Source organism: Nyctereutes procyonoides, unplaced genomic scaffold, assembly GCF_905146905.1.
Source record: "Nyctereutes procyonoides isolate TBG_1078 unplaced genomic scaffold, NYPRO_anot_genome, whole genome shotgun sequence".
Classification (NCBI taxonomy): Eukaryota; Metazoa; Chordata; class Mammalia; order Carnivora; family Canidae; genus Nyctereutes; species Nyctereutes procyonoides.
The window spans coordinates 9,659,282-9,803,460 of record NW_026575125.1 but is presented as its reverse complement, the minus strand read 5'-3'; the positions used below and the strand labels follow the sequence as shown (position 1 = coordinate 9,803,460).

The 144,179-nt window shown below is 42.8% G+C and overlaps 1 long non-coding RNA gene and 1 pseudogene across 1 annotated transcript; one reads left to right on the top strand and one right to left on the bottom strand.

Moving 5' to 3' along the window:
• Positions 1-38,468: 38,468 nt before the first annotated feature.
• Positions 38,469-38,934, top strand: LOC129518794 (40S ribosomal protein S18-like; annotated as a pseudogene).
• A 49,001-nt stretch (positions 38,935-87,935) lies between these two features.
• LOC129518758 (uncharacterized) lies at positions 87,936-133,525 on the bottom strand. The gene is made up of 3 exons (XR_008666234.1): positions 133,290-133,525; positions 105,981-106,099; positions 87,936-88,059 (listed from the first exon to the last, which is right to left on the bottom strand). It is a non-coding gene; the product is annotated as an uncharacterized LOC129518758 (long non-coding RNA).
• Between the last annotated feature and the right edge of the window lie 10,654 nt (positions 133,526-144,179).

Sequence of the window (144,179 nt, the reverse complement as noted above, 5' to 3'; positions counted from 1 at the left end):
ATCACAATTCCAGGCTTGAAGTTACATTACAAAGCTGTAGTGTAATCAAAACAATATGGTGCTGGCACAAAAATGGACACAGAGAGCAATAGAACAGAATAGAAAACTCAGAAATAAACCCACGATTATATGGTCAATTAATCTTGGACAAAGCAAGAAAAAATATACAATGGGAAATAGTCTCTTTAATAAATAGTGCTAGGAAAACTGGACCACTTTCTAACACCACACACACAAATCAATTAAAAATGGTTTAAAGATCTAAATGTGAGACCTGAAACCATAAAAATCCTAGAAAAGAGCAGAAGCAGTAATGTCTCTGACCATAGCAATATTTTTCTAGACAGGTTCCCTGAAGCAAGGGAAATAAAGCAAAAATAAACTACTGAGACTACATCAAGATGAAAACCTTCTGCACAGCAAAGGAAACATCCAACAAAACTAAAAGGCAACCTATGGGGTGGGAAAAGATATCTGTAAATGACAGCCAATAAAGAGTTAGTATCCAAAATACATAAAGAACTTAACAATTCAACACCTCAAAAAAAATAATCCAATTACAAAATGAGCAGAAGACATGAACATTTTTCCAAAGAAGACACACAAATGGCCAACAGACACGTGGAGAGATGCTCAACATCACTCTTCATCAGGGAAATGTGAACTAAAACTACAATGAGATATCATCTTGCACCTGTCAAAGTGGCTAAAATAAAAACATAAGAAATGACAGATATTGGCAAGGAAGTGGAGAAAGGGAGACCCTCCTGCACTGTTGGTGGGGACGCAAACTGGTGCAGCTACTGTGGAAAACAGTATGGAGTTTCTTCAAAAAGTTAAAAATAGAACTACTCAATGATCCAGCAGTAGCTACTGGATATTTACCCAAATAATATAAAAACACTAATTCAGAGATGCCTGGGTGGCTCAGTGGTTGAACATCTGCCTTTCGCTCAGGGCATCATCCTGGGGTCCCGGGATCGAGTCCCATGTCGGGCTCCCTGCATGGAGCCTGCTTCTCCCTCTGCCTCTTTCTGCCTTCTCTCTGTGTCTCTCATGAATAAATAAATAAATAAAATCTTTAAAAAAACAAAAATCAAAACAAAAACACTAATTCAAAGGGATACATGTACCCTGATGTTTATAGCAGCATTATTTAAATAACCAATATATGGAAGCAGCCCTGTGTCCAGTGACGGATGGATAAATAAGATGTGATATATATACATGATGGAATATTACTCAGCCATCAAAAAGAATGAGATCTTGCCATTTGCAATGATGTGGATAGAGCTAGAGAGTATAATGCTACGTGAGAGAAGTCAGATAAAGACAAATACTATCTGATTTCACTCATATATGGAATTTAAGAAACAAACAAGCAAAGGGAAAAAAAGAGAGCGAGGGAGAAAGCTTTTGATATCATATAATCAATATTCTCCAGTGGTGCCTGAGTGGCTCAGTCAGCTAAGCGTCTCTGACTCTTGATTTTGGCTGAGGTCTTGATCTCCAGGTTGTGAGATTGAGCCCGTGTCAGGCTCATGCTCAGTTCAGAGCTTGCTTGACCCTCTCCTTCTGCTCCCCATACCCCCCCAGCCCTGCTCACACACTCTCTCTAAAATAAATAAGGAATAAATATATTCTCCAAATGGACTATTTCCATTATTCTTTTTTGCTTTAGCATTATTATTTAAAATAATCAGGTTTTTAAAAATTCCAATACTTTTATATAAAATCGCATGCTTAGATATTGTGGAAAAATTCCAATACTTTTATAAAATATAAAATCACATGCTTAGATATTGTGAAAATATCAAATTATGATAAATGTTTCTGAGTACTTACTCTCAAGTTCTGTTTTTATCTCATCACGGACCAGTAAGTAACAGTTCATGAACCAGACTGAATTCATAGACAAAGGACTGATTGAAAGTATCTCTTAAAATTAATCTAAATTTAAAAAATATATGCTTGGGCAGCCCGGGGGGCTCAGCGGTTTAGCGCCGCCTTTGGCCCAGGGCATGATCCTGGAGACCCGGGATCGAGTCCCACGTCATCGGGCTCCCTACGTGGAGCCTGCTTCTCCCTCTCCCTGTGTCTCTGCCTCTCTCTCTATGTCTCTCTCTCTCTCTCTCTCTCTCTCTGTCTCTCATGAATAAATAAAATCTTTTTAAAAAAATTAAAAAATAAAGAAATACGTGAATTTATATGTATGTGCATGCATAGATACCTGACCCCTTACTCCAAATGGTTAATGGTGTTTACCTCTTGTGACATGATTGGTGGGAAACTTGGACCTCAAATATTTTATTTTCTAATAAGTAAATAGTTCTGTTTAGAATATTTCTCAGTCTGTCAAGTGGAACTCAGACGACACAATTCCTGCAATTTCCATTTATTCCTGATTATGTCATCAAAGACAGACAGTAACATGTGAGGAAAACCCTACTGCCTGCTTGGGGCTGAAGTAGAAGCTCTGGGCTTCTGGGAGAGCAGAATTGCGTAGACACGTGGCCAGATCCAGAGACAAGCAGCCCCAGTCTGTTTGGGCCTCCCCAGAACCCAGTACAAGACAGATTCTCTCTGGCCCCAACCAAATTCCCTGCTCTGTGCCAGGGCTGTGGAGACCAGACCCAGAGTATGAGACATGTTTGCACAGAAAGCTGTCTTCGCAAGCAGCTTACCAGCAGCCTAGAGAATCCACACAAAACACAAATGAAGTCATTTCATTAGCACCACTCGTTACTTGACAAAGACGTGTTACTCGACAAAGAACCGAAATAGGAAGCAGGATGCCATTAAAATCAGAAAGAAAACAAGGATCTTTGCAGAATTGTATTAGTTAATACAATTCCAAAACAGGTATAGGAATATTGTTATTGAAAATGAGAAAACAAGGGGCGCCTGGCTGGCTTGGTCAGTGGAGCATGCAACTCTTGATCTCAGGGTTGTGAGTTTGAGTCCCATGTTGGGTGTGGAGATTACTTTAAAAAATTAAAAAAAGAAAGAAAAGAAAATGAGAAAACAAAATGTATTATTTGGAGATAATTGCCTATTGAGAAATCCCAAGATCATTAAAAATGGTTATCTTTATGGAAGTTTAGTAAAATGCCTGGTTAAAGATAAATGTACAAATGTAACCAGCTTTCCTGCTCTCCCCAAAGTAACTAGTCAAAAAAATATGCTATGCTGGGGGAATAACACTCTACTTCAAAATATCTAGATATAAATTTAATTTAAAAAGTGAATCTATGTGAGGAGAGTTACAAACTTTACTCGGAGAATTTAAAGAAAAATATGAATAAATGAATATATAGACCATGTAACAGGATGTAAAAAGACCGAATATTATAGATGTATGTGTTTTCCAAATTAGCATACTGATTTATTTGTTTTTTTTTAAAGATTTTAGTTATTCATGAGAGAAAGTGAATACAAGCAGGGGGTGGGGGTCAGAGGGAGAGGGAGAAGCAGACTCCCCAGCAAGCAGGGAGCCCAATGCGGGGCTCAATCCCAGGACCCTGGGATCAGGCCTGCGCTGAAGTCAGATGCTTAACCGACTGAGCCACCCAAGCACCCCAAATTAGCATACTGATTTAACACAACTCTAAGAGTAATTAAATGAACTTCTTTGCTAGATATAAAAGCGTACTGATAATTTAAAAAAATTATGTCAGTAATTGAACCCTGGTTCAATACTTCCTTTAGAAAGAGATGCATTATTACACTGTTCTACTTTTGCATGTACACACAAAGACACATTTAAAAATGACAGAAATGGGAACATGGTAACATTAGCATGAAAATGGATATATTCATCAATGGAAACAGTGATCATAGAGAAACAATCCTAATTTATTTGAGAAGATAATATATAATAAAGCATCACAAACTAATGGTCAAGAGATTATTCATCCAAGAGTTAAAAAGAATGGACTATCTGTGGTGCAAGTGTTAAATTTAGATTTCACACCATACAAAGAACAAAATGCAAATACTTTAAAGAATTGCAAAAAATAGTGCAGAAATTGTTCATAGTTGAATATTGGAATGGGGAAGGACCCTGTAAGCATAAGTCAGAGAGGGAAGCTAAAAGGGATAAGATTATTATAGAATAAAGAAACAAGATTATTTCCTTAAGAAATAAGAAAAAGAACTAAAATAAAATAAAAATTAACTTAATAAAAAATAAGAAAAGGACTAAAATTATTACATTTAACTACATAAAAATATAAAATTTACTTATGTCAAAAAAGATTACATACACATACCACATAATATTTCAAGGGGATTTTCTCTTAGTGCTGAGTAAATATTTTAACTTTTAGGGGCGCTGGAGTGGCTCAGATGGTTAAGTGTCTGCCTTTGGCTTTGGTCATGATACCAGGGTCCTGGGATCTAGCCCTGAGCCAAGATCCCTGCTCAGCAGGGAGTCTGCTTCTCCCTCTGCCTCTGCCCCCTCCCACTCGTGCACACGCTCTCTCAAGTAAATAAATAACATCAAAAAAAATATTTTAACTTTTAGAATTCTACTGTTATATATTATATTTAAGGGTTAGAGCATAAGAAGCATTTTCCCAATTAATAAAAGAACTCAACAGGAGTAATTGTGATGAAAGCTTCTAGCAGACCAGTAAAGGAAGGGAATTTCTTTCCCTGACAAGGCAGGTCAGTTACCAACCTTTGTATCAGGTATCAGACTTTGGACACTTTGGAATCATTGCCATTTCCAACAGGATCAAAAGAATAAGCTCATGGGCCAGTTTGGTATTGGAAGTTGTAGTAAGTCCAAACAATAAGAGGTTTAAGAATTTTTTGAAGGAAGCTAAAATAGTCCTTATTTGTAAACAATATGATTATCTCTGTAGAAAATTCAAGAAAATTTTTAACAAACTTTTAGAGTGATAAGGTCTGGCCAATGTGTGTCGGTTCATAACCCTCTCGGGAGCTTCCCGGGTGTAGACTGAAACCAGCCTCTCTCTTTGGAGAGCAAGGAGAACAGAAGAGGCAGGCCACTCCGTTGGTAGCTGGCAGCTTTAATAAGCAGAGGGAACCTACATAGTGGATCTCCACACCCACCCACCCAATCTTAGAAGTTTATAAAGAGGCCTCAACTGGGTTTAGTCACGTATACTGTGCAGGTGTTCTCACTATCACATCACTGTCTCAGGCCCATGTCCTCGGAGCAGCCTGTGGGAGTGGGAAAGACAAATGGAGCCCACATTCCCAGGACAAGGGAGGGGACAAGGAGCCTACGGATGCCTGGGTCCAGCTCATGGATCCATCAGTGGTCATGTCTTTTCTTTCTTTTTTTTTTTTTTTTTTGATCATGTCTTTTCCATAATGTTCCTCAACGCTGTGTTGAATGAAAAATCAACACAGTAACATTTTTAGCATTTCTACTCACAGTAATGACCAATTAGAAATGTTTTAGGGACACCTGGGTGGTTCAGCAGTTGAGCATCTGCCTTTGGGTTAGGGCACGATTCTAGGGTCTGGGATCGAGTCCCGCATTGGGCTCCCCACAGTGAGCCTACTTCTCCCTCTGCCTGTGTCTCTGCCTCTCTCTCTGTGTGTCTCTCATGAATAAATAAATAAAATATATATTTTTTAAGAAATGTTTTAGAATGAAGTTCTCATTTATCATAGCAACCACAACTACAAAATACCTAAGAATAAATTTGCACAAGATGTGAAAAATCTTTTATGGAGAAAATTACAAAACAGTACTGTAGGGGGTAAAAGATGATCTGGATAGATGCAGAGATCATAGGTTCCCAGAAGTAGAGATCAAGAACATGGCACTTGTGGGCGCCAGAGTGTCTCAGTTGCTTGGATGTCCCACTCTTGATTTTGGCTCAGGTCATGATCTCAGGGTCCTGGGATCGAGCCTCGCATCCGGCTCCCTGCTCAGCGAGGAGTCTGCTTCTCCATCTCTCACTCTCCCTCTGACCCTTTCCCCTCTTGTGCTCTCTCCCTTTCTCTTTCAAATAAAAAAATAAAAAAATAAATAAATAAATAAATAAATAAATAAAATCTTAAAAAAAAAAAAGAACATGGCACCTATCTCCAAATTAATCTATAAATACAATGGAGTTAAAAGAAAAGTCTCAACAGGGTCTTCCATGGAATTTGACAAGTTGATCACAACTTCTGTATAGGAGAGAAAAGAGATGATACTAGTCAGAAATCTCCAGAGAAGAGGGATCAATGAGATACAAAAGCAGATTTATTATGAGGAATTGGGAATTGGCTCACATGACTGGGGAGGCTGAGAAGTCCTACAATCTGCTGTTTGCAAGATGGAAACCCGGGAAAACTGGTGGTGTCTTTCCAGTGCTGAGAGCCAGGGCAGCCGATGGCATAAATCCCAGTGCAAAGCCTGGAGAAGATGGATGGATGTTCCAGCTCAAACAGGGAGGAAGGGAACAAATCCTCCCTTTTTCTGTCTTTTGTTCCATTTAAGCCCTCAGTGGATTAGATGATGCCCACCCAGAAATAATGTTTAATCTGGGCACCCCATGGCTGTCAAGTTGACCCCCCAAATTAACCATCACAATAGCTAGGGCACAGCCAGAAGGCTTGCTCTGCCGTATATATCAAGACTTATTAAAAAGATACAGTAATGTAGATGGAATGCTATTTAAGTTGGACAATATAGACCCAGGCAGATATAGAGGCTTGATGTAGGACAGAGAAGACCCTATAAATTAGTGTGGAAAGTATGAACTAGTTAACAAATGAGTCTGAAAAAATTAGTTCTCCTTCTGGAAAGAAAATTAAGTCACTATCTTACACCTCACAAAAATAAATTCCAGACAGACTATCTAAATGTCAAAAGAAACTATGAAAACTTTTGGGAAAAAATTAAGGAAAATCTCTTTATCATCTTGAATCTTTGGAAGCTTCTGTAGACAAACACAAGAAAACAAACCCTTGAATTAAGGAAAAGGTAGACACATATAACTACTCTAAAATTATAAACCGAAATGCAACAAAAACCATCTTAAATAAAATTTAAAAGACGAGTCTTGGGCAGCCTGGGTGGCTCAGCAGTTTAGCACCTGCCTTCAGCCCAGGGCCTGATCCTGGAGTCCTGGGATCGAGTCCCACGTCGGGCTCCCTGCATGGAGCCTGCTTCTCCCTCTGCCTGTGTCTCTGCCTCTCTCTCTGTGTGTCTCTCATTAATAAACAAATAAAATCTTAAAAAAATAATAAAATAAAAAATAAAAGACAAGTCTTAGAAAGTATCTGCAGTGCATATAATCGATAAATGTTAGTATCTAAAATATATGGAAAGACTTTTGCAATTCAGCAAGAAAAAGACCCCCAAATGGGCAAAATATATCAAGAAGCAAATTCACAAAAGAAGCAACCTGAATGTCAATAAGTGAAAAGCGGCCCTATTTCTCTACTTATTGGGAAAACACCATCTCATGGCCAGCAGATTGGGAAAATGAAGAAAAAGGAATTTTCCTACCTTGCTGAGACAGATGTGACATGATAAGTCATGATGGAATGGAATTCCTGGGCAGCCCGGGTGGCTCAGCGGTTTAGCGCTGCCTTCAGCCCCGGGCCTGATTCTGGAGACCTGGGATCGAGTCCCACGTCGGGCTCCCTCCATGGAGCCTGCTTCTCCCCCTGCCTGTGTCTCTGTCTCTCTCCCTCTCTGTGTCTCTCATGAATAAATAAATAAATAAAATCTTAAAAAAAAAAAAAGGAATGGAATTCTTCACTCTACCCTCGTGGCTCTGTAACCTAGAGATCTCTGAGCTGTGCACAGGGAAAGGACACACCAGATCGTCCTTTATAGCCTTGTGTGTGATGGTGGAAAATGGAAAGACTAAATGTTCATCAAGAGAACAGGTAAGTAGATTGTACCGTATTTAGTAACGGAATATTATAGAACAGTTCAAAAGAGGGAGCTAAAGAAACAAGGGTAAGACTCACTAAACAATGAATGAAAAGGCAAGCTGCTGGGATGACAACCACGTGTGACACCATTTTCAAAACTAATATGGATACACGCACGTATGGTGGAGCATAATCTATATAGAAGATTGATAAGGGATAAGATATACAGTAAAAATAAAAACATCTTTAGAAAACTTCATTATTCTTATTTACCGTGCTATAAATCTAAGCTAAAAAATAATATTTGCTCTGAGACATAATTTCAAATATGGGTGCCTTCCCCCGTCCGGTGCCCAGCTCCAAACGAATTGGAGCTTCCAAGTCTGTCCTGGATTGATATTCTGGGGCCACCAGTGCATGTGCTCCAAACACCAAGGGGGCACAGACGATTAGGAAGCTCTGAGGTTGTCCTCCGTCAACGGCCAGAATTATAACTGGAGCGCTCCAAGCTCAATCGGGCATGGAACAAAGCTACTTCTTCTATTCTGTGTACATTGTGGGCATAAAACATCTTGGACACGGTTAATGCGTAGCTTCCATCTGGCATTTTTCATATTATGTAAAATTGTTATGTCAGCAACAGATGGTAGAGCTAAGTGTTAGGAGATTTTACTTATGCCCAATTATCAGGTTTGCAAATCTGAACACGAAACAGTTCTCACAGGTCTGTGGAAACGCATGAGGTGCTAGATCTTCTCCTGTTGAGCTGCCTTACCAAGTATTAGCTCTTGTCTGTCTCTCCTTTCTTCTCTCCTAACAAACCCTGATTCTGCTCTGGTATCCTATTCTGAGCTCCTGAGCTGATTCTTCCGCCGTTAGTCCAGCAAGTGCTTGGCACGTGTTTTCAGTAAACTGAAGGAGGACTCAGCAATGGTCGTGCGAGTGAAGTGTCTGCATCTCTTCTCTCTCTCTTGTGCCATCTGATCAAAGAAGATGCTAGATGTGATTTATTCCAGCCGGCGTTTAGTGACCCTTCCCTAGAGAGTGCTAGTGACTGTGAACACAGAAGACTTCCCATATATCAAATGAAGTCTTCTGTTCTAATTCTGTGTCCTTAGGCCCCATAACACTCAGTCTTGAGAATGAATGATGTCACAGGGCTGTGACGTCACTCAGGATCCGACGTAATCTATGACTGAGGTAGGAAAATGTTTCTCAAAGCATGTCCTCAAGAAAGTTAGTTGTGCGAAACATCCTAAAAGACTGGCCTGCATGGTCTTTTGGTTTGGGAAAATGCTACATACCAAATTCTTCCTTGTAGCTTGGCAGTAGGTGGTAGTATGTTCAAGTCTCTGAGAAGTCCTGCAAAACTAGTCCTGCTCTCCAAATCTATTTCATCATGGAGCTTTTCTTTCCTTTTTTTTTTTTTTTGTCCATATTCGTGTTCTGGATAACACCTATCAGCATCCCAAGCACTACCATTCCCTGACTATCCTTTGGGCCAGGTTGCGGCAGTGAACCTGGGCTTGGGGTCAGGTCTTCACGGTTTTAGGTCCACTTCTTTCTCCAAATAGCAGGGTGAACTTGGTACATCATTCGTAATTCTCTTTTAATTTCCACATTTGTTACACGGAAATAATATTAGCTTACAGGCTTCTAGTGAGACCATGAATGTGAAAACATCCTGAATGATTATAGTGTGTTATATATGCAAGGACCCAGCCTTGGACAAACACTTCAAGAGCCATCTTTATCCGAGTTCCAACTCTTCTTTTTGCACTGCTCACGAGTCCATGTCTTTGGGCCCACATCAAAATAGACATAGGGGCACCTGGGTGGCTCAGTGGTTGAGCATCTACTTTTGGATCAGGGCCTGATCCCAGGGTCCTGGGATCAAGTCCTGCATTGAGCTCCCTGCTCAGCGGGGAGTCTGCTTCTCCCTCTGCCCATGTCTCTGCCTCTCTCTGTGTGTCTCTCATGAATGAATGAATGAATGAATAAATAAATAAATCTATCTTTAAAGAAATAGTGATAAACTGACACAGGTGTTTGATCTGAGCTGCAGTTCATCCTTACAGCTGGGCTGTAAGCATTGAGCTCCCACCACCCCGTGGTTAACAGATATGAACCAGACGTGAAATAACATAGAGGAAAGTGCTCTGTACACTGTGAAGTGCCATGCAGATTCATCAGTTTATGAATGATACATTCCCCCTTATTATATATAAGGTTTTCTTTTATATATAAGGTTTTTAAAAAAGATTTTATTCATTTATTTGAGAAGCAGAGAGAGAGAGAGAGAGAGAGAACACACACGAGCATGGGGAGGCAGAGCAAGAGGGAGAAATAGACTCCCCACTGAGCAGGGAGCGGCTCGATCCCAGGACCCTGGGATCATGACCCGAGCTGAAGGTAGACGCTTAACCGACCCAGCCACCCGGGTGCCCCTATAATATTAGTTCTTTTCAAGATCTTGTTAAGCAGTAAGTTGCCTTTCAAATGTTACATCTATTTTGGGGTTGAATAAGGAGTTCTCTTTGGACATTTTGAAACTATACGTGCATGTGAGTGCATGCACATGTTCATTCATTCATTTATTCTCACAGCAAACACGTTGAGGGGCGATTTATATGTAGACATTTTAAATAGCTGGTTTTATCTCTCTCTAAATTTGAAATGATTCTAAATATCCACAAGGTGCAATAAAAGATAAATAATTGTAGGAAAAGGAGAGAAGAACTTAATTAGGGATGGAAGAGATGAAACAGTCCAGAGTGTCCAGCTCCACCAATAGATTCCAGAAAATCCTGCCTGCTCTGCTTTTTTAGCCCTTGGACACAAGCTTGACTTTGAGCTCTCAAGGCCAATGCAAAGACTAAAACACACTCCATTACAGACTTCTTTCAGGGAAAGCTAGAAAGTGAATGAGGGTTTGCTGTATTCCGAGTTTTAAATGTTACGACTAATTTAAATTTGTTCAAAATCTGCAGACTAAACAAAACATTTGTGAAAGCTGAGTCTAGCTCACAGCACTCAAATTTGCAATCTCAGATGCATGCGTTGCACGAGGGTGGCTTTCATTCAGGGGGAGGCGAGGATGCTGGGGTCATTCTGTATAATGGATGCAGCACAGAGTCAGTGCAATGGCCTGAATGTGTCCTCCTCAAATTCACATGCTGAAGCCCTAATCCCCAGTGTGCCCCTTTGGGAGACAGGGCTTTTAGGAGGTAATTAAGGTTGAATGAGGTCATAAGGGTAGCGTCCTACTGCGATGGGATTGGTGGCTTTTTAAGAAAAAGGCTCTTTGGCCATCCAAAGAAAGGCCATGTGAGGAAAGGACACAAAGGAGAGGAGGCCCTCAACAAACCAGGAAGAGCACAATTACCAGAACCTGACCACACTGGCACCCTGATCTGGGACGTCCAGCTTCCAGAACTGTGAGAACATCTATTTTGATTGTTCAAAAGGAGAGGAGAAAGGACACAAAGGAGAGGAGGCCCTCAACAAACCAGGAAGAGCACAATTACCAGAACCTGACCACACTGGCACCCTGATCTGGGACGTCCAGCTTCCAGAACTGTGAGAACATCTATTTTGATTGTTCAAGCCAGCCAATCTATGGTACCCTGCTAAGGCAGCCAGAGGAGACTAACGCAAGGAGCTCAAATTTCCTGGCCCCTGTGAGGGACGGGCTGCTGAGCTCCGGGCAGCCGCACTAATGACACGTTTACCTCTTTGGTATTCTCCAGATCGGTTTTGGCAGGAAATGAAGAGAGAAAAAGATTTAGGAGGAGTCTTCAGTTTGAAGGCTGGGAACTGAAGGGACACAGGGCTGGTCAAGAGGAGCGGCGACAAGCTCCTGGATTCCAGAACGCTCAAGGCATCAAGCCTCGTGTCCCTAACACATCTGCTGCCGAAGGTGTATTTTGTAGTTGGCATAAACTTCAAGAACCTTAGCGACCTCCACTTTTGGGTGATAGCCTTTAAATAGCTCAATTAAAAAATAATAATAATAAATAAATAAATAAATAAATAAATAAATAAATAAATAAATAGCTCAATTTCCAGGCAGGTCCTTCTTGTGGTTCCAGGCAAGCAAAGAGGATTCTTACTTCCTTCTATTTGCATCTCCCCGAGTGGATACAACGGAAAGCCCTTGAACCCTCTGAAAGGGAACATGTCTCTTTCTGTGAGTAACGTCACCTGATTTTTAGGCTACTTGGAGAGTATAACACACTATCTCACCACTTTGTGCATTTGGGACTAAGTCCTTTCTAAGAGCGGTGGAAGAGTGGCTTTCAGAGGAGTCCCACTGAGGATACAATTGGAATTTGCTAACGAATGAAAATCAGTCCATGCAAAATAAAGATATTGTTCGGGAGGCTTCTAATATATTTTCCCATTGCATGGGACTTGACTTGACATGACTGGACTTTCACACTTAAATGAACTTACGCCATGCCTTGGCCTTCTCTTTCCTCTCTCTCCCCTTCACTTTTGGCTAGTCGAGGGGCTTTTCAGGTATACCTGCAAATACTAGCAAATATGTCCCCAGATTGTGGAGGCAGCATGTCATTGTATTTAAAAGTATGAGCTCTAGGGACACCTGGGTGGCTCAGTGATTGGGCATCTGCCTTTGGCTCAGGAGCCTGGGATCAGGTCCTACATCAGGCTCCCTGCAGGGAGCCTACTTCTCCCTCTGCCTATGTCTCTCTCTCTCTCTCGAATAAGTAAATAAAAGCTTTAAAAATAAATGAATAAAAATAAAAGTATGAACTCTAGATCTAGGCTTGTGGGTTCAAAGCCCAACTGTGAGAGTCCCTGTTACTTTGGGCAAGTGACTTAATATTTTTGTGGCTTAATTTCTTGATCTGCAAGGTGGAGGGTGGCATTAATAGGACTTACCTCTGGCACGGATACTGTAAAGATAAAATGAGTTAATACTTGTAAAATTTTTGGAACGTAGCCCAGTGGATAAGTCCTACGTGCTTATTAAATAAAATGTTTCTATGGCTTTGTACATGCTTTTCGTTCTGCTTAGATGCTTACCCTCCACTTCGTGAATACCCACCCTACTCCTGTGGCATTTTAGAAAAACAGACTTATTGAGGCATAATTGACGTGCACGTATTTAAAGTTTTGACATATGTGTGCATTTATGAACACATCACCATAATCAAGGTAATGAACATATCCATCACCCTCTAAAGGTTTCTCATGCCCCTTATAATTCCTTTCTTCTCACCCTGTACCTCCTTTCCCTGCAACTGCCAGTCCGCTTCCTGTCTCTAAAGATTCGTTTGAATTATCCAGAGTTTTATAAAAGTGCAATCGCAACATACAGCCTTCGGTGCCTGGCTTCTTTCACTTAGCGTGAGGTTTCTGAGGTTCATCCGCCTTGTACCATGTATCACTAGTTAGTTCTTCTTTATTGCTAAGCAGTATTCCATTGTATGGATATACCACAACTTACCAATTATCTGTTGACAGACATTGGGATTTTGTCTACTTCGTAAAAACTGTTTTTTCTAGTGCCTCGAACAGGGCCTGGCACAGAGTAAGTACTTAGTAAATAATTTAAAACAAATGAACAAAAGAATGTCCTTCTGGTATGCTTCAACTTGTCCTTGAAGCTCAAGTTTTTGCTGAAATGATTATTACGCAACCACGATCGGCTACGTTTTCAAAGAATATTTGATCATATATATGTAAGAATGCAGAGAGCTGATAAGATTGAGGGCAAAAAAGGCAAAGCCTCAAAGTGCTTAAAGCCATGGTAGGCATGGAGAAGGATTCTAAGAAAAACAATGGATATATCTTTGGCTTTACATTTAATGCTTTGCATATTTTCCAAATTTTTGACAATGAAGACATGTTTTTATTTTCAAAAGTGCAATTATAGAGAATAATCTGCTTGAATGTTCCTTCCTCTGTGAAGCCTTTGCCATCTCTCCCAGGCAGGATCAATTATTTCTTCCGTCAAGGCAACAAATCTCAAAGGCTTATAAGATTCTCTCACTCTTGGATCTGCAGGTTGGCTAGCTGGGGTGCTTTGCTTCAGGCTGGGATTGACTGGGCTGCTCTCATTCTTGGCCTGTGACCTTCCCATGACGTGGCCTTCTCCTGGAAGAGGTGAGTGCAAACACACGGTGCCTCCTGGAGCTGAGGTTCGGAAGTGGCCCAGAGTCCTTCACATTCACATTCCACGGCCACAATGAGACACACAGCCAAATTCACATCAGGGGGGCTGAGAGTAACCCTTCCCGTGAACCCTGAAAGGGATGGGAGACGACAACTTGCTGAACAGTAATTTCACCTACTACATTATAGGGGGCAAAACAGTGGTGTTGGGGTCTTTCAAACCTGACTTTGGAAGCTGACTTGACCACTTAGGAGCCATGTGCTTTAGGGGAATTGGTTTCCCCTTTTGTTAACTGGAGCTAAGACAATGTCTGGAAGAGAGGAGTGGTGAGCTTTCAGGGTGATGAGTGGCGGGAGGCCACAGAAGCGCCCCAGTCAGAGCTCCCTCTAGGAACGTGTTTCACAGCCCTGGCTGCTGCCTTCTGGGTCTTCCCCCTCATTTGCCCTGAAGCCACGCTCCCCCTAGGCTGCAGGCAGCCAGCAATGAAGCACAGCAGAGAAACTCTTTCAGGCCCATGGCTGGAGGATGAGAGACTCCTGTGACAGGCCACTTGGACTCCAAGACGACCCATCACTCTGGAAACATTCCTGCCTGCACTGCAAGGCCACCTGAGGCTCTTTCTCCTCGATCCTACCACCCCCTCCCTTCCCTTTCCATGTCACAGACCAGCATTGCATTCCGGGAGACTCCTCGCCCCCTCTGCTTCCTCCCCTTTGTCCTGCAGAGGGACACCCCCCTCGCACCCCCAGGACAGCCCCGGCACATTTCACTCCTCGTTGCACCTTGCCCTTTGCTTCTTGGTGGATGCAGACGGAGACGCTCTCCAGCGCCTAAGAACAAGCATGAAGTCAATACATTTTGCTCCTCAATGATCCTTTCTTCTGCTTACTGTCGAGGCCTTTGGCACATAGCACATCTACCCCCACCGGCACACTTCAGATACTAGTTTTTCAGCTGTGGGAAAACACGCAGACATAAAATCAGCAATTTTAACCATTTTTCAGTGTGAAGTGCAGTAACATTAAATACCTTCTCAAAGTCCTACAACCATCACTATTGTCTGTTTCTAAGACTTTTCCATCGGCCCAGAGACTCTGTAACCCGAAAGTGCTGACCCCCCGCTTCCTCTCCCCCAGCCCCTGGAAACCCCTTCTTTACTTTGAGTCTGAGAGAGCTGTTTTTATTACCTATCTCCCTGCTTAAGTGAACTCAAAGAGGAATTTTATTCTACAGTAAGTGTTTGTATTGTACATCGCGAACTAAATCTTGACTGCGGTGGAATGAGAAATATAAACAGGCACGGTTCCCACAGCTTTCTGAACTTGAATTTTGGTTGGCTTTATCAGTTCTTGACATTTTTGTCTCATACTAGAACTTGTAAGTAAAAAAGGGAGGATGCGATGCTTGTTACAACGGGTTATAGCTCCCACCGTGCCCCCCGTATCCTTTCTCTCTCCGCCACTGCATTTTCTATGGACTGTGGCCCACAGTTGTTTAAGCAGAAGGGTCAGATGTGGTTCACCAGAGAATTCTGTGACACGGTTGAAGAAGAATCCAACGCCTCCTCTTTCTCCCAGTTAGTTAGCTTGGAAAAGTTAACCCGATGCCCTGTGGAGGTCTCGTCGAGAAGGGTCTTTCCTTGCCCTGGCATTTGACCTTGCTTCTGCTGCAGTGGAATAAACTGGCCCATATCTTCGTGTAGAAATGTGCCTATGGCTTCCTAATTGAAAGGACCACCCCCCCCCCAAAAAAAAAGAAAGAAAGGACCCTGGATCACTTCAAAAGAAAACCCACCACCATGACCTTCTGAGAAAATCCACAGTGCAGCAGCTGGGAACACGGTAGAGTTTCGGCTCTGCGCACAGAGGCCTTCGCAGGCCTCAGGAAGGCATGGGGGAGCAGGAGGGGGAAAGACTCCCATGGAGAGGCAGCTTGGAATTGGGGGCGTTGAGACCCATCACTAACCCCAACTGGGTGTGGGGATTTGGAGTAATGATTTCAGCAGGGTTCCTCTGGTATCTGGGCCTGGGCCTGTCTTGGTGATGGGAGCCGTCGTGGGCACAACTCTGACCACCATACGCTAGGTGCCAATGACACCCCATGTGCCCCTTAAGTGAGGACAACCACAAACGTCCTCCAGCTACTGTCAAACGTCCCAGGGGGTGGGAGGTGGGACCCAAGCACACCTGGCTGAGCATCATTTAGATACAAATGGCTGTGAAGGAGTCTTGCCATTGCATTATGCCCAGGTTTCTGCATTAGGAATGTGGAGATGCGGTTTTTCCAGATGTTTCTTTTAAAGCTTTTCTGTTTGGATTTCTGTGCCAGAATGAGGAAACGGAAGGAATGTTTCTGAGGATCTCTGTTCTCTTATATCCTTCCTTCCTTCTTACTCACACCTGGTTGGGCTTTTTTTTTTTTTTTTTCTCTCTCTTTCTTTGCTCTTCCCACTGAGAAATAACTATTGTCTTACTGAATTGATTTAGGCTCTCAGTTTATTTTCCTACTGCGCTGACCGGAACAGATGTAGGCTTTTCCATCACAATTAACAAAAAATAACTTTCTTGATAGGTGGTTTACACTAACCAGACTTCATTTAAAAAAGCATTTCGGGGGGGGTTCATTTTCGGGGGGGGTCATTTTACGAAGCATCACAAAAGTCCTAAAGGTGTGTTAAATACTCTTTCAGGCAAAGGACTGTTAGGCGGAAGCCCCCAGGCCTTGGGTTTCCTTGAGGACTCTCTGTGGCTTGAGGGAAAAGCAGCAACTCTGTCCAGAAGCATTCTCTTGGCCTAAGCCCACCAGGGAGCTAAAGCTTAATTAATGTTTGTAAAACATTTTTGAGATGGAAAACACCATTAGCTCAAACCACTGCTATGAAAAGTGTTATTTTCAAAACCTCACCGACACACTAGCATCTGTCTTAACTAGTCCTGAGGGAGACAGAAAAGACTAGAAAGTACCAAAGGGTGACAGAGATGGAGGTCCTAACAGGACTCCTGGCGCCAGGCAAGGTGGTGCTTGAGATAATGATATATTCCTAGCTGGCATGCTGAGTACAGTCCTGCTCTCCAGAGCAGTCTTGAGCAGCTAATTATTTATGTGAGGGAAGAATGGAAATGCTTCTATTTGTTCTACGCCTCGGATGTTGCCGAAACAAGAAAACAACACGGTCTCCAATCCGGAGTGAGAACCAGGAGACCGAATTAGCCAGCTGCTCAGTAATCCCCTGAGAGATTCAGACAATAGGGGACCTGGTCAGAGGTCATTAGGGCCCCAGGGACACCCAAAACACAGAGCTAAGGGGCTCAGAAGTCTTGGTGACATCCCCTCGGGGCAGGGAGATAGAAAGGCAGGGGGTAGATCCCCACTTCACTGACACGGACTGTGGCAGAGATACCATGTATTTGAGGAGCTTTGGAATTCATAAAACCCCAAGGCAAAGGAAAGCTGAACCGAGGACACCTCCCTTCCTCTGAGTTGACCTGGTTGGGGGGGCGGGGTAGGTGGGGGGGGCAGAACATCCTAGAATCTGGCCCTCGCCTCACCTCCTGCAGCCTGGCACCCCCGTGTTGCGCACCATCCGTGTGGCCAAGTGTTGGGCCTTGGGAGGTGGAGCACAGCAGGGTGGAGAAGGAATGTGGAAGCTGCTGGAACACCTATCAAGGACCTCTACCAGATTGTGGCATCTTACTCCTCCCTCCCTGGCCAAACCAATTCCAACCCGGGGTGTGAGTCTGCCCCAAATCACCACTCCCTTGTGTCTGGAGACGTGTCCCAGCTATTTTCAAACTGCAAAACCCTGAGCAAATGACATTAAGGATGAGAGGGGAGCTTGGATAAACTTGCAAAAATTCGCATTTGTTTGCGAGTCTGTTCTAATGTTCTGAAAGCGAACACTTTGATGGATTTTATCCTGTAATACTTTGAGAGGAAGTTGTAAAAACGTTTCCTGAGAGTTTCAGCTTAGTAGTAAGTTGGAAGTCCTATCATCGTTTACCTTTCGTTCCGGTGTTGGTAATAAATGGATATGATTTTTCATTAAATCACGGTCCCTGTGCCATTACTATGGGGACCACTGGATTTTAAATTTGAGAGGGCCTCACCAGATACTGATTCGCTGTACTATGGAATTGAATAAACTGGGCAAAGACCCACAAATTAGGTCACTTTGTTCTCTTTCAACGACCACCCACTGCATTTCCGATGAAAGCCAAGCCCCTCCCCATGATGCACAAGGCCTTGAACAATCTAGTCCTTGCATGTCCCTGGGCCACTCTCCCCCCTCACGCACTGCCTTCCATCCACATTGCTGTTCCTGTCCTCTGGACACGTCTACTTGCTTTTGCTACTCCTAGAACGCTCACCCCCTCGATCTTCCCCTGACTGGCTCTCTCTTCATTGTTTAAGCTCTCCTCCGGAAGAACATCCCTGACCACTCAAACTGAAGAACTCCCTTTCCCTAATTACTATTACCTTATCTTATATTTTTATAGCACTTATGACTCTAATTAAAATTTGACTTTACTTGGGACGCCTGGGTGGCTCAACAGTTTGGCACCTGCCTTTGGCCCACTGCGTGACCCCGGGGTCCTGGGAATGAGTCCCACATCGGGTTCCCTGCAAGGAGCCTGCTTCTCCCTCTGCCTGTGTCTCTGCCTCTCTCACTCTGTGTCTATCATGAATAAATAAAATCTTAAAAAAAAATGGACTTTACTTGTATCTTATGATATCCAGGGTGTCCATTTAATGCATTGTCCAAACTGAGACAACCTTGAGAGTAAGAGCTATTAATAATTATGCTGGGACAATGAAATGCTGAAATGACAGGATGTATGGATCATTGGAATTGTAACACTAGAAAATGGAATCTTCCTTAGGGCATGGATGTTGTCTAGCTTCTTCACTGTTGATCCCTGGGGCGTGGAACTGTACCTATCACGGGTAGGCACTCACTGTTGAATGAAGGACTTCTACATGCACAGATTTACATATTTATTTCTTCCTGGTCATTTTTACTATTTTCTAGATATTAAAATATGTGCATACGTATTTGTAATTTTAAGAGAAAGAAATCTTCCCAAAGTTATATCAACCTTATGGTACCTATGTAATAGGTATTAATATGGGTGATGACAAACACTTTCAATTTTCCTTGGTTCTCTGTTTCACTGGTGATGTAATGGTTGGCTTTTTCTCTTTTTTTCGACTTCTTACCTCTGTGACAGTATTGTCTGTAAAAATTTCAAAAACTACAAGAAAAAAAAATGTGAAAATGAAAGAATGTTTCCTTAAAGAACATACTGGACCCTGAGCTACAGTTCCAGGTTTGGCCTACCTGTTTTAGGAATTCCAAACTCTCAAATACCTCTGTCCAGAACCTGGTACCCTGCCACAACCCATGCCAGTAAAATTGTGGTCCACTCCTTGCTCTTCTACCTATGACTTGATTCCAGTAAAAGTTAAACATACTGTGACACTGGATGACAGAATGTGAATTCACACACACCCGTGTGGCAAGAAGTCTGGGAAATGGGAGTTTTTAGCCTTCATGCCTTTACACAGTAGAAGAACGGTGGTTGAATGGGCTGATCCATAATCATCCAAACTATCAAGAAGCATTCATTTATTTAAAAAAAATACTGAGTACCTACTATGTGCATGGCCTGGGGTGAAGGCATCTTGTTTGTTCGTCCTCGTTTCTTTTTCTTTCTACATCATTATCATCCACCGTAACAGTTTAAACCCTTTATTTCTCTTTTCCTATGGAATTATAGTTACCTATTGGAATGTACTCTGACATATGTCCAGTGGTGATGAAATGCACAGCATGGTTCCATTCTCAGATGAACAATGGCTGTAAATGGATCTCGGAACAGTTATATCAGAGGAGAATGGAAGTTCACAGGGATTCCACTTGGCTGAACTGAAATTCAGACTAGGTTGCTTCCCTTGATAGGAGACATTTGTAGCTGGGGGTTTAGGACGGAGACCCAGGGCCAAGGACAATTTTATACCGAATATATGAACAAAAAGGCAAAGTACATGATGAGTAGTCTGGCCAATCGGAAGTGCATTTCCTGAGCAATATTGATTCAAACAAGCACTTGTCTTATTGCTTTTTAATCGGTCTCAGGTTTTCAAACCAAGAAAACAGAATAGTGGAAAGAGCACTTCACAACTAGATGGCTGTGTGACCTTGATTAACCTCTCCGGACTCAGGGCTTTCTCATTCATGGTGGTATTGGGCTAAATGATCACCGAATCCTTTTTCAGCTCTCATTATTTTTTTTCAGTTCTCATTTTCTATGTGTTAATGATACAAGCTAAATAATAATCTAGTAACTGAATGATTAGATAAGAGATATTCAAGTTCCCCATTAAGCTCTATATTTTCCTAACATAACATTTAATGCCTATTTATACCAGGAGGATGAGAGTACAAATGTTTGTTGCCCACAATATATACACCAATATTCCTCTTCCTTGGTTCCCTCAACCCTCTAACTAAGAATTGGGTCTATAGCCTAGTTTTCTTTAGGAATAACCACATTTCATGGGAAGTCTATCTGTATTGATAGCTCCAAGATACTAACATATTTCATAAATGTGGGCCTAAGATTCCTGGTGCAGATGTCATTACGGAGAAATTGAATAAACAAGCGGATATAAGAAAATACGACCATGAATAATATTTACTAGTCGTTGAATGTTAAAATTCTTTTAACAAATTATACAACTGACCAAAAAAAGCATTCCATTTCTTTCTTTTCCACAAACACCAATGTTGATAGATATGCCATCATCTCTTGACTGGATATGTGCAAAATCCTACGGTCATCTGTGTTGTCAGAACACCATCATCTTTTCCCAGAATATCTAAAAAATCTAAAGAGAAATAGTATGTTGTAGATACATGACATCTTACCTGGATACTTGCAAAAATATCATGGTAACTAACATGGTTGAGGACACACCACTCCTTATCTGGACAACTAGAACATCCCAAGGCCACTAGCATGGTAAGGGACAAATCAACTCTTACCTAGATACATGTAAGATTCAAAGGTCAGCACTATAGATACAGACATAATCATCATCGGCCTGCATACCAGTAAAAGCCCCATCCATGGTCACTAATATAATCAGGCAAATACTATCTCTTACCTGAATACCTAGAAAGGTGCAGGATCAAGATCACGGTAGGGATAGGTCATCTCTTGCTTGGATAACTGCAAAATCCCATGGTCATTATCTTGTTTCAGGGCACCATCAACTCTTATCTGGACATCTATAAATTTCCAAAAAACACCTTAGTTACTGACACCTTCATAGTGTGACAGCATATCTGCAAAATTTCCCTGATCACTGCTTACAACTTACAAATACAAGTAAATATGGCCACTATGTTGGCTTCAGAACACCAACATTGTCTACCTGGGTATGTACAAAATCTCATGAGCTCTAAATTTGGTACAAATGGATTATCTTGTACTTGGTGCAAATAAAATTTTGCCTTCAATACCGCACGGAGGTTCTCAACAATCTCTTAACTGGAATCTACAAAAGCCAAAGAGAGAACAGTGTTTAACGACAATTCCATAACATGGGCCCCTGAAAATCTACTGAACACTGAAGACTTAAAGGGAACCATAAAACCTATCCAGATACTTGCAAAAATCCAGGGACAAGACTTTGAATAGAGACATGATCTCCTCTTGAGTGGATATTTGCAAAAACACAAATCAAAAGATGATTTTCAACTAACGATAGTTGTAGATTTGATAGCAACATAGCAACACAAGGTTAGGAACACTATCCATACTTACCTAAATATCTGAATATTAGATGGCCTATAGCGTGGAAAAGGCTATCATTATCACTTACCTGGATACAAACAAAATCCCTTTAATGATCATTATGAGGATTACCATGGTTTCTTAACAATTACCTGAAAAACACATTTTGACATATGTGTCAGGACACACCTTTATTACCTGGACCTTGATAATAATCTTATCACTAGCATCATTGCGGGAGTCATTAAGTGTACCTAGAATCTTAGGTAGGTCTATCTCATTGTTAGAGATGGCATTGTCTGTTGAATGCTCACCTGCAAATAATCACACACACGAAAACAAAACACAAAAAAAAACCCCAAACCATGGTACTATTATGATTTTCACTTCATAATAATTACATGGATATCTGCAAATTGCTCAACACTCACATGGTTAAACATACATTTTTTTCTAAAATATAAAACAGTAGGATAACATGGTTTCTACAACTGGTAAAATATTATTATTACTTACCTGAAAACCTACCCAAAAGAATCCCATGGTCAAAGAAGAACAGATGTCACTTATGTCAGTATATAAAGACTAGATGGTCTGTGATGTGATGAAGGTGCGTATCATCACTTACCTGGATACCAGAAATGTCTCCTATTAATGATCATTATGTTTAGGCACCTGGGTGGCTCAGTGGTTGAGCGTCTGCCTTCAGCTCAGGTCGTGATCATGGGGTCCTGGGATCCAGTCCCTTATCCGGCTCCCCACAGGGAGCCTGCTTCTCCCTCTGCCTGTGTCTCTGCCTCTCTGTGTCTCTCATGGATAAATAAATAAAATCTTAAAAAAAAATAACCATTAGGGACATGAACCTGAAAAACACGTTATGATATATGTGTAAAATAACACAACTTGTTCTACCAGGACATCTGCAAATAATCTTTATCACTTTCATCACTGTAAAACATCAACTGTACCAGAATACTTGTAGTACTCCAAGGTCAAGATCAGAGTCAGGTGAGACATTTCCTAACAGGACACCTGCAAAATTCCCATGGTCACTACTGTGGCAGGAAACATTATCATAATTGCCTAGATATGATATTACTCAACACTCACAGAAATAAATAAAAATGTTCTCTAAAATAGAAAATGGTAACTCATGGTTTCTATACGAGCAAGGGATCTATATCATCTCCTACCTGAATGAATGCCCCTAAAGAAATCATGATAACAAGTGTTAGGGACACCATCATCACTTACCTAGCTATCTGGAGATTGGATGGCCTGTGTAATGATTTAAGCCTGTATCTTCCCTTTCCTGCATACCAGCAACATCCCTGCTCCCGTTAACAAGCAATGATAGGTTCACTGGGATCTCTTGATAGGAATCTGAAAAAAAATGTTATGAAACATATGTTAAGGGACATAACTTTTTCTGCCAGGACACCTGCAAATAACCTTGGTCACTTCATCACTATGAGACATACCAACTCTGGATACTTACAATACTACCTGGATACTTACAGTACTCCAAGGTCAACACCAATGCCAGAAAACTATCATTTCTTGACTGGACACTTGTAAAAATCACATGGGTAGTACTGTGGTGGGGAAAACCATGATAAATGTATTTTACCTGAATACCTGCAACAAAATTATGGCAACAAAAAGTGTCAACACGTGTTACTACTTATCCAAATATTTGTGGTTTAGGCCTAAGGCATCACTTACCTCAATATCGGCAATGTCTGCCCATTCACTGGTATGGATAGGTTCATGTGATTTCTTGGGATGTCCTGAAAAACATATGTGGTTTATGTGTTTGGTATATGTCTCATTCTATCCGTGCATCTGCAAATTCCCTTGTCACTTGTATCATCTGGGGACCCATAAACATTACCTGGACTCTTCCAGAACTCTAAGGTTAAACACTAGTAAGGTTTATCTTCCTCCTGGAGGGATACCTGCAAATACTCCATGGTTAATAATGTGGTTCAAACAATATGATAAAGGACCTGGATATTTGCCATTTGTCTGCCACTATGAGTGAGAAATACACTTTATCGCCATGCAAGAAAACAATAAAAACTACTACTTGCGGGACGCTTGGGTGGCTCAGCGGTTGAGCATTTGCCTTTGGCTCAGGGCATGATCCTGGAGTCCTTGGATCCAGTCTCGCATCAGGTTCCCTGCATGGAGCCTGCTTCTCCCTCTCTAATGAATAAATAAAATCTTTAAGAAAAAAAAACAAAAACAAAAACAAAACTACCGCTTGCTAGTATTATCAGAGTCCAACTAACGTAACTTAGACTTGCCAAAAACAAGGGAGGTAGGGGACTTGAGCAAGAATATCTATAATGACTTAATATTATACCACGTATAAACCTAAGTACTGTCAAAGACCCGAGAGGGATACCTGCAAAAATATATGGTAACAAGTGTTAGACACACTATCACCACTTACCTATGTGTTTGAAGAGCATATGACCTGTTTCATGGTTTAGGCCCACATCATCACTTACCTTAATATCTGATATGTGCACATCGTTAACTACCACTGAAAGGCTTGCAGTGAGGTCTTCACATGAACCTGAAAAAAAATTGTGGAAAACATGTTTGGTACACATCTTTTTCTAGTGGGACACCTGTAAATTCCTTGGTCAACTGTATGATTTTGAGATTCATCAATGTTACCTGGATAATTGCAGAACTCAGAGGTTGCTGCCCTAATAAGAGACATCTTCCTGGGGTGCCTGGGTGACTCAGTGGTTGAGCATCTGCCTTCGGCTCAGGCCATGACCCTGGAGTCCTGGGATGAAGTCCCGCATCCAGCTCCCTGCAGGGAGCCTGCTTGTCCCTCTGCCTATGTCTCTGCCTCTCCCTCTGTGTCTCTCATGAATAAACAAATAAAATCTTTTAAAAGAAATAAAAGGAGAGAGATACCTTCCTCTGTTGAAAGGATACCTGCAAAAATTTCATGGGCAATAATGTGGTGATGGATAATATGATAAATTACCTGGATCTCTGCCTATCCACCACTCTGGGTGTATAAAACATATAATCTCTGAATAAGAACTCAGTAAAATTTCATACTTATGAGTACTATTTAGGCCAAATTAATTTCTGAACTGCTTACATGCCAAAAACAGAGTTAATATAGAGTCTTGAAAACCCCATTCACATATGAAAAACAAGCAGGTCTCTAATGAGTTAATGCTACATATTCTCACACCTGCATATTAGGAAAGGAAAGGACACGTGCAAAACAACTAGGTGACGCTGTGTTAGGTAAACCATACTCACTCAGATATCTTAAGATCAGGGACGCCTGGGTGGCTCAGTGGTTGAGCGTCTGCCTTTGGCTCAGGTTGTGATCCTGGGATCCTGGGATCGAGTCCCACATTGGGCTCCCCATAGGGAGCCTGCTTCTCCCGCTGCCTGTGTCTCTGCCTCTCTCATGAATAAAAACAAACAAACAAAAGATATCTGAAGATCAGATGGTCTGTACTGAGGTAAGACCCACTTTATCACTTACTTGGTTACCAATAAGGTCCTATTAATGATCACTATCAAGTTCATCACGATCTCATGAGTACCGGAACCTGAGGACACAATGGACAAGTGTGCTGAAGAACAAAACTTGTTTTATCTGCAAAAAAAAAAACAAAAAAAAACAAAAAACAAAAACTCATGGTAACATGACTGTTAAGAACACCATTAATGCTCAGATAGCTGAAGATCAGATGGTCTGTAGGGTGCTTAAGGCACACATCATCACTTACCTGATACAAGCAATGTCCCTTTAATGATCATTAGGAGGTTCACCACGATCTCTTGACAGGACCCTGGAAAACACATTGTGGCAAATGAGTCTATAGTTACACCTTCTATACCTGGACGCTAAAAATAACCCTGTTCACTGCCATCACGGCAGAACCCATCAACTTTGCCTGGAAGCTTGTGGTACTCTAAGATCTATTCCATTGTTAGAGACATCATCATCTCTTTTGACTGCTCTTCTGAAAAATACCAAGCAAGGCTATTACTGTTACTCACAGCTCAATTATAATTATGTGGATAACTGTAAATTGCTCAATAATCATGTGGTCAAACATAATTTCCTCTAACATGTTAAAGAGTAGGATAATGTGGTTGCTAGAATTTATAAGGTTTCTATAATTTCTTACCTGGCTACCTGCAAAAAAATGTGTGAGGAACAGATCACCTACATAAATACATAACCGTTAACTGGTCTATGCTGTGCTGTAGGCCCACAGCATCACCCACCTCCATACAACGATGTCCAACGTTAACTACCATTGATAGGTTTACCTCCTGTGATGTGTTGACACAAATCTGTAAAATGTACTGTAGTACATGTCTCATTTTACCTCCACACCTTCAAATTCCCTTGGTCACTTGTATCATTTTGGGATCCATTAGCAGTACCTGGATACTTGCTTGCAGAACACCGAAGTCAAACCCTAAGAAGAGACACTTTCTTTTCTTGAAGGGTACACCTGTAAGGGTACCTGCAAAGGAGTACAAGGGTACTCCTTTGTCAATAACACTGTGAAGGACAGCATAATAAATTACACAAATACCTGCATACTCATCTTTCATTAGCATTAAATACATATTATCTAAAGAAGAATGGAAAAATCTCATTCTTACTAGTATTACTAGAGACAAAGTAATTTCTTTTTTTTTTTTTTAAATGTTTTTTAATTTTTATTTATTTATGATAGTCACAGAGAGAGAGAGGCAGAGACACAGGCAGAGGGAGAAGCAGGCTCCATGCGCCGGGAGCCCGACGTGGGATTCGATCCCGAGTCTCCAGGATCGCGCCCTGGGCCAAAGGCAGGCGCCAAACCGCTGCGCCACCCAGGGATCCCGAGACAAAGTAATTTCTTAACTACATAATGACAAAAACTAGGTAAATACAAGAAGTCTCACAAACAATAATTTTGTAGTTACTGAAATTGAGAATGTCTCTGATGAGTGACCATCACATCACCTCCTACCCTGCAAGGGCCTTAACAGGATACCTGCAAAAAAACATGGTAACACTGTGCTGAGAGACACCATCCTCACTTACCTAGATATGTGAAGATCAAGTGATCTGTACTGGGGTAGGACCCACTTTATCACATACCTGCTTACTATCGAGGTCCAATTCACAACCATGGTTAGGTTCACTATGATGTCATGACTTCTGGAAACTTAAAAAAATAAGTGTTTAGGGCCTGAATGACACAGTTTGTTTTACCTGTAAGAAACAAATAAAAACAAAACAAAAAAAGGTACCAGCAAATCATTTCAGAGCCACATCATTAAGGGAACCACCCAAACTACCTGATCTTTCAAAACTTCAACGTCAACATCGGTGTTAGACATATCATCTCTGAGCACCTGTAGAAATCTCCTGATCAACACTGTGGTGTGGAACAGGATGACAACTCATCTGCACATCTTCGTATCTTTCTGTTATCACTCAGGGTAAGCATACATGATATGTGAACTCCAGAACAAATTAAGGTTGTACTTGGAACAGTATCATTTCTTAACTGAGTACCTGCATAAAAACATAGAAACACAAGAGTCAGGAACACTGTCCATCCTTCCCTATATCTGAAGATCATATAGTGTTTAGGGTGCTAAAGGCCCACGTCATTGCTTACCTAGACACAAGCAAAGTCTTATTATTGATCATTAGCATATTTACCATGAATTTTTATAAGAACCTAACAGGTGCATTGTAAAATAGGTATCTAGGGATGCCTGGGTGGCTCAGTGGTTGAGCATCTGCCTTTGGCTCAGGGCATGATCCCGAGGTCCTGGGATCGAGTCCTGCATCAGGCTCTCTGCTCAGTGGGGAGTCTGCTTCTCCCTCTGCCCATGTCTCTGCCTCTCTCTGTGTGTCTCTCATGAATAAATAAATAAAATCTTTTTAAAAATAAAATAAAATAGGTATCTATAGATACACCTTTTCTACTGGAGACTGCAAATATCCTTGTTCACTGCCATTGCTGTAGGACCCATCATCTAACTCTACCTGGATTCTTGCGGTACTCCAAAGTCTATGCCATTGTCATCACACCATCATCTCTTCCTTGCTCACCTGCAAGGAGACCATGGTTACTACTGTGATGCACAACTCCATCATCATTCTGGGGACCCACATGTTGCTCACTACTCACACGGTTAAAAATAAATTTTTCTCAAAAATATAATACAGTAGAATGACATGATTGCTAGAATTAATAAAACATTATCATTATCTACCTGAAAACCTGAAATAAATCACACGGTAAATTCTCTGGGTATGTGGATGTCAGATGGTCTCATGTGGTAAAGGTATACATCACCACTTATCTGGATACCAGAAATGCCCCATTAACCATGAATTTCATCTTGATCTCTTGACAGGAAGCTGAAAAACACATGATATACGTGTAAAAAACCAGTACTTGTAGCATGACCCCTCAAAGCAATTAACTTGGACACTTCTCTCATTATGAGAACATCAATTCCATCTGAATACCTGCAGTACTCCAAGGTCAAGTCCATTATGAGATATGACATTTCATAATGAAACACCTGCAAAATTTCCATGGTTACTGGTAGGAACATGATGATAATTACCTGGATGCAGCAATCCCTCATTACTCACAGGGATAAAATGAATTTTCTCTAAAAAATAATAAAAAAAAATGCATGGTTTCTAGAATTGGTAAAGACTATCATTTCCTACCTGAATACCTACAAAGAAAAATGGTAACAATTGCTAAGGAAACTTTCATCACTTAGCCAGCTATATAGAGATCAGGGCTAGGCCCACATCATCACTTACCTACACACAAGGAATATCCCCACTGATGAGCAGTGTTAGGTTCATCCCAATTTCTTGACTGGAAAGACATTATGAATGTGTGTTAAAGGACATAACTTTTTCCCATCAGGAAACCCGCAAATAACATTGTTCACTTCATCATTATGAGACACATCAACTCTACTGGAAACTTACCATACTTCAAAGTTGATACCAATGTCAGAGAACACTGTCATTCTATGACAGTTATCCTATGGATTGTACTATCACGGAGAATATCATGATATAAATACCTATATCCATGCAGTCTGTCAACATTCAGAGGGTTAAAAATGAACATTTTTCAGAAACATAGAAAGTAGAGAAACATGGTCTCAGGAATTCATAAGGACTCTGTCATTTCTTACCTCACACCTTCAAAAAACTTCATGGTAACAAGAAGTGTAAGTACACTCATCACTTACCTAGGTATATGAAGGCCAGATGGCATGTACTGTGCTTTTGAGCCACCAGATCCCTTCCCTCCATACCAGCAATATCCTACACAAATTATCATTGATAAACTCAGCATGAGGTTTTGACATTAACCTGAAAAAACACATCGTGGAAAATGTTTTTGGTACAGGAATTATTCTACCTCAACCTTGCAAATTCTCTTGGTCGTCTATCGTTTCGGAAGCCATCAACACAACCTGGATACTTAATTGCAGGACTCCAAGGTCAAACCTTGGGAAGACACATCGACTTCTCCTGAAGGGATACCTGAAAAAATTCCCAAGGTCAAGAACATGATGAATGTACTGGGATAAATCGCTCGGATTATATATTATCTCTAAATAAGAATATGAAAAATCTAATTTTTACTAGTATTAGCGGGGTCAAATTAATGTCCTCACTGCATCTATGCCAAAACAAGGTAAGTATGAGTCTTGAACACTAATTACCTAGATATCTGAAAATAAAAGTGTCTCTGGTAAGTTAATATCTATCATATTATCTCATACGTGTATACTAACAAAGAGAGCTGAACAAGATACGGGCAAACAAACATGGCAACACAAACATTAGAGACGTCATCCTCACCTACCTTCATATTGAAGATTAGATGGTTTACAATGTGACAAGATGTCATGCGCCTGGTTAAGAGCAAGTTTCCATTGACCAGCACTATTAGGTTGACCGTGTTTTCTTGACAGGACACTGAAGAAATACATAGGATAAGTATGTTTAAGGACATGACTTACTCCACCAGAACACCTCTTTACTTCTGTTATTATGGAACACATCAACTCTATCCTGATACTTGCATTAATTCAGGTGAATACCTTTGCCGGAAGAAAGCCACGGTGTCTGAACTGGACTCCTGAAAAAATACTGTGGTTACAACTGGGGTGGGAACTTGACAATTACAGATACAATCAACTCTCAACACTCACAGGGTTAAACGTGTTATCTCTAAAACGTAAAAAGTGTAGGGGCACCTGGGTGGTACAGTTGGTTAAGCGTCCAACTCTTGGTTTCAGCTAGAGTTGTGATCTCAGGATCTCAGGATCGTGGGATCAAGCCCCTGCTTGAGACTCTTCCTCTGCTCCTCTCACCGATGTGCTCACATGTTCTCGATCTCTCTCTCAAATAAATAAATTAAAAAAATAAAATGTAAAACGTGTAAAGGCATGATCACTAGATTTGGTAAGGACTATCATTTCTTACCTGAATACCTGCAACAAAATCATAGTAACAAGAAGTATTAGGGACACAATCACTTACCTACATGTAAGATCAGATGGTCTGTGCTGCGGTTCAGACTCGTATCATCACTTACCTCAATACCTGCTATGTGCCTCATTTGCCGTGACTGATACGCTCCCCATGACGTCTTACATGAACCTGAAAACACAGAGTAGAAAACTTTTATTTACATTTTATTATACACATTTTATTATACCTGAATACACCAAGTTTTCTTGGTCAATGTGTTGTTTCAGGGCCCCTTTCAGCACTACCCATTGAATAGAAACTCTAGAGTACTAAGGGCTAATGCTTACTACTAACACTGGTAGAGACAATATCACTTCTTAATTCAACATATACAGAAAAACATGCGGGAACCCTGGGTGGCTCAGTGGTTTGGCGTGATCCTGGAGTCCCAGGATCAAGTCCTATATGGGTGCTCCCTGCATGGAGCCTGCTTCTCCCTCTGCCTGTGTCTCTGCCTCTCTCTCTCTCTCTCTCTCTCTCTGTCTCTCTCTCTCTCTCTCTCATGAATAAATAAATAAAATCTTAAAAAAAAAGAAAAACATGCTATCAAGAATGTTAGGACCACCCACACTAATCTAAATATTTGAAGATCAGATTGTAAGTGCTTTAGGCTCATATCATCACTTACCTGGATGCAAGAATAGTTCTGTTAATGGTCATTATGAGGTTTATCATCATTTCTTGATAGGAACCTGAAAATCAGATTATGACAAAGGTGATTAGGGCACACTTACCCTATTAGGACCATGCAACTAACTTTGTTCAGTTTCATCAATGCAAGACCCATCGATCTACCTGAATTCTTGCAGTACTCCACCATCTGCACCACTGTGAGAAATGCCATCATCTCTTGAATGATTATCAGCAAAAGTACCACGGTTATTAGTGTGATGCACAACTCCATGATCATTACACAGATACCCACAAACTGATCAACACTCACATGGTTTTCTTACAAATATTGCTCTAAAATAGATAACAGTAGGATAACATGATTGTTAGAAATGGAAAAAAAAAGAATTGGAAAAACATCATTTCTTACTGGCACGTCTTAAAAAGAATTACATGGTGGAGCACCTGGGTGGCTCAGTTGGTTATGTGTCTGCCTTTGGCTCGGGTTGTGATTTCAGGGTCCCAGATCAAACCCCCCACTCAGTGGGGAGTCTGCTTCTCCTTTTCCCTTTGCACCTACCCCCCTGCTTGTGCTCTCTCTCTTGCTCTTCTCTGCTCACTCTCTCAAATAAAATCTTAAAAAAAAAAAGAATCACATGGTAAAACAAACTAATCAACACCTTACACGTTATTAACAGACTCTTTTTTTTAAAATTTATGATAGTCACACACAGAGAGAGAGAGAGAGGCAGAGACATAGGCAGAGGGAGAAGCAGGCTCCATGCACCGGGAGCCCGACGTGGGATTCGATCCCGGGTCTCCAGGATCGCGCCCTGGGCCAAAGGCAGGCGCCAAACCGCTGTGCCACCCAGGGATTCCCCCACCTTACACGTTATTTATACACACACATACACACACAGAGATCAGAGGGTCTGATGTGGTAAAGGCACACATTACCACTTACCTGGATACAAGAAATGCCACCCACTATTAAGTGCACTTCATGATCTTGAAGGAATTTGAAAAATAACATTTTGATATACACGTAAAGGGATGTGACTTGCTGTAACCAGAACACCTGCAAATAACCTTTGTCACTTCCACAATAGTTGTCATTTGCCTCAACAATAGTTGAGAATGTCAACTCTACCTGAATGCTTCCAGTACTCCAAGGTCAAGACCATTGTTGGGATGCCTGGGTGGCTCACCAGTTAAGCATCTGCCTTTGGCCCAGGGCGTGATCCCAGGATCCCAAGATCAAGTCCCACATCGGGCCCTCTGCAAGGAGCCTGCTTCTCCCTCTGCCTCTCTCTCTCTGTGTCTCTCATGAGTAAATAAAATCTTTAAAAAAAAGAAAGACCAAAAAAAAAAAAAGAAAGAAAAGAAGAAAATAAAGACCATTGTTGTTAGGTAAGACATATTTCTTTATAGGACACCTGCAAAATTCCCGTGGTCACTACTATGGTTGGGAACATCATGATAAATATCTGGATATGGCAATCCCTCAACACCCACAGGGTTACGCAAATACCTTTTCTAAAATACACAAAGTAAAACTCAACATTTCTAGAATTAGTAAGGACTACCAATTCCTACCTGAATGCTTGTAAAGAAATTATGTTAATAATTAATAACTCTTAAAAAATAATTAATAACTCTTAGAGACACCAACATCACTTAGCTATCTGGAGATCGGATGGCCTGTGCTGTGGTGTAGGGCCACATCCTCCCTTATCTGCATATTAGCAACAGCCCTGCCCCCATTTATGACCAATGCTAAGTTCATCATTCCTTGACAGGAATCTGGAAAACACACTATGAAATGTGTTTATGGAAACAACTTTTTCTAGCAGGACACCTGCAAATAACATTGTTCACTTCGTCATTGTGGAACAAACCAACTCTAGCTGGGTACTCAAAATTAAAAGTTAGCATCAATGTCAGAAAACCATCAGTATTTGGATACTATTAAATATCATATAGATAGTACTATGGAGGGGAATAGAGGATAAACACTTGTATATATGCAATCCCTCAACACTTTCAGTGTTCAATATAAACTTTCCTAAAATATAAAAGTGAAAACTCATGTTTTCTAGAGTTGGTAAAACCGTCATTTCTTCCTTGAATACTTGTAAAACAAAAATCACAGTAACAAGAAATGTGAGGACACATAATCACTTACCCATATATATGAAAATCTGATGGTCTGTGCTGGGGCTTGGGCCCACATCATCACTTATCTTCACACCACCAGTGTCTCACAGGAACTACCATTGATAGACTCACCATAATATCCTGAAATGAATCTAAAACCTACAGTCGGAAGTCTGTTATTGTTTTTTATGTCTCATTTAACCCATACACCTGCAAATTTCCAGAGTCACTTGTGTTGTTTTGGGATCAACACTTTGGGTACTTGCGGAACTCCAAGCTTTAAGCCCAGGAAGAGATTAGTTCCTCTTTGAAGGGATACCTACAAAAAAGCCATGGTCCATAATGCTATGATAGACAATATGATACATTACCTGGGTACTTGCATATCCTCCTATCACTAGTAGTTTTAAAGACACAGTATCTCCAAACGAGGATACAACTCTCATTCTTACTAGTATTAGAGGAACACGTTAATTTCTTACCAGAATCCATGCCAAAACAATGTAAATATCAGAATCTTAAACATATGAGTATGTCTCTAGTGAGTTAACGTCATGTTATTGTGGACCTGTGTACTAGGAAAGACCTTAACAGGATATATGCGAACAAACACAGTAAAACAAGTGTTAGGGACACCATCTTCACTTACCTAGATACTGAAGATTAAATCGGTCCGTATCGTAGTAAGGCCCACTTTAGCACTTACCTGGTTGCTAGGAAGGATCCGTTAACAATCACTGTTCAGTTCACTGTGTTCTCCTGACAAGAACCTGAAAAAGCACAAACAACAATGTGCTTAAAATGCAAATTATCCTATGGGGACAACTAAACATAACCTTTGCACTCCCATTATTATGGAGCACCTCAACTCCACAGAGGGACTTGGGTTATTCAGGTCAACACCATTGTCAGGAGAGACCATCATTGACTGGACATGTGGCAAACTCTGTGGTTACTACTGGGGTGTGAATTCCATGACAATCGCCTGTGTGACTTCAATCCCTTAATGCTAACAGGTTATACATTTTCTCTAAATATAAAAGTAAAAATTCATGGTTTTTATTACTGGTAAGGACATCATCTCTTGTCTCAGCACTTCAATATAATGGAAACAAGAAATTTTATGATCATCCTCACTTACCTAGCTATCTGGAGATCAGATGGCCTGTCCCATGGTTTAAGGCCACAGCCTCTCTTATCTGCATACTTGCATAATGCTCCCCGTTAATGCCCACTGCTAGGTTCATTGAGACGTCTTGACAGGAAGCTGAAAAACACACTGCGGAAAACGTGTTTGGCGCAAATTGGCCCAAGTTCATTCTAACAGTCAGCTGCAAATTCCCTTGGTCATTTGTATTACTCATGATCAATACCTGAATACTTGCAAAACTCCAAGGTCAGCCTGGGGTAAGAGCAAGCTTCCTCTCTTGAAGGAATACCTGCAAAAATCCCATGGTTAGTAACACACTGATGGATAATACCATAAATGCCCTGGACATCTGAAAGTCCCTCTATCACCCCAAAACCCACTATCTCTAAACAATAATAAATTCTCAGGCATAATAACTAATTGTCAGGGACAATTTAATTTCTTAACTTCATAAACGCCTAACACTACGTTACTTTAACAGCCTCGACAACACCATTAATCACACAGATCTCTGAAAATAATGTCTCCTGGGGTTAATGTCACATCATCTCACACCTGTTTACTAGCAGAACCCCAGAGTCTGTCTGCAATAAGAGGGTAACACAAATGTTAGGTAAGACACATCATTCCCACTTGCCTTGATCATCTGAAGATTAGATGGTCTTAACTGTGGTAAAACTCTCTTTATCCCCCAACTGGTCACTAACTAGCTTTTGTTAATGACCATTATGGTGTTCAAAGGGATTTCTTGACAGGAACCTGAAAAAAGAGGTGCACCAGATGTGTCTAAGGCAACAACTTGTTCTGCCAAGACCCCTGTAGGTAACTTTGCTCCATTCCCTCACTATGGGAACCATCAACATTACCTGGATCCTGGCAGAGCTTCAAGGTCAACATGGATATTAGAGACGTCATTGCCTCTTGACTGACCACTTGGAAAAATCTTATGGTCAATACTGTGGTGTGGAACCTAAATAACTTAGACCTGCATAGATCTCAGTCATTACTTATGTTAGACACATATTATATATAAACTCTGGTTTTTTCAAATTTTATTTCTTTTTAAGGAAGCTCTATGCTTGAACTCACAACCCGAGATCAAGAGTTGTGTGCTCCAGGATGCCTGGGTGGCTCAGCGGTTTAGCGCCGCCTTCGGCCCAGGGCGTGATCCTGGAGTTCTGGGATCGAGTCCTGCATCGGGTTCCCTGGGAGGAGCCTGCTTCTCCCTCTGCCTGTGCCTCTGCCTCTCTCTCTTTCTCTCTGTGCCTCTCATGAATAAATAAATAAAATCTTAAAAAAAAAAAAAAGAGCTGCATGCCCCACCAACTGAACCTTAATCCTGTAAGAGCTAATGCTTACTAGCATTGTTCGGGATACTGTTTTTTACCTGAATAACTACTCCCCCAAAAAACTAAAGCAAAACCAGGGTCACACAAATGTTAGTGGTGCTATCATCACTTACCTAGAAATCTCCAGATCAGAAGGTCTGTGGGGATGCTTGAGGCATATCATCAATTACAGCAATACAAGCGATGTCGCTGATAAAAAATCACCATGAAGTTCACCACGGTCTCTTGATAGAAGCCCGAAAACCACATTGTGACAAGTGTGTCCATGGACACATATTTCCCACCAGGACACCTGCAAATGACCTCATCTCTTCCTGGATACCTGCGGTACTCCAAGGTCTACACCACTGTTAAAAGCACTGTCACCTCCTAACTGCTGTCAAGTAGCATATGGTTGCGACCGTGACATGGAACTCCATAATCATTATGTAAATACCCACAAATCACTCAAAACTCACAGGGTTAGACATACATTTTCTCTGAAAGAAAGAAAGGTACTAAAAAAAATATACAAAAAAAGAGAAAGGTACATGGTTACTAGTATTGATAAGGATACTATTGCTTCTAAACTTAAACACTTAAACAAACACACAATCGGGAAGCAAGAAAAACATGACGATGGAACATTTAGACAGACTAATATTACTTACTTACATGTATGAAAGTTAGATGGTCTGTGCTGTAGCTTCAGCCCACTTCATCGCTGACCTTGACACCAGCAATGTCCCATATTAACTACCAATAATAGGCTTATCATAATGTTCTGACATGAACCTGAAAACCACATTTTGGAGAATGAATCCTTCTTCCATTACACCTGCAATTTCTCTGGGTTACCTGTGGAACTCTCAGGTGAAAGCTGAGGACGTACCTTCCTGTCTTGACGGATACCTGCAAGAATTCCATGGTCAATAGTGCTATGATAGACAACATAACAGAATACCTGGCTCCCTCTGTCACTGCGAGTGTTAAATACACAGTATCTCTAAACAAGAATACAGAAAATCACATTCTTACTAGTGCTATTAGAGACACATTAATGTAATGGAATACATGCCCAAAATAAAATATATGTAAGAGTCTCAAACATTCATTATATAGATATCTGGAAATGAAAATGTCTCTAATAAAAAAAATGTCACATCATCTCATACCTGTATGCTAACAAAGACCTTCTTATAGGATACCTGCCAACAAACATGGTAACACCACGTTAGGGACACCATCCTCACCTACCTTCGTATTGAAGATCAGATGGTCTGGATTGCCAGAGAAACCACTTTATCACTTACCAGGTTAAGAGCAAGGTTCCATTAACGAATATTGTTAGGTTCACTGGGTTTTCTTGACAAGAATCTGAAGAAACACATAGGCCAAATGTGTTTAAGTACACAACTTGCTCTACCAGAACACCTGCTAATAAGCCTTTTTGCTTCCATTATTATGGAACATATCAACTCTACTTTGATACTTACATTAATTCAGGTCAACACCTTTGTCAGAAGAGACCATCATGTGTTCATGGGACTCCTGCGAAAACAATGTGGTTACTACTGGTGTGGGAACTCCTTGACAATTATAGATACAATCAAATGTCAACCCTCACAGGGTTAAACGTAAGTTAGCTCTAAAATGTAAAAAGTGTAAAATCATGGTCACTAGAGACTTGGTAAGGACTATCACTTCTTACCTGAATACCTGCAACAAAATCATAGTAACAAGAAGTGTCAGGGACACAATCACTTACCTACATAGTAGCATCAGAAGGTCCGTGCTGTGGGTTAGGCCTACATCATCACTTACCTCGATACCTCGATATGCCCTGTTAAATATGGTAGGGGGGAGCCTACCAATCAGGAGGTCTTGACCTAAACCTGAAAAACAGTGTGGAAGATGTGTTCAGTCTACGCCTTGCTCTACCTGGTCTACTGCAGTTTTCATTGGTCAAGTGCATCACTGTGAGACTCATCAGCACCATCTGGATTCTGGCAAAAGTCCAAGACTAAACCCTGGTAAGAGACACCTTATCTTAAAGAGATACCTCTAAAGATTCCCTGCTTAACATTGTGAAGATGGACAATATGATAGATTATCTGGATACCTGCTTATCCTTTTATCAGCAGGAGTGTACAAAATACAATCTCTGAACAAGAATACAGTAAAATATTGTGCTTATTAGTATTGTTAGGGACAAATTAATCTTACTGCATACAAGCCAGAAATATGGGTAATATAAGAGTATTCAAAACATCATTAATTACATACATACCTGAAAATACAGAGGTCTAATGAGTTAACATGACATCATCTCATACCCATACAACAGCAAAGACTTCAGCATGATATCTGCAGAAAAAACATGCTAATTAACACTGTGTTTGGGACACCATTCTCACTTACCTAGACATCTGAAGAACAGGTCATCTCAACTATTGTGTAATATCCACAATATCACATGCCAGGTGATTAGCAGGGTCCCATTGATAAGCATTTCTAGGTTCACTGTAGCATGGCTAACAACCATAACCTGAAAAAATACAATTGACAAATATGTTTAAGACAAAAGTTGTTTTGTTCTTCCATAGGAGGCCTACACACTACTTCTGGGTAGTCCTGTCTTTTTTTTTTTTTTTTAAGATTTTATTTATTTATTAATGAGAGACACAGAGAGAGAGAGAGAGAGAGGCAGAGACACAGGCAGAGGGAGAAGCAGGCTCCCCGCGGGGAGCCCGACATGGGACTCGATCCCGGGACCCCAAGATCATGCTCTAGGCTGAAAGCAGGCACTAAACCTCTGAGCCACCCAGGCATCCCCACTGTCATGTCTCTAATGATCCCTGAGAAGCTCCAGCACATTTTCTAAGTACTCAACACCAATATCGATGGGTGGCAGAAAGCAGCCTTTGCCATAACTGCAATTAAGGGTGTGGGGTGAAGATATGCTCGTGTTGGTGAGGAAAGCTGATGTTGAGAAGCAGACATCAATCTCACCAGGGGGGCAGGAGAGCTCACTGAGGATGAGGTGGACTGTGTGATCACCATTACGCAGAATCCATGCCAATACAAGATCCCAGACCAGTTTTTGAACAGACAAAAAGGACATGAAGGATGTAAAATACAGCCAGGTCCTGGCTCTGGAAAACAAACTTTGTGAAGACTTGAAGTGACTAAAGAAGATTCAGGTCCACAGAGGGCTGTGCCACTTCTGGGGACTTTGTGTCCAAGGCCAGTACACCTAGACCACAGGCTGCCATGGCTGAACTGTGGGTGTGTCCAGGAAGAAATAAATCTGTAGGCCTTGTCTGTTAATAGTTTATACACCTAAAAAAAAAAAAAGAAAAGAAAAGAAAAGAAAAAGATAAAAGTTGTTTTCACCTGGAAAAAAGAAAAGAATATCTATAATTAACACTGATTATTTCCATCATTAGAAAACCCATCAATACTACTTGGCTCTTGGTAGAGCTAGAACTTCAAGGCCAATACCATTGTTAGAGAAACCATAATCTCCTGAGTACCTGTAAGAAATTTCATGCTCAATACCGGTATGGAACAGTAGGATAACTTCCCTGGACACCTACATATCCCGCTGCCACCACCAGGGCTATAAACACACTATATCTAAACTTTAAATAATTACTAGCATGGTTACTAGCCTTTGTTGGGACTGTATCATTTCTTCCTTGAATACCTGTAAAAACAAAAACATAGTTACAAAACAGTTGGGAAATGCATCCACACTTATCCACATATCAGATAGTTAGATTATTTCTAGGGAGCTTGAGGCCCACATCATCACTTACCTGAATATATGCGCTGCCAAAGTGAGCACGATCACTTACCTGGATAAAAGCCACGTCCTACTATTAATCATTATGAGGTTCACCACGATTTCTTGACAGGAACTTGAAAAACACACTGTGACAGATGGGTCTATGGAATATCCTCTCTACCAGGACATGGGAAATAATCTTGTGTGCTTCCATTATTGTAGGACCCATCAACTCTACTTGGGATCTTGCAATACTCCAAGGTCTATGCCATTGTCAGACACCATCATGTTTTGATTGCTTACCTACAAAAATACCATGGTAACTTGTATGACCCACAACTCTGTTTATTCCATGAATACCCATGAATCACTAAATATTCACATGGTTATATGTAAATTTCCTCTAAGATATAAAAAAGTAGGATAATAGGGTTTGCTGTAATTGGTAAAAACTATAATTTCTGCCTGAATGCCTTAGAAAACCCACATAGTAAGACAAATTCAAACAATCAACAAAACTTAACGGAAATAGATTCGTGAAGATCAGAGGGTCTGATGTAGTGAAAGTATACCTCATCATATACCTGAACACCAGAAATGTGTCCCCTTTAACGACCATGGTCAGATTCACTGCAGTCTCTTGACAGGAACCTGAAAAACACATGATATATGTATAAAGAGACACAGCTTATTCTACTAGGACACTGGCAAGTAACCTTGGTCATTTTATCATTATGAGACATATCAACTCTACCTGAATACTTGTAGTACTCCAAGATCAAAATCATCACCAGATAAGACAATATTTCTTCATGGGACAACTGCAATATTTTCATGGTTACTGCTATGATTGAGGACATAATGTTCATTACCTGGATATGGCAATCCCTCATCATTCACAAGGTTAAGCGAAAATCTTTTCCAAAATATGAAAAGCAAAAACTCATGGTTTCTAGAATTAGTCAGGACTATCAACTCCTACCTGAATACCTGCGAAGAGATCATGGTAACAACTCTTAGCGATACCATCATCCCTTACCTAGCTATCTGGAGACTGGATGGGCTATGCTGTGGTTTAGGCTCACAATCTCACTCACCTGCAAACATACCAGCAATGTGTGCCATTAACATCAGTGCTCGGTGCATAGCGATGTCTTTTTCAGGTTGTTGTCCAGACACGATGAAATCTATGTTAAAGGAAACAACTTTTTCTAGCAAGGTATCTGCAAATAACCTGGTCATTCCATCATTATGGGACACACCAACTCTACCTGGGAATTTTCAGTAATCAAAGATCAATACTGATGTCAGATAAAGTCAGCCTTACTTCACTGGACACCAACAGAAAACCCATGGGTAGTACTGTGGTGGAAGACACAGTGATAAATAGCTGGCTGCGTGTTATTCTTCAACACTCACAGGGCCAAACAAACCTTTTCTAATATAAAAAGTGAATGTATCTAATGAGTTAATATCACATCATGTATCCGTAAACTAGCAAAGAACTTAATAGGGAAACTTTCAAAAAAAATATGGTACATTGTGTTAGAAACACCATCCTCACTTAACTAGATAGCTGAAGATCAGATACCTGTACTGAGATAAGACCCACTTGATCCCATGCCTGATTACCAGTAAGCTCCCCCTGACCACTGCTGCCTGGTTCACTGTGATGTCATAACTGCTAGAACCTTTGGAAACACACTCAACAATTAGTTGCTGGATACAAATTGTTTATCAGCAGAAAGAACATTTGCAAATAATCATAGTATATTTGCAAATAATCTTGATCACTTCCATCATTAGGGGGAACCATAACACGACATGGATTTTGGCAGAACTTTAAGGTCAATGCCACTATTAGACACACTAACATCTCTTCTATGAGTACTCCCAGAAATCTCATGGTCAAATACTTGATGTGCAATAGTATAGATGTTACGTGAACCTGCACAGCCCTTTATCACTACTGAGGTTAAATACACATTGTATATAAATTTAAAATATAAATAAAAAAGGGCATATACTTGCTAGCACTGATTGGGACAGTATGATTTCTTAACTGGATATCTGCATGGAAACACGGTCACAGAACAGTTAGGAACAACCTACACTTACCTAAATATCTGAAAATCGATTTGTAGGGTGTTTAAGGCCCATATCATCACTTACCTGAATACAAGCAAAGTCTCATCAATGATCCTTTTGAAGCTTACCATGACCTCTTGATGGTAATTCAAACAACACTTTGTGAAAAATGTGTCTATGGACACTCCGTTTCTACCAGGAGGACACTGCAAATAATCCTGTTCATTGCCATCACTGCAGGACCCATCAGCTCTTAACTCTTAACCAGATACATGCCAAAAACAAAGTGAATTTTTTTAAAAGATTTGATTTATTCATGAGAGACACAGAGAGAGAGAAGCAGAGACACAGGCAGAGGGAGAAGCAGGCTCCATGCAGGGAGCCTGATGTGGGACTCGATCCTGGCACTCCAGGATCACACCCTGAGCTGAAGGCAGGTGCTCAACCATTGAGCCACCCAGGCATCCCCCAAAACAAAGTAAATTTAAGAGACTTGAAATCATAAATTTGTAGATGTCTTCAGAGGTGCCTAGCTGGCTCAGTTGGTGGAGCATGTGACTCAATCTCTGAGTTGTAAGCTCGAGCCCCACGTTGGGTGTAGCAATTACTTAAAAATAAAATCTCTGAGCACCTCAGGTGGCTCAGCGGTTTAGGGCTACCGTCAGCCCAAGGTGTGATCCTGGAGACCCGGGGATGGAGTCCCATGTCGAGCTCCCTGCATGGAGCCTGCTTCTCCTTCTGTCTGTGTCTCTGCCTCTCTGTGTGTCTCATGAATGAATAAATAAAATCTTTAAAAAAATAAAATAAAATAAATAAAATCTTGAAAAAAAAAAAAAGATCTGGGCACCTGGGTGGTTCAGTCAGTTAAGCGTCTGACTCCTGATTTTAGCTCAGGTCATAATCTCAGGGCCATTGAATCAAGCTCTGAGTCAGGCTCCATGCTCAGCAGGCCATCTGCTTGAGATTTTCTCTCTCTCTACCCCTCCCCCTCCTCCCTCACACTCACACTCTATCTAAAATAAATAAATAAATCTAAAAAGAAAAGATCTTTAATCAGTTAATATCATCTCATACCTGCATACTAGTGAAGATCTTAACCTAATACCCACAAAATTTTTAAAAAATACACATTAACACAAATGTTAGGGACATCATCCTCACTTACCTAGATACTCAAGTTCAGATGGTCTTCGCTGCAGTAGGATTCATTTCAACACTTACCTGGTTACTAGCAAGGTTGTATTAAAAACCATTCTAAATTCACCCTGTTTCCTTACCAGGAACCTAAAGAAACACATACAGATGTGTTTAAGATACAATTTGTTCTACCAAGATACCTGCACCTAACCTTGTTCCCTTCCATTATGATGAAACACATCAACTCCACATGCATCATCACGGCAATTTGAGGTCAACAGTGTTGTCAGAAAAGACTAATATTACTTCACTGGATACCTGGAAAAACCCTGTGGTTCTCACTGTGGTGAGAGTCCACCACAATTACCTAGATAGAATCGACTCCTCGATACTTACAGGATTAAACATAGATTCTTCCTAAAATGTGCAAAGTATAAACTCATGGTTATTAGAATAGGTTAAGGACTCTATCATTTTTTACCTGAATACCTGCAACAAAATCATGGTAGCAAGAAGTGTTAAGGACACCATCAACACTTACCTAAGTGTGTGAAGATCAGATGGTCTGTGCTTGTGGTGTAGGCCCACATCACTTATTTCATTATTTGCTAGGCGCCTCCTTCACTACCACTGACAGGCTCACAGTCACAGTCTTACCAGAAATCTGAAAAGCATGCCATGGAAAGTATTCAGTACATATTACTTGGACACCCACGGAATTCCCTTGGTCAGTTGTATCATTTTTGTAACTCATCAAGGTCAATAACTGAAAATAACTGTAGAACTTTGAGGTTAAACTCTCATATGAGACACCTTCCTCTCTTAGAGGGATACCTGCAAAAATTCCATGGTTACTCGCATATCTGTTACCACTGTGGGTATAAAAAACACATTATCTCTAAACAGAAGATAGTTAATGCTCATGCTTCCTAGTATTAATCAGGACAAATCAAGTTCTTAACTGTAAAAATGTCCCCAAACCAGGTTATTAGAAGAGTCTTAGGAACATTATTAATTACCTAGATGTCTGAAAATAACAAAAGTCTCTAATGAGTGTATCATATCTTTATTAGCAAAGACCTTAATAGGATACCTGCAAAAAACATAACACATGTGTTGGGGACACCATCCTTATCTAGATACTGAAGATCAGATAGTCTACACTATGGTAAGACCCAAGTGGGTAAGTTTTCACTTACCTGGTTACTAGCAGTGTTGAATAACGACCATTGCTAGATTCACTGTGATCTCTTGACTGGAACCTGAAAAACAGATGCAATGACTGTGTTTAAGAACACAACTTGTGGGCAACCCGGGTGGCTCAGTGGTTTAGCGCTGCCTTCAGCCCAGGGTGTGATCCTAGAGTCCTGGGATCGAGTCCCACGTTAGGCTTCCTGCATGGAGCCTGCTTCTCCCTCTGCCTGTGTCTGCCTCTCTCTCTCTCTTTCTCTCTCTCTCTCTGTCTCTCATGAATAAATAAAATTAAAAAAAAAAAAGAACACAACTTGTGGGGTGCCTGGGTAGTCCAGTCAGTTGGACATCCAACTCATGATTTCACTCAGGTCATGATCTCAGGATCGTGGGATCAGGCCCTGCAACCGGCTCCATGCTCAGTGTAGAGTCTGCTTAAGATTCTCTCTTGCTCTGCCACTCCACCCCTACTCACTCTCTCACTCACTCTCAAAATAAATAAATCATAAAAAAAAAAAAAAGAACACAAGTTGTTCAGAGTACCTGGATGGTTCAGCCAGTTAAGCATTCGACTCTAGATCTCAGCTCAGGTCTTGATCTCTGAGCCGCATGGCTGCCTACCCTGCCCCAAAAAAGAACACAACTTGTTCTACCAAGACTCCTACAAATAATCTTGGTCACCTTCATTACTGGGGAAGCTTCAACACTACCTCGATCTTGACAGAACTTCAAAGTTGACACTGTTAGAAACACCATCATTTCTTTACCAAGTACCTGTGGAAATCTGGTCAGTAGTGTTTGGTATTGAATAGCAGGATAACTTGAACACCTGTTTATCCGTCAGTCCCTTCTATATATAAACATACATGATATCTAAACTCTAAAATAGTAAAGGCTAATGCTTACTAGCATCAGTTGGGACAATATCATTTCTTACCTGAGTATCTGCCAAAAAAAAAAAAAAGAAATGATAACACAAATGTTAGGGACATCATCCTCATTGACCTCAATATCTGAAGATCATCTGATCTTTAAAGGGTTTAAGGCCCCATATCAGTATTTATTGAGATACTTACAAAGTCTGTTAGTGATGATGATTAGGTTCACTATGATCCCTTGACTGGAACCTGAAAAACACATTGTGACAAATGTTAATCTACGGACACACATCTTCCATATAGACACCTGCAAATAACTACCTTCACTTCTATCATGGCAGGATCCATCAGCCTAAATGGATTTCTGCAATATTCAAGGTCTAGCTATATTTAAAGAACTCATCATCTCCTGACTACACATCTATGAAATACCATGGTTACAACTGTGAGGCGGAATTCCAGGGTAATTACCTAGATAAATGCAAATTATTCAATAGTCACATGATTATACATACATTTTCTGTACCATATGACAGCAGGATAACATGGTTGTTAGCACTGGCAAAACAGTATCATTGCTTGCTTACCTGAATACCTGCTAAGAACTCACATGGTAAAACAGGTCTGGGCAATCCAACATCATTCGGCCAGATATATAAAGATTAGATGGTCTGTTGTGATCTGCATATTGTCACTTGCCTGCATACCAAAGATGTCCCCCAGTTACTGACTTATGATTCATCATGGTATCTTGACAAGAACCTGAAAAACACTTTGTGAAGTATATATTAAGATATAAAACTTTTTTTTTAAACCAGAACATCTGCAAATATCCATGGACACTCTATAGAGCACATCAAGTCTACCTGGATACTTGGATTAATTCAAGGCTAATACCATTGTCAGATAACACCATCACTTCATAATATAAAAATTGTAAAAATCCCATGGTTACTAAGTGGGGGCAGGATACCATGACATTTACCTGGATACACATAATCCCTCAACACTCACAGAATCAGGGGCACCTGGGTGGCTCAGTCGGTTGAGTGTCTGCCTTCAGCTTAGGTCATGATCTCAGGATCCCAGGATTGAGCCCCACGTTGGGCTCTTTCCTCAGTGGAGAGCTGCTTCTCCCTCTGCCTGTTGCTCCCCCTGCTTGTGCTCTCTCTCTCTCTCTCACTGTCAGATAGATAAAATCTTTTAAAAATCACAGAATTAAACATAATTTTCCTCTTAAATATAAAATGTGAAAACTAATGGTTCCAAGAATGGTTTGGAATCTGTCCTTTATTAATTGAATACGTGTAAGAATTATGTTAAGAAGTGTTAGAGATACCCATTACTTACCTATATATATATGAAGATCAGATGATCTGTGCTGTGGTTTAGGCCCACATCATCACTTACCTTGGTAACAGCAATATCCCTGTTAGCTTATCATCAATGAGCTAACTGTGAGGTCTTGACATGAGTCTGAAAACACATTGCGAAAAACATGTTTGGTACATGAATCATTCTACCTTTATACCGATAAATTCCCTCGGTCATCAGGACCCATCAAGGTTACCAGGATACTTACAGAAGTCCAAGGTTAAACCTTAGAAAAAGACATCTTCCACTTTTGGAGAGATGACCGCAAAAGTCCCATGGTCACTAAGGTGTGATCACAGTATGTATCAAAGGATACCATTTATACTGTTAGGATACCTGTAAATAACCTTGTTTACTTCTATCATTATGGGACATATTAACTCTACCTGGGTACTAGTGGTATTCCAAGGTCAACATTTTTAGGAAAGACCATCATTTCCTAATTGTACATCTGCAAACAACATAATTATCTGTATACCTTCAGTCTCTCAACACTTGGCCCATTATTTAGGGGCCCATCAATGACACTTGGATTTCGCAGAATTCCTAGGTCAAATCCTAGTAAAAGACATTGTCCTCTCATGGAGGCATATTTGCAGAAACCTCATGGTCAATGACATAATATTGAACAGTATGAAAAATTAACTGGATACTTGCATATCTATCTACCACTAGGTGAGTTAAATACATGTTATCCCTAAACAAGAATTCAGTAAAATTTCATGCCTACTAGTACTGTCAGGGACAAATTCGTTTTTAACTGCATACATGCCCATAACAATTTTACCACGGAGTCTTGACAACATCATTAATTAGATTCTGGAAATAAAAACATCTTCAATGAGGGGCACCTGGGTAACTCGGTTGAGCAGCTGACTTGATTTCGGCTCAGGTTATGATGTCAGGGTTATGAGATCAAGTCCCATGTCAGGCTCCACTCTCAGTGGGGAGTCTGCTTGAAATTCTTGCTCCTTCTTCCTCTGCCCCTCCCTACTCCTCTAAAATAAATAAAATCTTTTAAAATAAGGACATCTTCAATGAGTAAATATTATATCATCCCATACCTGTACACTAGGCAAGACCTTAATGGGTTACCCACAATAAAACAAAAAAATAAAAAACATGAGGATACAAGTATTAGGGTCACAATCCTAATTTCTTGATTTCAGATTATTAGTTGGTCTGTAAGCATTGCACAATCTATATTATCAATTACCTGGATACCCAGAAAGCTCCATTAATGAACACTTTACATGCCCCATGATCTCTACAATGGAATCAAAAAGTAAAAAACCAAACATGTGGCAAGTGTGTTTAAGGATGCAACTTGTTCTATCAGGATAATGACAAATAATCTTGGTCACTTCCATCATTAGGGAACTATCGGCACTACTTGGTTCTTGGCATAACTCTAAGGTCAACAACATTCTTGTTTGCTTTTTTTTTTTAAGGTTTATTTATTTATTTATTATTTATTTATTTGAGAGAAAGAGAGAGCACACAGAGGGAGAAGGAGAAGCCAGCTGTCCACTGAACAGGGGCTCAACCCCAGAACCCTGAGACCATCCCTGACCTGAGCCGAAGGCAGACACTCAACTGACTGAGCCACCTAGGTGCCCCGGTCAACAACAACATTCTTAAAAGACACCATCATCTCTTGACTGAGCCCCTCTAAAAATCTCATCGTCATTAGCAGAGTATCCTACTTGGATTTATGTAATATCTCTGTTATAACTAAGGTTAAACGCACATTATATCGAAAGTTTTAAACAATGAGGAGTAATGCTTACCAGCATTGGTTGGGACATTATATTTCCTACCTGAATATATGCAAAAAAAAAAAAAATAACACAAATCTTAGGGACTCTATCCTTACTTACCTAGATAACTAAAGATCTGGTCTGTAGTGTGCTTAAGGCCCATAAGGTCACTGGATACCAGCAAGATCCCTATAAACAACGTTGGTGAAGTTCACTATGTTTTCTTGAATGAAATCTGAAAAACATATTGTCACAAATATTTCTGCCTCCACATCTTTTCCCTCTTGGACACCTGTAAATAATGTGTGTGGCTTCCTTCATTGCAGGATCCATCGATTCAACCTGGACACTTGTTCTAAATTCCATCTATACCTTTGTTAGCAACAATATCATTGTCGACTGGGCACTTGCAAAAATCCCATGGTTACTACTATATTGGGGAACACAGCACAAGTGCTTGGATACAGCAATCCTTCAACACTCTGATACACATCTCTAAACAAGAATACGGTAAAATCTCATGCTTATTAGGGACATAGGGACAAGTTGGTTTCTTATCTACATACCTGTCGAAAAATGTTGGCATAAAAGTACTTGACCCTGTTATTAATTAAATATCTGAAAATAAGAAGGTCTCTAATGTGTACATGTCATGTCATCTCTTACCTGTATTCTAGAAAAGTTCTTCCCTGATATCTGAGAAAAAAAAAACAAAACTTGGTAACACAAGTGTTAGAGACACCATCATTGACCTAGATTTGTGAGGATCCGATGGTTTGTAGTGTGGAAGACTCACATCATTACTTACCTGAATATAAGGAAAGTCCCCATTAAAGACCATTATTGGTTACACCATGATCTCTAAACAGGAATTTGAAAAGCACATTATGAAACATGTTAAAGGAGACTTTTTCTATCAGGAGATCTACAAATAATCTTGGTCACTTCTATCATTATAGGACATAAAAACTCTACTGACAGTACTTCAAGGTCAATACCATTGTCAGATAAAACCATTATTTCTTGACTAGACATGTATAAAAAAATCCCATGGTTTGTAATGCGGTAAGGAACACTATGATAATTTCCTAGATATGGTAATGAAACAACAATTAACACCCACAGCGTTAAACATACATTTTCTCAAAAATGTAGACAGAATGCATGATTTCTAACTTCGGTAAAGATTGTATTATTTCTAAGCTCACTACCTGCAAAATAAACAGAATTACAATGGTTAGGTTAAGTCATCACTGACCTTCTCCGCCACCCCTTCATTGTTGCCAATTTTGTTTTGTGCATTTGTGTCAGATGTTTAAAGTTTGGGGGCCCTCTGGTTATATAATTTGCTTTGAGAAATGCAACCAAAACACAATTTTTTATTGTCTAAAGGTGCATTCACATCCAAATTACCTTGGGTAACTTTTGATGTCACATCTGTAGACAAAGCTAATAGTGATTTTTTTTAAAAAAACAGCACCTTGTCTGAACAGTACTTTAAAGAAATGAACATCTTGAAAAAAAATTTGAACCCTTGATTACTTTAACTGCAACATTAAAACGTTTGACTTAAATTATTTGATCATTCCAGTCAGTATACTGTTCTAAATTCTCATTGTGTAGGCTGATTTGTCGGTCAGTCCATAGGTCTTGTTCACTGAGCTTTATAATTTTTGTGCAAGTAAAGGCAAGGGACTGATCACACTGCTGAGTAAAGAGATCACACATGAGTACCCTACTGCACTTCACCAAACAGTATGTGGGGATTTATAATTGCTTGCATTATTTCACAAAATAAATACCCCATGTCAAATACCTGATAAGCATCTAAGTTCTTTCTGCCGAATCTTGTTTAGATAGGGACAGAATAAACAGAGGGTACAGGGCACTTGGGGCTCCCAGCGCCAGTAGCAGCTTCAAGTTCCGGGGTGATCATTGGAAGGGTCCTCCTCCAAGATTCCAAGGAGGCCTCAACGCACCCTGACAAGACAGGAGATAGGTGCTATTATGTTCAACCTGCATTTAAAAACTCGAGGGAGACAGTCTTGCTTCTGAGCTGGAACTTGACACCCTCGATGGCCTAGTAATCCTGTTAACGTGGGGCCCCTCCGGTTATTAAGTGTCAGAGCCTATTAGTCACCGCACTTGTGCATCCGTGTAGTCAGAACTGATGTAGTCAGAACATTTCCTCCTAAACCCACAGAAGAGATCGTTCACCACCTAATCCAGATTGGGTTGGGTGTGTTTATTCATGTGCCTCTGTCGGCCCGCAATCCACAAAATCAGATTTCATTTTCACAACTACCCTGATACCGGGAGCTGTTTGGGCTAAGTGCGACACCTTCCAAAGCTTTTAGCCCACGCCTTGCACACAAGTATCCAAGTAAGCAGCTAATGCTACGTGGTAGTTCTTCTAAGTAGGTCGCAGCCACACTTTAGGCAGAGCTCAAGCCTGAAGCCAGCTCCTGCCTAGTATCCCTCAGCTGCGCAAGGCTACTCCCTTCAGACCCCCATCCATGCCTCCCCTAACCCAACGTGCACGAGTCACTCATCACCACGGAAAAGGCAGTTGGAACATAAAGGAAGGCACAGGAATGTGCCAGGTACTGAGCAACTGATGTCTCCCTAGGGCTCTTCAACCCTGGCTTTAAGGGCTGAAGCGTGAGCCTCACAAACCCTGAAGAAATTCCTACCCTGCACAGCCACGTCACTGGCCTTTAATTTTAAAATGGCGGCAGGGGGTGGGGCTCGATTATGCGCAAGCGTATGCTGTGACGCCACGTCATGACTTCCGGCCCCACACGCAGGCGTGCCTGGTACTCCAAGGCAACCCGCGAGGTCGCTTACACTCTTTAGTGAAGATTGAATGGTTTCTGCTCCAGTGTAACCCAACATCGTTGCTTAGCGGGATACCAGCAATGTCCCCATTCACAACGAGTCTCGTTAGGCTCATCATGATCTCATTGTGGCCTTTTTCCCTAGTACTAGTCCTGTACTAACTGGACGTGTGCCTGTTCCCTTGATCATTTCTACGTATGTTATTCATCAGTGCTACCTGGTTACTTGCAGAGCTGTGAAGCTAAGGCCTAATAAAAGACCCCTTCCTGTCTTGAAAGGTTACCTGCAAAAACCCCATGGTCAATAACACAGTGATGGGCCATATGATAAAGTACCTGGATTCCTGCTTATTTATACGTCACTATGAGTATTAAAAAACAAAACAAAACAAAACCACATCATCTCTGAACAAGAATATGTAGCATTTCATGCTTACTAATATGGTGGGGCAAAGTGACTTCTTCCCTGCATACCTGCCAAAAAACGGGTTATTAGAGTTATGATCACCATCATTAATTACCTAGATACCTGAAATTCAGAAGGTTTCTAATGTGAAAATGTCACATCATTTCTTACCTGTATATTACCAAAGTCTTCACTTGAAAACCTATAAAAACCCAAACCCAAAACAAACCCTTGTTTATAGGGTTATAATGTCATTGGAACCATCATCTCTCACCTAGATACTGGGAAATCTGAAGATCTCTAAAATATCTCTTTCCTACTACCAGCAAAGTCCCCTATTCGCTGCCATTATTAATTTCACGGTCATCCATTTAGTGGAACCTGTAAAACCCATGGTGGCAACGATGGTTAGGAATACAGCTTTTTCAACTTACACCTTGCCACATCTCATGGGAACTACCAGTATTAGAGCACCCGTCAACTTTACCGGCATATTTGCAGAATATCAAGACCAAAACCACCAAGACACCATCATCTGTTGACTGGTATCTATAAAAATCCCATAATCAATAGTGAGATGAAAAACACTGTGATAACTTATTTGGAAACTTGCAAATCCTTGGGTCTTGACCAGGATTCAAAACATATTATCTCTAAACTAGTAAACAGTAAGGGCGAATTCTCAGTAGTATTTGTGGGAACACTGTCATTTCGTACCGGAGTATCTGCAAAAAACAAAACATGGTAACACAAATGTTAGGGATACCATCATCATTTACCTAAATGTCTGAAGATCAGAAGGTCTGTAGTGTAAGACTCAAAATCACTTACTAGATACCAGGAAAGTCCCATTAACAACCATTGTTAGGGGCTCTGTGATCTCTTCACTGAAACCGGGGAAAACACTGTGACAGATTCATTTAAGAACCTATCTTTTGGGACACCTGGGTGGCTCAGCGGTTTAGCGCCTGCCTTTGGCCCAGGACATGATCCTGGAGTCCCGGGATTGAGTCCCACATCAGGCTCCCTGCATGGAGCCTGCTTCTCCCTCTGCCCGTGTCTCTGCCTCTCTCTCTGGGTCTCTCTGTATTTCTCTCACGAATAAATAAATAAAATCTTAAAAAAAAATAGACCACAGAACCTATCTTTTCCTACCAGGACACTGACTAATAACTTTTGTCGCTGCCATCTTTATGGACCCATTAGTGGTACCTGGACACTGGGAGAGCTTCAAGGTTAACACCGTTGTTACAGACACCATCAACCCTTGACTGTGCACCTGTAAATATCTCCTGGTCAATACTGATGAAGAAGATTGTGCTCATTCACCCACATGCCTGTCAATCCCTCATTCATTCCTCAGCTTAAACACTCATGATCTCTACACTAGAAAACTGGTTAAACTAGATCTCATGGTTACTAGTATTTGTCGGCCCAGTATCATTTTTTAACCTGAATACCTGCAAAAAAAAACATGGTACTGACACATATTGGGACACCATCGTCATGTACTAGATTTCTGAAGACCAGATGGTCTGTACTGTGTTTAAGGCCCACATCATCACTTACCTGATTCCATGATCTTCACTAGTATCTCTTGATTAGAACCTGCAAAAACACATGGTGGCAACTATAAGTAGGGGTACAGCTTCTACGCGAGCCTCAAAAAATTCCATGAACCACAAATTCTACCTGGAGTCTTTAGTTCTAAGGTCCACATTACAGTTGGAGAGATCATCATCTCTTGCATGGGAACTGAAAAAACACATGTTGGAAACCCTGCTTAGGGATACATGTTCATCCATTTGGACCCCTGCTGATTCCATCCGTCCATGCATTAGGGCAACGCTAACTCTTCCTGGATACTTGGAGAACTCCAAGATCAACACTGGAGTTTCACATGCCATCATGTATTCACTAGACACCTGCAAAAATCCCATGGTACTAATGTAGTGAGGACTTTGATATATTGCTGGGCTGCCTGCAAATATCTTTGTCACTACTAAGTTTTAAGACAGATCATCTCTGCATTAAAAAAAAAAAAAACAGTAAAATCTGTTGGTTACTCCTTTTGTTAGGGACATTGATTTCTTACCTGAATACCTACAAAAACACATGATGATAGTAAGAGTTTGGGAGAGCATCATGACTTTTCTAGATATTTGGAAATCATGTGGTCTCTAATGTGTTTAAGGCCCATGTCATCTCTTACCTGGATATTAGCAAAGTTCCACATTTACTCCATTTGGTTCACCATCATTTATTTATTGCAACCTGCAAAATCCCATGGTCTGCACCATGGTGAGTGACACCATGATAAGTTATTTGAACAATTTCAAAATACCATGATGTCTATTACCTGGTTAAAGCACACATTATTTCTTGCCTTGTTATCTAGCAAATCCCATGGTTACTATCGTGGTTAATTTCACCTTCACTTCTTTACTGGAACCTACAAAAAAACCACGTTGAGAACCCATAAGTAGAGACGCATCATCTCTTACCAGGACACCTGGAAATCTCACCGTCATTACCATGGTTTAAGTCACCATCATTATTTAATGGGTACTGAAGCAGAATATGCCTCTTTGGCCTAAGAATTATTTTCAACTGATTATTTTGAGCAATTGCAGGCACAGGAAAAGCTCTGGAAGCTCTGCAGAAGTTACGCTTTTGTAAGGGAAATTTATATAAGAAAGGGGGCCTGTCCCAGGAAGAGAGCTATTACCCGAGAAGTCTCTCAGGTGAAAAAGTTATCTGCATGGCAAAGCCAAGTGTTTACCATACATTTCCTCTTCTCATCTTCCTGTGAATTGCCTTCCTCCCCTTGGAAGCCCCAGGCCCCTGTCCCTTTCCTTAGCTCAGGACAGAATATAAGCCTCAAACCCCTGGCTGCCTTCTTGCGTTTCATATCTTTGTGGGGTTCCTATATGTTCGGGGGTGCGTAAGTATCTAAAATTGTTTTTCTCTTGTTAATCGGTCTTTTGTTACGGGGGGGGGGTCCTCAACCAAGAACCTGGCAGAGTAAAGGGAAGATTAGTTTTCCTCCCCTACAATACCCTCAAAGTCCCATATTTATTTGAAGTTTACCATCAGTTCTTGACTCAAATACTTGTAAAATACCTTGGTCACCACAGTGGTTTGTGACACATCAGCTTTACTTGGTTATCTACAGGAGCCTATGGTCTCTGCTAGGTTTAGAAAAAAACCTATCTTCCATGGAGATCTACAAATTATCCAGATCAATGTCATCGTAAGGGACACTACATCTCTAACCTGGGTACCAACTACATTGGTACTACGATTATTAGTTACACATCATTTTTTTTTTTAATTTTTTTTTTTTAAATTTTTATTTATGACAGGCACACAGTGAGAGAGAGAGAGGCAGAGACACAGGCAGAGGGAGAAGCAGGCTCCATGCACCGGGAGCCCGATGTGGGATTCGATCCCGGGTCTCCAGGATCGCGCCCTGGGCCAAAGGCAGGCGCCAAACCGCTGCGCCACCCAGGGATCCCTACACATCATTTTTTACTTGGATACCTTCAAATGTTATGGTCATCGCGTTTTTGGGGACAGCAACAGCTCTTACCTGGATACTTAGAAAATTTCTCGCTCACTCTTGTGGCTAGGAGTGCATCCATCTCTTGACTGCATACCTGCAAAATCCCATCATCCTTTCTCTGCAAAATCCCATCTTCCTTTCTCTTTACTGGACCTCTGAAAAATCCCATGGTTGCTTCTGTGGTTAGACTTCCCATCATACCTGGAATGCCACAAAATGTCGTGTTTGCTATGTAATAAGGAATACCATCAGCTTCTACCTGCAGGCTTGAGAAACCCCAGTTTCGGTACTGTAATTAAGGCCACCATCTGTGAGCCGTATCTACAAAATACCATGGTCCCTCCCATGCTTAGATTGATCATTTCTTTCTTCTAGAACTGTAGTGTTCTATGTTTACCACCTCATTTCCTGCCTGGGTATTTACAAACTCCTACGGACATTATCATGATTAGGTCTCAGTCATTGTTCACTCTAGATTTACAAAATCCCATGGGCACCACCGTGGGTAGGGACATCATTCTCTCTCCCTGAATTCCTTTAAAAACTATGGTCACTACAATGGTGAGAGCCGCCATCATCTCTTACCTAAGGATCTGTCAAATGTTATGGTCACCAAATCTCTTGAATAGTTATTTAAGGCTCTTTATCCTCTGACTTTTGCTTGTCTTATCAGCTTCAGCCCCTGCCTTCCCCTCTCATCCTTTATAATATGAACATTCTAAGTAGTTGAACTTCCCTGAACATTCCTTTCTCTCCTGGTTACAGGCAGTAGAATGCTCAAGCCAGCCCTTATCATCTACTGGGAGTTGATTAACTGGTATTTCTTTGCAACTCGGTGTTCAACGGCCTGGAAATTGGCTATGGCGGAGGTATTTACACCATGGAAATTGGCAAATGCTACACATTAGGGCTTTTCTTTTAGGTATTTCCCAGGAAGTGCTGATGAATAAAGTAATAAATGAACAGGGAGAGGCACTATTGCATAATGACAATTCAATCTTGCTTTCTCGTGAATTGGATGGGACTTTTGTGGATGAAATGTGTCAGTTTGTGCCACAGAGGCCTTAAAATAATTTTTTCCCCCCGGGACGCCTGGGTGGCTCAGTGTTTGAGTGTCTGCCTTTGGCTCAGGGCATGATCCTGGGATCTTGAGATCGAGTCACAGCATCGGGTTCCTGTGAGGAGCCTGCTTCTCCCTCTGCCTATGTCTCTGTCTCTCTCTGTGTGTGTCTCTCATGAATAAATAAATGAAATCCTTAAAAAAGTAATTTTTCCCCAAATATTTAGTTAATGAAAAAAAAATAGAGAAATGCTTTTATTATAAATTACTTAATATAATATTAATGCTGACCAGGGCTTACATAATTTCAGAGTGTACAAAGTTTATAATTCACTGAAAAAAAGAACCCAATAACTAAACATTAATTAGAGCTAGCCTAAAAAATAAATTAAAAAAATATATATTTTTTTGGTCTCACCCATTTACCAGAGCAAATCTTTCCCTTACCATGTAAATTTCTTATTGTGCTTTTGGTGACAATCTAAATTTCTATCAGTAACCATATTTAGATTTCATGAGGTTCTTAGTCACTATTCTTTTGAAAAACAAGTAAAATGTCAAGCGAGAGAAGTACCACCCTACATCTCTGCCTTTTGGGTCCACAGTGTGGGAGCCAATTTTATGGTGATTCTGGGGGGTAGAAAAAAGAAAAGAAAGCTCCACTTGGCTACAGTTCCGATGGCTGTGTCTTTCCTGAACCTCCTTCTCATCCACCTCACCCCTGACATTTTCTAGGTGAAAAAGATCATCTTTGCTAGTACTGATCTTGTTACTGTCACTGGTTGAATTCACATGGAATGATTTCCTGCCTCGCAGGGAATTAGATGTGCATTACGATTATAATGAGCTACCAACTGGGTCTTTAGGTTCAAAAGCCCCAGGGTCAGATTCATGGGGGGCTTTCCCTTTATACTTTGACTTTAGTGGAGAAAATGTATTTACAGTCTTACCCATTAGCAATTTGGTTAGAGTAACTGAAGAGCTTGCATCTCAACAGCTATCTGACCACAGGAGACAGCTGGGCCCTGCTTTCAGCTGACCAGAGGGCAAAGTCTGGCTTTTGGGCTTCCAGCTAAGGCACATCCTGCGTCAGCAAGGTCCCTTGACTTTAGCTGCCTTGCATTCCCCAGGACATGCTGAAAGATGCCTTCTAAAATTAATTCTGAGATAGTAGCTACCCTTGTGGTGAGCATAGTATAGCATAGAGATGTCGAATCACTATGTTGTACACCTGAAACCAATGTAACATCACGTGTCAACTATACTTAAATTTTTTTAATTCTTCAATTTACATATCTCATGTCTTTTTTTTCTTTTTAAGATTTTATTTATTTATTCAGGAGAGACACAGAAAGGCAGAGACACAGGCAGGGGGAGAAGCAGGCTCCTTGCAGGGAGCCCGATGTGGGACTCGATCCCGCATCTCCAGGATCACACCCTGAGCCAAAGGCAGACACTCAACCACTGAGCCACCCAGGCATCCCTCCATGTCTCATGTCCTGACTATTATGTCTGAACATAGTCACAGTACTATGTATTTGTTATGTACATGATCTATAGGATACATATGTTAGTATGGATACTACTAATAATTTTATTTTATGTAATGAGCTTGGAAGTCCTGGGATTGATACTAAAAGTACTACTTTGGCACTTAAGAGTTCTAATACCCATACAATGTGTGGAGGGGAGGTTTGCACCACACCACCAATTCTCAGACACCAGCTGGGTGTGCCACAAATTCAACTGAATTCTGACACTGTCGACCTAAAGATAGTGTCAGATTCTACAGGTTATGGCCTCAGTGCCACAAGACAGCCTGTCTCCTTCAGATTTCAGTTGTAAGCCTCGGCCGTTAGCTGTGCTTCTAGTGGGCCACCTCCATCGGATGGGGGCACCTGGAGCATGGGCGGTGAAATAATTCACCCGAGGCAGAACAAAAGAGAGAAGTTTAATGGATACACCACTCGGGAGCAGCGGGCACGACAGCAGAGGAGAGACTGTCTGTCAGGTGGCAGTGGTGAGGGGCCACAGTTACAGGGTGGAGTGAGGGAGTATAGGAACCTATGGAATTTTTCCTTTGTTGGTAATTGTGCCTGGTTGTAAGTAGCCCATTGGTCAGCGAGGGCCTATGGCTATGTCAAGGTGGGCAGCTTACTGAGCCTGTTTGCATTTAGCCCAGTGCTGGGAATTTTCACCTTACTCAGGTCTCCATTGCTCAAGCCTGCTGCCCCAAAGTGGCCTCTACACTTTTGACAAACCCACTTAGAAATCAGATGTCCCCACAACTCCCTCCTTGGGTTTGGTTAAGTTGCTGGAGCAGCCCATAGAACTGAGAAACGTTTTACTTACTAGATTACTGTTTCATCATAAAAGGATATAACTCAACAGCTAGATGGTAGAGAGGCAGAGGGCAGGGTATGGGGAAAGGGTGAGGGGCTTCCAAGCCCTCTCCGAGTGTGCCATTCTCCCCAAATCTCGGTGAGCTCACCACCCTGGAAGCTCTCCAACAGCCCTCCTCTGGTTATCATGGAGGCTTCATTATGCAGGCCTGATTAATTGAATCACTGACCACTGGTGATTGATTCAACCTCCAGCCCCCTCCTCCTCCTGGAGATCAGGGGGTGGGACTGAAGGTTTCAACCCTTGAAGCAAGGTTGATTTCCCTGGCGACCAGCTCCCACCCTTAGGTACTTTGCAAAACTCACCTCATTAATATAAACCTAATTGTGGTGGAAAGGAGTTGGTTGTGAATAAACACATACACGTTACACCTTTATGGCTCTGCGGGGATTTCAGAACTGAGGACAAGAGACCAAATATTAAAACAAAAGATGCTCCCTTTGCTCTTACCACTCAGGAAATGCCAACCTAGGGTTTTAGGAGCTGTGAGCCATTAACCACGGATGAAAACCAAAAATATATGGAAAATAAATTTTGATCATCTGAGTCACCAAATATAATTTTGATAAATCACAATATTGTGTGATCACAATTTTAAAAGATCAAGAAAAATCACACACACACACACATACAGAAGATTGCCTGCCCCTTCTAATAGCTATGCTATTTATGAATTCTGAGTATTTAACTTCACTGTCTTCTCTCTTTTCTATAAGCAGACACCAAACAATCAGATTTTCTGGGCACAGTGAAAAATGTCAACATCCATATACACAGATTTGTATGTCATTTAACAGGTATTTATAAAAGCCAGCATTGTTGTTGTCACATGAAAAAAACAAACAATTTAGTAACCAGTTTCATGTCCTTTATTCAAGGGAAAACAATCCATGGATTGGGGGAGTACAGTGCCTCACCAGCAGTGAAGCACTCTTGGAGGGGAAGGTTTGGGGCAAGGGAAAGTTTTATGAAGAGTTAGGAGAGCCAATGCAGAAATAGGGCACGACTGGCTAGGAGCCCAAGGATTTTCTTGTAAGGCTAGCAGGTCCTATTTCCTAGGGTAAGGGAAGCTAGCTAAAGCCATCAGAGGATTGTGACCAGTCCATGTTAGGTTTCCCTGACAAGTGTTCCCGTAGGCGCAGGCTGCCTTAGGTTTAGCTTTGTAGCTTGGCCGGGCCACTGGGGCGGCCTCCAGCTTGTGGGTCCTGATTTATAGATTAACTTTCTCATTAGATATAATGGAAAGTCAAAGATTTGTTTATCTCTTGTGTTGGAGGTGGTATTGGTTTTGTTGTTGAAGTCTGCTGTTGGGCGCTATTCAGGCACTTTTGTTCTCTTTTTGGTTTTTGGGTTTTTTTATACAGAGAAATGTTGTTCCACATCAAAGACAAAGGTTAACTATATGAAGGAGTCAGATGATGAAGCCTTTCACAACCATTAACATACTTTATGTGGAGCACCTGGGTGGCTCTGTCGGTTAAGCATCGGACTCTTGATTCAGGCTCTGGTCATGATCTTGGGGTCATGGGATCGAGCTCTGTGTCAGGTACCATGTGGAGTCTGCTTGTCCCTCTCCCTCTGCTCCTCACCCGCCACCCACTGCTTCCTCTCTCTCTCTCTTTCTCTCTCAAATGAATAAATAAATGAAATCTTAAAAAAAAAAACGCTTTATGTGGGGCATCCCTGATTGAAGGTGGGGGGAGGCCAGTGGTATAAGCAGTGAAAGAATTCACCAGAGGCAGAACAAAGGAGATAGAAGTTTATTGATTACACAGCAAGGGGGCAGTGAGCAGGACAGCAGAGGAAAGACACTGTCTGCCAGGAGGTGTCAGTGGTGAGAGGCTATTGTTAAAGGGCACAGTGAGGGAGTTTGGGGGAATTTCTGGAATTTTCCCTTTTTTGGGTAATCTTAGGAACTGTGCCTGGTTGTAAGTAGCCATTGGTCAGCTAGGGCCTATGGTTATTTTGAGGTAGGTCACCTAATGAGCCTGTTTGTATTGAGCTTGGTGGTCACTGTGGGCCCTTTTGCCTTGTTCAGGTTTCCATGGCTCAAGCCTGCTGCCCAAAAGTGGCCTTTATGGGGCACCTGGGTGACTCAATCAGTTAAGCACCTGATTCAATTAGGGCTCAGGTCCTGATCTCAGGGTCCTAAGATGAGCCGCAAGTCAGGCTCCACTCAGCAGGGAGTCTGCTTGAGATTCTCTTTCTCCCTCTTCCTCTGACCCAACCCCCCGCTTGCACATGTGCACTCATGCACACACTGTCTCTCAAATAAATAAATGAATAAATAAATATTTAAAAAAAATAAAAGTGACTTCTACACTTTAGAAAGGATAAACTAACCTACAAAAATATCCATGAATAGTATTGTAGGGAGAGGAAAAGATATGTGAGATCTATATATATATAGCCACGGTGGCTGATGTCTCAGATTATGGCAGGGTTCTTCTACCTCAGTACTATTAATATCTTGGACTAGATAATTTTTTTGTAGATAAATTTTTGTGGTGGGAAACTGTTCTATGCGTCATAAATGTTTAGTAGGATCTTTAGCCTCTACCCACAAGAGACCAGTAGCACCCCCCTCCCCAATCCAATTATGTCAACTAGAAATGTATGCAGACATTACCAAATGGCTCCTTGGAGATGAAATTGCCCCCAGTTGAGAACCAATGAGTTGGAGGAAAAAAAAGAAAAATCAAAAGCATATTTTTAAAATTTAAGTCATCTGACCAATAAAACTACAAATGGAAGTCTAAAAATAGGTCATAACAAAACAGAATTAATTTAGAAAGATATAGTTATGGATTTAGCCACTTGAATAAATGTGTGTTCTCAAATCACAGTGGACTTTTTTTTTTTTTTAAAAGATTTTATTTATTTTGGGATGTCTGGGTGGCTCAGCAGTTGAGCGTCTGCCTTGGGCTGAGGGTGTGATCCCAGGGTCCTGAGGTCGAGTCCTGCATCGGGCTCCCTACCGGGAGCCTGCTTCTCCCTCTGCCTATGTCTCTGCCTCTCTCTCTATCTCTTTCTCTCTCTGTATGTCTCTCCCCTGTAGGGAGACATACAACACACTTGTAAATAATATATGTGTTAAAGAATTATCAAGAGAAATTAAAAAAATTTTTTTTAAGATTTCTTTATTTTAGAGAAAGAGTGTGTGCATGAGTGGGAGGGAGTGGCAGAGGGAGAAGCAGACTCCCCACAGAGAAGGGAGCCAGACTCAAAGCTCTCCATCCCAGGACCCCAAGATCATGACCTGACCCCAAACCAAGAATCTGATGCACAACTGACTGAGCCACTCAGGTACCCCAAAATTTTAAAATATTTTGAACTAAATGAAAATACAACTTATCAAAATATGGAAGATGCAGCAAAAGCAGTACTTAGAAATTTATAGCATTGAATGCACATATTAGGAAAGAAAGATCTAAAATCCACTTTAGGGAACTCAAGAAAGAAGAGCACTATAAACCTAAAGCAAGCACAAGAAAAGAAATAGTAAACATTGCAGCAGAAATGAATGAACTTGAACACAGGAAACCAATTCAAAATTACCCGCAAAACCAGAAATTGTTTCTTTGAAGAAACCAATAAAATTGATAACCCCCCAACCAGGCTAATTGAGACAAAAAGAGAGAAGAAACAAATTAGTAATAAAAGAAATGAAAGAGGGCCATCATCACTGATCCCATGGACATTAAAAAAAGATAATGAAGGAATATTATGAGCAATGCTATGCCCACAAGTTTGATAACTTAGGTAAAATGGACAGATTCCTTGAAAGACACAATCTACCAAAATTTACACAAGAAGAAATAGGTAATTGGATTGCCAAATACTGGAAGCAACCAACCAAGATATCTTTCAAAAGGTGAATGGATAAATAAAATTTAGCATATCCATATAATGGAATATTACTTGCTGACTACAAAATGAGCTGTCAAGTCATGAAAAGACATGTAGGAGCCTTAAATGCATATTGCTAAGTGAAAAGACCCAGTCTGGGTGCCTGGGTGGCTCAGGGTTGTGTCTACCTTTGGCTCAGGTCATGAGCCCAGGGCCTGAGATGGAGCCCCGCATCAGGCTCCCTGCTCAGCAAGGAGACTGATTCTCCCTCTCCTGCTCCCCCTGCTTGTGCTCTCTCTCTCAAATAAATAAAATATTAAAAAAAGGAAAAGAAAAAGAAAAGAAAAGATCTAGTCCAAAAAACACTACATACTATATGACTCCAACCATGACATTCCAGAAAAGGGAACTCTATAGTCAGTTGAAGGATGGGTGGTTGTCAGGGGATCCACATGGGAGGTGGGGGGCGGGGGCAGGGGTGGAAGGCGGAGTGTAAGCAGGTGAAACACGAAAATTGCAGGGCAGTGAAACTATTTTACACGACACTGTGACAGTGGGTACATGACATTATGCATTTGTCCAAATCCATAAAACGTACGACACAAACAGTGAACCCTAATGTAAGATAGAGACTTTAGTTAATGACCATGTATCAATATTGGTTCATTAATTGTTAACAAATGTACCCCACCAACACAAGATGTTAATGAGGGGAACTGTGTGTGGGTGAGGGAGGTGGGGGTATGTGGGAACTCTCTGTACTATTGGCTCAATCTTCCTGTAAACCTAAAACTAAATTCTAAAAAATAAAGTCTATAAATTAAAAAAAAAAAAAAAAAAGGAAAAAGCCTGCCAATTTCAGACTCCTTCCAAGCCTACCACTAGTACTAGGAGCCAGAGCCATCAGTTCCGTTTTTCCCACTTGGTGTATATGTCTCTTTCATCAGCCTTCCTTATCTCCCCGGAATCGCAGGAAGGGCAGTATGCCATGACTGTCTACTCTAGCCTCCTCTCGCCTCTTGTTCTTTCCTCCCTTCATCCCATGACAGGTGGCTGGGCGTATTTTTTTGCATTTAATGTTGGCCCCCAACTGTCCCCCCCTCTGGCCGCTGTAGACATTGCTCAACAATTATGGCCCTCTCTTTCACTAAGCTTGAACACAGTGTTGCATCATCAACACCACTTTTAATGAGTTGGGGTTTGGCACAATAGAGGATTACGATTTTCTCTGTCTGAACTAGGTGTTTGCATAGTAGAGATGAGGCTGCCTCAAGGTTCTCCTTGGATCTTGATATTTGGCGGGGGGCGGGGGGGGCAAATGACCAATATTTGTTCTTAGGAAAAAGGTCCTTAAGAATACCATTTTGGGACGCCTGGGTGGCTCAGCGGTTTAGCGCCTGCCTTTGGCCCAGGGCATGATCCTGGAGTCCCGGGATCGAGTCCCACATCGGGCTCCCTGCATGGAGCCTGCTTCCCCCGCTACCTGTGTCTCTCCCTCTGTCTCTCATGAATGAATAAATCTTAAAAAAAAAAAAAAAAAAAAAAAGAATGCCATTTTGCGGGCAGCCACGGTGGCTCAGCAGTTTAGCCCCGCCTTCAGCCCAGGGCATGATCCTGGAGACCTGGGATCGAGTCCCATGTCAGGCTTCCTGCATGGAGCCTGTTTCTCCCTCTGCCTGTGTCTCTGCCTCTCTCTCTGTGTGTCTCTCATGAATAAATAAATACAATTTATATTAAAAAAAAGAATACCATTTTGCTCGTAACCTACTTTGTAAAAATGGGATTTTAATGAGTAATAATTCACATTTCCTTCTTACTAACTTGTTCATGCTAGCAGCTCTCAAAACTCTTGAAAAGAGAATCTTTCTCCTAGTCTTATGGCATAGACCAGGGGTTGGCAAACTTTTCTCGTGAAGAGCCAGATCCTAACTACATTTGGCTTTGCAGACCTCTGTTGCAACTGCTCGATTCTGTCATTCTTGTAGCAGGAACACTAGGTAGACAATGTGGAAACAAATGGGTGTGTTGGTGTTCTAATAAAACTTTATTGAAAAAAGCCAGGTGACAGGAGACCATAGTTCACTAATCCCTGGTACGGGGAGACACCAGCCATGCAATTTAAAGAGTATTGGACTTGGAGTCAAAAGACATACTTTCAAGTCTCTGGAAATAAATCAATTCAGCTGAGCTTTGTAATTACAAATCAGAATACGCTCTTCCTCATAGGATTTAACATGATATTTGTGAAAATGCCGTGTAAGCTGTAACATAAGACACCCACGGAAATACAGGATGCGCTTGTAGAAAGGCATCATAGCAGAGGTGTTGAGGGCTCTGCGCACAACCTCCCAGCGCTCAGAGTTCTGGGACATGCCAGTGGTATCCATTCGTCAGAGCCTGTGCTTCTATATCTGAGAGCTTCTGCTTGAGCCCAGAGTGGGTCCGGTCAGAAGTGAGGGAAAGCCATCATCCCTGGGAGCAGCCCTCAGTCAGTAACAGATGGGAGCTGGAGGAAAAATCACCCATACGACTTGCTTCTCAGCAGAGAGCACTCTGAGACATGTTCTAAAGCATTTCTCAAAGCTCCCCTACAGATTTTGCCCCAATTGTCCTCATCCGTTACCTGCCCTCTGGTGTGCCATTCAGCATCTTCCTTCGCGGCCCTGCCTCACTTCCCTTAAGGGTGCTTCCTGGGATCAGCTCTCCAGCAGGATCCCTGGCTCAGAGCTGGCTCTCCTGGGATAACCAAACTACTGTAGTCACCGAAGAGAAAGCTTTCATAGAAGCCTTTTTTGTGTATATGTCCATGGTGAACGTAGCCCAGAGTAAGATGGACGGCGATAAAAGTTGTGAATATAAAATAAGAAGATGGATGGAAGAGGGCTGGGAAAAGATAAAGCACTCCACAAATCTAAGGTGAGAGCACTAGTATCATGGTTGTCGTGAGCATCGGAGCTGGAAAATTGCTCTCTACACCCTGCCAGCTCGCAGCTACCTGTAATGATGGAGGCAAGCATCCGTATGAATAATGTAAAACAGTAGATGATTGAAAAACTAATAGCACGTGGCTTCAAAGAACATTATGTGAAATTTAAACTGTATTTTTAAATATTTTATTATACATTTATAAAAACACAGGAGTTTGGAGAGTAACATAATATCCATACATGCACTAGCTGGAACGAAAAAATGATAACATTTTGCAGTTATTTGTTTTAGATCTCTTTTTAAAAATAAGCAAAGCATTGCAGACACGATTCAATTTTCTTTTGTAATCCTAGCCTGTCCTAGTGTCTCCCTCTTTTCCCAGTGGTGACCATACTCGTTAAACTGCTGTGTATTCTTCATAGACATGGTTTTATACTTTTACTCCAGATGCAGGTTTCTATAAGCAACACACATTATGAGGCTCTCTGATTTTAAGATTTACATAGATAGTATCACGCTGTGCAAAGCATTCTGCAACCTTCTGTGTTCACTCAACACCATTACTGAGACCAATCCATGCTGATACCTATCAGCTGGGTTCACTCACTTATCTTTGAGCAGATCCTCCCTTTACTCTAGAAGGAACCATTTGAGAGACTTTTAGTCAAATGAACCAGTGGTTCTCAGCTGGGGGTGATTGTGCAATGCCCACACCCTCCCCCCTCCAGTGAAATTTGGCCACGTCTGGAGATAGTTTGGGTTGTCACAATTGGAGGTGGGCTGCTGCTGGCATCTGGTGGGTAGCAGCCAGGGGTGTGGCTAAACAGCCTTCAATACATAGGACAGCCCCACGACAAAGAATTATCCAGTCCAAAATGTCAACAGTGCTGAGGTTGACAAACCCTGATACGGATGAAAGCTAAGTACTCATCATTCTTGAAGAATTTCTGGATATGGGGAAATAACCCCAAGGAAAGACCCTTCAAGCTGAGACAGCAGGTGTTCTGCTTGGTGGATCACATTAGAAAGTGTATTATGTTAGAAAGCATTTTCTCCTTGAATGTGAATTTTGGACTGTTTTATGGCTAAAAATTATTGCTTGTTTTTGGGAGTTGTGTGTAGATGCATATGTATTGTGTGTGAATATTATGCTGGGGTGGGAGGGGGGATCCACAGACTTGATCTCTATTCTTCATATTGATAGAAAAATATAACAAGGAACTGAACTAGGTTTGAGTTAGCAAAAACTGTGTTTTAAGATCCCATATTGGTGTTAAAAGATAATTTTTTAAAATCATGACTCTCATACAGATATAAAAATGAACATGTACTAAAGATCTTACTCATTAATGGGGGAAATGCTAAGGTATTATGGCCAGTTCCAAGGAGAATCCAAAGAGCAGATACAGTCATTGTGATATTGTGATTTATAATAAATATATATCTGGTCTTTGTCTCTTTGTGGCACAGGGTTCCAAAAACCCTGGGCATGTCCTAAGTGATCAGAGCTATAAAAAGGTGTCTGGATAGTTGCTAACAACTCCTTTCAACCACACCTAAGTTTATGTTAATGAGATGACTCTTGGAAAGCATCTACAGAGGGAGAGGGGTGCTGCCAAAGGGAACCAACCAAGTAGATTGGAGTGTTGGTAATGTTGGTCCTTGCCCGCCTAAGCTCCAAGCTGGCAGAGGGGCTGGAGGTTGACCCGATCACCAACGGTCAATGATTTAATCAATCGTGCCTATGTAATGAAGCCTCCAGAAAAGAACAAAAAAGGCTGGGATTCAGAGAGCTTCTGAATTGGTGAACACTTGGAGATTGGGGAGAGCAGCACTTGGAGAGGGCATGGAAGCTCTGGGCCCTTTCCCCACACCTTGCCCTCTGCATCTCTTCCATCTGACTGTTCCTGAGTTACATCCTTTCATAATCGACCAGTGATCCAGAAAGGAAAATATTTCTGGGAGCTGGTTTCTGTAATCTGCTCTAGCAAATTAATTGAATCCAAGGACAAGGTCTTTGGAACCACCAATCTATGCTTGGTCAGAAGCATACATGACAAGCATACGTGACTTGCCATTGGTGTCTGAAGTTGGGAAGGGAAGTAGTCTTGTATAACTGGATCCTTAACCTGTGGGATCTCACACACTCTCTCTGGGTAGATAGGGTCAAAATTAAATTGAACTGCAGGACACCAGTTGGTGTTAGAGAATTGCTTAGGGGTGTAGAAACCCCCACCTTACACACATCAGAACTGGAATTGGGTGCCTGGGTGGCTCAGCGATTGAGCATCTGCCTTCAGCTCAGGCCGTGATCCCGGGGTCCTGGGATCGAGTCCCACATCGGGCTCCCTACGGGGAGCCTGCTTCTCTCTCTGCCTGTGTCTCTGCCTCTCTCTGTGAGTCTCTCATGAATAAATAAGTAAAATCTTAAAAAAAAAAAAGAACTAGAATTAAAATCATTAGTTGGTGATCAGACGTAGAATCAATGCAGAATATTAATTATAGATGAGGAATAGTGAAATGAATATGTCAATTGAGACAAAACTGGTTTCTTCCACAGTAGAAGGGAGAAGTCAGTTGAACCTCTACCCCTCTACCAGGCAGGACAGAATTTGATGTCCATAAACAAGTATTTTGCATTGATGTCAGTTACCATCAACAATTTGCAGAGTTGTAAAATAGCGCCCACGAATTGGATAACCCCGAGAAGTGCCCTATATATTCTAGAAAATCCAGTTTCACACTGAATGACACATTTCCCCCCAAAATATAGTCATCTTAAGACTGCGTAAGCCAGACTTCAGAAAATACACTGCCTACTATCACAGTTATCTTGCTTAAGCTCTGATGCCCAGATCCCACCCTAGGGTGGGTATAGGCTCTCCATCACCTCCCTGCCTCTTCAGTGCTGCCAAAGGGAATGAATGGGTATTCTCCTTGCCAGTCATTCTGAGAGAAGATATTCTAGGGCAGGAAAATAAAGCTAGACCAGAGCTTGAGAAAATCTGGAGAGTTTCCTCTTTCTCTAAGGTGATGGGCAATGGGACCTGAACTCCGAGCTAGGACAACACCAGGAGTTGCTGATTTCTCTTTGAGCCATCTCCCTGCCACATGAGGGACTGCTGGGGATTAGGCAAGTCTTCAGGGTTTGAGTTTGGACTTATCATCTCTAAAGACAGCTACTTCTCCTGGATGAGTTAGTCTCTGTTTTAAGTTTCCTTTTCCTGGAGCCCTCAAGACATGGCTTTTTAATTTTTAAAGTTTATTTTTATTGTTTTATTTTATTTTTTAAAAAGAATTTATTTATTTATTTATTTATTTATTTATTTATTTATTTATGAGAGACACGGGGGTGGGGGAGAGGGAGGGCAGAGACACAGGCAGAGGGAGAAGCAGGCTCCCTTGCAGGGAACCCGAGGCGGGACTGGATCCCGGGACCCCAGGATCACACTCTGAGACCCTCAACCACTGAGCCACCCAGGGATCTCTATTTTTATTGTTTTAAAGATTTTATTTATTATTTGTGAGAGACACAGAGAGAGATGCAGAGACATAGGCAGAGGGAGAAGCAGGCTCCCCGCAGGAACCCTGATGCGGAACTCCATTCCAGGACCCTGGGATCACGACCTGAGCCGAAGGCAGATGCTCAGCCACTGAGCCACCCAGGCATCCCAAGTTTATTTATTTTTAAAGGTTTATTTGTTTGTTTAGAGAGAGAAGGGGCAGAGGGAGAGAAGCAGACTCCCTGCTGAGTGCAGAGCCCTGCTCAGGACTCGATCTCACCACCCTAGATGATGCCTTGAGCCCAAATCAAGAGGTGAATGCTGAACCAACTGAGCCACCCAGGTGCCCCTGACATGGCTTTTTAAAAGTACAGTTTCATCACAGTTTAGATATGAGGAATTTAGAGGACTAACCTTGCTTTGAGACCACAGCGGGGGTGGATCAACTATGGTCACCAGGGAGGGACAGCGGTGCCCAGCAGCATACTGTCCAGAAGAAAGACAAAGAGGCAGGGATAAAAGATGGTGACTGCTCCTGGGTATTTATGAAGCAATATGCTGGGGACCTCAGAAGTGGCTGAAAAAACAATTTGAGGAGGGCCAGTTTCCAGCAGTTTTTGCTGACTTGAGCTCATAGTACACTTTGGGTGTGAGACAGAAGTGTGACTTAATATTGTTGTTGCAGACTGATGAAGCCTGAGGCTTGGGTTAAAAATAGTTGGAACATTGCATAAAATCATGAAAGATCAAAAATAAATGATAAAGTTGATGGGATAAAAACACGCCATTCTTCAGATATAAAGTTTGAGTGCTGATTTGGTTTGGGAAAGAAAGCACAGCATCAATATTTAATAGCAATGAGACTGAACAGTGAGAAAAATCCAAGAACATGGTGATTCAGTTCCTCAGAGGGCTTAATCACCGACAAATGTGAATTACTGGACTTATCTAACTCAGACTTTATTACATAAGCCAATTCCAGGGAGTGCATGATGGGTACTTATAGTTTTGTGCAATGTATTCAGATATAGTCCATTTTCTTTCATGTTTGGATCTAAATCTTATTTCTAAGACCTTACAAACTCATTTTGTTGACTAATTTATTTAGCAAGAATTAGTAATATTTTAAGCCTAAGTTTAATACTGCCCAGCCTAAATGTCAAGAACTGATAGATATGTCATTAGCATTCAAATAGAATTTACATCAGAGAGGCAGTATGTCCAGTGGAAAGGTCTAGAAGTTGGATCACGAGTTTTAGCCCTGCCACTTCCTAGCTGCAAAATCTGGAGCAATTTGAATCTCATTGGTTTTTTAATCTAATCATATGTAAAATGAGAGGTCTGATCAGATGATCCCTAAGGATTGTAGCTTAAAAATTCTATGATTCTGTAAAGGAATCATTGCCTTCTTCCAATTTTGCATATGACAGCAAAACTGATGAAACAACATGGAAAGGGAAGAGCCAAGAAGCAAGATGGTACGTCTTATTACTAGAATAGCTAAATATATTAAACTTCAAATAATAATGAAGAAACAATTTGCATCTACTTACGACTACAAAAAGTCAACAGAAAAGTCAAATGTCATATGCTGACAAAGCTGTAGGAAAATAGTAACACACATATATTCTGGATGTTATTGGTAAAATCTTTTTAGAGGACATTTTGATACATATATCAAGTATCATAAATCTGTTTTGACTCAGTAAACCCTCTACTCTGATTTTTATATTATAGAATTATTGTATTTCTCCAATTCTTAAGATAGTATCAATTTTAAGATACAACATCAATTTAATTGAGGAAATATGAAAATTCAAAAGGAGAAAAATCCATATGTATGAAGATATTTACAGCAAAGTTATTCATAATTTCAAAAAACCCAACATTTGCAGCCAATAATAAGGAAATGGTTAAATAAAGTATATATATTATGTATAAATAAAATGGGATGGTATATGGCTATTAAAAATTTTATGATAAAAATGTAAAACCAAGAGAAAGACTTTCTAAAATAATGCTGTATAATGTACAAAATGTATAAATATATAAGATATACAATTTGATGGACGTTAGAAACAGTATGACCATATGGATAAAAGTTTGAAAGAACTCCAAACAAATGAAGATCATTATGCTGCTGGCATATTGGAATCATGTATGCACTTTAAATGCCCCTCATGTATTTTATTTTTTATTTTTAGTTTTTTAAAGATTTCATTTATTTATTCGAGCTAGAGATAGAAAGAGGGAGCACGAGTGGGAGGAGGAGCAGAAGGAGAGGGAGAAGCAGGCTCCCCGCTGAGCAGGGAACCCGACGTGGGGCTCCATCCCAGGACCCCGAGATCATGACCTGAGCCGAAGGCAGGCACTCAACGGACTGAACTACCCAGGTGCCTCACCCCTCATATATTTTAGAAGCATTTTAATCCCAAATAAAACTTTCTACAAGCATTCCTATTGTGCTAACCAGTTCTCTTCCTTGGGTCTAGTCCTCTACCCTCTCCTTGGCTGAGTGGGTAATTTAGGTACTGCGCTGGGCGGCCAGGAAGTAGGCACGTTGCGATTTTCGGTAATGACATGTAATGTGTTTACACAATCACTTCCTTCACGAGTAAAGGGTATAATTATGCAGCCATGGAGGGGCAGAGCCAATAAAGCAATCACTCTCATCTCTACCCAAGAACCCTGCCTAGGCTTGCGGGAACTAAATATTTTTGAGGGAGGGAACGGGCTGGTAAGAATTCAGCTCCTGTTCACGGAGAACAAATCTCAGCATCTCAGGGATGCTGGGACTTCTCTTTCCTCCCAGGGGCCACCTCTTTGCCAGAATCCCAATTTCAGTATAGTTTAACTGGACTTCCCTGTGGAAAACACTGACAGCCATGGGGCACTCAGCTGGCTTAGATGGTAGAGGGCTCGACTCTTGATCTCTGGGTCATGAGTCAGAACCCGTGTTGGGTGTAGAGATTACTTAAAAATAAAGCCTTAAAAAATAATAAACCAGTGACAGCCCTGAAGAATTTATGTTTTCTTACATTACGGCATGGGATAGAAGTGGGCACATTAATCCCTGAATTTCCATATGTGATCTATCAGCCTAGGAAAACTCAAACTATGAAAACCAGACACTCAAGCGGGTAAGTCATTTGTCTTTCAGGATTAGGAGTTACCTACCAAACGTCTCTAAAGTTGAAGTTTTAAAAACATTTTTGTTGGGGCACCTGGGTGGCTCAGTCGGTTAAGCGTCTGCCTTTGGCTCAGGTCATGATCCCAGAGTCCTGAGGTTGAGTCCTGCATCAGGCTCCCTGCTCAGCGGGAGTCTGCTTCTTCCTCTCCCCCTGCTTGCAGCTCCCCGTTTGTGCTATCTCTTTCTGTCAAATGAATAATTTTTTTAAAATATTTTATTTATTTATTCATGAGAAACACAGAGAGAGAGAGGCAGAGACACAGGCCGAAGGAGAAGCAGCCTCCTCGCAGGGAGCCCCATGTAGGACTCCATCCTGGGGTCCCAGGATCACAGCCTGAGCCGAAGGCAGACTCAACTGTTGAGCCACCCAGGTGTCCCAATAAATGAAATCTTAAAAAATAAAAGAAGGGAAAAAAAATCCCTTTAAAAAATTTTTTAAAAATAGAAACATTTTTGTGCTTTTAAACCATATTTACAATAATTATCAGACTATAATTTAATTAATTTTCATGCTCACCATCAGGACTAATACCATGCACTTCTACTTCACAAGTCTTTATCTATATTAAACACTCATTTACAGGGTACATCTGTGAGTGAATTTTCTTAGGGTGGAGTCTTGTTTTTTATGATTTAAAAAAATTGTTTTAAAAGATTTATTTATTTATTTGAGAGAGAGAGCGAGCATGGGGGAGAAGCAGAGGGAAGGACAGAGAAACTCAAGCAGACTGTGCTGAGTTCGGAGCCCTTCATGGGGCTCGATCTCATAACCCCGAGATCAGACCTGAGCCGAAACCAAGAGTCAGACACTTAACCGACTATGCCACCTAGGCCCTCCCCCCGCAAAAAAATATTTTTAAGTAATCTGTACACCCAATGTGGGGCTCAAGCTCACGACCCTGAGATCAAGAGTTGCACACTCTCCCGACTGAGCCAGGTGGGCACACCAAGGGTGGAATCTTTAGAGATCATATATAAATGAGAATGATTTTGATGGCTTTTGCACATGACTTGATACGGGATTAGTGACTCACACACAGCCTCCCCCTTCAAAATATTATACATTCTGTCTTGTGTATCCTGCTGATACAGGCTAGTTGGGTCCAAGGACCCAGAGGGGGTCCCGCAGGACCAGCCAAGAGGGTCCCTGGCCACGTGCAGGATAGAAATCAAACACGAGCCCAGAGGAAGTGAGAGTAGAGTTTATTGGAGACGTAGAGAGAGTGCACGTACAGACCCAGTGGCTCAGAGACTCGGAAGGAAGGAGAGTGAGTCTCGTCTTTGCTCGAGAGTCTGGGGTTTTATTGAAGACGATGGTCTGGGGTACAAGTCCTCTCAGGCTTCCAGGAAGTGGTCAAACAAGGACAAGGGCTCTAGTGTCCTCCCGTAAGTCACTTGGGCCCTGGAGCCAGGGGTCTTGGCATCAAGGTTCTGGAGTCAGTGGTCTTGGAAACCGTTCGTGACAACCCGCCCAGTCACCCCTCAGATGTTATCGATTGTGCTGGAAGACTCCAGAGAAATCGTTAACTCCTTGACCTTTACAAGGAGGACGTACGTTAAGGCACGTGTAAGGCCTGGGTGCGGGTCCTAGCCAGACCAGAAGCACGAAACGGAGCAAAAAGGCAGGTTTTTTTTATCCCTCCCAAAGGGCCCCTTCTGTTTTCCTGTCTCACTGTTACTCTGTGACACTCAGGAGAAGCCTGATTTCATACTCTATAGGTAATTTTTTTCCCCAAAAAATCTATGTCATTCTTTATCTTTGAAATTAAACCATTAGCAGCTCACCTTCAGATATCGAACAACTTTAGTCCATTTTGCTTTGACTATGATACAGTCTTGCCATCTGGAGATGAAACTTTTTCCTTCAACTCGAGAAAATTGTATTCTCTTCTCCAAATATCGTTTATTTTCCAGTTGTTCTGGAATTTTCTTTCGGACACATCAATAATACATGTATTGGATCTCTAGTCTCTGTGTCTCATATCTGATTTTCTTAGACTGCTACTGCACGCGTCTTGGGATAAATGCAATCACCCTTTGAATTTTAAGCTTCCAAGCACAGTTCATCTCCTGGTCAAAACTGGAGCAGTTAGTACTGAGGTCAGCAGCTCTCTTTCCCTCCCTTTGTGAAGGAGGAAAAATCATTTTCCCTCTCCTGCTGGGATCTTGGCTGAGATGCTCCTATAATAAAAAGACAAACTAACAAGAGAGAAAAAAAACAGAAGTTCAATAATATATATACGTTCTGCATACATCCGTGGGAGAGACTCTCAGAAAGGGCCCAGGTCCCCACCTTCCATGTCATCTTCAGCTGAAGACAAAACAAAGACACTGGGGGTAGGATGCCAGGGATAGGAGGTTACCCGGCAAAGCGCAGAAAGCAAGGTTCAGGCTCCATGCAGATTGGTCAGTGCCTCCTCCATTAATAGAAGTTTCTAGAGATTTGCTCATCCCTTTCTTCCCAGTACAGTGAAGGACAGTCACCCTTACAAATGGAGATTTCCCTTATAGATGTAAATGTTCTTACAAAAGGATAACTTCTGTTCCATTTTCAGAGCTTCTGTGTCTGCTGTTCCTTAAAAACAACCATCTCAAGGCAACCCTTCCACCAAAGAGGCATATTTTGGGATGACAAGTTCTGCTCCCCTTCCCCTGTCAATGTGGGATCTCAAGAAAATGTGCAAGGCAGACGGGTGTGTGTGTGTGTGTGTGAGTTTTTGAGGCTGTATTTTATAGAATTGGGCGGGGGTGGGAGTGCCAACCAAACTCCTCTGGCTATGGAACGTTTGTTGGCTTCTGATGCCTGCGACCACTAGCTGCCCACCTCCAACCACTTCTGGGCTGGCAGGTGCGTTCTTGCAGGTGCACAGTCCGAAGACTCAACCCACAGTGAGCCGGAAGTCCGGTCGCAGCAGTGGCCAGATGCTGTGTATGTGGTCAAGGTGTGTGCAAGGTGTGTGTCCTCCTCGGCAGGAGGCGGCCGAGGACCCAGCGAGAGGCCTCTGGAGAGGACCTGCCTGCTACAGCAGCACTACTCGGGGACACTTTGTAATAGGCGTCCCCCCCCCCCAATCCCAGACCCCCAGCCAGGATCGCACATTATATTTTACTGTCCTGTCTTTTTTGTCACCTTTAATCTGGAGGAGTTCTGGCCTCCTTTGGTCTTTAGTGGCATTGGCATTGTGGACGAATACAGGGCCGCTGTGCAGCAATGGAGCCGAGGCGCAGGCGTGTGACAGCAACCTGGCCAAGGGTCCCACGCAGACCAGATTTGGCCACCGGCCACCGCTGACAAAATCCAAAGGCCGAGAGATGGTGGTGGTGAAATGAGAAAGGAATTTATTTCAATGAGACCAACAACCAGGAAGAGAGTGGACTAGGGTCTGGGAGACCGTGTCCAGAGTGCCAGATGTACGTTCGGGTTTATAGAAGGAGAATGTGGGGCATGGGCAGGTGGGTGCCTGTAGGTGGGGCCGTGAAGGTCAAGTCCATCATGGTCCTGGGGTCAGTCACAGGCAGGGGCTCACTGGCTCAGGGCGGCCCTGGTTGCTTGAGAGGGTAGTTTCGGTTCCCATCAGGGCCTGCTTTGCCCGCAACGTCATCTGCTTGAGCCAAGAGACAAGGTGGGAAGAACACAACTAGAAAGTCTGAGGTCGAAATGGAGGCAGCTGGGGCACCTGGGTGACTCAGTGGTTGAGTGTCTGCCTTTGGCTCAGGGCGTGATTCTGGGGGTCCTGGGATTGAGTCCCGCATTGGGCTCCCCGCATGGAGTCTGCTTCTCCCTCTGCCTGTGTTTCTACCTCTCTGAGTGTGTGTCTCATGAATAAATAAATAAAGAATCTTTAAAAAAAATAAAAATAAAAATTTTTTTAAAAAGGAGGCAGCTGAAGTTTCAGTAACATGTTGGAGGGTATTTGATGTTTTCTCAAGATTACAATCAGGTGATGAATTTCTGGCAAGAGAATTTCATAAGTGATGCCGTGTCTTTATCAACGTATTTTATCAGTAGACATCATTTTGGTGCTGACTAATCATTGAGTTAAGGTGATGTCGTCTATGCTTCTCTACTGTAAAGGTCCCTTTTTCTCCTTTACAATTAATATGAACTATTAAGGGGCACCTGGGTGGCTCAGTCGGTTAAACATCTGCCTTTGGCTCAGGTCGTGATCCCAGGGTCCTGGGATCAAGCCCCATGTCAGCTCCTCCCTCAGCAGAGAGTCTGCTTCTCCCTCTCTTTCTGCCTTTCTCCTTTGCTCTCACTCAAATAAATACAATCGGTTTTTTTTTAATTTTTAATTTTTTTAATAAGATTTCATTTATTTATTCATGAGAGACACACACACACACACAGAGAGAGAGAGAGAGAGAGAGAGGCAGAGACACCAGCAGAAGGAGAAGCAGGCTCCATGCAGGGAGCCCGACGTGGGGCTCGATCCCGGGTCTCCAGGATCACGTCCTGGGCTGAAGGCAGGTGCTAAACCGCTGAGCCACCCAGGGATCCCCTAAATAAAATCTTTAAAAAATATATATGAACTATTAAATTTTGAGACTGTAATCTACAGTGTACGTTTTTAGTTCTTGTTCAACCTGGATACTCCACAGGAACTTGCACTAGCACATTGTCCAGAACCAACCTCTTTGGCTTCACTCTGTGTACGTGGCGTCTCTTTCCAAATTTCCTCTCTCGGCTGTCATGTCATCTTCCACCCAGAGTTTTCAGCTAGAAATCTCAGGCAGCTCTAACTTCTTTTTCTCCTTTGCACCTGAAGGGAAGGAAACATTCTTCTCTACTCTTCAAGGTCTTCCAACTGGACTAAGGATTAAACTGACACGAGACCGATCAACAGGAGAAAAAAAAAATCCAAGTTTTCTTACATGTGTACAGAGGCCCCATCATGAAATTGAGACCCAAGAGATTGACAAGGCAGGCAGGTTTTATACTTTTCTAGACAAAGAGACAATTCCTCTGGGAGGAATTGACAGGGCAAAGAAAAGTGAATCTTGGGAGCTTCAATTAGTAAGGAATTCTAAACAATTCAGGCTGGGGTAGTAAATTACTAAAAAGTAACAAGGGTCGTGTAGAGGCCGCGTTTAGGCAACAGGCTTGAGCAATGGGACGTAGAGCAAGGCCAAAGGGCCCACAGGGACCACCCAGCTGGCTACGACGAGGCCTATCAGGTGAGCCACCTCAAAATCTCCGGAAGTCCTGGCTGACCAGTGGGTTACTTGCAACTGAACACAGGTACCAAGAAAGGAAAATTCGAAACATTCCCCATCCCTGCTCACCTTCCCCCTTAAAAACAGCCCACCCACCACCTCCTGGCAGACAGCGTCTCTCCTCTTCTATCCTGCCCGCTGCTCCGTGTAGTGTATTCAATAAGCTTCTATTTTTCTTCCGCCCGATTTGGTTGCCCCACCTTTGGGACCCCATCTGATCAAGAGAGAGACACCACGGGTTGTTGATACAGACTTCCTGGCTCTAAATTTCCCATCTCTGGTGATAAGGATCTCTCTTTACTCCCTACCACAGGGCGGGTACCTTTCGCGTGGGAGACTTAGCTCCTGCTTTCAGGAGGACAGAGGCGGGTCTGCGAGTCCTACTTGTGCAGGCTGCCCCTGAAGTAACTTTTAGTTACAATAATCAAAATGCAAAGTGGCACATTTGGGGGCAGCTTACCCTGGGCCCCTTGTCACCCAAAAGGCCAACAAGTCCTCCTGATTCTGTCTCAGAAACATCTCCCAGATCAAGTGCCACCTCTACCCCAATACTTCAACAACCTCCTAACTGGCTTCCGTGCTTCTAGAGTACCATCTCTATTCTAGGCCATCCTCCGTGCTATTCCAGAATTATTTCCCCTAAACTTGACACCATCAGGTCACTCACTGCTCTGCTGAACGTCTGTCCTCTATTACTATCTACCTGTTGACCTCTCTTCATATACAGAAAGTAACTGTTCAGGATATGTACAGTATCATCCAAGATTCCATAATTTGACCCCACGCTACCTCCCCAACCCCCTGTTCTGCACTCCCCACTTTTCCCCTGACCACAAGCCAAAATGAACGGCCTCATTCCCCACATGTTTCATGTCGTTCAAAACCTTACGTCTTGGTCCCTGGTATTCTCTCAACTTGGGATGCCTTTCTTTCATTTATCCTTAGACCCTTGCTCATCCTTTCCAGACTTGTATTGGAGAGAATCTTGTCTTTGAAGGTTTTCTCATCCTCTTCCTCACAGGAATTAGCTGCCCTCTGCCCAGACCCATAAGCTCCAGGATTACCAAGACTGCGGCTCACTCAGTGTTGTGCCTCCAAGCACCTAGACTGTTGCTGGGCAGCGTTTCATAAACATTCGCTGAGTGAGTGAAGGCACAGGGCAGCCAACAGCATACCGCAGGTTGACAGAGTGTGACAATGAATGTAAAGCTTGGCATATAACTGCACGAACATTTCATATATTTGTGTCCTAGAAACAATAACTTAATACATCCAGACTCAACGGCACTAGAGTTTCCGTTTCCGCATGTAACAACATATGTTGAGAGAATTTCTAGCAGAGCCCAAGTTGTATCTCAGTTGTAAAGTGGAAATGTCACTGAAATATTGCATCATGTCTTAGGGGCCTGAGAAAGGTGCAATTCACCTAATTCACTGTGAGTTAGTGTAGTTATTAGAATGAACTTTGTCATTTGTTGCCAAAACATTAACTAGAATAATGCATCTTAATTGAGGGGGTCTTTTTTGTTTGGTTGGTTTTTAGTTTTTTTTGGTTTTACCTTCCATGTGCTGGAAAAAGAAAGGACGTTACGACTGATGAATAGAGTTATTATCAGAGATTTCTTTCTAAAAGCACCTTTCAGGCTACATTACTCCATCAGTGTGGAGCGTTCTCCAATAGTAAACAATGAAAATAGATTATCCTTAGTCGGGGAAGGAGAACACTTTATTTTTAAATGCACAGTATAAATCTTTACTACCTAAGGTCAAACTATGCTATAACATGTACATCCCCAATTTTAGTGGATTAGAGAAACTAGAAAACTATTTCTTTTTCATACAAGGTCCAAAAGTGGTGCTTCTGATGGGTCGGTGACATTCCTCCAAGTGACAATTCTGGTAACTCGTTTTCTTCTATCTTGTGGCTCTGCCATTTTCAACATATGGCCTCCAAGGTCACAGGTAATAGGAAAGAATTCAAAGGATGGTACCTGGAGGAGTGTAATGGGCGGGGCCTGGAATTCATCCACTTTACTACTGTATACATTTCATTGGTTAGGATGTAGTCACATGACCACCCCAAACTTCAAGGGCAGCTGGGAAATGTGGATGCTCCAGAGGCAGAAGAGAGGGCTTTGTTCAACAGCTAGGCAGTCGATGCCACGAAGGCCCGATTTTCTTTTTTTTTTTTTTTTATAAATTAATTTTTATTTGTGTTCAATTTACCAACATACAGAATAACACCCCGTGCTCATCCCGTCAAGTGTACCCCTCAGTGCCCGTCACCCATTCACCCCCACCCCCCCACCCTCCTCCCCCTCCACCACCCCTAGTTCATTTCCCAGAGTTAGGAGTCTTTATGTTCTGTCTCCCTTTCTGATATTTCTCACACATTTCTTCTCCCTTCCCTTATATTCCCTTTCACTATTATTCATATTCCCCAAATGAATGAGAACATACACTGTTTGTCCTTCTCCGGTTACTGTGGCCAAGTTCAAAAAGGGTGTTGCCTGAGTTCTTCTCTGGGATTTTGATGGAATCTTGTCTCACATTTAGATCTTTCATCTATTTTGAGTTTATCTTTGTGTATGGTGCAAGACAGTGGTCCAGTTTCATTCTTCTGCATGTGGATGTCCAATTTTCCCAGCACCATTTATTGAAGAGACTGTCTTTCTTCTAGTGGATCGTCTTTCCTCCTTTATCGTATAAAGTTTATGCTTTAGTTGAGCATAAAGTTCAGGGTCCACTTCTGGGTTCTCTGTTCTGTTCCATTGATCTATATGTCTGTTTTTGTGCCAGTACCACACTGTCTTGATGAACACAGCTTTGTAGTACAACCTGAAATCTGGCATTGTGATGCCCCCAGATATGGTTTTCTTTTTTTAAAATTCCCCTGGCTGTTTGGGGTCTTTTCTGATTCCACACAAATCTTAAAATAATTTGTTCTAAGTCTCTGAAGAAAGTCCATGGTATTTTGATAGGGATTGCATTAAACGTGTAAATTGCCCTGGGTAACATTGACATTTTCACAATATTAATTCTAAGGCCCGATTTTCTGTGTCTCCTTTATCAACTACTAGAAGCCTACTCCGTGAAGAGTTGCGATCACAATCATGAACCAATACTATAAGATTTAATTGTCAAAACAAACACCTTATTAAATTAATATATGGTGCTTACTAAAGCATGAAACTAAAGATGGAAAACAGAATGATTTTTTCTTAGTTCACCCTGAGTTGGATAAAAATAAAATACTTGTGAAACTACTTAACAGCATATAGTTGAACAAAAAAATCAAAATGGCTGCACGAATGCTTGATTTTATTTTTTTAAAGATTTTATTTTAGGGATCCCTGGGTGGCGCAGCGGTTTGGCGCCTGCCTTTGGCCCAGGGCGCGATCCTGGAGACCCGGGATCGAATCCCACGTCAGGCTCCCGGTGCATGGAGCCTGCTTCTCCCTCTGCCTGTGTCTCTGCCTCTCTCTCTCTCTGTGTGACTATCATAAATAAATAAAAATTAAAAAAAAATTTAAAAAAAATAAAGATTTTATTTTAACTTAAATTCAATTTGCCAACATATAGCACCCAGTGCTCATCCCATCAAGTGCCCTCCTTAGTGCCTGTCACCCAGTCACCCCATCCCCCTACTCTCCTTCCCTTCTGCAACCCTTTGTTTCTTTCCCAGAGTTAGGAGTCTCTTATGGTTTGTCTTCCTCTAATTTTTCCCCACTCAGTTTCCCTCCTTTTTAAGATTTTATTTATTTATTCATGAGAGACATACAGAGAGAGGCAGAGACACAGGCAGAGGGAAAAGCAGGCTCCATGCAGGGAGCCTGATGTGGGACTCGATCCCGGGACCCCAGGATCACGACCTGAGCCAAAGGCAGATGCTCAACCATTGAGCCACCCAGGTGCTTGTAGCTTAATTTTAGAAAACCTTTTTCCTCACTTCCTCAAACCTCCCCTCTTCCTTTCTTAGCCTTCTGTTTCAGGAACCCAGTACCACCCTGAAAACAACTAAGGAGGCTGGCAACACATGCACAATCCCTGTCTAAACTGGCTAGATCCAAAAAAAACAAAACAAAACTGGCTAGATCCTGTGTTCCCCTGTAAAGCAGCCCAGCCTCCTCCTCCTGGAAGGCTTATAGTCTTTGAAGGCCAGAGCCTGCCACAGCCTCCTTCGCCCAGCAAAGTGATAAAGCTATTGTCCCTCTTTATCCCAGACTCTGTCTTTGCATTATATTTTGGTTCTGAAGCACAGAGGTTGGTTTTCTACAACACTTGTTTATTGAGACTTGCAGTTAATTTGGATTTTGCTGTCATTACAACGTGGAAAGCTGTCACTTTAGTTCATGCTGGAAAAATTGGAAGGCTTGGTTTGTACCATGGCTACTAAAATGCTATGGCATAAATACATGTCACCTACCGTTTGACAAAGGCAGCCTGCCCCAAGAAATTCAGTCAGGTGGAAGCAATTAATGTGATTGTGCCTGAATGACTCAGCTGGGGGTGTGGACTCACAGAACCCAGGAGAGAAGGGCCGCGTGCGTGTAGGAGTGGAGCCGTGGGAGCCCTGTGATTAAACCTGAGAAGTAGCTGGCTAGTCCTGGAACAATCTGAAGACTTTTTGGGTACATGTAGAGCCAGGGTTTTATGGGGAAAAAAAGGAGAGTAGAGAAGCAGGCATTACACAGTGATAGCCAAATGGAGTGAGCCAAGGGGGGGGACAGAACTATTTCTTTTCTGTCTGTGTCATGGGTGGTGTAGGGGCCAAGGGCATGCTGCCCCAAGATGGGCCACTTTAGCATGAAGATTATTTTGAGTTCAAAGCAATCAAAACCCAGAGGTTTCAGGAAGAGCTCTTTACCTGCCTCTCGACTGCCTAAAAAGGGTTTAGATGGAGGACCTGCTCCAGGAAGGCAGCTGTCGCCATAAATACCCTATGATAGGAACTGGGCACGACAGGGATGAAGCTAGCAAACCCGTTTGATCAAAGTCCTCTCTGTCCCATTGTTTCTGAGTGGCCTGGCAAACATTTGCTTATCAAACATTTACTCTTCTCCATCTTCCTGTAAACTGCATTCCTTCTCTTTGAAGTCCCAAATGCCTACTTCCTTCTCCTTAATTCAGGATGACATACATACTTCATTATGTCTGTCTTGGAATTTCATGGCTGTGTGCATTCCCCATAAGCATAAAATTAAATTTGATTTTCTCCTGTTGATCTGTCTCATGTTAATTTGATTCTTAGTCTGGTTAGAAGGACCTAGAAGAGCAGAGGAAATTCTTCCTTCCCGACAGTAGCATATCCGGTGAGTTCCTAAAGCTGCAAACACCTCTTTGTTTATGATGAATGGTCAGGAAATCTCATGGACTGAACCTAAATGAAAGGAAGTGTTTGGCAAGCCATCTTATTTCCTCTTGTAGTGTCATCTCCAGATGCCTTTGTGTGAGGCGAGTTAATAAGGCAGCCTTTCCTAAAAGAGGAAGCACATAATAACAGCCGCCATCACTGAGCACACAGCGCAGAGTGGGTATCCTACTAGGCACGTACACATGTTATTCTGATTGCAGATGGTGGTTGTTTTTGAAAGGAACTAACTTGCTAATTTTCTTTTTAATTTTTTTCTGATTGTGCTAAATGAGTGAGATATGTCAAACCACACCAAACAATAGCAATTGTGGAATAATAGCCCCCTTCCTTCTCTAAAAGTGAAAGGATGTAATTTGCAAAAGACAGATAGATTCGGAAATACAAAAATTAAACTTATTCAGAGGCGCCTAGGTGGCTCAGCTGGTTAAGTGTCTGCCTTCAGCTCAGGTCATGATCCCGGGGTCCTGGGATCAAGTCCCACATTGGGCTCCCCACTCAGCAGGGTGTCTGCTTGTCCCTCTTCCTCTCCCTCTCTCTCTCTGCTCTCTCTCAAATAAATAAATAAAATATTTTTAAAAATTAAACTTGTTCATAAGAATATTAAAATAGTTCGATTTGGACTAAGCACTAGAGTTATTTTCTAAAGAATTCATTCATAACTGAAAAATATTTTAAGTTACTGATCAGACTCCATGTATTTATTCATTTTGGACTAGGCACTATGTTTGTAAGAGAGTAAGCACATGGTCGTTGCTTATCTGGGGTCTTCAATTTGGGGAGAAAAAAAAACAGTGGTCCTTTTTTTTAAAATTTTTTTTAAATTTATTTATTTATGATAGTCACAGAGAGAGAGAGAGAGAGAGAGGCAGAGACATAGGCAGAGGGAGAAGCAGGCTCCATGCACCGGGAGCCCGATATGGGATTCGATCCCGGGTCTCCAGGATCGCGCCCTGAGCCAAAGGCAGGCGCCAAACCGCTGCGCCACCCAGGGATCCCTCTTTTTTTAATTTTTTTTTTTTAATTTATAAAAACAGTGGTCCTTAAACATTGAGATCACTTGGGGAGTTTTAAAAAAATACTGATGTCTGGGTCTTGCTTCCAGAGATTGTGAGGTAATGAGCTTAGAGTGTGCAGGCTACGTTGAGATCCTTTGTAGATAGACGTGTAAGAAGCGTCTGGAGCATAGGGGAGAGGATTAGTTGGCCTGGGACCATAGGATGTGAAGGCTTTGAGCTTAAGGTTCAAAAGATGAATAGGAGTTTCCCAGGCACACAAATCTGGAAAGTCATCTTGGGAAATGGTACGTGTGAAGGTCCAAAAGAAGGAAGAAAGCATGGCATTTTGAGAGCATTACCCTCAATGGGTACTGCTGGCATGTTACTTGTAATGGGACAGGTTGGGGGAGATGAGTCAAGAAGATATTAAGTCCAGGCTTTTAAAAGGTAGTCAGTGGAGGGGTGTTAAATTTTGAGCAAGATGAGATCTGGAAAAAATGGGAAATCACTTGTCTAAATAATCAAATCCCCAGCCTGCTTTTATACAGGTTTCACTCTCAAATGAAGGAGAGAAAGTCCTGTAAAAACTGTGTCTTGTACAGCAACAAAGGCCAGTAGAGAGGGTTTCTCTCTATATTACTTAATTCTGCTGGTTTGAAAATGTGCCAGTTATATGGGCACAGATCTCATGAGAGCCCAGAGATTTGTGGGAAGCATGGAGTGTAGGCTACAATAGAGAGGGACATTGACCCAGGGAGCCTTAAATACAACAGGTAGGGGAGTGGTAGTGACATTTCTGATCTGCTCATTGACAAAACTGTTAAAATATCTACCCTCGAGTGATGAACTTCTCCAGGGGACTCTAACAGGTTTCCTAATCCTTGGTCCCAAGGGAAGACCATTTTATTTTTTCAATTTTTTAAAAAAATATTTTATTTATTTATTTGCGAGAGAGACAGCGAGAGCATGAGCAGGGCAGGGGCAGAGGGAGAGGGAGAAGCAGACTCCCTCCGAGTGAGGAGCCTGAGGCAGGGGCTCAATCCCAGGACCCCGACATCATGACCTGAGCCCAAGTCAGATGCTCAACTGACTGAGCCACCCAGGCACCCGAGGGGGCAAAAAAAAACATTTTAAGGTATTTGACGGTCATCCTGTGCCCTTGCTGGCTGGTTAGCGTGAACATGCAGATTTAAAAGTTTTTAGGAGCTGACTGTGATGGTTACCCCAAAAGCTTGTGTGGCATGACCAGGGTCATGGAGGTGAAAGAATAAAGGGAACAAATTCAGGATGGTCCTGCCTCTAGGGAGGGGGCCATGTCCCATCACGGTCACTTTCGTAGAGGCAGATGAATGGAGAGCATATTTAAGGATGGCCTTGCTTCTAAATTGGAGTCCACCATTGTCATGGTCACTCTTGAGCTGAACAGAGAAGAGAATTACACCCACAGCATTTGCTAAATAGGGACAAAGAAAACTATTGTGCGGGGATCCCTGGGTGGCTCAGCAGTTTAGCCCCTGCCTTCTGCCCTGGAGTGTGCGTGATCCTGGAGACCCGGGATCGAGTCACGCATCGGGCTCCCTGCATGGAGCCTGCTTCTCCCTCTGCCTGTGTCTCTGCCTCTCTCTGTGTCTCTATGTCTCTCATCAATCAATAAAATCTTTTAAAAAAAAGAAAATCATCGTGCAGTGCACCTACTCTCTCTGGCCCCTTTTGAACCCAGCAAATAGATTTGTTTTATATCACACAGGCAGTACCTTGAAGTTAGTAAATCAGAATGCTCAGACTTTTTCTGTCACTTTAACAGCTTTGAAAACAGTGAATATATTACTCTTCTCATTTTTCTTCCTAAGCCTCGACTTTTAAAATTGCAATCAATACAAGAAAAAAAAATCACATTTAAATCAGGGTGGAAAGATTAGAACGGGAGAGGAGATTACACCATAGCCTCACATGAGCTCTGGTTGACCCTCCGCTGCGACCCTCAGTGACAGGACTTGGCCACGCGTGCAGGGCTCCAGCGCACCCAATGCTATTCTGCGGTGGCTATTCTTTCTTTCTTCTTCTTCTTCTTTTTTAATTTATTTGAGAGAGAGAGAGAGAGAGAGAGAGAGAGAGAGAGAGAGAGAGGAGGGAGAGGGAGAGAATGAGCAATGGGGAGGGGCAGAGAGAGAAGCAGGCCCTCTGCTGAGCAGGGAGCCTGGTGGGAGGCTCGATCCCAGCACCCCGGCATCATGACCTGAGCCAAAGGCAGACACTTAACTGACTGAGCCACCCAGGTGCCCCAACACATATGCTTCTGAATTAAAGCATTACAAACAAGAGCTCCCTGGGTTCTTTTCTTTCAAGATTTTAATTTATTTATTTTTGAGAGAAAGAGGAAGCAGATGTGAGCAGGGAGAGGGGCAGAGGGGAAGAGAAAATCTCAAGCAGACTCTGAGAGGAACTTGGAGCCTGATGCAGGGCTCCATCTCCAGACCCTGAGATCATGACCCGAGCCAAAACCAAGAGTCGGATGCCTAACCGACTGAGCCACCCGAGAGCTGCCCGAGTTCTACTAGCAATTGTACTTTCAAAGATTTTTTAAAAATTCATTTATTCACGAGAGACCCAGAGAGAGAGGCAGAGACACAGGCAGAGGGAGAAGCAGGTTCCCTGTGGGGAGTCCGATGTGGGACTCGATCCCAGGACCCCAGGATCTCGCCCTGAGCTGAAGGCAGGCACTTAACTGCTGAGCCACCCAGGCGCCCCTGGGCTGCTCTTTCAAAGGCAATACCTGCAGGCTGGAAAACAGTCTCTCTTACATAACAACGAATCCATATTCAACTACACTGCAAATTACTTCTAAATCATACGGTTGCTATTTACCAAGGTTTTCAAGTATTTGGCAATGTGACTTTGACAAAGAGCTCGTGCTGGGTATTTTTCTTTTTTTCCCCTTCCAGCCTCAAGGTAAACTCTTGTTCCTGATCACGAATGTGTTTCAAAGTGTTCAGAGCTGGGAATAATCCAGTTTGTGGTACATATGTGTGTGTAGAAGAAAACGAACTGGGATCAAGGATAGAATCATCCACATTAATTTTTATTTTATTTTATTTATTTATTTTTTTCACATTGAATTTTAAATCTCAAGAATGTTCCAGAGAGAATAGAGAAACTCACATGTGCTCTCATGGGTCCAGGGGGTACATAGTCCTTTTGTAGACCAACCACCTTTCTAATGGGTCGGAATTGTCACGAGGTACCTTCCAACTCTCATGTGATGGACAGAAGAAATAAAAAGCCAGGGTCGCTTGGGGGGCCCAGCGTTTGAGTGGCTCCCTTCGGCTCAGTTCCTGGGATGGAGACCCATGTCGGGCTCCCTGCGTGGAGCCTGCTTCTCCCTCTGCCTGTGTCTCTGCCTCTCTCTGTGGGTCTCTCATGGATAAATAAGCAAATCTTTAAAAAATAATAATAAATAAATAGCCAAACTGCTGTACCTGAAGGCCATGTCGCCCTATCTTTAGCAAGGAGAGCAGAAACGAAACTTTCTTTCCACACCTAAGTGACGCCAGGTTTGATGTACCTGCTATCCTTAGCACACTCTGTTCCTTCTGCCGGCCTGCTCCTCTGTGCTTTTAGCTCTGAACCTCCTTCCTGAAAATGTGATTTTTATTTGTCTGCAGAAATAAAACCCTTTACCCTTGTTTTTTCCAGATTTTAATATCGAACGTGTTGGTTAGTTTTGTTACCCAATGAGGAAACACTAAGGAGGTCCTGGGGGCTGGGAAAGGTCACAGAGTCTGGAGACCAAGACCTAGTCCCTCGTGGTAGCACAGCAGCCCTGGCTGTGATGGAACAACAACTCTTCTATTTGTACTTATGCCACACCTCTGAACACACACACACACACACATGTACACAATACCTTCTGATAAAAAGTTGCATGTGTACAATAGCAGAAAACAAAAATTGTAGGGATGCCTGGGGAGCTCAGCAGTTGAGCATCTGCCTTCATCCCAGGGCATGGTCCCGGGGTCCTGGGATGAGTCCCACATCGGGCTCCCCACAGGGAACCTGCTTCTCCCTCTGCCTGTGTCTCTGCCTCTCTCTCTGGGTCTCTCGTGAATAAATGAATTTTTAAAAAATCTTTGAAAGTACAATTGCTAGTAGAACTCGGGCAGCTCTCGGGTGGCTCAGTCGGTTAGGCATCCGACTCTTGGTTTTGGCTCGGGTCATGATCTCAGGGTCTGGAGATGGAGCCCTGCATCAGGCTCCAAGTTCCTCTCAGAGTCTGCTTGAGATTTTCTCTTCCCCTCTGCCCCTCTCCCTGCTCACATCTGCTTCCTCTTTCTCTCAAAAATAAATAAATTAAAATCTTGAAAAAAAAGAACCCAGGGAGCTCTTGTTTGTAATGCTTTAATTCAGAAGCATATGTGTTGGGGCACCTGGGTGGCTCAGTCAGTTAAGTGTCTGCCTTTGGCTCGGGTCATGATGCCGGGGTGCTGGGATCGAGCCTCCCACCAGGCTCCCTGCTCAGCAGAGGGCCTGCTTCTCTCTCTGCCCCTCCCCATTGCTCATTCTCTCCCTCTCCCTCCTCTCTCTCTCTCTCTAAAATAAATAAATAATTTTTTTTAAAGAAGCATTTATTGGAATATATGCTAAGTGAAATGTATTGAAATATTTTGCTAAATGAATTTTAGTATAAGCAGTTTTCTTTGTAACTCCATGCATTTTGGCATTTTGCTTATGCATTGAAATGCTTACTCTGGACAAGGTCCTGTGGATTTTGTCAGACCACTGTTGGACATCGTAGTACAGAAAAATATTCAAACGCTGACTCCAGAGAGGTCTTCACATGGTACAGAACTTTCTGATGATCTCACTTGATACAAGTACAGGCTTGGAAGATCTAGAAGGGAGATAAGATAGCATGTCTCTTAAATTGTAAACCTCTTTCTGCTAAAAAAAAAAATAATAATAAAAATAAAATAAAATCCCATGATTTTGAGTATTTGCTAAAGTTACAAAGAGCAATCAGAGAGCAAGATTCATGGGGCCCGATGCCTTGCCTTTTTTTTTTTTTCAAAGATGTTATTTATTTATTCATGAGAGACACACAGAGGCAGAGACACAGGCACAGGGAGAAGCAGGCTCCCTGCGGGGAGCCCAAGGCGGGACTCGATTCTGGGACCCCAGGATCACAAAGGCAGATGTTCAACCACTGAGCCACCTAGGCGTCCCCCTACATCCTGCTTTTTATTTTTTTTTTTTAATTTTTTTTTTATTTATTTACGATAGTCATACAGAGAGAGAGAAAGGCAGAGACACAGGCAGAGGGAGAAGCAGGCTCCATGCACTGGGAGCCCTACGTGGGATTCGATCCCGGGTCTCCAGGATCACGCCCTGAGCCAAAGGCAGGCGCCAAACCGCTGCGCCACCCAGGGATCCCTACATCCTGCTTTTTAAATCGTATCCTATTCACTGAGTGAATAAAACTTGAACAATTTACTTTGCCTGTGTGAGTATGGCCTTTGCCATCTTGAAATAATTTCTGTCTGAATTAAGGCATTAAAGGGCAATCAATCAGCTGAACAATGGGAGACTGGCCCCAGAGTGGGCCAGGTCCTGATGTTATTTGTTATATTTTAATATCATACATTGTATGTCATCTCGGGCCTCCTGCTGTCCCTGTAATCCTCTCAAGTATCCCTCAGCTACGCTCTGGTGCCCAGTTGGAAGGCCGGAATGTACCATGGCTCCTGGTTACAGGCCCTCTTCCCACGGAACCGCCTCGGACTGCTCTACCCCAACATCTGCTGAAGACAGACTTCCAGTTCTTCACTCTCTTATCACTGAGCATTTTTCCAGCAGCAGACATTATTTATCTCTCAAAGTATTATAATCCTGGCTCTAACCTATTTGATATTTTTGCAGGAAATATTTAAGTATCTTTTTATTAAAGCATAACACACATAGGGGGAAAGTGTACACGTTAGACGTGGAAACTTGAGTTTTTGCAAAGTGAACATACCTGTGTAAACAGTACCCAGATGGAGAAACTCAGCATCACCCATACCCCAGGAGCTCTCTCGTGACCCCTTCCCGGCCCTATGCCCCCACCCCCAACCCCACCAACAGCAACTACAAGGCTGACTTCTAACAGCCCAGATTAGGTTTTTTTCCCCCTGTTTTTTCATACTCTACAGAAATGAAACCATCAAGTATTGCATTTGTGTCTGGCTTCTTTCTTTCAACACTGTTTGTGAGATTCAGGTTACTGGAAAATTTTAAACTCGAAAGTTTAATTCTTGTTTATCCCTCTTGAAGGTTAGTGTATGGTGTGGGGAAAAGAACAAAAATATTTCTTTTAGAAAAGTTGACTCTCAGGGGACCTAAGAATCCAGCCCTCGTAGTTTGGATAGTACTGTTTTTCACTTGTTCTGTGCTTTCTTTTTCTTAGAAATTGAGCTTTGATTATCATTCTGTTTCCTGTCCAGAGTCAGCGTTGAGTACAATGAAGCTGTGGCCTCGGGTATATTGGACACCTCGCACAGAAATTGTACCTGAATTCTGGAAAGCAATTAGAAGGTAGAGCTTGCTGCCCCGCAAAGCCACCCAGAGCATCGTAGCTGCACATCTAAAGTGAGCCAGGCGCTACTGCATTATTACGTATTTAAAATCCTTTCTTGACTCCTAACTCTGGGAAAGGAACTAGGGGTGGTGGAAGGGGAGGTGGGCGGGGGGTGGGGGTGACTGGGTGGTGGGCACTGATGGGGACACTTGATGGGATGAGCACTGGGTGTTATTCTATATGTTGGCAAATTGAACACCAATAAAAAATAAATATAAAAATGATAAAAATAATAAAATCCTTTCTCATAGCTGCTTCTCTGTGTTACATGCCTTACAACGTCGATGAGCAGAACCAACACGGGGCAGTGGGAAGAAAGCTGAGCAAAAGGGATAAAAGACTCCTATTCTGTTCCAAACGTGGGCTCATCCAGTTGGGTCACACTGAGTCTTTGAGCCACACTTGCCCTCATCTCTCAGGCTTGCAGGAAAGAATGAGACCACGTGTAAGAAGGCTTCACAGACTGTACTGGGCCACAGGGTTGCGAGCTGCCCCACGTCACTGCACCCTCTCATCCACACTTGCTGTTCCTATTCACAGGAGATCTGATTCCTTCTTTCTGCTCAGCACTTCTTTTCCATGACCTTCTCCCTGCTCAGTGCCTCATTTTCCTTTCCTACCTGTTCTTCGATGCCTACCTCCAAGTCTGACATGGTCGTGAAGTTTCTGCCATATGTGTGCCAATTGCTTTCTCTCTCTTCTTTGGACTCCTTTTATCCTCATGAATAATGTTCCCTCTTTGTTTTCTTTTCTCAAATAGAAAAAAATACACACACACACACACACACAAGATATATATATGCACATATATATACACACACATATGTAATTTTTTTTGGTGGGTCTGCTAGCTTAAAAAGGACATGGCAGGCATTTCACACATAGTGTTCATTGCTTGTAATTATTTAAAAAGAAGGGACAAAATCAATGGTGCACTGGCAAAAGCCCTGCTTTTTGCATTTGCTGATTTCCATGGTGTAAATACTTCCATCGTGGCCGATGTCAAGCTACCAGCCTGTCATCAATCAACTCACACAATTCCTGAATTTTTAAGAATTAGATCTTATGGGCCAGTGTGAGCTGGCTCCAGCACCCCACTTGACAAAATGCTATAAATAAGAAGTCGCTTCTAAATAAACATCATAACCTTCTTCCTGAGTCATAAGAAAATCTGGTATTCAAGTTTGTCAAAGTCATTCTGGTGCTTCCTAGTCTCCCAAGAGAAGGTTGGAGTTGAACATTTTTCAAGAATAGATTAACATGGACAGATGCTACAAGCCAATGCCTAATCTCTCAGAAGCATCTTGCTCTGTCTGTCGAGTGTGGCCAACGCCACAAAGTGATTCATCTGTATCATGTGTGTGACTCGGTGTCACCTTAATTAGAAATGCCACTCTTCTAACCATAGAACTGCGCTTCAATTTTAATTTGAAAAATGAAAATGTTCCCACAGCGGAAAATGTATTTCCAACATGTTGAAGCTTTGAGTAGAAGGCTCTCAATTGGTGAGGTGCAGGATTTTGGTCTTGAAGCTGTAGGAAACTCTTGAGAGCTCCAGGGCGGCAGGGGAAGGAGGCCAGGGCACCAGGGAGACTTCCTAAAGAGAAACATACCAGAAAGCAACCAAAGGCCCTATACATTCCTTGAGTGTTTTGAGAGATTTAGAACTAAAGTCTCAACAAAAAGCTTAAAATCATACAGTAATCGTCTGCTTGGCAGAAAAACACAGTTTCTTAAAAAACCATATGAAGTTCATTTTTAACAATCCATGTCTCTGTAGAGAAAGCAATCTGGTTTAGTGAGGTCAGATTCTTCTAAGCATCAAATAAGATTCATCAAGATATGATAAATTTGGACTTTTTACCTAGCCTGAGCCAGATCTTTGGAAATTTACTATCTCTGGGTCACAAGGAAAGAGCGAGGTGAAATGCACATGAGCAGACGTACAAAGGCCATATGAAGGAATAATTGAACTACGCTATGCTAGCTGAGCCCTGATCCTTTGTTTTCTGAGACAGAACTAGGAACTGACCTACATACCAATCATTTATTTTCTTTTTCTCTTGAATTAAAAATGAGTTCACTGTACAAAAGTGGCTGGTTTCCACGGGGTGGGGGGTGGATCAAGGGAATGATACAAATGGTTTGCATTCAAAGGGCCTCTGTAAACAATGAAAAGCAATTCTCTGGAACTGTAGAACTTAAAATAAATAAAGCATGTGGGCATTTTGGGTGGAAATCATAGGGGTTTGAGATGTTGAAGTCCCAGCTCACAGTAGTTCAAAATCTGACCTTATTTAGAAATAGGATCATTGTAGATGTAATTACTGAAGATGATGTCATACTCAAAAATCTTCAACAAAATACCAGCAAACCCAATTTAAGAGCACATCAAAAGGATTATTCACCATGACCAAGTGGGATCTATTCTGGAATATAAGAGTGGTTCAGCATATGAGAATTCATCAGTATAACATGACACATTGATAGAATGTGAAACAAAAACCACATGATCATTTCAATTAATGCAGGACAAGCATTTGACAAGATCCAACACCTTTTCACGATAAACAAACAAACAAACAAACAAACACCCAACATACCAGGAGTAGAAGGAAACTACCCCCACATAATGAAAACCACATATGGGGGACTTGGGTGGCTCAGTGGTTGAGCATCTGCCTTCAGCCCAGGGCATGATCCTGGGGTCCTGGGATCAAGTCCCGCATTGGGCTCCTGCAGCCTGCTTCTCCCTCTGCCTGTGTCTCTGCCTCTCTCTCTCTCTGTGTGTGTGTCTCTCATGAATAAATAAATAAAATCTCTAAAATAAATAAATACATACATACATACAAACCACATATGAAAACCCCAATAGCAAACATCATACTCAGTAGTAAAAGATGAAAAATCTCCTCTAAGATCATGAGCACAATAAGAATGCTCTCTCTTGCCACTTTAGTTCAACATAGTATTGGAAGTCCCAGACAAACCGAATAGATAAGAAAAAAAAAAAAAAAAGAAAAGGGATTCAAATTAGGAAGAAGTAAAATTATCTTTGCAGAGGACATGAGCTTATATGGGAAAACTCGAAAGAACCCCACAGAAAAGTGTTAGAACTAATAAATGATTTAGCAAAGTTGCAGGAAACAAAGTGAATGTGCTAAAATCAATTGTGGCTCTACGCATTGGCAGTGACCAATCTGAAAAGAAAATTTAAAAAATATTTACAGCAGCATCAAAAAGAATAAAATACTTAGGAAAAAACCTAAGCAAGGAGGTGAAAGACTCACATATGGAAAACTATAAAACACTGTTGAAAGAAATTAAAGACATAAATAAATGGAAAGACATTTGTGTTCATGGATTAAAAAACTTAGTATTGTTAGGATGTCAGTACTATCCAAAGCAATCTACAAATTCATGAAAGCCCTGTCAAAATCCCAGCTGCACTTTTTGCAGCCATCCCCCTCCCAAAAAAGCCAGGAAAAAAAAAAAACAATTTAAAATTCATGTGAAATCTCGAGGGACCCCAAATAGAACAATGTTGAAAAAGAAGAGTGAAGTTAGAGGTCTCACACTTTGTAATTTCAAAACATATATTTTTTAAAGATTTTCATCTATTTATTCATGAGAGACGGACAGAGAGAGAGAGAGAGAGAGAGAGAGAGAGAGGCAGAGACATAGGCAGAGGGAGAAGCAGGCTCCATGCAGGGAGCCTGATGTGGGACTTGATCCCGGAACCTCGGGATCACGCCCTGAGCCAAAGGCAGATGCTCAACCACTGAACCACCCAGGTGTCCTTCAAAACATATTTGAAAGCTACAGAAATCAGGGGCTCCTGGGTGGCTCAGGCAGTTGAATGTTTGCCTTCAGCTCAGGTCCTGGTCCCAGGATCCTGGGAATTGGGCCCTGCATCAAGCTCCCTGCTCTGTGGGGAGTTGGCTTCTCCCTCTCTGCCTGCTGCTGCTCCCTTTGCTTATGGTCTCTCTCTCAAATAAATAAAATATTTAAAAAATAAAGAGAGAGAAAGAAAGAAATAGTATTCAAAAGAGTGTGGTACTGGCATAAAGACAGACCTTCAGACTAATGGAATAGAACAGAGAGACCCCAAATAAACCGTCAGATATGTGGTTAACTGGTCTTCAACATAGGTGCCAAGACCATTTGATGGGGGAAAGGATGAACCTTTTCAACTAATAGTGCTGAGGAAACTGGATATCCACATGCCAAAGGGTGAAGTTGAACCTTGCTCTTATACCATATATAAAAATGAACCCAAAAATAGATTAAAGACCTGAACTTAAGACTCAAAACTGTAAAACTCCCAGAAGAAAATGAAGGGGGGCAGGATGAGATATTTCCAAATGTGCTGCTTTGACATAAAGATTATTTTGAGTTAGAAGTCATCAAAACCCAGCAGATTCAGGAAAAGCAGTCCTGCCCCACCCCCCCAACTGCCTCCATTTACAGTGGAAATGAGAGCCTGCGAGGGAGGGGAAGTACTATCAGAGGCCCCCTGGGCCAGAAGGAGCTTCATCTGCATCACAAAACCATCTTGTTTCTGCAAACCTCTCCTTTCACCTTCTTGCCAATGGGTTTTCTTCCCTTGGTGTCAGCGGGCCACTCCTTTTTCCTTGGCTCCTAGGAGCTCCGCTGTGCCTCAGGGTCCCTGGAATCTCCTGTCTGGGTGGCTTCCCTGTATCTGTGCTATTCAATTTGATTTTCTCCTGTTAATCTGTCTTATGTCAATTTGATTCTAAGTCCAGCTCTAGCCGAAGGGCCTTGAAGAGCAGAGGACGGCCTTCCTCCCTGACAAAAACATAAAGGAAGAGCTCCGTGACTTTGGATTTGACAATGATTTCTTGGAAATGCACAGAAAACAAAAGCAATAATAGACAGATGGGACTCTATCAAACTTACAAGCCTTTGGGCGGGAGGCAGCTTTAGGATAAAGCTGAGCATCTCTTTCCCAGCTACTGGCTGCCAGCAACTCCTTGAAGTGGATGGTGAACGCAAGCTCCGTACCTTTTACGAGAAGCCTGTCCTGTAGAAGTTGTCATTGATGCTCTGGGTGAAGAATGGAAGGGTCGCATCAGGGGTGGCAATGGCAGGCAAGGCTTCCCCAGGGAGCAGGGTGTCTTGACCCATGGCCGTGTTCACCTGCGCCCATAGGACGTTCCTGCCCCAGACCAAGGAGGCCTGGAGAAAAGAAGTGCAAATCTGTTCGGGGTTGCACCGTGGGTATCCATCTCGGTGTTCTCAACTTGGTCATGGTAAACAAAAAAAGGAACAAGGACATTTCTGGACTCATTGATACTACTGTGCCTCGTCACCCAGGGCCCAGAAGAGCTCGTGGAATCCGCAAACTCTCCGATCTCCCCGGAGAGGATGTCTGCCTGTATGTTGTGAAAAGCCCCTAAACAAAGACAGTAAGGAACCTAGAACCGGAGCGCCCAAGATTCAGTGTCTTGTGACTCCACGTGTCCTCCAAAGCCAATGTCGACATATCACTCAGAAGAAACAGCATACAGGGCAAGGAAGAGGCTGCAGAACCTGCTACACTTTTGGCCAAGAGAATGAAGGAAGCCAAAGAAAATCGCCAGGAACAGATTGCCAAGAGACGGATGGAGGTTGTCCTCTGAGAGCTTCTACCCCTAGGTCTGGGTCCAGTCAAAAAGGATTCTCTAAGAGTAGCCAGTCGATAAGGTCAGACATCAACAAACGGACCAACCCGCAAAACAAAGCAAAACAAAACAAAGTTTGCTTATCAGAGAGCATAATCAAGAAAATGAAAAGGCAACCATCTATCTAACAAGGGACAAATAATTAGGACACAGAACGACAACTCGATAAGAATAACAGCAAACAGATAACCTGATTTATAAGTGGCCAAAAGACTTGAACAGACATTCCTCCAAATGGCCAAGAAACCCATGAAAAGATGCTCAACGTCATCCATTACAGAAATGCACATCAGTACCACAATGAGAGGCCGCCTCACATCCAGTATGATGGCAAAGAAGAGAAAAACAAGTATTAGTGAGGATGTGGAGTAATGGAAACCCCTGTGCCCTGTTGACAAGATCGTAAAATGGTGCAACCAGTATGAAAGAGTAGGACAATTCCTCAGAAAAGTAAATCTAGAAGTACTGCATGACCCAGTAATTCCACTTCTGGGTATATATCCGAAAGGATCGCAAGCAGGGTTGCAAAGATTGCTTGTTCTAAGGGAAACAAACTGTTTTGTTTTGATCAGGCCCACGGAGGACCTGAAGCCGCTGGCCAACAGCCCCCTGGAGCTGAGGCTTGCTGATAACCACATGGAAGGGCCGCAAACAGATCCTCCAACCTCAGCCAGAGGTCAAGGGACTATAATCCTGGTCAACAGCTCAACTGCAACCTCATGAGGTCCCAAGAACCATCACCCAGCTAAGATGCTCTTGAATTCCTGATCCACAGATGTGGTGAGATAATAAACGTCTGCTGGTTTAAACTATGATTTGGAGGGCCCCTGGGGGCTCAGGGGGTCAAGAGTCTGCCTTCAGCTCAGGTCTTGATCCCGGGGTCCTGGGATGGAGCCCCATGTCGGGGTCCCTGCTCAGTGGAGAATCTGCTTCTCCTTCTGCTTCACCCCCTGCTTGTTCTCTCTCTCTCTCTCTCCAAGAAATAAATAAAATCTTTAAAACGACAACAACAACTATGATTTGGGGGAGTTTGTTATGTAACCATACAAAATGAACAGATAACCATAGCGCTAACATTGTGAATGGAATGGAGACATTTAAACATCACTGCAGAGACGCATCCCTGTTTTTCAACTTGGGCTGCTATTGTACATTTATGGGGGGAAAAGAAAGAGTTCATTGTTTAAAGTGCTTTTTAAATGTACATAAGCATGGCCGTTTAATAGTGGTGGGAATGTGATAACCAAATATCGGAACTAGAGCGCACAGAAAATACCATGAGATCCCATCAGACTGTGACCACTGATGTTTGAAGGATCAAAATATTATAAAGTATTTTGGATAACTGAAAAATGTTGGCCTCATACGCCCTAGCAATATTTTCACTTTATATTCAAGATATTCAGATTATATGCTGTATTCCTCACTAGGATTGCATGCTCCAGATCACAGAACATTGCCTCCCCTCATCATGATTTGAGAACATTCTATTTCACTGCAATTACAATTTTCAGGAGCGGCAGCTGCTGAATAATCATAGGAAAATTGCTTTAGTTCTCTTCCATAAAATCAACATGTTCCCAAACCCAGCATTTGTTGAGATTGTAATCCCCATGGCTCGAAAATGTGTGTGTAGACCCCTGTCTACCCAAAGATCAAAATGAAATCTAAATGTATTTTATGAGACTTCCTTTGAATACCTTGGCTGCTTTACAGCATCGGGCAAAGGGCCTATTAGTATTCTCTGAATTATCTATTCAACCACTTTGTTTTTGTTATTTGCCCCAACTTGTCATTTAAAAAAGAATATAGAATGTATAGATCCCCCTTAAAATGAAAGGTTAGAATAGATGATAGATAATTTTTAAGGCTCATTTTATAGACTGTAAGTGTATCTAAGAATTGACTCCTGGGCCTAAAATGAGGAGTCTTGGGGCTTGTCTGGAAGCCCTCTGATCACCTAGTGTGTGATCTGGAGTGTGTCCCTCCTTCTGGGGAGGGGCCAACTCTCCTACATAGAATGGAACACAGACTGACCCTGAACAAGATACAGGCCATCCTGCTGAGGATGGAATCGATGATAGGAATGTTCTGGAATCTAGGCTATTTGTTGTAGTTCCTTAGCAGGCAGGTTGATTTTTTTCTGAATAAAGATGAAAGAGTGTCCTTGGGCAGAACCATTGGCGTGTGGCCAATCCATGAAGCAGGCACAAGCTGCAACAGGAATGTGTATGTGGTAGGGGGTGGGGTGAGGTGAAGGGAATCTGAGAAGGAGGAGCCCCCCTGTGGGGGCCCCTTTATACAAGTACATAGATCCCAGTGAGGGGACAGTAAACCCTGGATAAGTTGGATGTTTCCAGGCTCCCTTCTATTGATACGTGCCTTGTTTGAGGAATGTGAACCTTAGAAGCTTACAGAGAAAAGTCTTTGTCAAGAAGCAATGAAAAGGAGTGCCCGGCTGGCTCAGTCAGAAGAGCATGAGACTCTTGATCTCGGGGTCATGAGTTCAAGCCTCACATTGGGTGTAGAGATTACAAAAGTAAATAAATAAACCAACTTAAAAAAAAAAAAGAAAAGCAATTAAACAAGAAGGAAACACACTAGTTATTTTAACAGAGAGAATTTAATATACTCAGGGAAATAGGTATTAGAGGACTGAGAAGTCGTGGAAGGAAGACTGTAGGGACACCGACATAGTCACTGCTGCTGGAAGCAGCTGTCACTCCTAGGCCCTACGGGAGCAAACAGACATTGGGGCTATCAGAACCCCAAATCTATGAGCAGAGACCTGTAGAGCCAGGGTCTAGAGCTCTGAGGAAGCAGCTGCTAGTTGGCTGGTGTTAGTACCCTCAAGGGGATGGAGAATACTGGAAACTGGAACCAACTATTACTGGAAGCAACAGCTACAGGGCAAGGAAGCATGGCTAGGGTGACACTGACCTGCCCAGCAAGCAAATGGCAAGCAGTCGTGTCCTCCGTCCTTTTCTTCCTCTCGAGCTAGCACCCTTCCCTGGCACGGCCAGACAGGGAGACAGATGGCAAGGGGGCCATAAGGTTTGCAGAGTTCCAGCCCAGCAGCAGAGGACAGAGTACAGACGGCAGGGCTTGAGCCGAGAGACTGTGGTTTAATAACTAGTCTAAGAGGCAGATAATACACAAAAGAGGGGCTGTGGCCCAGCATGATCTCAGAGCAAAGGGCAATGGACTTGAGGCCGCTCAGAGAGAGTGGCAGGAAGTCACGGATCGGACCCTCCTCCTGTGAATAATATTGAAGCCAGGGATTGGACTCAGGGGGGCAGTGGAAGGCATAGGGGGCCAGGGATAATTGGGCCATTTGGCTCAGGCCTCAAAGGTGGGTTTGGTTGGGGCTCCATTTTAGCCATTGTTCAGCGGAGGAGTTTATAGGGGAGCAGAGTGAGTCCTCGTCTATGTGCATAGGCCATCAAGAAAAAGCAGTTCCTGCATTTAGGTGTAGCTCCGAAACTAATCTTGAAATAGGTAGCTTGCATACATCCGGGGGCGTTGGAAGTAGGTATTAAAATGCACAAAATATGATTAACAGTTTCCTGATTTGTCACCAGGGAAACTAGGAAGCTGATGGCCACTTGTTCTGCAGAGTTGAGTGAATGGTGGTGGGTGAGTAGCAGAACCCGTGACACACGCATGCGCTTTATACCTGTATTGCACTATGCGTTTACATGCCTTGGGAGAGAGTTGGTGAAATAGTACTTTAGAGGTTTTTATTTATTTACTTATTATTTGAGAGAGAGAGAGCAAGGGGGTCGGGGGTGGGGAGAGCCGAGGGGGAGGGAGAGAATCTCAGGCAGATTCCCCACTGAGCGCAGAGCCCAACGCGGGGCTTGATCTCATCGCCCTGAGATCATGACCTGAACCCAAATCAAGAGTCGGACGCTCAGCCCCCCGAGACCCCGGGGGCCCCTGCGAAGTACTACTTTAATACTTCCTTCAAATTCCACCGCTCAGACCCTCCATGGCCATGCTCAGTGCACCCGAGCGGCCCCTGGTCTCTGTTTGCTCCCCTGTGATCCCTTGCACCACTCTGAGCTTTCCTAGTTTGTGGCCCTCGTGCCCCAACCTGCTCCCCTTACAACGAAGCAAAGTTTCCACTTAGGGAAAGACACTCAGTGCCAGGTTTCTTGTAGAATCAAGATATCAAGACACCTACCTACAGGGGTCTCCCCTCTTTCCCCTTGATTTCATACCACGGAAGGGGCAGGAGGATCCATGTAGAGGAACTGTGTGATTATTTTCCAGCATCACTGATTCTGCTAAAGGAGATTCTAAAGAGAACTACCCACAGCCACAGCTTCAGAAGATACAAGGGGTTTTGATGCCAAGAACAAAAGATGCTTTTATGACCCAAGTTGGATGAGTCGGAAAGCCGCAACCATGGTCTAAACAGGATCAGAACTGGAGCAAGTTGATGACAACGAAAAAAAAAAGATTGCAAAAGATTCTAAATTGTCTCCTTGATTTTGTTTTACTCGATGACGTCCTCTTGTGAGCTATCAGATCTGCTTCTTAATATTTAAGGGTTCCTGTTTTTATAAAGTACAAATGGAAAACCGTGCGGTCATGGCAAAGCTCCCCTGGGAGCTTTGTGTACCTGGTTTCAAGTGCCCAAGAGAACAATAGCCTTTTGAGTTTTGGGGGGGGGCAGTCTCAAAGATTCAAATGAACGGTAATAATGCACACACTAAAAGCATGGGGATGACAGTTCTCGCTTTGATCCCTGGCTGTTTCCAAAGCAGTCCCAACTAGGAATTTCTTGTACGTGTCGCCAGGCTCGCAGCGAGGTCCGTGCCACGCGTCGTCTGCAGACTAACCCAGGGAGTAATTATACAATCTGTCACTTTCGAGTCATAAGGTTGGGCTGTGTTTCATCAGAACGTCCAGCATTTATCACAGCCAGAGGATGTATACACTTGTACTCAAAACCACCTGCCACGCCTGTGAATAAGCCTCTTCCTCAGCTGCCACCTGTTGGGGTTGGGACTTGTAACTGGATTAATCGAGCTTAATCCAGAAAAGGACGACGAGCTGAGTCTAGGGTAGATTTCCCTTGCGACTTTCCCAGCCGGGGTCTTTGCCTACTGTGCACGCGTCCAAGCTCCTGGCAGCATTTGCCTTTCAAGCTTCTTACCATTCATTCTGGCCCCGGATTTCCCACAAAAGCAACCTGTCCAAGAATCTCATGTGGATTGTGGCCAATCATCCTGGGGTCCCGGGACCCAGGGCTGCAACCCCCAGCCCCGGCCGGGCGAACCAAGACAGTTTGGTCAGCGGGCAGCTGGAGGCCTGGCCCCAGTAGGCATTAGGTGACAACCTCAGTGGGCGTCTTTTTTGGCCTAAATTCAGTCTCCCTGTAACAAGTAACAAGAGCTTCTAGTAGGTTTTCTGGTGGTGTGGTTAGAAAGCAAGCAATTTTGGGTTTACCCAAAAGTAAATTTTATTGTTTAAAACAAGGGTCAGCAAACCCTGTCCATCACCTGTTTTTCACGTTTTTATTTTTTTAAAAGATGTTATTTATTCATTCATGAGAGACACACAGAGAGAGGCAGAGGCACAGGCAGAGGGAGAAGCAGCTCCCTGCAGGGAGCCCGATGTGGGACTCGATCCCGGGACCCCAGGATCACGACCTAGGCCGAAGGCAGACGCCCAACCGCTGAGCCACCCAGGTGCCCTGTTTTTCACATTTTAAGATGACTAAAAAAAGAAAAAACTACAGGACAGAAATTTTCCTAGCCTGCTCCTCGAAACTGAAAATATTTTCTATCTGCTCCTTTACAGAAAAATTTGCTGATCGCCCGTCAAAGACACAGTGAGCTATAGAAATACCATATAGCCCAAACACTAGGCCCATTTTTCTGATATGAGGAGATATATTTCTTACAAACTGCCCCAAATTCCTTTCTAAATTGTATATTATTTTGTCATATAATGCTTTATACATTTACAAAAAATGTAAAATGTTCAACTGTTTAATTTTTTTCTATATTTGCAAGTATCACTCCTAGTTATTTTTCTTTCTGAATTCAATGAAACAGTATAAATCATATAACCAAGCCCTCTCATTTTGTAGGTGAGTAAACCGAGGCAGGGCAGAATGAAAGGGCTTGACAGAAGCTAGTCAGAGAAAGAGCCAAAATTAAGAACACTGCCCAGATTCTAGAAATCTCTTTTCTTTTTTTAAAGCTTATTTTTGGGGCACCTGGGTGGTTCAGCGGTTGAGCATCTGCCTTCGGCTCAGGGTGTGATCCCGGGGTCCTGGGATCGAGTCCCACACCCTGCTTCTTCCTCTGCCTGTGTCTCTGCCCCTCTCTCTCTGTGTGTCTCTCATGAACGAATAAATAAGATGTTTTTAAAAAAGTTTATTTTTAAGTAATCTGTACAGCCAGCATGGGGCTGGAACCCACAAACCCAAGATCAGGAATCACGTGCTCTACCAACTGAGCCAGCCAGGCGTCCCTAACATTCTTTACTTTCTCATTCAGGATGGCAGTGTAAAGATTTTTTTTTAATTTTTATTTATTTGACAGAGAGACAGAGAATGAGTAATGGGAAGGGCCAGAGGGGGAGAAAGAGAGAAGCAGACTCCCGGCCGAGCAGGAAGCCCGATGCAGATCCCAGGACCCGCCGAGCATGACCTGAGCCACAGGCAGGCGCCCAGCCCACTGAGCCACCCAGGAGCCCCAGGATGGCAGGTCAAAGATGATCATTACTAGGTTGTTAACATACCAAATGTATTCTCCTGGATGATCCCCACTCTCTGTCCCCACTTGCCTGAGATAGAGGAACGTCCTTCCATCTCCCTGGGGCCATACTTGCCCAGGTCACCTGCCGAACCGGTGGTCTCTGGCAGTGTGTGCTTCAGACCTGGGTTTCCAGCCAGCCTTCCCGCTGTGGAGGCCAGTAGACTGGCCTGATGCGTGTGCACATTCGTACGTGTGTGTGTGTGTTGTTTTGTTTTCATGTCGGCCTCAGTTATTCTAATCCAGCCGCCAGTCTGAGTGGAACCTAAGAGACGAATATGCTTTTAAGGCTCAATTGATTCTGTTATGAACCACTGTGTTTTACAGAAAAGAAAACTATTTTTACAAAGGGTGAAATACAGAATCTCTTCACCAGAGCACATACTCTGATTTTGGAAGTGTCTCAGGCCTGAGCGATTTTCAAACAACAGAATAATTTTAATTAGGAACTTCTAAGGAAAAAGCCATAGATTCTGCAGACTGTATTATAAGGTGATTGAAAAAAAAAAAAGAAAAAATAAGGTGATTGAAGACGGATTCGGGCAATTCACTTTGGTCTCCATTTTAGGTGCCTCTTTATAAAGTTCGTTATAATCACCCTTCTTTTTTTTTTTTTTCCTGGCATCTCCAATCTACTTGATGCTATGAAGAGGGCACTTAACTAACTCGTGCCTCAGTTAGTATCCAGTGGAACCCCTTGATCTTGGGTTTGTGGGTTCCAGTATCCAGTATGTAATAACTAGTGACCAATAGTCCTTAGAGTGTGGGGTCTGGGGTGGTCTGGTCAACATGGAGCTACTTGGATGGAACAATTGGTACCGAAGGAGAACAACACAGTTGGCCCTTGAACCGCACAGGTTCGAACAACATGAGTCTATTTACACGTGGATTCTTTTTCGCAGTAAATACAGTACACTACTCTAAAAGTATTTTCTCGTCCTCATGATTTTCTTAATCGCATTTTCTTTTTTCTAGCTTACTTTATCGTAGGATAAAGGATACAATAAATCTATACAAAATAAGTGTTAACCGACTGTTTATGTTAGTCAGGCTTCTGGTCAACAGTAAGCTAATAGTAAAGTTTCGGGGAGTCAAAAATTATATACAGCTTTCTGACTGCACAGGGGGTCAGCACCCCTCACAGCCACATTGTTCAAGGGCCAGCTGTATATGTTTTTATATACATCTATACCTATGTATATATGTGTATATATATGAGATTACTGATATTCTGATTTCTAAATATTGAGCTGAAAAAATTTTGAGCCAGGAAAACATGACGTTAAATAACATAAACCTACTATGACATGTGATTTTAAATATAGATTTAAATATATATATATATATATATATATATATTATATGCATGCATATTTGAACAATGTGTATTTTCCCCTAGTGTGTCAAATTCTAAGAGGTTATAAATATTTCCAAGTGAGGAGGACGAATTCTTTAATCACATTTCATGCCATTTGGAGTATATTTAAGACTCAGCTGAGCGTGAAGTAAAGACATGTTGTTGGCTGTAAGAAAGCAAAATTACTGCACGTAGGAAAATTTTCACCCCTCTGTGCTCAATATACAATTTTCTAAAATTTTACACCCACTGCTTAGATCAAATCTTCCAACGATAGAGCCAAAGACGAGAAATTATCATTTGGGTCCTGTTTCTTTGTAAAAAACAAAACAGAACAAAAAAAAAAAAGACGGTTCCATATTCTAAATTAATACAGTGAACATGGGAATGTAAGTCCCTCGAGGTGCCCATTTGTCAGTAGCAATTTGACTCGATAGGAATTTGTAAATGATATTCACAAAGAAGGCCATAGAACAGAGCTCAGCCTGGGCACCACTGACATTTCCAACCAAAGAAGTCTTTGTCACTCGGGGCCGTCCTGTGCATTGTTGGATGTTTAGCAGCATCCCTAGCCTTGACCCACTAGATGCCAGGAGCACGCACACCCCTTATTTGTGACAGCCAGAAATGTCTCCAGACACTGCCCAGTGTCCACAGGGGGCGGAATCATCCCGGGTTGAGAACCCCTGCCAGGGACTATCGACCACAGAAGGGAAATCGTTTAGCAATGAGAACGTGAAATTACTTCGTCACTAAACCCCTCTCCTCCTTGCAGTATGAAATGGTAAGATGGCAGGCTCCTGACAAGAGTTATGGTGACATAAACAGTGACTCAGTTTCCAGGATGGCATTAGCAACTGGCAACGGACTCTCCTATTTATCATCACATCAGGCTTCCACTAAATCTTTCAAGTCTGAAAAGAAGAGGGCCAGGCCCTTCCAGGCACAATGCAGTCAAAGCTGAAACTGTGTCTTCATTGTAGCTGGAGAGAGGTTCTGATGGGGACATGGCTCTTCCCCGTGAACTGGTCCAGCGACCGTGCGTTGGAGGGGGATGGGCAACCGTGAGTGGAGGTGGAGTGGAGGGAGGGGTGCCGGGTAGACATTGGTCACCCCAGAAAATATGTCAACATCTGTCCATCACTGCGGCCCTGGGCCGAGGATCATTTTTTCTGCTTCTGTGAGCACCAATGAGCTGATGCCACCGAGCTGTGTCCTTTGTTGCCAGTGGCATTTCCCACCACTGTGCCACCTCTGATATGCTAATGAGGAAGCCCAGGGTTTTGTGTGGCTGAAAAGGCTTTCAGGCACCTTTGAGGGTCAACAATCCAACAATCTGGTGACTCAGCGGGCTGGGTGAGGGGCTCCCCTTCCCAGGGCCCTTCCTCACACCTTTTCTGTGAATGTGTGTGTGCTTGAGGGAGGGCGATTAACCATCTGGCTGCCAGAGGAAGGAATAGAACATTACAGAGAACGAGGGTGCACCCTGACAACTGCCAAGTGGCACGCTACTGTCTAGTGCACTCTGCGGTGAAGCCAGGAACCTGTGGCCCGGATCCGACAGTGACCCGATGGCACCAGCTCGTAGGGAAACTTCGAGGAGAAAAATCCATGCAAGAGCTCTAACCCCGTCATGCCTGGTTCTTCATGTAAATCTACCCCGTGTGACTGCCACGGTTTAAAAATACCTTCCGTAGGCGTGCAGCATCATAAGGTCATAGAATTATGAAACGTCAAGTGGCAGAAGTATTTTCTTTTTTTTCTCTCTTGGCAGAGGTATTTGCTCATCCTAAGCCTTCAGTATTTATTCATTGGATCGAAATCAACAGGTTTAAAAGGTATCTTGCGTGGATTCTTTTTCTAGAATGGTCTCTCCTTTCTAGAATTATTTAATGATTATTGTGTCTTTATTCAGATCAAGTAACCTCAAAGGTTTTTCTTGGGGGGTTTCTTTTGCCTTTTATTTTTTTAACAAATTTATTTATTTCAAGTGGGCTCCATGCCCAGGGTGGGGGCTGAACTCACGACCCTGAGATCAGGCCTGAGCTGAGATCAAGAGTCAGATGCTTACCCAACTGAGGCACTCAGGTGCCCCAAAGGTTCTTTTTTTAATCCAAATAAATTCATACTCATAAACTTTTCCCCACCCCTCACTGAAATTCTAAAAATTCCTGCTAATACTGTTAACGATTGCAAGGAAATACTGTTGTTCTCCTTTAAAGCCTGGATTGCCTGCTGCCAGGGTTTATTTATTTATCAAAGATTTATTGTGTCGGACACTCTAATAGGCCATGACAGCTCAAAGAAGAGTAAGGTATAATTTCTGACCCGAGGAGAAACATAGCGACATTAAGGAGATAATATGTAAAGCAATGGGGTCAGTACCTGACGAAGCCGTGTACACGGCGTCTCGGATCACAGAAGAGGGGTATAACCAGCCAGGGGAAGTCAAGGAAAGCTTCCTGGAGGAGGTGAAGCTGTGTGCTGGACAGTGTGTTAGGTGCCTAGGGAAAAAGAAAGGAAGTGTAAGGTACAACTCTGGGTTCCGTAAAACAAACAAACTACCCTGTAGAGAGAGTCAAGAATACGCCAGGGAAGAAGCACTGTGTAGCTGTAATGCTAAGCTGGTCCTCTCTGTTGTTGCTTTTGTTTTGTTTTACTATTTAAATGTTCTTTGTCTTTCTCTCTTTTTTTAAAAAAAGATTTTATTCATTTGAGAGAGAGGCAGAGAGAGAAGGAACAGGTTGGGGGGGGCAGAAGGTGAGAGAGAAATAGACTCCCTGCTGAGCAGGGAACCCATGCGGGGACTCGATCCTGGGACCCTGGGATCATGACCTGGGCCTAAGGCAGATGCTTAACCGACTGAGTCACCCGGGCGCCCCTTAACTGTTCTTTCTCTTGAGATATTTCCATTTCACTGACAGAAGAGATGAAATCTTCATATAAGAACATGAAATTTCCCCTTGTTTTCTTTTTCTTGGTGACTATCAGCCCATCAGAAATAAGATTTAAGTGAATTTATGTTTTACCCCAGCAAAGAGCCCGGAGTTACCAGATCTGCTCAGTCTGCTCGGAAGATAAAAGGCAGATATTCTTATCCCAAAGAGGCGCCATCAGATTCATAGAAGTGTGGGTTGTTGGACTTCTGTGGTGTTAAATGTGTCTATCATGCCGCCTTCATTCATTAGCTAGTTGATTATTTCGCTTGAGATGTGGCTGCCTACACAGTGCAACCTTCAGTGATGCGAAGAGGACTGGAGCCACTCCTTGACCTTCAGGAGCTCTGTCTGAGGCATAGGGGACACGTATGCACGTGACCTTGACCTGAATCTGAAGATCATGCGTGAGTTTTCCACGTGAAAAAAATTAGAGAAATAGCGTTCATAGCAAAGGAAACAGCATAGGGACATCTCTGGAGGCGGAGGAGCTCGGTGGGCTCTCCTATCAAGTGGTGAGCCCCAGGAGACTGAGGGGCAGAGAGGATTCTGGAAGAGAGGGCTGGGGTCCTTTGGTGAAAGATCCTAAATGCCAAGCTAATCTGGTTGGCAGAGACACATAAGCATGAGAATGTCACCAGAAGCTCTACGGCTACATGGTACTGTCCGGTAGGACCCCCTGCAATGACGAAAATGTTCTATTTCTGCACTAAAATATTGTAGCCACTGGCTGTGCCTGACTATGGAGCAACTGAAATGTGGCTTGTGTGACTGAGAAACTGAATTTTAATTCGGATGTCATTTATATTGATTTAAGCTGAACTCTAACAAGCCACACGTGGCTGGTGGCTAGTGACCGCAGTGTTAGAGTCCCTAGGGCTGGAAAGCTACCCCAGGAGCAGCAGGGAAGGGAGGGGAGATGGCTGCCCATGGGAACAAATGACTCGATTGGAGAGGGAACGACTTGTCTTCTCTTTCTTGCAGAGCTGGATCTTTAACGTGATATAAACAATTTTGACTGTGGATTTGTGTATACGACATATAGACCCTAAATTATTACAGGGCCAATTTCGTCTGGGTGTCTGTAATGGAGAGGAAAGGTATTTCAGGGTAGAGTTCTGGAATGCACCACTGATCCCACCTCTAGGCTGAGGATGGGACAGTGAGCAGTTCTTTCATTCCTTAGATTTTTTTTTTTTTTAGAAAGGTGAGCAAGGCAGACACTCCACCTTCAAATTTTTTTTATTTTTTTATTTTTTTTATTTATGATAGTCAGAGAGAGAGAGAGAGAGAGAGAGAGAGAGAGAGGCAGAGACACAGGCAGAGGGAGAAGCAGGCCCCATGCGCCGGGAGCCCGACGTGGGATTCGATCCCGGGTCTCCAGGATCGCGCCCTGGGCCAAAGGCAGGCGCCAAACCGCTGTGCCACCCAGGGATCCCCATTCCTTAGATTTTTATTTCAGAGAGCTGAACTTCCATCCCACCCACCCCCTCCAACGTCTCTGCACACAGTGGCCAAGACGGTGGTTCCCCATGGGGGGTGGGGGGGTGGGGCAGCGAGTTTGTCCCTCAGGGTACATTTGACGTTTGGCAATACCTGGAGACATTTTGGTCATCATGACGGTCATGATGGGAGGAGGGGATGTTAGGGGCCTCTCATCAGTAGATGCTGCTAAACGTCCTGCAGCACACAGGACACCCTCCCCCACAGCTCAGAATGAGCTGGCCCAAAGTACCACCAGCCCTGTGGTGGAGAAATCCCGGTCTAGGACAGGACTTCTCAACCCTCAATGCCCATTAGAGTCACTTGGGAAACTTCAGAGGTATCCCAATGCCCTGGGCCTTCCCCAGGCCCAACTGAATCTGAAACTCTGAGGGTGCGGCCCAGCCCAGGCACTGGGGCTTTTAGAAAACTTTCCAGGCGATTCTAACATGCAGCTGGAATTGGGAACTCCTTCAACATCCTAAACCCCTACATATGTGATTCCTAAAAGCATCCGTTTTGCGTGTCTCATGGAATGTTCTGCATCCCCACCTCCCCACCCCCACCCCCCAGACCACCGCCATGTTACTTTGCCTATTTGTCACTGTGGGGCTCCTGAGACCTGTCGCACAAAGATAGGTTTGGGTTTTGCCTATCAAGTGAAAGAGGATTCGAGGGGCTTCTCTGGTAAACCACGCCATGGCCTGCTTCCTGCCCGGCAGGGGAAACCCAGAGTTAAAAATGGCTAACAGGAAAGCTAGTAGAGGGAGATCATTAGCAACTATTAGTTCTTTGGTGGCTGTAGTCCTACTCCGTGGGATTACTCAGTAGCGGGAAGGGCCACCCTTCTATCACGTCTGTTTAGCTTAATAAAGTGGAAAAGAACAACAGTTGTTTTCGCTTCTTTTTTTAAGGTGGAAGAAACACACGTTTTGAAGTTGCCCTTGTTAATCTGTTGAAATGTCGTTGGAAAAGATGTTTCAACAGAAGAGAAAAAATTTCATGGTTTTTGCGAGAGATCAAGACACTTTCCCTACACCATCCTTTAATTGTCAAGAGACGCCAAAGGGAACTTTCTTACCCTTGTTTCGCTTAAAGCTAACAGCTTGGGGGAAAATCAGAGGCCTTTGTTCTCTGCAAATTCTCTGGGCAGCCTGTATAGCCCAGTGGCTCCAGGACTGGCATCTTTGGAGATGCAGCCCTGCTGCGCATGTGGCTCTGGTTTTCAGATTTTTTTTTTTTAAGATTTTACTTATTTATTCATGAGAGACACAGAGAGAGAGGCAGAGACATAGGCAGAGGGAGAAGCAGGCTCCTTGCAGGGACCCCCATGGGGGACTCGATCCCAGGACTCCGGGATCATGACCTGAACCAAAGACAGACGCTGGACCGCTGAGTCACCCAGGTACCCCTGGTTTTCAGGTGTTTCATGCTTTACTAGGAGTTTCATTTGTTCGATGCCATATAAACTCTAAGCATCCCAGTTACGCTTGCTTACCTGGCGGAAGCACACTAGGCTCTCAGTCCCCTGTCTTTGGCCACATCTGTCCGGCTAGTAGCTGGTCCCACTCGGAGCAGCTGAAGGAAGCCGGAGAACCAACATGTTCATGAATGCGGAGCGCTGTCAACATAAAACCTTCCAGCTCGAGTTGGGGCACTGTCCCTCACTCTCATCTTCAACACTGGGCTACCACTCATCTCAGGCTCGGTTCCTCCACCTCTACACAAATGACATTTGGGACTGGACATTCTTTGGCATCAGTGGGCTGTCAGCGAATGTCCAGCAGCATCTCTGGTCTCCACCCCCTAGATGCCGGTAATGCCCCCTAATGATGACAACCAAAACTGCCTCCAAACCTTGCCCCCGGGTGGGGGTGCAAAACCGCCCCCAGTTCGGAATCTCTGTGGTGGACTTCCCAGCTTCTAGTTAATAATTCCAACAGGGAACCTCCGCAGGGCTCTGAGTGTCCAGCTGGCAAGGGAGGAGGTGAGTGATAGATCTGACTGCTGCTCTAGGGGGAGTGGGAGGAAAGGGGATAAGAAGAGATTCTGGACCAGATAAGTCGAGGCACTAGTCCAGGCGAGGGAGGGTGATTGCCTAGACAGGGATTTTAGCTGTGGGAATGAGAGATGTTAAAAGGGAGATAGAAGACCCAAAATGGAGTCACTTGTGCTAAGCGCACATCACCAAACTGAGATTTATCACTTCCCTTACTTACAGTTTCAGCCTGTCGCGGGAGTGGAGTCTTAAACCAGTCCGTCTGGAATGAGCTTGTCAGCACTAGTGAAGTAATTGGCCTGAGGGACCCCTGCCATTCCCAAAGGCAGGCAGCTGCCTGTAAACGATTCCTTCTTCCCTGGTAACTTCCTTGTCCCGTCCCCTTCCACCTACAAAAGTCCTTCATAGCATACAGTTCTCAGGAGCTGCATCCTATTTGCTTGAAGGGGTGCTGCTTATTCAATGAGTCATGAATATTGTTGATTAAAATCAGCAACACCTTTAAAATTTACTCCGCTGAATTTCATTTTTTTGACAGAGAGACGATGGACTGGAGAAACGTTCTGAGAGAAGCCATAGGGCCAGTCGATGGACTGGAAAGGGTGTGTGTGAAAAAGATCACCCCAAATGGCTCTCAGGTTGCTGGACCTCGGTGCCACACACTGGGAAGCAAGCTATGGGATGAGAAACTGCTAGAACACACGGGGAGCCAGGGACGGGGTGGGCCAAGAGTCCTGCTTTGAACATGCTAGTTTTGAGATCCCACTAGACAGTCTGGTAGAGGCAGTGAGAAGGCGATTGGGCGTCAGGGTCTTAGAACTTGGGAGGGAGGAGTTGGGGAGACAGATTTGGCCAAGCGACGTCAAGGATCTGTAGGAATATGACACGCATGAAGACATAGGAGACTTGGACAGCCCGGGTGGCTCAGCGGTTTAGCGCCACCTTCGGCCCAGGACCTGATCCTGGAGACGCGGGATCGAGTCCCACGTCGGGCTCCCTGCATGGGGCCTGCTTCTCCCTCTGCCTGGGTCTCTGCCTCTCTCTGTGTGTGTCTCTCATGAATAAATAAATAAAATCTTAAAAAAAAAAAAAAGAAAAAGAAAACATAGGAGAGTTAGAATAGTTACATCTTCCTTTGTCTAAGGCCATAGTTGTCTTTGCATATATCAGCCCAGTGACCCCCAGGAAGGTTGTTGCTCTGTCCTATTATAATTCTATAGGAACCTTCACACACAGAAGGGTCTGGGCTTCCCTAACCCTCTCCGGGGGCCGGCTGGGCCGGAATCCCACAGCTGACAGGGCTTCACACCCACCCTTGCTACTGTACCCAGTTCTGCAAGTTTTCACTCCAGCAACACCCGTGCCTGTTCGTTAGCTGTGTCCCCATAGGAGCACCACGAAAATAGTCATTCCCCATCACCGAGGGCCCGCCCCGTCAGATAAGGACTCGTCCTCTCACTTCTAGGATGATAAAATGGAAGGACAGAGGAGAAGTGAGAGCACTGATTCTCTCTTGGAGCGCAAACAGGCTGGAGGAGGGCGCCTCTCTATTTTAGATTTATGCCACCGTCTTGTGATTTTACAGGAGACGCAGAAGAGACCCACTTTTCCCTAAACAGCCAAATCCCACCCCCACCCCCTTTCAAGAGATAAGACGGTAGCTCTAGCTCGAGTTTCTCTTTCTGGAGGGATCTCCCACCAGAACTCACTGTTCTAGTGCAGCTTTCAGCATCCCATGTGTGTGCTTCTATTTAAAAGTTGTCTGTCTGCAAATGCTCGAGGGAACAGACAATCTGGTTTCTCCTTCACTTTTGGTTGGTCTGTGCTGGAAATAAATGCCCGTGTTTTATGTGACGAGTGGGGACAGGACCCTGCAGGAAGGAGGCCTGGGACCACGACTGGCTGGGGATGAGATAGCTCCCAGCCCTCACACACCAGCACATCTGGCCAGATGCTTAAGGGCCAAAACACAGAACTTCGGGACCAGTGAGTTTATAAACATACACTCAATGAACAGAGGCCTGGACAACCCTGGGGTCCCCTCCTTCCCCGGTCACTGTGCTTAGCCTCCCGCCATCCAGCTGGCAGGGCCCAGCAAGGGTCTGCAGGATGGCTCAGCTCAAGATCCATCCTGTTCTGATTGCTCTGACCTTGTGCTCTATGATTGTTACAGCTGCTGAACATCACCCATGGGTCAAGGTCACACTTAAGAATCAAATGACCTGGGTTTTGCTGGCTCCACCAGTGACACACCTTGTCCTGAGGGCTTAGTTTCCTCAGCTGCAAAACACGAAGTTTCAAGAACCTGTAAACTGCTTCGTGCCGTGATCAATAAATAGTACTATTGCTTTTAAGTTTTAAGCCCAGGTACAAAGAATTGGCTCTCACATTCCCGACTCTCTCCTTCCATCAGCTAAGGCTCTTTCTTATCCGTTGGGCCCATGGAATTGTCCAGAAAATCCAGTACAGCTTAGTCACTTAGAGGGCTGGGAGGCTGAGGCTTCTCCTTTGTGGGGGTTGTGATCGAAAGGGATGTTTCACTTCTTCTGACGCGTCACATTTTAGAAATATGTTTTTAAGCATGCTTCACATTTGCCCTGAAAGCAATATCAGCATTTTATTCCATGACCCCTTGGTGCTCCTCAGAGCCTGGATCTGCTTCTCCGGGTGCCCCCCGACCCCCACTGTGCAACGTGGGCCTCACCTACTATTCACAGCGTCACCCTCGTTTTCTGTTCCTCCTGCCTCCCCTTGTTGGGCAGGTTAGATACACTGGGGTCTTTTTGTCTTGTGGCCACAAAGGGTGAACTTCCTGTTTCCACACCACCCGTAGATTCTTTTATCTCTCAGTGGCCTTAAACTCTGTGTGTCACAATGAGTTGTTGTCCTCCTACCTCAGGGCCTTCTCTCTACCCATCAGGAGCTGGAGTTCAAGTTTCATTGTTTTGTCCTCATAGCTGTGTGTTGCCACATTAGATGATACAGTAATAGGCCACTGAGAGAAGTGCAGGATGACCTCAGTTGTACGAGTTAGTCATCTATTGCTGTGTAACAAATCACCCTAAAATGTAACAACTTAAAAAAATACAAGTAATGATCTTATACTTTCTGCAGGTCAAGAATTGAAGAGCAGCTTAGCTGGGTCTCTCTTGAAGGCTGCGGTTAAGGTGCTGGCTGGGAGCTACAGTCATCTCAAGGCTCAAGTGCTTGTGGGCAGGATTCAGTTCCGTACATACTGTGGGACTGAAGGCCTCAGTTCCTTGCTGGGTTTGGATCAGAGGTCTCTCTTTGTCCTTTGTCTTGTAGGTGTCTCCATAGGCCAGCTTGCAACATGGCATCTGGCTCCATCAGAGAGAGCAAGAAGAGCCAGAGAAAAAGCAAAGCTGGAGTGACAAGCTTTAGAACTTAATCTTGGAAGCCATATCCTATCACCTGCACCATATTATATTTGCCAACAGCAAGTCACCAGGTCCAGGCCTCACGCAAGGGGAGGGGACTACACAAAGTGTGACTACCAGGAAGTGGGGATCGTGGTGGCCATTTTGGGAGCTGCCAAGCACAGTGTAACGGTGCGACATGGCATGAAATTAAGAAGTTCACGTGAATTTAAGCAGAAACGTATATGGAGATCATTGTCCTTAGCCAGTTTATTCCCAAACATCAATACCACACAGAAAAATCAGAGATTTCTAGGCTAGAACTGTATATAAATGGTAACAAGTCCACCAAAATGCTTCAATGACCACTATTTTCTGGGATAAAAAAGTTTGCATAGTACCTTTATAAGACTCAACTGAAGGGGCACCTGGGTGGCTCAGTGGTTGAGCATCTGCCTTTGGCTCAGGTCGTGATCCCAGGGCCCTGGGATCGAGTCCCGCATCAGGTTCCCTGCGTGGAGCCTGCTTCTCCCTCTGCCTGTGTCTCTGCCTCTCTCTTGCTGTGTGTCTCTCTTTTAAAAAAAAACTCAACTGAAAAAAACTTGAGTGCAAAAGGGCGTTATTTCGGTAAAATATGTCCCACATTGGGCAAAGACATTTTAAGGCTAGGAAGGATTTCACGGTATGAAGAAACAAAGACAAGTTTCATTTCTTCTGACTTTATATGTCAAACATTGTTTTAAGCACAACTCAATTTCCTTTGACCTATTAAATCAGTGAATACATACCCCCTTCTACCATATGTGTTCTTTATATGGAGCAAGAAAATTTATGGTCCCAGACCCCCTCCATTGAAGAATCAAATTGTCTAACCTCTGCCTATGCCGTGGCTCTTTATGACGGAGCCATTGCATCCACACTGCCTTACTAGGTGTATCACTCCCTTCGTTCCCATTCTGAGTTGTAATAATTGGCCTGGTTTTCTTCCCCCCAGACATTTTTCTACTAAAACGGAGACCATTTAATCCCTCTTACTGAGTCAGCCTCACTGTAGAGGGGTGGTTCTCAACAGGAGTGATTTTGTCCCAGGAGGCATGTAGCAACATTTGGAGACATTTTTGATCATCGCAACTTGGCAGAGGAAGGGGGTGCTACGGGCATCTAGTGTGTCAAGGCTAGGGATGATGTTAAACTTTCTACAAAGTCACAGGACAGCCCCCACACCAAAGGGTTATCCAGTCCCAAACCTCATTGATGCCAAGGTTGAAACTTCAGGGGGAATTGAGCATCTTTTGTTTGGTAGGGAAGTTACTCCAATGTCAAGTTAACCTGGGTTCTGACCTTGCTGTGACCTCACCCTAATTCGAATGCTGGGGTTCCTGTGTGCACCTCTGTACCTTGGTATCCCAGGTGTCTTGCTCCTGGGTAGTGTCTGCCTGCCCGAGCCCTGCCAGAGATACAACTCAGAACCCAAGCTCTGGATCTCAAGCCGGGATCCTGCCTCTGATTCATAGGCAGTGGGAGCCCAGGCTGATGTCCTTTCTGATCTTTCTGGCCAACCTCCTGCTCCTCGCAGACTGGCTACTGCATGTACCTAACCCTTCTCTGTCACTCACTGCTAGGCCATCTGCCCACCTTTCCCACCCTTTGCCCCCATGCTCCTGCTATTTTTTTTTATTTTTATTTTTTTGCTCCTGCTATTTACTCCAATTTCTGAAGCTATCTGTCTGTGGTCTCCCAAATGTTCTATAGTCCAGCTCTCTGAACTTCCCCACATATAACTAGGCGTGGTCTGGTCCAAACTTCTGGTCTTTCCCAATGCAGAAGTCGATTTTCTAATATCTTGCTTGCCTAGTCTAGTCCTTCCTTTTTTTTTTTTTTCAGTCTAGTCCTTCCTATTGCCTGATGACCTCTTCTTCTCACCCATGAGACAGAGCCAGCTACATGTTGACTTATGCCAGAATAGGCACTAAAATCATAGAAAACAAATTCACTAAATGGATGATAACTGATTTTGTGTAGGTAAAACAGCAACCAGGAGAGCCTCTTGGCTGAATTTTTTAATTTTCCAAGGTTTTTTTTTTTTAAAGGATTTATTTATTTATTCACGCGAGACACAGAGAGAGGCAGAGACATAGGGAGGGGGAGCAGCAGGCTCCTCGCAGGGACCCCGATGTGGGACTCCATCCTGGATCCCGGGATCACACCCTGAGCCAAAGGCAGACGCCCAACCGCTGAGCCACCCAGGTGTCCCTCCAAAGTGTTTTCGATTGGTTTTTAAAATTGTTTGTTGTTATTGTTTGCTTTTTGTTTATTTGCTTCTTGAATTATAGTGCAGGGTATCCCAATATGCCACCTCCAAACATACCACTTTGGCATGAGATTATTTTGAGCTGAAGAAAATTGGGAAACAGCAGATACCCCCCAAAAAAGCTCTCTGCCTTCCCTCCATTGGCCTCAAAGCAGAACATAAAATTCCATTTGCAGAGGTATCTCTCTGTCTGGTACCAGGAAGAAGGGGACAAATCTTAGACTCCTAACCACTAGGAACAACCCTAGACTCTTATCAGCCCTGAGATGAGAAGATAAATACCCATTATCTTCCATTAGTTTCCCCCCATGTATTTACTTTGCCATGGCTTGTCACTCCTAAAAGCCTAAGCCTGTTTTTCTTTTTGTCTTGTCACTTCTCTGCAAATCTATTGCTCTTATTAAGATGCCATAACAACTCAAGTTCTAACCAGTACTTTGAGGTAGCACTGAATTTCTTCCACATATATGCACTCTGCTCATGTTAGTAAACTCAGTTTTTCTCTTGTTAATCTGTCTCGTGTCCGTTTAATTTCCAGGGACCCAAGCGAAAAACTGAAAAGGTAGGGGAAGAGTTTTTTCTCCCTTACCGTAGACACCATTGAAAAGTTGGCCCTGGTGTGTTTAGAAGGGCTTCTCAAGAGCCTATTTTGAAGCTTATGGGCTTAGGCAAAAGAAGAGAGGGGGTCATCAAAAGCCAAGAAAGAAGAGTAGGAGAAATAATGACTAAATGCAATGTGGTGTCCTGGATGGGATCCTGGAACAGAAAGAGGATGTTATGGAAACACTGGTGAAATTCAAATAAAGTCTGGGGCTTGGTTAAATTATAATGCACCAATTTCAGTTTCTTCATTTTTATAAATTTGCCACAGTCTTGAAAGATACTAACCGTGGGGAAACTGTGTAAGGGGTTAAAAAAATAAACACAAAGAGGATATTTGGGGGATTTTTATGCTGTGAAAAAACCCTCCAAAAAAAGCATAAGGACATGGGTTTTGTTTTGTTTTTAAAAGGATGTGATTCCAAGGCCGCTTCTGTTTCCTCCCCTGTCCAGACACTATCCCTTAGGTCAAGACTGTGAGGTAATGGTTTTCCAGGCGAATCATATGGTTGGTCCCCCACATTCTTTTTCTTTTTTTTTAAGATTTTATTTGTTTATTCATGAGAGACACAGAGAGAGAGAGAGAGAGAGAGAGAGAGAGGCAGAGACGCAGGGGGAGGGAGAAGCAGGCTCCATGCAGGGAGCCCGACATGGGACTCCAGCCGGGGACTCCAGGATCATGCTAAACCCGCTGAGCCACCCAAGGATCCCCATGGTCCCCACATTCTTCCTAGTTCAGAATGGTTTGAAACAGATGTTTCCATACAACCATTTGAGGACAGAATCCATTTCCGTGCTGAGAGACTCATGCCCGCCCTTGTGTGTATTTGTTAATTTCTTTCAAATACATCACTTCCTATCGTAGCAATAGTCTTCCAGTTTCAAACATATGAAGTCCTGGCCTCAGTGGCCCCACGGAAGTGTGCACTGTTATTAGAAAGGTTGGCTTGGGGATCCCTGGGTGGCTCAGGGGTTTAGCACCTGCCTTGGGCCCAGGGTGTGATCCTGGAGTCCTGGGATCGAGTCCCACGTCGGGCTCCCTGCATGGAGCCTGCTTCTCCCTCTGCCTGTGTCTCTGTCTCTCTCTCTATCTCTCTGTGTCTCTCATGAATAAATAAATAAATAAAATCTTTAAAAAAAAAAAAAACAAAGAAAAGAAAGGGTTGGCCAGAGCCCTAGATGAAGAAAAATATGAATTTGATTTCCTGGCATTTTCAGTAAGAGTGAATTCACATAAGCAAGTGCCCCCTGTCCTTGAACATGACTTTTCCATTTATTCTGGATGGCCCCTGTTGGAAAGTTTACCACTGCCGGGTCGAGTACAGATGCATCTGGCAAACCCATTATAGAGGAACTATAATGAGCCCCCTCCCCGGTGTGACCTCTGAATCGTCAAACAATGTGTTCAACATGGTATCTCCTAGTTGTAACATTTTTCTGCAGCTAGGGAGAAACCAAGCATATTTTTCAGAGAGTAAATCATCCAGCAAGTAAATAATTACTGAAGGTTTTCCCTAAGGTATTTTCTGAAGTAATGTAAGTGTAGTTAAGGGTGTTTTGAACGTGTCGTCTCTCTGCAGAATAATAAGGAGAATATTTAAGAATCTTTTGCCATTTTATGTAGCATGGGTTTGCTCCCTTCCAGAAAGACAGTGATGAGGTTTTTAAGATGGAGGATCTGATTTTCATCCAAGATCATGCCTGTTTTAAAAGCATTTGTTTTTTACCTATTCAAATAATATTCAAGAAAATGAAACTGATCCATATAGCCAGTGTTTCCCTTGTAAGATAAAAAGACCAACCTTCTATAAGTAGATTAATAAAAATAAATAAATAAGCCTTGATTCAGAATGAAATCACTGACGATGCAATTATTAGTGAGGATAATTGAAATGATAAGGAAAAATGATAATAAATATGCTCATTTCCTCCCATTATAGATCATGCTGTTCTTATGCTGTAAAAAGCATTCTGATTCCTTAATCTGCTCATCTTGGCCGGGCAGCCAGCATGCGGAATCCATGGGGCTGGACATGGAAGGGTTAACTTGCATTTATTGTTCCGAGATGGCTGCACACTCCAGGACCTTATGGGATATAGCCTTTGTGGAATCAGTAAGTCACAAGGCTGAGGTCTGTGATTTCCCTATAGAGTTCCAGAACTCTCTCCTCGGGGCTGTCTCAGCATCTGGCATCACAAGCCACAGAGACCAAGAGAATGGGAGCTGTCTCCATAAGATCGCCCACAATAAGTAGTTATTGGCATTTTCAATTAGATGATATCTATACTATAATCCTGAGTTTCTCAGCCTTAGCCCTGTTGACATTTGGGGTCAGAGAATTCTTTGCTGTGAGGGCTGTCCGGCGCATTGTAGGATATTTTGCAGCATCCCTGGCCTCTGTCTGCTAGATAGCATTAGGCTGTGGCAACCAAACCGTCTCCAGACATCGCTGAATGTCCCCTGTGAGTCACAACAACCCACCCCCTCCCCCACCCCCACCTTTGAGAACCACTGTCAAAGTCAACAAGGAAGAAATAGCTGACCCAGAGCAGCTCAGGGAAGAGGCCAAAAAAACAAAATACAAAGAATGGGGAAAAAATAAAAAATAAAAAAAAAATACAAAGAATGGTGCTTCGGGTTTAAAGTCTAAAAAGTCCATCTATTACTGTCTACTTTGTGGCCTTTGGTACATTTACAATGTTATGCAAGCATCACCTCTATCTAATTCCAGAGCATTTTCATCACCACAGGAACCCTGTACCCGTGAAGCAGCCATTCCCTTTGCTCCCTCCTCAGTCCCAGACAACCACCATCTACTTGCTGTCTACGGATGTATTTATTCTGCACATGTCATATCAATGGAATCATATGACCCGTGGCCTTTTGTATCTGGCTTCTCTCCCTTAATATAACCTTTTCAAGGTTCATCCATGTCGTAGCACGCAGCAGGACCTCATTTCCTTTTACTGCCAAATACTTTCATTGTATGACTGGACCACAATTTGTTTATCCATTCATCCACTGATGGACGTTTGGGTTGTTTCCATCTTTTGGCTATTGTGAATAGTGCTGCTATGAACATGCGTGTAGAAGTTTTTGTTTAAACACCTGCTTTCAGTTCTTTGGAACCCATACCCAGGGGTGGAATTGCTGGGTTACATGGTAATTCTATGAAGAGTAGCCCATTTTTAATCTGGAAAACTAAAGTGGTTAGTGTTTTCAATGATTATTTTTAAAATCCACCGGTGACGACTTAATACCAGTGATGGCTTTGAAAGTCCCTAGAATAAGCCTTGTTAACCTTGGGTTTCAAATGGTCTTGGGCAATCTCTGGATGGGTTTCAAAAGACCTGAAAATCTCTAGAAACGTGGTATCAATTTTGTGCATGTACAAATGTGAACCTTGCTAAGGAGAAGGTTAATAGTTGTCAGTACAATCTGAGAGGGGTCCATGACCCCTCTCACTAAACCTGGAACCCTCTGTATCAGAATTATCATTTAGTTGCTTGAAGAAAAAATAGCAAAGCTAAATATATTACAATGTTATTTGTCGATTATATTATACCTCAATGAAGCTGAAAAAATAAGAGACCATCTGGAAATCCTACTTTTAAGACTGGGAGTGGTGTAATTCTTGGCAAACATCAACATTTCTGAGCTTCCCCATCTGAAAAATGGCTCCCTGCATTCATCTGCCTGACCCCCCGACATCATCCATTGATTCTCAACATTGCTGCACCGGTGATCTTTTCATATGCCAATTTGATTAAGCCACCCTTTCTAGAAACACATCAATGGCATCTCTTTGTTCTCTGCATAAAAGCCAACATGTTAGTGGAGACTATGAAATATTCTCATCTATACTTTCCGTTCTGGCGTTATCTCCCATCAGCCTCCCTCCTTTTCAGAACTGCTTCCCATTTCTGCAACATGCCAAGTTCCCTCCTGCCTCAGGACCTTTGCATATGCTAATCCTGCTGCCTGGAACACTCTCTCACCACTCATCACCACCTCCTCCACCTGCTCATACCTATTGACCCTTGAGGTTTTAAGGCAAACATTATGTCCTTAGGAACATTGTGTCTTAACCTCCCACCTGCATTTTAAGCCAAAGGGCCCAACTGTGGTTCTCGTGGCACTTAAGACAACTGTACATTTACAATTACCTGATGATGGGATTACAGCTTGTCTCACCCAGAACAGAAATTCCATAAGGGCAAAGACTTTTTTGCTCACCATTGTATTGCCAGCACATTACAATGTATATACACATGTAATTCCTGAATAAAAGAATGCTAAATTCATCTGTAATGCTAAATATGTAAAATTCTGATATCAAATTTACCTAAAAGAAAAAAAAATTCCCTAAAGGAGATTAAAAAATATTGAGAGCCTTTATAAGTGGATCTCAAAGTGTGGTCCCCAGATACCTGGGGGTCCCCAAGACCCTTCCAAGGGTTCTGTGAAGTCAAAACTATTCTCATAATGCCTCCAAGATGTTATTTGCCCTTCTCACCTTGTTGATATTTGCACTAGTGCTATAAAGCAGTGGGCAGGGGCTCCTCGGGGGGCTTAGTTGGTTAAGCATCTGCCTTCAGCTCGGGTCATGATCCAGGGGTCCTGGAATAGAGCCCCACATCGGGATCTCTGCTCAGCGGGGAGTCTGCTTCTCTCTCTCCTCTGCCTGCTGTTCCAACTGCTTGTGCTCTCGCTCTCTCTCTCTCTGTGTCAAATAAATAAATAAAATCTTAAAAAAAAAAAAAAAAAAAAACAACCAAAGGCAGGGAGCAGTACAGCCACTGGCACCTGAATGTGAATCGAGGCATTGGCACCACACTGTACTAGTGGGGATTGTGCTTTTCACCACCATGCACTCGCAGAAAATACAAATGCCAGTAAAATGATTACTTTTACTACCTTTCAACCCTTGGGTACACATCTTCTTAAATTCTGTGTGACCAAGTGAGAAGTACGTCTAAATCCTTTCTGCCGCCTACCAATGTTCCTATACTGTCTCAAGGAAAAGCACTCCAGTGACTGAAGTGCCAATATTTGAGTTGCCAGATAAACTAGCTGCTGTTTTCATGTGACACCATTTTAACTTGAAAGGCTAACTGACAACCAGGGACTTTACGGAGTTGAGGATTAGACAGACATTTTCTCAAAAATGAACAAAACGGGCTTGTCAGTTTAAGGAAAACAATTGACAGTATTTGCTGCCAATAATAACATTTGAGTTTGAGCTTCCGTTTTCAAGTGACAGTTACAATTTTAGAAAACTTGAATATGCCCCCATGGGTTTGACAGCTTCACATCACTTAAAGACTCCTCTGAGGAGATCAGTGGTACTAATGAGTGTGCTTTCATTCTATACTGTATAGGGAAGAGCTGCATAACTCAATGAAATAATATTTCCCTCATGATCAACACATGATGTTACAAAATCATGCATGGGTAAAATATTCATTCAAAATGTAAGGTAAACCAATGAATTTTAATGTACAAAAACATCATTATTATGGTTTCAAATCTCATAATGCATATTTTCCTCAAGAAAATACCACTTTTCACAATTTGGTGTAGTACCAAAGGAGAACATCCACAACTACCTGAAAAAGCTGTTAATATACTTCTTCTATTTCCAAAGACATATCTGTGGGAGGCTGGATTTTCTCCATATTTTCCAGGCAAAACAATGTTCCAGAATCTATTGACTATAGAAGCAAAAATGAGACTTCAGCTGCTTCTATTAAGGCAGACATTAAAGAGATTGCAAAAGTTTGTAACAATGCCATTTTCCCAATGAATTTTTTATTTAAGAAAATAGCTATTTCCATGAAAATGTGTTATGTTAACATATATTGGGTTTGTTACTGTGATTTTTAAATAAATTAATACATAAGCATTCAGAAAGTTTTCTCTGCCTTTATCTCTAACTTGGTGACACCAATTGCTAAAATCCATACAAAGACAAGCTCTCTGGAGTCTTCATTGATTCTTAAGACTAAATGACTCCCAAGACCAAAATGTTGGAGAACTACTGACTTACATTACAAATAAGATTTCCAATTTAAAATTTTGAAATTGCGGATAGTGCTGTAACATGTGGCTATTATTCAAAATATGTAAGGAACTCATACCACTCAATAGCAAAAAGCAAGGAATCCAATTTAAAAAAATGAAGAGAGGACCTAATAGACATATTTCAAAGAAGACATCCAGATGGCCAACAGATACATGAAAAGATGCTCAACATCACTCATTGTCAGGGAAATACAAATCAAAACCACAAGGAGATATCACTTCTTACCTGTTAGAATAGTTGGTATCGAAAAGACAAGAGATGACACGTGTTGGAAAGGATATGGAGAAAAGCGAACCCTTGTGTACTGTTGGTGGGAGCATCACTTGGTGCAGCCACTGTGGAAAACAGGTGGTTTCTCACAAAATTAAAGATAGAACTACCATATGATCCACCAATTCCACTTCTGAGTACATATTCAAAGGAAATGAAATCAGGATCTCAAAGAGATATCTGAACTTCTATGTTCATTGCAGTATTATTCACAATAGCCAAGATACAGAAACAACTTAGATGTCCCTGAATAGATGAATGGATAAAGAAGATGTTTCCATATGGATATTATATACATATATATATATATATATTATATATATATATAATAGATCTTAAGTGTTCTCATCACAACAACAAAAAGTAATTATGTGAGGTTATGGAGGTGTTAATTAATATTATTGTGGTAAAGGCAGCCCTGGTGGTGCAGCGGTTTGGTGCCGCCTGCAGCCTGGGGTGTGATCCTGGGAACCCAGGATCGAGTCCCACATCAGGCTCCCTGCATGGAGCCTGCTTCTCCCTCTGCCTGTGTCTCTGCCTCTTTCTCTCTGTGTCTATGAATAAATAAATAAAATCTTAAAAAATATTATTGTGGTAATTATATATTATATATTTATATGTATTATATAAATATACATTATATATTATTATAATAATATAATATATTATATATTATATTATTGTGGTAATTATATATATATAATATCCATGTGGAAATATCTTCTTTATCCATTATATATCCATTATATACATTATATATATAATATCCATATGGATATATAATACACATATACACACACAATGGAATATTATTCAGCCATGAGAAAGGAGGAAATCCTGCCACTTGTGACAACATGGGTGGACCTCGAGGTCATTATGTTAAGTGAAATATGTCAGAGAAAAACAAATACTGTACGATCTCACTTACATGCAGAATCTAAAAAAGCCAAACTCGGAAACAGAGTCGATTGGTGGTTGCCAGGGGCTAGGGAGTGCAGAAAATAGAGAGATGTTGGTCAAGGGGTACAAATTCACATTTATAAGATGAATAACTTCTGGGAATCTAATGTATGGCATGGTGACTACAGTTAACAATATGGCACTATATACTTGGAAGTTGTTAAGAGAGTAGAACTTAAGTGTTCTCATCACAACAACAAAAAGTAATTATGTGAGGTGATGGAGGTGTTAATTAATATTATTGTGGTAATCATCTCACAATATATACGTGTATTAACTCATCACGTTGTACACCTTGACGTTAGCGCTATACGTCAGTTGTATCCCCATAAAGCTGAAAAGAATACAATTATAAAGCAACCAGACTGTAGAGTCTGTAGAGATATAAAAGCAGGTATGTCTCCATTATTTTAACAAAAACTCTATTAAGTAAAAAAAATCTCTATAAATTATAGATCAAAAAAGCTAAGAGCAGTCACTCATTCAGATATATGCACCTGTTTAGGAAAACAGGAGTACTATCCAATTACCAATTTCCATGTCCAAGTGCCTACTTCCAAGTGCATATAACATAAAAGTGAGGGAAAAGTCAAGAGGGTAAATGTTAATAGAAGGACAACTCTGATTCAGTTGAACTATTTAGTTATTAATAATCACTGATCAAAAAATAAAACACGCCTGCAATCTTGAAAAAGAAGTCATCTGGGGCACCTGGCTGGCTCAGTCAGTGGAGTATGTGACCCTTGATCTGTGGGGTGGTGGGTTCAAGGCCCACGTCTGGTGTAGCAATTACTTAAAAATGAAATCTTAAAAAGAGAAAAAGAAGTAATCTGACAAGACTGGATCATGGAAATATCCTTTTTTTTTTTTTTAGTAGGCTCCATGCCCAACGTGGGGCTCCAACTCACCACCCCGAGATCAAGAATCACATGTTCCACGGACTGAGCCAGCCAGATGCACCAAAACTGGATCACGGATGTACTACTCTTTGTTACATTATTCTCTGTATTTTCTATGCTTGAAATTTGCATGATAGTAGAAGAAGCACGCCACATTGGTAAACTGAGGATATAGAGTGAGATTCAAAGTGGGAACAGGAGGGCAAAGACCCTGAAACAATACAATTTTAATAACATTTATTCTTTACCCACATACTTTTATCATTTTTCCCAAACCCATAATGCCATGGATTATATCCTGGAGCAGGGCCTCTCTTCCCTGCCAGTTCTTGTCCCATGTCTACATTTACTTAGGGAAAGACATCAGAGACCTGGAGACGCCCAACTGCCACCAGCCTGCGAGGGGTCTTCTCCAAGGGATTCACCACAGAGTTCCCGCTAGTCTACAGCTTCCTCACTCTCCACACCCCCAACCCCCACAACCCTAGGGATTATTTTTACATGAGGACTGACTGCAAAAGGAAGCCTGCTCAGTTCAGGGCAAAGGTCTGGTTTCCTGGCGGTGCCGGCAGAAAGGCAATTGCCCCGGAACAGGCATCTTCTAGTTCAGATACATGTTTCTTCTTACTTCCACCCACCCGTCTCTACGGACATGGTCTAAAGACTTTCCTACGTTGTGGTTGGTGAAGATGATGACGCAGCTGATGAAAATGCAAATTTAACACATTTAGCTCTTAATCCTGTCACCATCCCAAATATTTTCCTTGGGAGTTTGTCTCATTACCCAATGTTTTGCTATAGGTAAAATTCACATACAACGAAACAGACAGATCTTCAGTGTACCGTTCCGTGAGTTTTGACAAATCCATGCCACACCACCTAATGCAAACCCCGGTGAAAATGGTCATTACTTTCACCCCAGAAAATTCCCCCTTGCTCCTTCCTTCTTAGCCAAAAATCACTATCCTCTCCAGCAGTCACTGTTTGCTTTTCCCATCACCTGAATCTTGAGGTGTGTTTGGGGATTGGAGAGGGAGGAGGCGAATTTCTGAGATCCCTCATTCATTAAATGAGTTGAGGTGTGGATTCATCCAAAGAGGCTCTCCCCAGTCTTGAACTGGAGGCCAAATTCTCACAAGTGGGCTTTTGATTAGGGCCTAGCTGAAATCCATTTTCCCCAATGTTGTTTCTGTTTTCATGGACATAACCCTGGTGCTATATTCAGGAGATGTCAGTGCTGAAGGGCCAGGGAGGAGAAAATATAGCTAAGTAAAGAAATCAAGACTCAGGGGCGCCTGGGTGGCTCCGTTGGTTAAGCATCTGCCTTCAGCTCAGGTCACGATCCAAGGATCCTGGGATCGGGCTCCCTGCTCATTGGGGAGTCTGCTTCTCACTCTCCCTCTGCCCTTCCCCCCTGCTTGTGCTCTCTCTCCATCAAATAAATAAATAAAATCTCAAAAAAAAAAAAAAAAGAAAGAAATCAAGACTCAAAGTTTAAAATCTAGCTCTTACTTGGAGCTCATCATTTTTACGTCTATGCTTTAGATGAAGAGGCTTCAGACTAGGGATCTAAGTTTTAAGCATACCCCCAGCCTGGACTGGCTATGACTTTAGATAAATTACTTCCCATCTCTGAACTTCTTCCAGCTATAAAGTGAGTATCGCACTGCACTGATCTCCACTCTAACGGACAGTGTAAATCTTGTAGCCACAGCGTTTGGGGCGATGGCTTGTTTACGTGCACCCAGGCTTCTTCAGCTTCAAGGAAAGAACAAAGTAGTCCTGCTCCGTGATGTCTAATATAATGAAAGCGAACTCTTTCAGTCACAGCATAAGAGCTGTCGAAGAGAAAGTTCGATGACAAAATTAGCCATAAACTTGTGGAGGAGTGACAGTTTCCAGAATTTTATTCATTATCGAATCAATTTGGTTGTTTTCTATTTCCTGCCAGATTATTTTTCAGATGTCGCTATTCATAAGTATGCAAAAAAGCCACGCCGCCTTTCCAACTCTGCTAAAGTCACTTCTGTATTGTTGTGTTCATCAGAATGTTCAGGAAGGATTCGTTTGGTTCGTACAATAAAAGAGCTCCAAATGGTAATGATTCCCAAACAGTACTTGGTTCGCAAAGAATCCCACACCAGAACATTGAGGGGGCTGCCTTCTGTGGTGGGAACTCAGCTGCACCATGTGTTCTAGCAGAACCCGGTTTCTCCCTGCGAGCCAGTCATTCTCCTTGGCAGCCCAGAGTCTCCTTTCTCTCCCTGTGGGGCTCTTTACACCCGGGGTGGCTTTTGCTTCTATCCCTTCCCACCAGGATTCGAGCAGCACCTCAGTGTGGAGACCCAAAGCAAACAATCACAAAGTCAAATAAGCAAACCCTCAGGTATAGAAAGCCCTTCTCTCCTGTCGGGCTGTACCTACTTCTGGGTGCGCCCCGGCTTAGGAGGCAAGTTGGCTGAGAATGCACGTTCTGGGCACTGGGTGCCCCCCCCCAGTAGGCTGCAAACCCGTGGGCAGGGGTCACGGTGAGCTCTCCGGCCTGAGATGGGGAATCAAGTCCTTGGGGTGCATGTGGCATTTGAGAGAGTGGAAACACCGGGGGAGGTTTAGGGGTTCCAGCTTCCGATTCCAGATCTGGGGCTAGAAACCCCAGTCTCTGAGCTTCAGTACCGTCTGCTAGAACTGTGAAGTGAGGACCCACGTACTTGTAGAACTTCTCTCAGACTTTCACCCTCATAATTCTGCCCTGAGGGCCTGGGGACACTGCAGATTCCGATGGCGCAGGTCTGGGGTGGGGCCGGAGCCTGCAGGTCTCCCGAGCTCCCAGGGGATGCTGCTGCTGCTGCTGCTGGTCTGGGGATCCCAGGTTGAGGAGCATATTCCGAGGCCAGGCCTGGCAATGAGGTGCTGGGCGTTTAAAAATGTCTTCAAGCTGTCACAGTGAAGTTAGCATCACTCCGTGTTATATGAAAAGAAACTCGGGGGGCGCCTGGGGGGCTCAGCCGTTGAGCGTCTGCCTTCGGCTCAGGTCATGATCCCAGGGTCCTGGGATGGAGTCCCACATCAGGTTCCCCACAGGGAGCCTGCTTCTCCCTCTGTCTGTGTCTCTGCCTCTCTCTCTCTCATGAATAAATAAATAAACTCTTAAAAAAGAAAAAAAAAGAAAGAAAGAAAGAAGAAGAAAGAAAGAAGAAAGAAAGAAGAAAGAAAGAAAGAAAGAAAGAAAGAAAGAAAGAAAGAAAGAGAAAGAAACTCGGGCTTGGAGAGGGCTTGGAGAGGTCAGAGAGTGTGGGGCATACAGGAAATCTGGTTCCCCAACCAGCGAGGGAAGGGAGCTACAGCAGAGCTGGTCAGCAGCACCTGGGAATGTGCTGGAAACACAAACTCTTGGGTCCCGTCTCAGACCTACTTGATCAGAAAGGCCGGGGGTGCTCCCTGCAATCTGCGGTGCAACAGGTCACCCTTTACTTTTTTTTTTTTTTTAAGATTTATTTATTTATTCATGATAGACATAGAGAGAGAGAGAGGCAGAGACACAGGAGGAGGGAGAAGCAGGCTCCATGCCAGGAGCCCCACACGGGACTCGATCCTGGGACTCTAGGATCGCGCCCTGGGCCAAAGGCAGGCGCCAAACCACTGAGCCACCCAGGAATCCCCACCCTTTGCTTTTCGGAGTCTGCCCAACGTCCGACTTCGAGGACCACTGAACCAGAGCACTGCTTCTCAGGCCTGTTGGGGCGCACGCACCTCCCGGGGCTCCTGTTACACCGCGGCCTCCGATTCCGCAAGCCCAGGGCCCGGCCTGAAGTCGTGCGGTTGCCACAGGCCCCGGGGCTGCCGGTGCTGCTGGGCCAAGGGCCACACTGGGGCCCGCAGGGAACTGGATGCTCTCTCCCTCCAGCGGGAAGACTTCGTTGAGTTGCCTGCGGGCTTTGTTCTTCACAGGCAGATGGAGGCGCAGGAAGGAGCAGAGAGTGCATTCCTGGGTTCAAGGACCTGCAGAACTGGCTCAAACCAGAAAGCTTTGAATTCCATCTCAAGCTTCTGGGATAAGCACTAGCACAGTAAAGCACCAAAAGACAAGATGGGCAGTTGCTTCGAAGAGAAAATTCTGGTGTTGGGCTCAGCACTGCCCTCCAGAGAATGGAGAAATTCCTCCTGCAAAGACCAGGGTTCAGGGCCCCTGGGTGGCTCAGCGGTTGAGCATCTGCCTTCAGCCCAGGGTGTTATCCGGGGGTCCCGGGATCAAGTCCCGCATCCCCTGCAGGGAGCCTGCTTCTCCCTCTGCCTGTGTCTCTGCCTCTCTCTCTGTGTCTCTCATGAATACATAAGTAAAAATCTTTTTAAAAAAATAAAAAAAGACCTTTCTCCATCACAAGGATAAGGATGCCTTGTTTTAGCTACCCTGGCTGAGCCTCTAATCTTTTTCCAGCCAACACTGGATTTTCCTTCTGAACTCACTTGGTCTGTAAACATCATTTCCTTTGCAACCCCAAGCCCCAAATTTCACAGAACCATGCTATGTCAAATAAGAAAAACCTGCCTTACTACGACCTCGCTCTCTTCAACATTAATCACTGCTTCCCTAGAATTTTTCCTTTGTGCTTTTGGCTGCCCAATGGCTTGTGTCTCTTGAAAATACTGAGAGGTCACAGAGAAGGGAGGAAATCATTAAAAAAAAAATTATTTATTTGAGAGAGAGAGAGATAGAAGAATTTGCAGAGGGAGAGGCAGAGGGAGAAGCAGACTCCTCGCTGGGCAGGGAGCCCAATGCAGGACTTGATCCCAGGACCCCGGGATCATGACCTGAGCCAAAGTCAGACGGTCAACCTACTGAGCCACCCGGGCACCCCAATCCCTCATTTTATATTTGGATAGATTTTCTGTGCAAAAACACGGCAGATGCAGTGTTCTTTGCTGCTGGGGAGGGTGGCAGCTGAAAGCAGTTAGTTGGGCAACACTCCCAACAGCTGGGGTGTCGATGCTCTGTTTCCGAGAAGGGGTCCAGAGAAGTCACCCATACTGCTCATTCCTATGTGGTTGTTTGGCCTTCTCTAGAACACACCATGAGGCTAGGATGTATGCCTCTTTGGTTTGGGACGCATACCTAGCACAGTATCTGGCATGGGGAAGGGCCACACATCTTCGTTGAGTACAGTTTTCCAATTTTGAAAAACATTCCATAAGTTCTACTTGACTTCCCTGTGTATTTTCCCTCAGCCGCCAAAACGTATTAGGTTTCATTTCTACAGTGTCGTGTACTTTGAAGCATTTGAAGCTTGTCTGTTATCTCAAGACGTATTTCCAAAGCCATCCCAATCACCTTGATTGATTTTTAGCACCTGTTGTGTGTTTAGAACAGACCTTCTGGCTATGATGAAAATGTTCTAGTATACACCGTCCGGCATATGCCTTGATGGGTTGTGACTTGGCATCACGGTTGGGTGCCCTGGTACCAAAGGCACAGTCCTTGGTTTAATAGACCGAGGAGGAATGCAGAGCTTGCCTAATCAGAAGCCTGACCCCTCATGAGGAACGTCAGATGCTAGCTGTATAGGCCGACGGGCCATTTGCCCTGACCACACCGCTTATCCATTCCAGAAGCTCACCAGGTCAGCAGTTTCCTCGACAGTGGCCCGACTGGGAACTGCATGGCCTCGTCCCCTTCTCTAAGGCCTCTGGTTGGGGCATTTCCTTCAAGAGGCCCCTGAGCAGCTGGAGTCTGCCCATGGTACTAGAATGGAAGCAAAATACATCAGCTGACATTCTGTCCTCCGTCCTATCTCGCTTTCTGGCTCAAAGGCATTTTGATTCATTCAGCCTTTACTTTTATTTCCATTTCCAAAGTTTACAAATTCGAGCTTAGGGCTGTTCGGCTATTAGAAGAAAAATCTTTCCTTCCTCTCCAGCTGTCTTCTAAAACGCGATTGTCCAGTGGATGGCAATGGCTTTTCCACCAAAAATAAAAATAAAAATAAAATAAAATAAAATAAAAAATCACAAGGCAAGGATGTTGCAACCAGCAAATTATCTCTCATATTGAAAAAGTAGATTTAAAACTCCAGATCTGGGAACCCCGGGTGGCTCAGTGGTTTAGCGCCTGCCTTTGGCCCAGGGCCTGATCCTGGAGACCCGGGATCGAGTCCCACGTCGGGTTCCCTGCATGGAGCCTGCTTCTTCCTCTGCCTGTGTCTCTGCCTCTCTCTCTCTATGTCTCTCATGAATAAATGAATAAAATCTTAAAAAAAAAAATAGAGGGTAAGAATTTAAAATAAAATAAAACTCCAGATCTTTGATCTCTTTACAAATTCTTAGCAACATGCTCTAGTCTTGGCAATGAGTATTATAATAGTATTATTATTGAAAACAGCTGTTAAGTTTGCATCTAAGAAATGTTTGCAAAAAACTCAGATCAGGTCAGCAATGTACTCGACAACAGGGTTTTCCTGTGTCCTACTTCCATGTGTTATAATATTTTCGGTTATATAATCTTTTCCCTAGAGAAGGAGGAATAATGTGAATTAAATGTGTCGGATAAATGGATGTGGGTCTTTCTCTTGATAGGAGTGCTTAATGCAAAATTCTTTCTAGGAGGCATCCTTGGTAGTTCCTGAATTAGGTTATTGAAAGTTTTCTTTTCTTTTCTTTTTTTTTTTTTTGGTGAAAGTTTTCTTTTTTTAAAACAGTTTTAGTGCTCTGTATTTAACTCTAATCTACAGCCTTCTCCGCATTATTTGAATGCCAGCAATTCTGATGATAAGGGCGTGTCTCATGGAGGCCGCAATAAGAAGGAGCTAGTGGCGGCTCTAAGAGAGGAGCAACCAGTCTTCATTCAGGAAGGCTCTGGCTTTACCACATGAATTAAAAAGAGCAGCACGAACTGCAACATTGATCTGTTGCTGATGGAATAGAAGCAAAAACTCCTCATTTGAAATCTCCCCACATTGTCTCTCTCTGCAGCTTGGAATCTGCAGACTAATTCTGCTTCTATCAGCGAACAGGGATGTAGATTAGCTTCACGGAAGATCACCAAGGGCAATCCCTCCCCGCCCCCCCTTCCTCTGAGAGAGTGTCTAATTGTTTGAATGTATTCGATCCGTTTGATGGGGGAACTGCCATTACAGTCATAGAAGCTAGTTCCAAATCTCAAGAGTGGGAGAGTATGGATTTATGATTTTTAAAGCTCCAATAAATGTTTCGTGTTGGATTGCTACATGAAACCATGAAAAAAGAACTTGGGAAAAATATGAAAAATGTATGCTTTGTGCTTCTAGTACATTTCAATACCAGATTTCAGTGTGATATACAGTGGTGGTTGCCATAACAACAGAGCAATCCAGGAGCCGCGATTACGCATATAAGGAAATGGCAGCCAAGGATCCTGCTCTCTGGTCAGAGCCACTGTCTTGTTCATCGCCATCTAGTTCTTTCACCTTGTACATCAGTTATCTACATTCGGGCTCTTAAAATTGCTGATCGTCTACCTAAACTTTAGGTTCTGAGCTTTTTCTCTTGAAAAATAGTCCCAGAATATTAGAGCAGAGGAGCATAAAGTGGGTACGTGTCAGATCCCCTTGTCTCAACGGCTTAAGAAATCGATATAACTGATGACAGGGAGTTGAAGCTACAATATAATTAAGGCAAGGAGGAACCCCTGCAATTTTGGATTAAATAATGGGATGGTGGATATGTACTTACCTAAATGATGAAAGGATTGCTTTGGAATAAAATATCACACGCATGGGCCAGCATAAGAAATATTCCCCTTCCTTCCTTTTTTTTTTTTTAAGATTTTATTTATTTATTCATGAGAGACACACACAGAGAGAGAGAGAGGCAGAGACACAGGCAGAAGGAGAAGCAGGCTCCATGCAGGGAGCCCAACGTGGGACTCGATCCCAAGACTCCAGGATCACATGGCAGGCGCTAAACCGCTGGGCCACCCAGGCATCCCCCCTTCCTTCCAAAAAAAAAATGGCTGATGGCACTTCATATGTTGGCACACCAGAGTGAAAACTTTGCTTATTTATTATTCTAAATGATTAGTAATGAGAAGATCCATTCACATCCAGCTCATGAGAGGCGCTGAGTCAAATCTAAACCATGGCACCATCATTTCCCTGAGAGGTTTTAAAACCAACAGTTTTGAGAAAGACAGTGGAGAGCTTTTCCTAGTCAAGTTACTAACTTTCCAAAACCAGCAGTGACAATGCTGCTTTCCACCCTCATGCAATGATGAGACATTTTTGGCATCATGCAGGGGCTCTAACTTGAAGTCTGGAAAAAAATTAAAAAAGCTGGTGGTGAAAATCCACCTCTCTAATAATAATAACAAGCACTTACGAGTGACAACTCGTGCTAGGTACTTTAATGTCATTTCTCAACCTCACAGCAATGCAAAGTAAATATTATTCTCTATTTCATAAATCAAGGGCAAGTGATATTAAGTAACTTCCTCAACATCACAAACGTTTGGCTCCTTTTCTTTCACTCCGTGTTTGTGGAATTCAAAGATAAGCTGCCCAAAAGCAGATTCCGGGTTTGTTTTCCTCACCACGGTGAACCCACCGTGTAGTTCAGACTCTGCTTATGGTAGACACCACATGGTGTGGATATCAAATCCTTCAGGAGAGTTTCCAGCAGCAAAGTTCTGTGGTAAGCTGTGTTGTTTATCCTTTGCTGCCCACAGATTACTCCAAAACAGTGGCTCAAAGCAATCGGCACTTACCACCTCACAGTTTCTGTGGGATGGGAATTTGGGAGCAGCTTACCTGGGGGATTCTGACTCAGGGTGTCTTGAGATTTTGTAGTTAGGACATCAGCAGGGCTGCAGTCATCTGAAGGCTGTCGAAGGCTGATGGATCTGCTTCCAAGATGGTGTGCTCACATGGTTGTGGACAGGAGGCCCCTGTCCCTTGCAGCATGGGCCTCCTCGTAGGGCTCTTTGAGTGTTCTCACAACATGGCAGCTGGCTTCCCTGAGAATGAGCTATCAAAGAAACAGCAAGGAGAGGCCACACTTCGAGCTCGCAGCCTTGGAAGTCCCGTACCATCACTTTAGTCACATTCTGTTTGTTAGAAGTGAGTCACTAAGTACAGCCCACACTCAAGGGGAGAGGAATTAGACTTAACCTCTTAAGGAAGCAATACCAGAGAATTTGTAGACATATTTTCAAGCTACCCCATAAGCAGACTTTGGATTTCAGAAGATACAGAAGGTCTGGAAATCCAAAAACATAAAAGCACAATCCAATTTCATGTATCTAATGGAGCTAAAAATATGCCCACAGCCAACCTGTCTCCACTAAATGTAATGAGTAATGTCACTGAAGTTTGCATTCGTCAAAGATCTTGAGTCCCGGACATAATGCAATACGTCTGAATAGGATTGAGGTGACTTTTCAAATAATATTGTATCTCTAAAATATAATTATATAGTGTAGCATTTATCTAAAAGGGTCAGGCTCACAGTCAGTATCATTATTCATGAAGACTCCAGAAAAAGGCAAATAACTAAAACGGACACATAATATAAAGATAACCTATTAATATTTATAGATATCTCGCCAGCACTTACCATGTGTCCGGATGAATTGTATTATTACCTAAAGTGTCACCTCCTTGCATTCTTAAGCTTACAGCACCCCCAACCTCTGCCGTATATTTTTCCAATTATGGAAAGTGCCCCATTTAACCTCTGAAATACTCCAAAGCCAGATGTAAGAGGAAAGGAACTGAATATTTGAAAAACTGAAGAATCAAGCTAATAGTATTGGTCCATAATGAGAAGATGAAAGGCACAGAGCTAAAAAATTACCCCAAAACACAAAACAAAGAATAATGGCTGGGATCAGATGCTTATATAATGGCTCAAACCCTAGATCTCTCTGTTTTTATTTATCTTATTTTATTTTTAAAGATTTTATTTCTTTATGTTTGTTTGTTATTTTAAAGAGAGAGAGCAAATGTGAACACCCACCTGGGGGGAAGGCTCACAGTCTTCACAGAGGGAGAGGAAGAGGAGGAGGAAGAGGGAAAGCGGCAAATCCTCCTAATCCCAGATGAGTACTAGCAAGCTGTAGCTGATCCAGAGACCAGTGCATGAAAAAATAGATATTTGTTGTTGCAAGCTCCCGAGAATTGGGGGGTTATTTGTTATGCAGTAATAACTAATGTACATGCTCGGTTACCGCAAAGGTCCTTAACCTGGGGTTCATGAAGATCTAGAGTCAGCAATGGATTTCACTTTCCCTGGGCAATCTCCACGAATATTAATTTTTACCCTCAAGCTTTTTATAAAAATTGAGCAATTTTTAGACCTCGGTAACTAGTCTTCATTGTGGTATTTATGAGCAAAATGAATCAAATTGAAAAAGTTAATTTTGCATGGCTGAAGGGGATAATAAAATGAATTGCTTATAATGATCATGAAATATGTACAAGTGGGAGAGGAAATGTTAATCCAGTTGTACAAAAATTTAAAATCAACAGCAGGTGACTTGGGAAGAAAACAAGAAGGAAACAATTTGCCTTAAGGCATACCTTTTGCCTTGAGCCTACCTGGCTCCTTACTCCTAGATTGAGGATTTCTGACGAAGGCCGGTACACAAGGGGTTAAACGTGGAGCTAAAACCAGTCCTAGCTGCTGTTGAAGTAGCACAGAAAAAAAGACAGTGAGAAAGGAAGCAAACAGAAGATGAGGAAGAGAGAAAGGAAACAGGTTTTTATCAGGCCTTGGAGCTCAACCATTAACACTAGAATTTTATCCTTTGGCTAGTATAGAAGTTGATTTTAATCAGGTTTACTTATCCTAATTTTCAAAGCATTTTTCATATTTTTATCATTCTCTGAGTCTTTAATAGTATTTCAAAATGGATCTGATGTGAAACCCCACTGTTTGCGCAGCAGTAACTAAAAACATTCTGACTCCATAGAATTGAAATTATTTTTAGAATGCTGAAAATTCCCCTGGTGCAACAGAGATAATGATAATCATAATATTTGCAAAAGGAAGTGTTTGGTTGGGTTGTATGTAAGAGAAACACACACACACACACACACACACACACACACACACACACACGCTGGACCAGAAAAAATTCACTAAGATCCAGGAGGACACAGATTTATCTGCATGCCCCCTCCGCCCCGCCCCCATAAATCTACACAAAGAGTCTTTCTTCTTGCAATGGATCTTCTAATGTCAGTAGAGTCTTCATTAAGATTTTTCGGGCTACTGATGAAAGATACAGAAATGATTAATAAATCTAGATTAATTTTATAAAGCTTTGTAGATGAGATTTAGAAAGAAAACGTGAATCTTATTCAAACAGGCAAGCATTGTTAGTCAGAAGAATAAAGCCTTTTCAACAACTTGCTGATGGCTTGTTTTACACTTTATTCAAAGTTTTATTTTCATAATAGGCAGAAACTTTTATCATTGTGGTAGTGTAGAAATAATTTTATTTCCTTTAAAATCTCCTATATTCCTGGCAAAGTGTTAGCGTTATTGAAATCATCACATACACATTTCTTTCTTAACCTGAAAGTACAACTCTTGCTTCATATGGGGAAAAATAACTACTAAAAATTGTTTCTGTGTGTAATAGATTGCTTTAAACATTTTTAAAAAAAGAATCTACTAAAAAAAAGAATCTACTTTTTTTAAAATTTTATTTATTTATGATAGGCACACAGTGAGAGAGAGAGAGAGAGAGGCAGAGACACAGGCAGAGGGAGAAACAGGCTCCATGCACCGAGAGCCCGACGCGGGATTCGATCCCGGGTCTCCAGGATCACACCCTGGGCCAAAGGCAGGCGCCAAACCGCTGCGCCACCCAGGGATCCCAGAATCTACTTTTTTTATTTGAGGGGGGGGGGGACAGGGAGCATGAGCGGGGGGGAGGGGCAGAGGGAGAAGGAGAGCCAGACTCCTCACTGAGCAGGAAGCCCAACGTGGGGCTGGATCCCAGGACCCCGGCATCATGGCCTGAGCCAAAGGCAGATGCTTAGCCAACTGAGCCACCCAGGTGCCCCTGCAATAGATTGCTTTGAACTATGGTTCTAACATAGCTATTTCCATTGGAAATGTTGGAACGATGAAAGAAAGAGATATGGCATATATGAGCTTGTATTAAAATATATGCACAACCATGCAACACCATAGGTGGATTCAACAATAGAGGATGGAGAAGGTTCTGATAGAATGCATTATCCAGTTACCTACTCCTGTTCCTTGAAGTGGATTGCCCAGGAAACTAATGAAGCTTAAAGGCTCACGGCACACCTGGGCCCCTTTCAAGGCAACGCTTCCACATGCTCATACGTTTTGGTAAAATTTGCAAAAGTAATATATTTCATCCATAATTCGTTAAGTCTCTTTCCACTACGACACCCCGTCCTTGTATTGGGTGGCACTGGAGATGGCCATGGCATTTTTGAAATCTGACTCAGAAAAAAAAAAATCTGACTAGGAGAGAGTGGGTTTAGTGGGAAATATTTGTAATTATACCTAAGTTATTATTAGTCATCCTGATGTAGGAATGGCTTTCAGGAATACTTCCATCTTCTCCCGGGATGACTCATCTGGAACCATGACATTTAGGCCCAGAAGCAAAGAATATTAATGTGTGCTATCAATCATGCCTAGAAGCACCAGAAGTATGGGGTAGTGGAGGAGAAAGCAAGTTTGAAATACAGAAAGCCAGAAGCTGGTCTGTGGAAAAACTTCCAATCACGAGGTGAGTCAAATTAGAAGATTTAGTTCTCAGTAACTTCAAGTCAAAATGGAAGTTCTCGCTCATTAGGAGCAGACCGTGATAGTTCAGTGTATACAATTATAATCTCATTGGGATCCCTGGGTGGCTCAGCGGTTTAGTGCCTGCCTCTGGCCCAGGGTGTGATCTTGGAGTCCCGGGATCAAGTCCCACACGGGGCTCCCTGCATGGAGCCTGCTTCTCCCTCTGCCTGCGTCTCCGCCTCTCTCTCTGTGTGTCTCTCATGAATAAATGTAAAAGAAAATTTAAAAAATGATAATAATCTCATGATACAGTGAAATTATATGTGTGTGTATGAAACATGTCAGATGATATTTATTTTCAAGTATATGAAATATATTTTCACATGCTATGGATTTCACTACATATAATATGCATTTCATATATATCATCTCACTCTATGAGTAAAAAAACTATATATGAAATCAATAGATGTATCATGTATATGATACATATTCCAAATCAGTAGAAATTACATGGATACAGAGAAAAGAATGACAATTGAAGGATCCTTTTAGATCATAACGAAAAAAATCAATCATACATGAAGAGCAAGAAAGAAATTGTGAATAGGAACAATGGATAGGCACTTGGGTTGTTTGCTAATTTAGTTCATTAAAAAAAGTGAATCATATAAACACAGATGAATAAAATTAAAATTCTTGCCAATTTGATAAGGAATACTGATATTGACAATGATTATCACAAAAATAGTATAGCACTAAACAAGGCCGTCAGTGACATATTGTTTGAGGAGAGTCACCAGTTCAAAGAACATTTAAGATTAGTTGCTGTGTAAGGAAACTTGAAATACCCTGAAATCTGAGAGCTCATACACGCAAGAAATTTGATAGACTTTCCAAGCCTGGCAACGGATTCTAAAAATTTACGTGACATTTTTGAAAATGAACATCATTTTGACTTGAAAATGAATTGGTAAGCTGGAAATCAATTTCTATGCTATCAATAGTTTTTAAAAAATCAATCATGCTAGATAGAGGAAAGCCTTCGAATTCCTGTGCCAGAAAACATTTATAAAAGCATTATCGGAGCACCTGGGTGACTCGGTTGGTTAAGCGTCAAGTCATGATCTCAGGGTCCTGGGATTGAGCCCCACATCGGGCTCCGTGGTCAGCGGGGAGTCTGCTTCTCCCCATCGCTCTGCCCCTTGTCCTCTCTCTCTCAAATAAATAAATAAATAAATAAATAAATAAATAAAATCTTTTTTAAAAAAAGCTTTGTCATCTAAAGAGTCGATCAAAGAAAATGCAGCTGAAAAATGTAGGAAAAAATATTATAGGGGTGTGCCAGGGAGTTAATGAAGATATGTGACTCTTCCAGATTTTGTGATGCTTTTGGTATTTGCAAGCTTTTTCATATTTGTAATGTGTTGCAATCTTTTTTCTCATTCTAAATATGTATTTCAATCTTTGTACTTAATTTTGAATTTATAATGTAGTGTTCTTTTCTTCTAAAAAAGGGCCCTAAAAATCATGTCTCAGGCACAAAATCTGGTTCCACTCCTACCTGCCCAGCAGGCACAAGTAGGCACAAGTGTATACATGCTCACGCACGTGAACACACAAGCGCACGTGTGCTACTATCACCATTGCTACTTCAGCACATTTTTGGCAACAAGTCTGGCTACCCACTGCAGACAGCAGACTTCTGGGATCCCCTCTGACCCCAACGGCGTTCTAGTGCACTGAGCCCTCCATACAGGACTGGAGAGAACCTAAGGAGCCATTGCCACCCTGGAAAGACCACTGTGAGCCAAATTGGATTTGACCCAAAGGATCTCTAGGGAAGCCTCCTTGTTTTCTTTTTTTTTTTTTTTTTTTTCTTTAAATTTTATTAATTTATGATAGTCACAGAGAGAGAGAGAGAGAGAGAGGCAGAGACACAGGCAGAGGGAGAAGCAGGCTCCATGCACCGGGAGCCCGACGTGGGATTCGATCCCGGGTCTCCAGGATCGCGCCCTGGGCCAAAGGCAGGCGCCAAACCGCTGCGCCACCCAGGGATCCCCGCCTCCTTGTTTTCAATCACAGGCACCTCAGGAGTTCTGAACTGTTTCTGGAGTGTCTAGGGAAGTTAAGTTTGTTCGGCTCCCAAGAGCACCCAAGGGGCTGTAGAATCCTCAATGGATTCTCTAACAACCTCCCCCTCCCAGCATCTTCTGGGCTTTTGAAGACAGCCCCAGTGCGGAGACTCCTCCAAAGAACTTCAGGTCCCTGACTCTAGAGAGTGAGTAGCTGCTCAGCACCTGGGGAACAGCATTTCCACGGGCAATTAGGGGATCGGGTTAGTGGTTGCTTTGCAACAAGCTGGTGCAACTCCCAGGTCGTCCAAGGGCTGGCTTCTAAGATGCTTGTATGTATGAAATGCAACTCGAGGTAGTGAAGCAGCTCTGCGAACACTTGCTATTTTGTCATGCACCATGCAGGACCCTAGGAAGGGGAGACGGTGATCAGGTCCTGAGACATCCAGCCCAGTGGCCCTGGTGACTGAGCCAAGTTGAAGGCACGTGATAGGCACAACACCAATGGAGGCCTGAGCACATTCTGCAGGGACGTGTGATTCAGCCCTCAGCTCTCTCTCCCCGTCTACACAGGCCACACACATCTTGCCCCGCTTATAAGTGTTTCCCCTGAAACCCAATCAGACGTGGATAAGTTACAGTTTGGCTGAAGATTTGGGGTGACGAGGAGCTACCCGAACTACAACCCACTGAATTCCTCTGAAAACATGCTGTGGGTATGTTTTCCTTCAAAAATCTCCTTCCAAAAAAAAAAAAAAAAAACCCTCCACCTTCTTCTGAGCTCAGCCCCAAGCAGCCTGGGTCCCTCTGCTCCCTCTCTACTATGCGCTGCAAGTTTTAGCCAGACACTCAGGCCTGATGATCCTCTTCTGGCCCCTGAGCTTCATAAAGCTTCTTTTCAACTTCTCAATTAAAGCGGTCTCTCCCCACATAGAAATTCTGGTACCAGCTGCTAAGACGATAACTGTTTCTCCATATGGCTTCCTAGATAAAATAGGAAAGAACGCTGCTCTTTTCCCACAGATGTGATGATTGATAGCGGTCTGTCTGGGCAACATATATCATCACAGTTCTCTGAATGGGATCTTTACTTTCATAAATCAACCTAAGACTTCACTTTTGTATTTTTCTCTATACAGGCCCATAAAGGGAATTTGAAATATTCATAAAATTTGAAAGAAAAATGAATCAACATCATTTCACCACTCACATTACGCACCGTTTGCATTTTTACGAATTTTCTCCCAGATTTTCCGTCTGTGGAACGAAAGGTTTTGTCTCTTTGTTTTTCAAGCCTAATTCTAACCACTCTGTGTATACATGTCTATGCAGTGCTTTTTATTTATTTATTTTTAAGATTTTATTTATTTGTTTGAAAGAGAGAGAGAGAGATAGCAAGAGAAAGCACTAGTGGAGGTGGGGAGGGTGGGAGGAGAAGGAGACGCAGACTCCCCACTGAGCAGGGAGCCTGATGCGAGGCTCGATGCAGGACTCGATCCCAGGACCTCGGGACCATAACCCGACCCGAAGGCAGACGCTTAACCGACTGAGCCACCCAGGGGCCCCTATGCGGTGCTTTCTAAACGTAGATCCTACAAATTTTCCTTGCTCCCACATAGACCGCCTACATATTTAAATGCTTGCATGACAGGCCCTAGAGTACATAGTCCCTACTGACTTACGGTATTAGTTTTCTGTTGCTGCTGCGACAAATCAACACAAACAGAACAGCTTACGACAACACGATTTATTCTCTCACAACTCAGGAGGTCCGCAGTCCGACATGGCTCTCCCGGAGCTGAAGGCCAGGTGTTGCAAGGCTGTGGTCCTTCTGGAGGTTCCAGAAAGATTTCCTTGCCCTCTGCAACTTCCAAAAGCCACCTGAGCTCCTCAGCTTCTGGGCCTTCCTCCATCTTCCAAGCAAGCAACATTGCCTCCCACCATGCCTGTCTTCCACTTCTGCTTTTAAGGACACCCATGATTGTAGTGGGCCCCTCAATAATCTCCCTGATTAGCAATCTTAATTCCACCTGGGACCTTAATCCAGCCAACCGCCAGCCCCCTCTGCCATGTAAGGTGACACATTCACAGGTCCCAGGAACTAGGACATAGATCTCTCTCTCTCTCTCCCTCTCTCTCTCTCTCTCTTTTTTTTTTTTAGGACGTAGATCTCTTAGGGTGGCCATTATTCTTCCCACCATACTTATCCATTTCTTATTATTGGACTTTCAGGTTGTTTCCCATGTTTTACTGTGGTATATCACACTGAAACAAATGTCATTGTTCAGTGTACTTTTTCCTTATTCGGTAAGCCAGTCTTTTCTAGCTACAAACCTTTCCTTTTTTTTTTAAGATTTTATTTATTTATTTATTCAAGAGAGACACACAGAGAGAGGCAGAGACACAGGCAGAGGGAGAAGCAGGCTCCTCACAGGGAGAGACTCGATCCCAGGACCCTGGTATCATGCCCCGAGCCAAAGGCAGACGCCCAACCGCTGAGCCACCCAGGCACCCCCAAATCTTTCCTCTTAAGAGGAAGAATTATAGAGGGTAAGGATATTTCGAGGAGGTATACTGGGTGCTGCTGGCCTGGAAGCAGGATGTAGTACTTGGCACAAATAATACTGAGTTTCTAGTCCACACTCCACCAGCATTAACTAAGTCATTTTAGGCAAGTCACCTAATCTATCTGAAAATTTTTGCCACCTGCAAAATGGGAAATAACACTTATCTAGGCATTATTTTTCCTATAAAGATGGTATTTATTTATTCATGAGAGATACAGAGAGAAGCAGAGACACAGGCATGAGGGAGAAGCAGGCTCCCTGTCGGGAACCCAAAGTGAGACTCAATCCTGGGACCCCGGGGTCACGCCCTGAGCCGAAGGCAGACACCCAACTGCTGAGCCACCCAGGCACCCCCTATTCAGGCATCATTACGGGGTCAGATGAGACGACGTAAACTCTGGAGCCACTGTGTTACTAGTGGTCACAATGGAGATGATCGTGATTAGTATAATCAGTGTAACACTGGAAAGGGGATCAGATAGCGCACCCCTCTCATAATTTCTAATATTCCTAGTGATGATACAGTTGACACCTCAAGTCATTTATCTTCTCAGGATGGTGAAAGAAAAGTCAGAAAAGTAATTTGGTTAAGAATCACATTGAGAGGCGCCCGGCTGGCTCAGTGGTTGAGTGTCTGCCTTCGGTCCAGAGTGTGATCCTGAAGTCCCGGGATCGAGTCCCACGTCAGGCTTGCCGCAGAGAGCTTGCTTCTCCCTCTGCCTGTGTCTCTGCCTCTCTCTCGGTGTCTCTCATGAATAAATAAATGAAATATTTTTTTTTTTTTTTAAGGAATCCCAGTGAGAGGAATGCCTGGATGGCTCAGAGGTTCAGCGTCTGCTTTCAGCTCAGGGCATGATCTGGGAGTCCTGGGATCGAGTCCTGCATTGGGCTCCCTGCTCCTTGGGGAGTCTGCTTCTCTCTCTGCCTCTTTCTCTGCATGTCTCATGAATAAATAAATGGAAAAAAATTTTAAAAAAGAATCACATTGAGAAAGAACACTTTTTTGAAATTATAATTATTACTTCACAGGATGCTTTGCCTCCTCCCTTACTCCTGCAGCCCCCCAGCCTCCATGCACTCTGCCATGGCACCAGGCAGGCTTTTACTGCATGGCCTTCCTGCTTCCTACTACATTTTCCAGAAATATGCTGCCCCACACATCCACTTGTCTCCCCTCTTCCCCTTCAGCTCTTTGCTCAAACATCTCTGCAAACATCACCTCTGTGGACTGTCCTCGATAAAATCACACTATCGCTGTGACCGCCAGTGCTCCCTACCCCCTTCCCTTCTTTCCTCTTTCCCCGTATCACCACTGGAATAGAAATTTTACGCAAGCAGGGATTTCAGCCCTATTTTTTGCATTGTGCCCAGTGCCTAGTGTCTAGCATATATTATGGACTCAATAATTTTGTTAAACGATCAAACAGATTTTAATGCAGCCCAAGCATTCTATTCATTGGGTGGTGAGAACAGTCGACCCATGGATGGTGAAAAAAATCGACCCAAAGACTCTTTTTAGTAGTAATTTTCCCCATTCAGACATACTCTTCACATATAATTTGGACAGCAACAGGCCCTGGGTGAAAAGCGAACAAAAGAGAGGGTATATATTTATTGAAAGAGCAAATGTCTAAGATGGCTGTTGCCTTTACCCTGATTCTTCTTCTTCTTCTTCTTCTTCTTCTTCTTCTTCTTCTTCTTCTTCTTCTTCTTCTTCTTCTTCTTTTAAAGATTCTTATTTATTTATTTTAGAGCAGGAGCAAGAGAGAGAGAGCATGAATGGAGGCAGGGGCAGAGGGAGAAGGAAAAGCAGATTCCTTGCTGAGCAGGGAGCCCGACTTGGGGCTCGATCCCAGGCCCCTAAGATCAGGACCTGAGCCGAAGGCAGATGCTTGGCCGACTGAGCCACCCAGGTGCCTCGCCTTTACTCTGCTTCTAAAAAGTGAGATATATGGGATAAATATATATATATATATATTTTAAGTGAGGTCTAAACAGCCATGTTGTATAGTTTACAGCGACTGGATTTGGAGCAAGAGCCAGGGATAAATGAAAGAAGACATAAATGAAATCTTCCGCATAAAGATGAATCCAGGTGGATGCGCCACTCGGGCCTGCGAGGTTGTCCTTGTGGCCTTCGGCTCAGAGCTGTCGTCACCATGAAGCCCACCTCGGTTTAATGTTGAAAAGCAGAATCAAGAGAAGTTGGTAGTCGCTCCGCTGGTTCAGGGGAAGTGGATGGAGACGGAGACTTGATACAACTTGGGGAAGCTTGGGTCAG